The sequence below is a fragment of the Theobroma umbraticum genome, unplaced genomic scaffold (genome assembly GCF_002168275.2).
Source record: "Theobroma umbraticum cultivar Fairchild unplaced genomic scaffold, ASM216827v3 scaffold_34.0, whole genome shotgun sequence".
NCBI lineage: Eukaryota > Viridiplantae > Streptophyta > Magnoliopsida > Malvales > Malvaceae > Theobroma > Theobroma umbraticum.
Genome location: NW_018397275.1, coordinates 196,561 through 336,352, shown reverse-complemented (window position 1 = coordinate 336,352; position 139,792 = coordinate 196,561). Strand labels below are relative to the sequence as shown.

Sequence of the window (139,792 nt, the reverse complement as noted above, 5' to 3'; positions counted from 1 at the left end):
TTGAGCAGGGAAGGAGGGAGAAGATTCAGAGCCGTGCAAGAAAAAAAGACTACAGCTGTCCTGTTCATGCTGCTTGTGTATAAAAGAAGGAAACAGAGACAGAGTTGGGAGTTCCGGACATAAACAAGAAACCTTCATATTTCTGTTGTGTCTGGAGAATGAGATTTGGAGCATAATGGACTTCTGGCCAGAGTTTCTTGCAAGTAGCTGGGGAAGAGAATTTATGGCCGGAGGGCTTGGTGGCATGGCTGGTATCATCTCTGGTTATCCACTCGACACCCTCAGAATCCGGCAACAAAGCTCAAATTCAGGTTCCGCCCTTAGCATCCTGCGCCGGGTTGTCGCGACGGAAGGACCTGGTGCACTCTATAGAGGCATGGGTGCACCATTGGCATCAGTCACCTTTCAGGTTCCTTTCTCATCTGTTCATTTTCTATTTATGTCCCAGAGGTTCAATCAATATTTTCAATCTAAGGTTTTGTTTATGTGGATCACAAGTTAGCTGTGAATTTTTTGATGCTTTGAGTTGAAGATATCTTACTGTAGTAAAATTTGTTCAAAAGTGCATTTAAGTGGATCACATGGAGGGTTCTTAGAACCTTATCAGGAGCTTGCTGATGAAATGTTCTTAACCAAGTGAACTCATCAATCTTGTTTGGTTCCTGGTTTTTTATGTTTATTGAAGCTGGTGCTTTGGAAAAGTATTTTGGCTTATTAGAGATTTTGTTGCTTTCACTGGTGTCACAGTGCTTTTCGGTATTAATCACGTTCTATTAAAAATGGGGGTTGGTGACTTGGTTTTCTTTTTTTTTTTATGTATATATTTGGTAAAGTCATTGTCCAGGAATTTGGCCTGATATGGTGCCTCTAGTTTATCAATGTTACAATATCTGATAATATTCCTTTTCTTTTCCTGATGATGTTTTCCAGTCACGCTTATGTATTAGGATGTACATCCTGCTGAAAAATTATGATAAGAATTTGGCTGTATTCTTTTGTTTTAATAAGGATTTTGATTTTGCTGAGACCTGACCTCACCTTCTTTCCTCCATAGTCCATACCTTGCGCTTGATCCTATATTTTTATTATAATAAGGTAGATATCATCAATTAAGTGGTACATTCTTTTCTCTAAGAAAAAGGGTTACTTTGCCTACAAGAACTGATCTCTGCAAGAAATCACTCAGGGACAGAGTCCTATTTGATCAACCCAAAAGAAAAAAGAGAGAGAAAACAGAAAAGAATTCACAGATGAAAGTTTTCCTCTCTAAATCATCTTAAAATCACCTAGGTCAACTTCAACAGCAATGATAGCATTCCCGATGGGTGCTTGTGCCCTGCTGCTCCCATTAAAGAGTTTAGAAAGGTGAGGTTATAAGTTCATTTTAGGAAGCTATTTTATACCTTGTTTACCTGTAATGCTTAGCCATTCCACATAAGAGAACACTGGAAAGATATTACAGGCACATTCTTGCTTGGTTTGCAGTAATTTTATCTAAGCTATCTTGCATGCAACAATGTGCATTATGGACATTCAAAATATAGCTCCTTTGAGTGTATATTGGACTGCTCAAACGTACCATTAAGCTCAGGTTGCACAGCCCTAGAAGGGTGACCTCACAAGCGTGTAGGTCTTCAATAATTTTTGACAATTGGATCTCATTTTGATTTTGCATTTTTCTTTTGTTTCCGTGCTGACAGAAAGATTTGCACATTGCAGAATGCTATGGTTTTCCAGATATATGCTATTCTTTCACGAGCATTTGACTCATCTGTTTCATCCACTGACCCTCCTGCCTACAAAGGTGTTGCTCTGGCAGGAGTTGGAACTGGGGCCCTACAGAGCATAATGCTCTCTCCAGTAGAACTAGTAAAAATCCGCCTCCAATTGCAGAATACCAGCTATCCAACTCTCCAATTGCCCAGAGCCCATACAGGGCCAGTTGGTGTTGCTAAAAGCATACTGAAAACAGAAGGCTTAAGGGGACTATACCGGGGTTTTACCATCACTGTCCTTAGAGATGCACCTGCTCATGGCTTCTACTTTTGGACGTATGAGTATATGCGAGAACAGCTTCATCCAGGGTGCAGAAAGAGTGGCCAAGAGAGTCTGAGAACAATGCTGATAGCAGGAGGTTTAGCAGGGGTTGCTAGCTGGATTTGCTGCTATCCCTTAGATGTTGTAAAGACCAGAGTGCAGGCTCAGTCACCATCCTCCCCACAAAAGTACAATGGTATCATTGATTGCCTCCAGAAAAGTGTAAAACACGACGGATTTGGCGTCCTATGGCGAGGACTAGGAACTGCTGTTGCTAGAGCTTTTGTAGTGAATGGGGCTATATTTTCTGCTTACGAGATTGCATTGAGGTGTTTATTCAACAATGGAAACATTCAGACAGAGAACACAATCGAGAATAATCTGGACAATACTTAAAGAGGATCAAAGATATAGACCATGTAATGGTAATTCAATCACAACTTATTTATAGCTTATAAGAGCAGGCTAAGATTCAGGTATAATATCACATGATATTGAAGGACTGCTAGATTCTGGATATAAATGTTTCCAAAAAGAGAAACAATTGAAAAAATTGAAGTTATTCTGTCTTCGCTGTCAGCAGCTGGGAAGACTGTACATCGCAACTTCAAAGTCTAGACAAGCATTGATCTGATCAGGTTTAAGACATTGTGCCACGAGAAATAAAGTACCTCCATGGAAAAAGTCATGAGATTAATTAACCAATTGATTCTACATTATTCCATCAGCATTATACAATCAGATACAATGGAGAAACAGATTCTATGTCCAACAATAAACAATAAGGACCTTGTTCAATGCATTATACACATTCCACTAGCTTCTGTCCTTTCCTTCCGCACCATCTAGCTCGATCAGCCAGTGCATACCATGTCAGTTCATTTGCCTTGGCATTATCCAGGCCCCAGCTGATCTACCCTAGTGCATATAATGGCCCAACACATGTTAAAAATTACTGACCCCACATGCACCTCTCACACTCTCTCGCGTCATTTGCGCCACATCAATAGGAACCCGTCTGCTTCCAGAATCGATCCAACAGGGATCCATCCTCTATATTTTGTGCTACTAGCTCAGGAGGCACCGCCATCTTTGACTGCAAACCTCTTATCCTTATTCATATTTTTATATACCAACCTGGACATGCTCCATCTTATCAATTTATCACATTCATGACTCATCTGTTATCATCATCAAATTTGAGTTCACTCTCTTTAACTTAGTCTACACCAACTGCTTCTGGTAATTGCACATACTCTTGTCATTGTAACTCATCAGATTTGCTTAACTAGAGATGAATCAGCCATGCATGGTGCCCCAGAGTGAACAGCTTCGCACATGATCCTGCCTCTTCAGCAAAGCCCGGCAGTGATGACTAGAATTTTTGCACTGCAACTCCTTTACGCTGCAAGTTTATAGATTGGTGAATCAGAATGAAGCAACAGGGAAAAGAGAGTGAAGATGAGATTAAGTTTTCTTGGTTGTTACCTTTTTCCATTGGCCATCTACATAAACATTGATTAAAGGAACAAGGAAAGAAGGTATTGTTTTGTGAATTCTACAAGTTTCAGAGAAACTATAAACAGGATCAACCAACAAGTATAGAGAGACGAAGTAGAAAAGCCTGGAGTATAGTATTGGCTTGAGACACTTGGATCCAATGTTCATTTATATAAATAGAAACAAGAAAGCACATCTACATGATCTTATTTGTTAGACCGGCATCCTCAAAAACTCATATACTTCAAAATGAGATGTTCCCAGCATGCTTGTGCAATATTTACGCATGTTATTTAGATAAATGACATCCAAACATCTATTTAGAAATGCTGATAAATATGATGAATATTGAGTTACTTGTGCAACCATAAATGCGAAATAGCAACCGTGTGAAAGAAAAAAAGGCCACAAAAAAATAAACGACTTTCAAAATCTGATCCATAATTGTAGCAGCTATACTGGATGAATCTCTTTGAAGACATTAGCATGCATCATTTGCATTGAAGAAAAAAAATCTACCAGGCAATGGTAACTATGAATGAAGCACAGAGAAAGGCTATGGACTAATTAACAATGGTCTGTACTCTGTTGCTTCAGTTATAGGATCAAAACTGAATTTGGCAACTTGAAGCCCTGTGAAGCAATAGCCGTGTGATTTTTGTTCACAACAACAGGTTCCTACCAGTAATGCAATTCTACCAATAAACACACAACTAATATTACAGTTGTGATTCTCCTCTATATTAGCTCAGAGATGTTAATCTGCAAAAGTTTAAAAGAAAAAAAGAGCCATAATCGAAGGTACAAAACAGAGAGCAAACATCCTATCATGTTAGCCTAGGAGGAAAGGAAAGAATGCTTAATTACACAAAACACCAAAACTTCTTGATCAAGGAACTCAACAGTATGGCGACACTGGGAATCTGTAATCACTAGATAGCAAACAACCACTGAATCAATCTTATCCAAAAAAAAGTTATTAATTACATAAACAGTTAGACAGACTGATTGACCAACTTATTCTATTTCATTTCTGTATTATATTGTCAAAGAGTTGAACATACAAAATACAGCATATCCTAATCATCAACATTAGCAAAACTAAAACAACAACAGCCGTGAGAAAACGCCAGATTCATATTCTCAACAACGACCACCACAACAACGACCACCAAAACGACCACCAAAAAGAAGATACATAACTTGATCAAGCCCCTCCCTCTCCAAACTGTTCCATCCTCTCCTCACTAACATTAAGCCCTGCCATCTCCTCCTCTAATCCACAGCTATTCTCAACCAAAACATGAGGATCATTATAATGCCTAACAGCCTCTACAATCCCCCGAACACGCTTATACGGATCAGAACAGTTATCAAACACTTCTGATCCCACAAAAACACCATCACACCCTAACTGCATCATCAACGCAGCATCCGCAGGAGTCACAATCCCACCAGCGGCAAAATGCACCACTGGCAGCCTCCCCATTTGCTTAGTTTGAGCAACCAAATCATAAGGGGCAGCAATTTTCTTGGAAAACGCGAAAACTTCATCTTCATCCATGTTATTTAAAACCCTAATCTCACCTATCACAGACCTGACATTCTTAACCGTTTCAGCAATGTTACCAGTGCCTAACAAATCCCCTTGTGTTCTAATCATGGCAGCTCCTTCCCTCACTCTCCTCAACGCTTCGCCGAGGTTTTTGCAGCCGCAAACAAAAGGGCATCTAAAATTATGCTTGTTAATAAAATTATCTTCGTCAGCTATAGCTAAAACCTCGCTTTCGTCGATGTAATCAACTCCGACTCGTTCGAGTATTTGGGCTTCGACAAAATGGCCGATGCGGGAACGAGCAATGACAGGGACTGAAACAGCGCGTTTAATTTGTTTGATGAGAGAAGGTTCTGGCATGCGTGAAATGCCTTGGCAATTGGGTTCGGTTAGAACTAAACAACAGGCGCCTGCTTCTTCGGCGATTTTGGCTTGGCTGAGTGTTGAGACTTGGAGAATGGCGCCGCCGCGGAGCATTTGAGCCATGGCCACTTTGATTGAGAAGGAGTTTTTCTTAGCGTCAGTGATGGCCGTGTTGTTGTAGAGTGTAACGGCTCCGTCTTCGGCCATGGCTGTCAGATGGTTGTCGATTTGCTTCAATGGAGGAAGCCGTAGCGTTTTACGTTTCCCTGATTTTGAGTTTGCAAATTGATTAAGGGATGGGCGATGGGAGGGTATAAAAGAGGCGCTAGCTGGTGGTGTTGGGTTGTTTCCAGAAGCTTCAATGAAGGTTCAAAGGCGTGGGTTTACTTAGTCGGTGGGAAAGCAAATGTGTAGAAGCTTCCCTCCCAGCTCTGGTTCCACGTTGAAGCGTCCAGACAAGACTATTTTATTTATGTAATTTATGTATTCATGTAATAATAATTATTAATATTAAATATAAAAATTGTACATAAAGATAAATAGATAATAATTTAATCAAATATTTCATTGATAATTATTTTTTCAGTTGGAATAGAATTGTCTTAAATTATTTTAAAAATTGCACATTTAAATATTTGAGTAAATGTTGATGCAAAGAGTTGGGAAAATTTAAAGGGATAAAAAATAAAATATTTCAAAATAACCAACAAATATCATTTATGTTATACTAAAATTTTGCCAACGTGTTGCTATGGGATAAAATTTTTTTATTTGAATAATTTCAAACTTTTAAAATATTGATTTTTTTTAGATATCATAAAATAATTTATTATATAGCTTTATTTTTTGTTTTATTGATCATAATATAGTTGATATAATCAATTAAGCTTTCTAAGAGTTTATTTTTGGATATAACTAATTGAATAAAATGCAATGTAAATGATCAAAATTAGCATTTAACTATTTTGTTTAGTAATAGGTTTGTGTATTTTCTTGTTAAAGAGTTGGTTTCTAATCTTCAAAGTAAAAAAGTTAAGCATGTATGCATCATATCACTATTCATAAGGTAAGTATACTATATATAAATATAAATATTTCAATTTTTTTAAATTTATTATTTAATATTCTTTAATTTTATTTAATAAATTAGTTTACTAATTTTATGTTACTCATTCTAATATAAATATAACATTTACATTTTAATTAAATAGCTTCAATTATATATTTTTAGTTTTTATTATCATGAAATTATCAGTTAATTAACGTTCTTTTTGTTTAAAAGTTCATATATGATTTTATCAATTATGTAGTAATTAAATATTCTAAATATGTTATTTTATCATATATTTATTTTATTTTATTTAGTTTATATTTTATGCCACAATTTTTTCTTTGTTTAATAAGAATATTTTCAGATCATTTTTTTCTTCCTTTCCTTTTTTTTTTTATGGTTTCCTTTAATGGATTAAAAAAAAATAAGGCCATAGGGCCTTAATTGGCTAAAAATTGTCAGCCAATTATGGTGCCTTAAGAAACTTACTTTATATCATGTAACAGATTTTATATGTGTATTTCTTTCTCTCTTTGTCCCAGTATACCTATATATATATATATATGTTTTACGTATTAATACTAACTATTTATATATATATATATATATATATTAAATAGACAGTTTTTGAAAAAAAATCCCTTTGTCTCATTCTCCCAAATCAAATCTAAATAGTCAAGTACCCATATATAAAAATAAATTTAACTTCATATTTTTATACATAAGGGTAACTTTGAAAATTTATGTTACATTTCCATTAAAATACCTCCAAACTAAACATTATAATGTAATTTTTTCAACAATCACACTTCTTATGATCATCATTTTCTCATGTTATATCAAATATTATAAAGTTATCTTTTCGGTGATCACATACCTAATAATCACATTTTTAACAAAATACCAAACATCGCCTAAGAGTAATATCATGTTTCTTTTGTCCCAAGAGAATACCTAACGCTTAGAATTTAGCGACTCCAATTTTTTATAATCCTAAAAAAGGAAGTTCTAAAATTTATGAAATGGGAGAAAGTTACTTTTTTCTGTCTATATCATATGCTCATTGAAATTGCTTATGTTAACTAGTACATATAATGAAATTATCATTGAGGCATGCATATACTTAGATATATAATTAATGACAATATTATAAAGAAATATGTACATGTTACGGATCTTGAGTTTATGGTATATTTTTGGAATTGAAAACTTGAGTTCATAGTTAATAATATCATAATATATTCAAATTTTCATGGACTGTAACAAGAATTATTTATAAATAAGATTTTTTTTATATCTTTTGAATTAAAAATGCCAATGCGTAATATTTTCAGGGTATAAATTCAATGTTTGGATTTGGTACTCTATTTTGGATAAGGAGAGATATATATAATAAACTTGAGAATTCATCATATACCAGGCCTTGGGCCGCATTGGGTTGACATTAATATGTATTAATTAGACTTCGAGCCTCACAATATTAAAGGCTTCCGTAATGAAAGAAAGAGTAAAACTGCAAGGCAGATATTACTTACTAGATGGATAGACCAATAAATAAGTGAGTGGGCCGACAGGAGTTATACATCTAGAGTGGAACCCTACAAATGTCCAATGAATGTTGGTCGCAGAGATTTATGTGAATTTGGCTATTTGAGGTATTGTTCGCCGTACGATCTAACCCTAAGTTTCGAGAATGCTCTCTTTTTTTTTTTTTTTTTTTAAAATGTACAACCTACCTCTCAATAAATTCCCACATGTTTGAACTTTTGTTTTTCTGGTATCAATGCTTATTCATTTTTCGATCAACCCAACTAAAAATTAACTCATATGAATGATACGAGTAATATTTTATATGATATTTTGTAAATTTAAATTATTGTAATATATAAAAAAATTTCTGAATTATTTAAAAATATTCAAATACACTTTAACTTTTTTATTATATTTAATTAAATTTTTATATTTTTATTTTAACTTAAATATAATTTTATGATTAACAACATGATATGATGATATATTATAATAAATAATGACATAACACATGCCTATGTAATATAACAACATAATCATATGACATCTTTTATTTTTCATATTAATGACAGATTGTATAACAAATGACAAGTGATGTTTGATTAATGATAATTAATCAACCGTTAATTATAAAAAAAATATAAAAGTTTATCTGAATGTAATAAAAAATAATTTTTTTTTAAATTTTATTAAATAGTTTGGAGATATTTGAAAATATTATATCATTTTAATTTTAAAAAGATAATGTATAATTATGTTCAAGTAGTTATATTAAAATATTTGATTTATTGATTGGTACATGAATCTTTATTTAAAAGAATAAAATTTAAATCCCTTTCATTCAATTAAAAAAAACTTATATTCAAATGAAAATACAATAAAAAAAATTTCGTTCAAGTGAAAATATAACAAAAAAAAGGTTCATATGACATATGTATGAAATTTACGTGGCCTAGTTATATCCATGGAATACCACAAAGTTGATGCTAATATTGTCCATGAATTAACTTTTTATAATTCAAAAATTAAAAGTATTTTAATTCTATTTTTCAGCAAAAAATTTAAGGGGGAAAAAAAAAAAGAAAAGGAGCTCAACTAGATGAAACGTGTCGGGGGTTTTAGAGGGATCCCTCCAGAGTGGGAGTTTTGAATGAGAAGACTCAAAAGCGCGCAAATGATTAATTCGTTGGGCCCACCATGTGGGACGGTTGCTGTTGATAGGCCCATTCCCAAAAAAAATCCAATTTAACCCCAAATTAATTACAACCCCTCCCGCTGGACCCACCCACCAGGCCCTCGATCCGTCGTCGTTCGCGTCTCCCTCCGCAGCACGTGCCGCACATGACTCGAAACTGCCTTCAAAATTCAAAAATCAAAACCAGTTCTCTCTCTTCCTCTCATTGACAGGGTCCTCTTCTTTCTTACTCTTCCTCTGAATCTTTGTCTTAAGCCAAAGCTCGAGAAAGAGAGAAGCTTCTTTCTTTTTTTAAGCAGGAAAAACCCGATTAAGATCCGATTAACTGTAAATCGGGTGATCGGCTGCATTGATTTTGTTCATTTTATTTTAAGCAAGGGACAGAGAAAAGGGAAGCTTTGGATCGAAGCATCGAAGGTTTTTTCCTTTATTGTTAGTATAAATAATTGAGAAGAGGAGGGGAGAGAGTTGGGAGATGAACGGAATGGGGGGACAGGGGCAGAGATCTGGTTCGACAGGGGTTCAGGTGCACCATCAGAGACAATACTCAGATAACTTCTTGGAAACAACGTCGAATGGGAGATGGCTTCAGTCTGCTGGTCTTCAGCATCTTCACTCTTCTAACAACTCTATTCCTCCTCTTCAGGTTCTCACATTTTTATTAATTTTTTTTAGAGTAAACTTTTTATTTTTTAACTTTGGTTCCGGATGATATGCATAAAACAACTGAAAATATCAATCTATTTTTAAAAGTGATTGCTATTTTTAGTAACAATACAATGTGTAGATGCTTTTAGATCTAATTATGTAATTTTAATTCTCGACTGTTTATTTCGCAGCTTGGAAAACTGTTAAGAAAGCCGGCTACTCGAAGTCAAAGTTTTTTTTTTTTGGGTATATTTTGAAACAAAAATTAAAGTGAAGTTTTTTAGATACCATTTTATTGGAGTACAAATGGGGTTTCGTCTTTATAGACAAATTCTTAATTTTTTTGTAGATCTAAATTCTAAGTTTTTTTTGCCAGAAAAAAAAAACGAGAAAAAGAGAATTTTAATAATTAATCTGCTAAAGTTTAATGCTCTATTGATGTTCTATTACTAAAGAAGAAAAACAATGCCAAAAAAAGAAATCAGGAAGAGAAGGTTTACATTGAAGGGTTAGTTTCTGGATCTTTATGGATCAAATGTAGTTATTATTTCAAATGCTTGATTGTGCTACTTTGTGGCTTGAATTGAGAGCAGGATTATGCCTTTTATGGTGGTGGCGTTGGAGGAGGAGGACACGGGTCTAGAATGTATAGAAATGTGCAGAGGGGTTTTAATACGGGGAATGACTTTTTCACGGAGCCTACAACTCCTCCAGTTAGTTCACGGCCGTCAAGCCAGAGGAAGAATGGTGAAGACTCCCCCAGTGAGTTCAGTCCTGGTCTTCTAGATCTGCATTCTTTTGATACGGAGCTCCTGCCTGAGGTTGGTCACTCAACATTTCTTTTAAGAGTCGTGATCTTTTAGTGAGTGTAGATTTTACGTGCACTATGTGTGCTTAAGGGCATGTGTGTGTGATATGCACTCTGAGTTCATAGTCCAATTGGTGAAAGAGTAGCCGTTGTTGGCTTACATTTTATCTATGCAAGTTCTATTTCTGTCCATCAAACATGAAGCAGCAATAAACATAAATGATATTTGTACTTTTATTTTCCTAAGAGCATGCAGGTTAAAAGTTTTGAGATTCAATTGTATGAGCATTTGGACCAGTGGATATCGCACTAAATGACATAAAATGTGTTGCATCTGCTTTGGATAGACCTATTTTTGCTTTCACCAAGGCATGGGAAACTGATACATTCATATCAGGAGTAGTGTAATTTTTCATGCTTAGTTATGGGAATGCTTTTTGTCTATTGGTGACAGATGCCGGTTCCCAACCTGTATGATGGTCCTTCAGTCTATAATCCTGTTCGAGGTAGAAGCTTTGATGACTCTGAACCCTATATTTCAAACAACAAACAAGCAGGCAGAGCTCGTGGTGTGCCAGAGAATAGCCTCCTCAAAAGTTTTGCTTCAGACAAAGAGAAGGTCAATTCAGTTGCAAAGATCAAAGTTGTGGTATGTCTGCTTCTGATGATCTACCTTCAATTATCTCTTTTAATTTGTTCTATTTTCACCCTAAAGGAATGCAACACCAGCAAGATCAGTGGATGCTGGTTGAAGCTTGTGAATTCATGCTGAGCCACATTCATGCATGACATGCTTTGTGCAAGTAAAATAATGCTCAACATCATGTTATCTTACATGCCCTACTACTACCACTGGGCCCTAAGAGTTTCTATGGGTTTTTTTTTACTGCAGGTGCGCAAGAGACCTCTCAATAAAAAGGAGTTAGCAAAGAATGAGGAAGATATTATAGAAACACTATCCAATTCCCTAGTAGTGCATGAGACCAAACTTAAGGTAACAAAAAAAAATTTTTATCCTTTATAAGCTCCACATTATACCATACTACAAGGGTGAAATAAGAACATAGGGATCCAAAATGACCCAAAGAATCTCCAATGGGTGTATCCCAATTTGATGCCCCAAATAAATGTGAATGGGGAATAATGGCATGCAGTTTTCACATTTAATTATTTTAAGCAGTTACATACAGCAATCAGCAATCTCATAGGAGGTTCAATTATATTTTCAGAGGTTCTGTGTCTAATGATTATTAGTCTTTCTTGCAAAAAACATTATGTGTTAGTCATGCAAAAAGTAGCAGCATTTATGTTGTTTTCATTTATTGCTTGGCTTTTGACACACTTCAATTACTCATATAAACATTTTTGAGTATCAATTTATCCTCATAACACATTGTTTGATGCATTTAATTCCTGACATTTTGTAGGTTGACCTAACAGAATACGTGGAGAAGCATGAATTTGTTTTTGATGCAGTGCTGAATGAGGAGGTCTCAAATGATGAGGTGAGTAGATGATATAAATTTATTAGTGGATAAAGGAAGAATATATTACAAGACATGGATTCCTAGAATGATTTTTTCACAGCCTATATTGGTCTCATTTATATTCTGTAGGTCTATCGTGAGACTGTGGAGCCCATAGTTCCTATAATTTTTCAGCGCACGAAAGCAACTTGTTTTGCCTATGGTCAAACAGGTGAATAGCTGCCACCAAAATCTTGGATAGTACTATGATGAAGTTGATTTTGCACGAGCCAAAATTTGAATTTATTCATTTTAGTGAAATTTTTGTATGATATTAAATTGTTCTGAATATGATTTCTCTGTATTTTTTCTGCACAATCATGTTGGTCATTTGCAAGACAAACGAGTTATCATTATGGTTGGTAATTGGCTTTTTTTTTGCCCCCTTAATCTGCCTAAATTTGGCAAGGTTGAAGGATGCCTTTGTTGTGTTTTACTGCAAAATTTTCATGTTGGACACTAAAATTTATCTGCTTCATCAAGTTATTTCATATTTTTGAATTACAACTTCTAAGCCGTCTGGCACTTATAGGTCTTTCTCTTGTTCAGGAAGCGGAAAAACCTATACTATGAAGCCACTTCCCCTTAAAGCTTCTCGTGATATCTTGAGGTTGATGCACCACACATACAGGAACCAAGGATTTCAGTTGTTTGTGAGCTTCTTTGAGATATATGGAGGAAAATTATTTGATCTCCTCAGTGATAGGAAGTAAGTTGTTATAAGCTTTCTCCTTTCTAGTCAGTGCTATTAGTTTCTAAATTCATTGAAAACCGCTCCTTCTCTGCACAGAAAACTTTGCATGCGAGAGGATGGTAAGCAGCAAGTTTGCATTGTGGGTCTGCAAGAGTACAGAGTATCAGATGTAGAGACTATTAAGGAGCTTATTGAGAAAGGAAATGCCACAAGAAGTACTGGTACCACAGGTGCAAATGAGGAATCCTCCCGTTCTCATGCCATACTTCAGCTTGCTATTAAGAGATCTGTTGATGGCAATGAATCAAAGCCTCCCCGTGTTGTTGGCAAGCTTTCCTTTATAGATCTTGCTGGAAGTGAACGAGGTGCAGATACCACAGATAATGATAAGCAAACAAGGTACAATGCATTCTTTCAATCGCAAAATGGTATGACCATCGATGTAGAGCAGATTAGTTGCAGGGCTTGATATTTTGATGCATTACTGGAGGCAAGAGTTGAGAATAAAGAAGAAATGTTTTTAGCATCTGATATAAAAGTTAGATTGCAATGCATTGTAACTGGATAAATGCAGCTAAATTTGTCTAACTGACTAAAAATATCAGAGACAAAGAAGTTACGCCAAATAGTCCAGAATTTCTTGATCACTTCCAAGTCATGTACGTGTCTTAGCCGCCTAGGCCTCTTAATTAGTTTTACGTAATTATTTATTATAAAGTCAAACATTTCAAAGTACGATGGTGTTTAAGAAGTCTAAACACACCCAGAATTGATATTTTTGCAGATGAAATTTGGTTCCAATTCATGATGTTCAGTTCTAGCATTCCAAATATTTTTCTTCAAGTGGGACAACTTTAGATGTGTACTTAATTAATTGTCGTGGATGTGCTTGTTTAATTTAGGCATTTCTATTTGTTATGCAGAATGGAAGGTGCCGAGATCAACAAGAGCTTGTTAGCTTTGAAGGAGTGCATAAGAGCTCTTGACAATGATCAGGGTCACATTCCTTTCAGAGGCAGTAAACTTACAGAGGTTCTAAGGGACTCATTTATGGGCAATTCACGTACTGTTATGATATCTTGCATTTCACCAAGCTCTGGGTCATGTGAACACACTTTGAACACCTTAAGATATGCTGATAGGTGAATAAGATATATTTGATTTAAAAATTGCTTCAGCATCTGTTTTAAAGTTATTCTGCTGTTGCTTTTGGTTGCTTTTTCCTTTCATGTATTTGACTTCTATCCAATGTAAAACTACATCCAGGGTGAAGAGCCTTTCAAAAGGGGGAAATCCTAAGAAGGATGTATTATCTTCAACATTAAACCTGAAAGAATCAACTGCTCTGCCCTTATCTTCAGTTTTACCAACTGCATCGACTTTTGAGGATGATATTAATGATACATGGCCTGACCAAAATGAAAGAGATGATTTTGATGCATCAGAAGATTCCTATGAGCCGGAGAAAGTGATGTGGAAGAAAAATGTGAAGCCAGATCAATACAGTTTCTCTACTTCAGAGGACAAGTTATGGAAGCCTAACGGTCAGACCAAATGGAAGGAACCACTCAGAACTGATTTTAAGCATTCAAAATCAGATGATGATTTGAATGCCCTCCTGCAGGTAATTTTGCAAGATAATGACTATTGTTAGAGACATGAAAAGCAATTTGTTTATATTTTAAAAGCTCGTGCATTGCTTTTACCCAGGAAGAGGAGGATCTTGTAAATGCTCATAGAAAACAAGTGGAGGAGACTATGAATATTGTCAAAGAGGTAAACAATTAGATCAGTTCATTTTTAAGTTGTTTTTCACCCTGCTGGAATCTGAGTTCTGAACACATTGTTTTCCTCATTGGTTTGCTATTACGTAATTTATAAAGCAGTACTTATCTTTCTTATTATGTTGTTAGAGCTGCTGCTTGCATGATTTGGAGGAATATCTGTTCATAGGGTTGTACATCTGTTGAAGTTTTATTAAATGTGCATTTAAAATTTGCAGGAGATGAACCTGCTGGTTGAAGCAGACAAACCTGGAAACCAGCTGGACGATTATATATCGAGATTGAATGCTATTCTTTCTCAGAAGGCTGCTGGCATTATGCAGTTACAAACTCGTTTGGCTCATTTTCAGAAGCTCTTAAAGGAGCATAATGTTTTAGTATCTTCTTCTGGCTATTAATCACTTATCAGGGTACAGAAAGAAGTCAAAACTATTAATTTGGCTTCTCCCAGGAATACATTGCAAGATTGGCCTAAGCATGGGTTTGGTGAGGCCTTTCTTTTGGTGATTTTTAAGGAAATATATTTGAAACTTGGTTTCGCGGCAGTTTGCCGGATGATCCACCAGCAATCGTGTAGCCGCCATTGATGCAGGGTGATTAAAACCCTGCCCTGTTTCTTTTCCATAATGCTATTCTTTTTTTTTTTATTCTTATTTTCTTTTTCTTCAACAAGAAATAGCCAATAGGCAAACGGAAGTAATGGATTTACATGCTTTTTGGCATGCTATTGTAAAGTTCTGCAGTGATATTGTAATTTGATTCATTATTCGAATATGTGTCAGACGATTTAGTCCATGTTTTCGTTTCATTTATATTTCTTTATCATGCTGTTCCTCCTGAATGAATGATAATTATTATGAGATCAACGGCTATGATCGTAACACCAACAAAGTGACGTGGAATAGTCTTAACGGCCTTTCAGTTAAAAAGGGTATTTTCGTCATTTCAATCAGTACCCTTTCCCGCCATTTCGATGGTCTCCCCCGTGGTCGTGATAACCCATTTAAGGAGGAAAGCCAGAAGAGAAACAAAGAAAGAAGAGCAGAGAAAACAAAAGAAAGAAAACCAAAGAAGATGCCAAGGTCATTCTCTGAGCCAGCTACAATGAGAACACTGAGCTTTTTCATAGTCCTTTTGTGCGTTTGGATATCTTTCAGGATGACGAATCGCTCCAACCATTTTTCCTTCTCCTTTTCGTCTTCTTTTTCATTGAATTCCAATTCGAATTCCTTCTGGATATTTCAAGATATACTGTTGGATAGCGAGGCTCTGGAAGACGGTCAGGCTCCTGCTCGGTCACTCGAGTATGATTTCTATCGGGAAACTTGCCCTGAGGCTGATAAGGTCATCCGAGCCAAGGTTCATCAACTCTTCAAGATCAAGGCTTCTTTGGCTCCTGCTCTCCTTCGCCTTGCTTTCCATGATTGCTTCATTGAGGTTGCCATCTTTTTTCTTCATGTTTTATTTTCTGTTGGCGTTTTTAAGATTAGGTTTCTCATTTCTTAGTGATTTTCTTTTTCTGTCTGGCTTCTGTTGTTTCTTGATCTTTCCACTGCTTATTTCATTTGCATGTTTAAATGCTTCGCTTCGTTGCATCTCAACTCTCCAGCTTCCGTTAGCCTTTCTAGAAATCTTTTGAACCCAAAATCATGTTTTTGAGGAAGCTTTTCGTTAGATATGTTGTTATTTCTGTGATTTTAATTGTTGATACTTTTGGGAATTCTTTCTTCTTTAATTTTTGCCTGCAATTCTCTGTTTCTTGTTTCTATCGAGAAACTTGAGCTCCTATTACGTATTTTCATCACTTTTTCTTGGGATTTTGTTCTTCTTCCTGTCTAATTCGGTCTGGTTCAACTATGGAATCACCAAAAAAAAAAAAAAACCAAACCGGGCAGGGATGTGATGCTTCTATCTTGTTGGATGCTGTTGAAGGGATGGATTCGGAGAAAGATTCTCCTCCTAATGAAAGCTTGAAGGGTTTTGATGTAATCGACATAATCAAGTCAGATGTTGAACAAGTGTGCCCTGGTGTTGTTTCCTGTGCTGACATTCTTGTTTTGGCAGCTAGAGAAGCTGCTCTTCTGGTAAATTCCTATGAAGCTAGGATTTTTTAGTTTCTCCTGTTTCATTTGTGCTTATTTTTAATCTTTTGATGCCAGGCTGGTGGCCCATTCTATCCACTCAATACTGGTAGGAGAGACAGCACTGCCGCTTTCTCTGATAGTGCCACAAACGAGCTTCCTTCACCGCATGCTGATCTGTCTGAAACCCTTGCGTCCTTTTCGTCAAGGGGATTTGATGAAAGAGAGACTGTCGCTCTCTTAGGTATGAATCTTTTTCCTCTGATTTTTTCTTCTTTGGTTTCTGTGTGCTTGCTTTATCGTTGGTTTGGATTCTACTATTTGTTAGGTGTCAAACAACAGTACATGAAAGTAAAAAGGAACTAAAATTTGATTATGCAGTTTCTAGATTTAGGGTCCTGAGAGAATAACATCTCTATTCAACTGCGAGCTTACTTCTTTTGTGCATATTCTAGCCTGGTACTTCCCTGCTTTGTTTCGGTTCAGAACAAGTCTGTCTGCACTTGTATCTACATTTTCCTTGATTACATCACTTCCTATAGATACCTTAATTTATCCATTATCTCTGCTTTGTTTCAAAAATCATACATGTTTGTGTTTCGTAGATTAATGCTAACAAAATCACTGATGAATGATTTATGTGTCCATGGTAACATTTGTTGTGTTTTTTTATGAGGTTTTTGCTAATGCGCTAGTTGTTGTGTGATGGAAACTGCTGTTATACTTCTTCTGTTGTGGCAGTTGATTCTTCTTGCAGAAGAAATGTATTCTCTGAGATGTATACAATAATTTGATTCTCTCTATTTCACTTGCAGGTGCTCATAGCATTGGAGTGATCCACTGCAAATTTTTTCAAAACCGTCTGTATAACTTTGGTGGGACTGATGAGCCTGATCCAACTCTTGATTCTGAAATTCTCAAGAAAATGAGATCAAAATGTCCCAAGAACCACTCATCAACATCACCAGCAGCATCACCTTTTTCGGATGGTTCACCAATGCAAACACCTCTGTCACCTCCACTTTACGACTCACTGTCATCAGCGGTAGCCCCATCAACTTCCTTTGACAAATTGTTATCTTCTTCACCTAAGGATCAAGGAACGGTGATGACCTATGAGGGAACTGGAGCAGACTTTGGCACCGTGTACTATCGCAGTCTTCTACAGGGTAAAGGAATCCTCTATGCTGATCAGCAGCTAATGGCAGGGGAAGAAACTGGACTATGGGTTAGAGCATATGCTTCGGATGCCTCCTTGTACCAGCGAGACTTTGCCCTAGCAATGATGAAGCTCTCAAATCTCCACGTTTTGACAGCGCCCAGAGGTCAGATCCGGCTCAATTGTTCAAGGGTGGCATAATGGAGAGAGACAGTGAGGACCAGCATGGTTTGTTAGACAAATTTTTGAGTAGTTTGGTGCTTTTGTTCTTTTAACAACTTTATCTTAACCCCTTATAGTTACAATCAATGAACTAGTTTAAATGTTGGGTGCTTTAGTGGGGTTTTTCTAGTTATATCCTCATTGTAACATCAGATTACAGGAAATGACTGTTGATTGAGGTTCATAGAACATAAGTGGAATAGATTTTCTAAAGAACTTAGTCTAAATGACGACCTTAATTACTGGTTTTTTCATTCTGCCAAAACTTAAAAAAAACACTCTAACCATGCAGTGTGTAATGCAGGAGTCTCAACTGATGCAAAGGGCCTCATTGAAAGTAAAAGCCATGCGTGTGTGAAAAGGGAACATCCGCATTCTCATTATGCCAGAAGGCACAAATTATCACCAATGGTTCACATAGTCAATCTTTGTGCTTCATCGAAAGCACATTTATTCAAAGAAAGATCTGATAATATATGAATAACATGCAATGCAAATATACAATACTGAAATCTTGGTATGAAACTTCCATGCTTTATTGGTAACAATGCACTCTCAAGCAAACTATAACAATCAAAGAGAAATAGAACAGTAAGCTGAAGTAGCAGAAGAGCGCAGGCATACACACAAAACATAAGAATTTAGGATAAGAAAACAGATTCATATGCACAGGAAAAGGTGCAAGAGACATGAAACTACAACCTAATTGATCTGAATCTTCGCTTTGAACTGTTGACGCTGGCAGAGGCCTGTGGAACGCAGAACTCTGAGTGCATGTCCGTGAAGAACCTGTCGACAATAGAAAGGTACACTGGACTTTTAAGCCGAGAATAATAATGGAGTGCCTCTTCTACATCCAATACATGTTCCATATCGCCAACATCCATCATCTCTAAGTCCTTCATCTTTTGTGCTAATGCATAACCTCCTCCATTTCTCTTGTAATAATACTGTTCCTCTCCCTTAATCAATTGTGAACTTCCCACTTTCTTTATCTCCTCTTTTCCTCCATTTTGTTTTTCGTTCTTTACAAGATTCTTATCTGCAAAGTCCATGGAGCTTCCACTATATGCATCTTCTTCCCTCATTTGCCCTTTCAATGTCATGGCATCGTTCTGCTCTCTCACCTTTGCCTCCTCAAGACAGACTTCCCAATCGTTAGAAAAGTCAGTGTAGAATTGATCTTTTCGGTGCTTTTTTCTGCTGCCACCAGTGCAAGAGAAGGGGTCTAGGACTAGGAGGGGTGGTTTGGATAGCTTTTGGTATCCTACAAAGCAGAGAGATTTAAGGTTCTCAACTGTTTTGTGAAAGAAGTTCTTGGACTTTTGAATGGAGTCCATCAGCAGCATTTTTGCGAGTAGAACTGTATGGTGAGGCTTGTTAAATCTCTTGGGTGTCTCTATCTGCAACTACAGACGCAACTCTAATCTTCCGCTGCTTCTCCAACTGTTGCGTCCAATATACAGGTAAGAGAGATAGAGACAGGAGATGTTTCTTACGGTTAACTAGAGACAATGCTAATGGAGCCTAAAGTGCAATTTTCTTCTCTTTTGCTTGCACTTTTCCATACTTTTTTGTCCTCATCCCACCTATATTTGCTTGTCTATCTGTCTCTTTTTCCTGATCACCAGGCAGAAGGTCAGAAAATCATAAGGCATTGGGGTTAAAAGATTTCTTGAATACAAATTAAAGATCAAAGAGAGTGAGGTCTTGGGAATCTAATGATCACATATATTTTATGTTTGACTACTTTGTTGTCTAAAGTGCAGTGCTATTGATTAAGATGCAAAGCTAAAGGAAGAGGGTTGGTGAAATTTAACTGATATAATCCACATTTTCAACTGCTACTTAATTTTTGTTAGCTATGATGTCCAAACTAAAGGACCCACAAATGGAATAGTGCACCTTCTTTTAACTTATTTTTTTTTGGTTGAATTTCCCAACAATCAATCTGATATCAACATGGTAATTGACACCACTTTTGTAGGGTTTGGTGTGATCATAATTGATCGTTCATCCCTAGAAAAATCCCCTTGCATTTATAAGGGTGTGAATGGTCCCAATGTGTACGGGTGGATGGCATCTAAAGGACCCAAAACCCACTTAAATATTAATGTCAAGATAAGGTGCATTTCGATACTTGCATGGTTAAGTCATTTTCTCACAGTTGCCTTGCTGAAATAAAATCCTTCCACCAACCTAAAACCGGTAGCTTCAACCCATGTTTTGCCTATGGTTTGACAGAAGATAGCATAAAGGAGCCCAGAAAGAAAGTTGCAACCACAGCAACAACGGCTGCGAGGCAATGTTCTGGCTTAAGATGAGTCTTCAATCTTCCATGAAAAATTCAAATCCAGAATCGTTCCGAATGGTACTAAGATTCTGAGGGAGAAAACAGAAAAAAAAAAAAATAAAGAAGCAAAAGCAGTTAGATATGGTTAAAGGAACTTTTTGACCCCATATGTCTATGTTTGCTTTGGGCCATTTAACTGATGCTTAAAGCTGAAGCATTGGGTCATTGAGCTGATGTCTGAAGCTAAAAGCAGCCCAACATGGCTTCTCAACTTCTTTTTCTTGCACTAATCCTTCCTATGTCCCCCTTAAAACACATGAAAACTTATGTTCAGATAAGACATATGCAGTAGCAGAGGTTTTAATATCTAAAACAAAACACATCTCAATTGTACAGGAAAGTACAAAAATTATGTATGTCATAATATTAACTTATTTAAGTGCTTTTTTGACCTTCTACAAAAAGAAAATAAAAAAGAATAAATGCTAACTATAAGTGGGGAAGGGGGAAAAAGAATCAAAGAGGGGGATACATTTTTAGCGAAATTTGAGGCCTGATTATGTAAAGGAAGAAAGTCTACCAATATATCCACAGTTACCTTTTCCACTTTAAGTGTTCTTCTCTGCCAAAGACTGCAACAGCCCAGGCGACTTGAAAAACCATTGGCTTTATGTAAGGTCTCCTCACTTGTGTATAATATAAGGGCTTTCGCTATCCCATTACAACCTAAAGGACTTTTACTTACAACCTCTATTCTTGTTCAATTTGAAGAAGTGATGCAGCAGCTTGTGCACTTCACCATAATTATTAGTTGCAGAAGCAAGACGATCTTTTATCCACTGTGGTAGCTTGCTGCTTGGATGAGAAAAACTTCTTTTTGAAGAATCTGATGCGTAACGGATGTCGACCAATAAAATTGCAGCATAGTCATTTATGTGCCGAATTGCTCTTCCTAAGACAGATCATTTAAATATCAGAGGCAGTCCAATGTCAAAAATCAAGATTGATATAAGAAAAGACATAACAGAACATATATAATCACATTAATTCATGTATGCATTGAGCACTTGGAGGCAACCAGTGAACTTAAATCAGCCAGAAATCAACTTTGTTACAAGGTTTGAGATGTTAAATTATTTTCTGTATAAACACTACTCAAACAGAAATCCTGCATGTAGAAATCATGTTCAGTTTTAAAGATATTAGACCAAAATTTTCTGCCGATCTGAAAACTAAACAATGAGCCTAGGGGATTCAATTTTCACCTGCCTCCCTATAGTGACTATAATAAATAGCCTTGAAACAGTATCCTCACAATTGATTGCCCAATTTATCCAACTGCTAATCTGTTATGCTTGGCACTTACCAATTGATTGATTTACAGCTTTCATACAGAGATTTTCATAGTATTCTTTCCCCCTGCACGTGCAACTTCTTAGTATGTTGAAAGCAGCCTGAATGTCTCCTCTGTTATATTCTTCACTAGATGAAAGTTTTAGGCTTTTCATAGTACTTGAATCACCCAAACCTTCAATATGCTTTACCCTTTCCAACAATTCAATGTCAGATGGGCTAGGGTAGGGAAGTCCAACCATGACTATGCACCGACCCATCCCATCACTGAAGTTGATGCCTTCTGATATCTTGCCACCAACTACAGCTAGCAGTATTGCACCACTTCTAGGAGCAGGATTATCAATGGCTTCTTTGTACTCCTTGAGAATGACCTCCACCTCTGTGTTTTTTCTAGGTTCTCTGAAGATGTACTTTTTCTTCATAAGCCTTTCAAGGATTCCTGAGGTTTTCCATGCATCATAGACCTGTCCTTCATATTCAAATGAAGAAAGGAACACAACAATTCCTTCGGGAACAACTGTTGCCAAATTGCAGAGTAAGAGCCCTAGTTCCTCTATCTGTATGTTCAAGACCCAATAATGGGATTTAGTAATAGGCCATTATGCTTTCTGGGCATTCAACATTCAGAACAAAATACAATTGTCAAGAAATAATTAGCAGAGCAGTCAGTTTAAAGGGGAGTTCAACCATAGTCCAATTAGAAAAAAAATTCAATAACACTTAGTACAAACTCCATTACGGTGACAGATACAAAGTGCCATACACTCACCATAGTTGATGAACTTCTCAAATTATAGCTAAAGTCAAAAGATCTGCCAGATGGTCCACAAGATACTGCAAGTGGCAATATACTCTCTGGAGGGACAATATGGCTACATGAAAAGAAATGGAGCTGATTTGATGGTAACCATGGAAAAAGTCGCTCTCTTGTTTCTTCTATTGGTTGCAGAGTTCCCCCTGCCAGTACAACAGCATGCGCTTCATGCACAATCTGCAAATAGTTTTGAGATAGGATTTTCCTTAATAGAGCAAGAAGGCCTCGAGTATTTAAAAATACAGACTTTAAAACCAAGTTTTGATCTTAAAGAAGGGAAAAAAAATAATTGCCAGCAAGTAAGAAGCTGACTGCTATTTTCTTTGCAGTGTAAATTATGAAAATGTTAGAATAACCTCAGAAAAAATCTTTTCCCCAGTGAGCATAACATATTTCAAGTAAGCTCCTTGTCTCGAACATGTTGGTTTCTTCCTTGAGATTATTATCCGCCCATCACCATCATTATTTGTCAGTGACAATAACATATCTGCTAATGCCCGAAAGCCAGATAGTGTGCTACCATCATCACAACTTTCCCCATTTTCCTTGACCGCTGAACCTTTCTGCAAGGTAGTCATTTTGTCTCCATACCCACTAACCTGGAACCATTTGTATCATGACCATTAAATTGAGAAAAGTTCAACAAAGAAAGAACTCAAATCATGATTTTACAAAGTAGAAACAAATAGTATGGCCACAAATCTACCTTATGCATGATGTTGCTTTCCTTTATATACTGGAGCACTTTGATCAAATTAATGTTGTCAATATTGAGGGAGAATAAAAAATCATTTATGGCCATGGAAGAGTCAAAGCCATGCTTTTCTCCAACACCTCTTTGAGCATCTGGGCAAGTGTTTAAACAATTCACATCCTTATCATCAACTAGAACTCGGAGGAAAGCCCGAGTAAGGACCAAAAGAGTTTGAATGTATCTTCGATTTCCAGGTCCCAAGAGACTGCAGAATCTTCCAAAGTACTTCTCTATGTGGCTATGCACCTTCTCCAACTGATAAGGAATCATGCAATAACTCAATGATTCTTAATTTAGATGAATTTAAAATACACAATATCAATATCAAAAGCTTGTAACTGAAAGTAAAACAATATATAGGAGATTCAAATTCCTTCTGAAACAAAGAGGTTTTTAAATTAATTTGTGACTGGATTATCCAATTTTCATGACACAGGTTTCGAACGGCATTTGAAATGTTCAAGAAATACAGGAATCTAAGTGCCAAGCTTGGGCACTAGTTTTCAAGGGCCAATGACAATACTGGAGAAAACAGCAATAACTATTTATTTACCTGTGGCAGAGTAATTTTCGCATCATACATGCTAATGAGGGAGTCAGCCAGATTGTGAGCCTCATCAATTATAACAACATTATTCTTCAGATTCAGTCCCAGAGCTTCACGTGATGATTTTGAAAGGAGTGATTGATATGGAAGAACCACAAGATCAGCTGGGGTGATCATACTTCGGGAGCCATAATATGGACATGTTCCTATATTTCTTCCAAGTTGAACAACATCTTCAATGTCCAATGCCCCTTGTTGAGAAATTTCACTCCTAAACTGTCTTTGTAGTTTATGTTTTCTGAGCATTGGGCATCCAGAAGAAGCCTTGGTTTGCCGTATTCTTCCCTCTGCACCTAAACTCTGCAAATCAACACCATCATTAGTCTAGCAAACCCTCCTTAAATATACTTTTGTTGTTAGTCTGTCTTGGATTAGGGGTATAAACTGAGCTTGAGAGCAAGTTGATAGGACTTCAACTAAGATAGACCTAGGTATATGATGTCTTAGCTTCAGTAATGAGGTAATGAAACATGGAAAATGCACTAGTTCTGACGCTGCAAGGTTGCATTAAATGATCTGGTGGGCTGCTGGCTCTAAATTCTACAATTACTGCAACCACTAAAAAGCTTAGAAAACCAACCCTGATAAAATGCATTACAGCTGAATTATGGAATTAGAACTAGGATATTTAGTACCTTGATTTTAGAAATTTCCTTTTTCTTGCTCTTCTGAAGCTCCAAGCAACGTTCATTAATCCGAGTAGGGTTGCCTAGTCTCAAAACCTCTGAAATACAAAAGCTTCAAAAGGTCAGGAAAAAATCAAATTACGAATGAATAATACTAAAATACAAAGTTTTATATACCTTCATTGATGCAAAAGTTCTTCCTTGATCCCAAAGAGACGATATTCATTTCATTGGCAAAGACTGTCTTTCTTAGCTCCTTTATGAACTGTGAAAGCTGTGAATGTGTCCGGCTACAAAAAAACACCTTCAATTTCACTTCCTCCTCCTCCTCCTCCTCAGACTCACCTTCCTCATCACTGGATGAACTGACAGAAAACTTACTGGCTTTCCTTTTTGAATTTGAACTTCCAACTTCTCCTTCCTCTTCACTTTCATATTCTTCAAGCAGAAACTCTTCATCACCCAACTCCTCAGCATCAGTTTTCTTTACTGATTTTTTGCACTCTTTCTTTTTATTGAAACATTCCTCTCCTGGATCACATGAGAATAAATCCTTGCTACTATCTTTATTGTTTCTTTTTGCGAGTTTTGCTGATGCAAAACCGTATTTCTTTTTCTTCCTCTTCTTGTCATCCATTTGGTAGTCTTTGTTTACAACAAAGTTTTTGATCCAATCAGGCTCATCATCTGAGCCAATTTGACCAATATTTTCCTGCTTTTCATCAGATTCAACCCTTTCTTCAGACTTCTGCTTTTGTCTCTGATCAAGCACCCATTGCAAAGCACTGCAGATAATGCTCAGGGTTTTGCCCGTTCCTAACTTGACAAGAAAAATTCAAATTAATCCTTTTTTTCATTTTAACAACAATCCTCAATCCCTCAGAGTTTTTGGATGACGAAATAAAAAAAAATTATTTTAGGAAAATTCAAAAGAAAAAAAAAGGCAAAAGGAATAATTTCTTCCATATAATCAAGCTCATGCTTCATCAGAAATGTAGCAACCAAGGCATGTGGTAAACCAATTCAATAATATAAAATATACATAATAACGAGAGAAACAAAAAAAGGATAAAGACTCAGTTTAAGTTGGATACACAAATTTTAGATTTTTTTCCCCATTAATAATCAATTTTCTTCTCTACATTTTCTCAACAACTATACTTACAAAAAAGAAAGAAAAAAAAAAATGAAAGCCGAAGTACCAGTGGGACTCTCGAGCATGGAGACGCCGCCTGTATCTAAAGAGTGATAAAGTGCATTCATGAAATCGATCTGGATTGAATATGGCTTATAAGGAAATGCTGGAAATTTGGGCTCTCCTCCATTTTCCATTTCTCTCTTTCTCGATTGCTTCTCTCTCACTCTTTCAAGTTATTACTGTCTTGCTCCGCAGATGATTTCCCGCGAAAATCCAGAAGAGAAGGAGGGAATTATTTATCTATTTTTTGCCAACCAGCCCAAGCCCATTTGAACCAACTCAAGCTTAAGCTGGACTATACTTTTGGAATTGGCCCAAAGCTATCCACAAGAAACCAGAATAGGCCCATCCAATTAATCAAACCCTAAAAAGCCCTGCATATTATTTTCTTCCAACTCTCTCCTAATATAAACTATCTCCTCCGCGCCGCTCTCTTTCTTCTTCATAGCCAAAAGCACCATATCTTAGGGTTTCTCCTGCGACAGCTCCGATGGTAAAATGGAACAAACATTCGCTTCTTTTCTTTTTCTTTTTCCTTCACTTGATTCAGTTGGATTTTTGCAACTGAAATGATTATGGTAATGTGCAGGGAAAGGGTACAGGGAGTTTTGGTAAGAGAAGGAACAAGACCCACACTCTCTGCGTGAGATGTGGGCGCCGCAGCTTCCATCTCCAGAAGAGCCGCTGCGCTGCGTGTGGTTTCCCTGCTGCCCGTAAGAGGAAATGTAAGTGCCCCTCTTTGTTTTATGTCTGAACATAAATTTTTGTGTTTCTTTTGTTGTTTACTGTGTTGTGAGTCTCCTTCTGCATCTGGGTTTGTTTCTGTTTAGCTAATTGTCTGGGTTTGTTTCTTTATGTACTCGGTTTGTTCTAGTTGACTCCTTTGGTAAGAGTATGTATCTGGGTTGGTAGTTTTTTAGCTGTTATTTTCCTTGAATGTGGTGGTTATTTTAATGAAAAGTTCATTATCCGGAAAGCAATGAAAAAAGGGATGATGTGGATCTGATTCTTTGCAAAAGCATAAACTTGTATACTTGCTGGAGCTGGTGTGAATGTGTTTCTTTGTAAAAGCATAAACTTTCATACTAATGCTGGTATTTATGTGTTATGGTTTGAGTACATTAAATGTGAATGACCATGGCGTGTAATGTGCACCTACAAATATGTTTGAAGAGACTGTGATTAGATGTGAAATGTGTGTGAATGGGTCATAATTAGGCCTTAAATCTGAAAGGCAACTCTTGATTGTGCGATTCAGATAACTGGAGTGTGAAGGCAATCAGAAGAAAGACCACTGGAACTGGTAGGATGAGGTATCTCCGCCATGTCCCTCGCAGGTTCAAGAGTGGTTTCAGAGAAGGTAACAACAAAATGCAGTAATTTCTTTTATGCTTGTTCTTGTAGTACTGGTAGTTTTTTTACAGATGATGTTGTTTTTCAAGATTATGTTTATTTGGTTTTTCTCATAATTTGTTTGTTGGATTGTGATTAGGTACTCAAGCAGCCCCAAGGAAAAAGGTTGCAGCAGCTTCAGCTTAAGGTGTTGTGAGATTGTTTTGAATGAGCCGTTTTATGGGAACATTACATGAGGAGTTGTCATTACATTGGATGCTTTAGTTGTTTTTAGTTTCTACTTTGATGTAGTTGCGTTAAATTTTGAACAAAATTGGTTGAGGCTATTGTTGTTAGACCCTTAATTACTTGATGAAGTTAATGATGTTCTTGTTTTGGTTACATTGCCCTGAATCTATTTTAAGGATGGCAAGCCCCTAAATATTGTCTGTGAGTAGTCACTAATTGTACTAGTTTGGAATTATTGCTTGAATAGAAGTTCACGAGGTCATAACCTTGGATGAAAGGGGGAAAACTGGATTTGAATGTGGTGAGATGCTTGAAGAGTTTGCTTGAATGTCTTTAGAGTGTAGTTATCCCATAGCCCCGCCCTTCTTCAATTCATTGCAGAGCCTTGGGGAGGATCTTATCAGTGTACTATCAATGGCTCCAAAATATATTTCTAGAAGTTGATGTAACTGCTATGGTTTCATGCCCTTTCATACTTCACATTCTCCCAACCGTTGCTGATACATTTTCACCTTGGGGGCTTCAAACGGTAAGTATTATCTGTATTTACAACTAGAAGGAATGTGGTTGTGGAAGACATCTTTAAGAAACCTTCGCCTCCTTCCTCTGTATGTGGTTCTATGGTCCATTCGTACCTCAATCTGATCCGTCCTTGGTCTGTTACTCGTCATGTACCGGCCCGCTGTAAAGGATACTTTTTTAAAACTGTTACAAAACATTCAGGATAATCTGATCGAGACTAGAAAGATCGGCAAAGGAGGACACGACACAATGCTAAAAACAAGATTAGAGAAAAGAAGAGTAGAATTGTATTTGCGAGGAAGAGGAAACAGCTTTCTATCATATAATTTCGCTAATCGCAAGATATACTTACAATTCCTCAAAAAGTCAAATGGGAAAAAAAAGAGAGGAAAAACTAATTACACGATTTGGACCTGTATACGATTTGAAGATCTTGACATTGTAAAATATGAATGAGGTATACCTTCCAGATGGAATCAATGAAGGCCAATGGCAGACATCAATCTAAACATTATACCTGGGAAAATGCCAGGCCAGACTTATCACTTGATCCCTATTATTGGAACTCAATGTATTCTGGCTATTCGGCTTTAAATTCACCAAACTTGTGTTTTTCTTCATGCAACTGCTTGAATACATAATCCATCTCCGGAAATGCAGACAACAGCAAGAGCTCAACAAGGTCATATGCCAGCAACTTCAAACAAACACTGGACTGCATAAAGAGAGAACAAGGATTGCAAAACTGTTATGAATAAGTTTCAAGGTGTAACACTAGTGTTAAAATTTCAATTTGAGCCCAACAAGGAAAACTGACGCTGTGACACAGTAACAGCCTGCACCAATCATGTTCTGCCTGGATTGATGTTATTAATAACCTATGATGTCCTCTTCCCTCATGACCACTAAACCAGCTCTAAAGTACCTAGCTCATACAGATTGCCTATCAATAATTAAAGCGCAGTTTCTGAAAACAAGACCTTCCTACATTAAAAGAACAAAATCAAAATCTCTTAATCTCCTAAATTACCTGAATAAAGAAATAGAGATCCTTAGCGCATTGTTCATACTCCTTGCGACCAACAAGACTCACAATAGCAACAGGTGCATTGTCTGCATCAAAAAAATTGAGCTCATTTACTTTCCTACACTGAAAATTTTCTTTTTGATAACATAAAATCAGGTATAAGTGCAGATTATTAATAAGAAACATTCATGATAAACAAAACTACCAATCATTAGCTCATAAACGAATTTTGCACGACGTTCTGCTTCCAGTTGTTGCTGCTCATCACTGAATCTAGGTGAAGATATTTCAGGAGACTGTGGACTATGAGGTGAAGCCTGCGATGGGCTACTGGATGATGGTGGTCGTTGTCGCTTTGGATGTTTGGTTATGAATATTCCATCAGGCCAAAGTATCTGCATGAAAATAGGAGACCTATATCAGGACTGTGTATAAGCACATAATAGGTGCTCTTCTTTTAAAATCTAAAACATTACACTACAAGCCACTTACAGTCCCACAAAAATAGTCCTAAAGTAGTAATGTTAAACATGAGGAAACATGTACCGAAAACGGTTCAAGAAGGCAAAAACAGATAAGATAAGAGGCTGTAAAATATAAATTTAAGTCAGATAAGACACTGATCAGAATCCCAATTGATAGTACCTTGTTCTTAAAATTCCTAAAGAGGATTTGAAAAATATTTTAGCAGACATACACTAAGCTGTATCCAGTAGAAAAACATTTTGTTCCAGTTCAATGGCTGAGCTAATATCAAGAGGGGTTGGTGTGCCCCTTCCCTTAAATCCTCTAGCAAACTTAGTGAAGAGGAGATTTGCTCTTAGATTCTGGTACAGCTACTAAAAGATTTTACCAGTTACAATTCCGACACTTTTAAAAAGAAATAACATTTCTTGATCATTGCTGAAATCAAATGACTACCTGCTCAATCCGTTTGATTCCTGAAGCAACAACTGACCCCTTGCGCAGCAGCTGGATCTTTTCTATCAACCAATCATCAAAAGCATCACCCATTCCAAGTTGTAGAATTTGCTTGGCCACCCAAAAAGCCTTCCGCCTGAAATGCGCATGCAGAGAACAACTCTCAGGTAAAACTTGTCCATCCGGTAAGATCAGGACGTGATAATGCTAAACTGAAGATCAAAATATAATGCTGAGATAAGTTCATTGTTCTATAGCCATTCACATACCTGATCCATCCACCATCCTGGAGCTGGAAAATGACATCCACCAAATCTAATATGGGGACACTTAAATTTGGTGGCACCCACTGCACAGAAGATGTGTGCGTTAAAAACCTTTAAGAAGCCTAGAAGCCTCACAAATTTCAAATTGCTTTGCAAATACTAAATATGACACAAGAAACTTTTATATGCCATTAAGCAAAGTTATGATAGCCATATTTCTTCTATAAACACTAATAGAGGAAATAAACTATTTGACTTTGCGCTGATTACCTCTGTAGGAAGGGTTGGGTATGTAGCAGCATCAAGAAGCAACTCAGAAGTATCTTCCGTTCTTTTGTTCTCTCTTCCTTTAGCATTCTTCCCTGTGTCTCTTATAACCGAATTATTTCGCAGTGTAGTATCAGAATCACTGCCTGAATCTTCTAATGACTTTCCACGTTCTTTAGTGGGAATTTTTGCTGGAGAATAACAGATATCTTTTGCGTTTCTTAATCCATCAGTTGCAAGATTAAGCTTCATCTGCAATGGAGGTTCCTTGCTTCCAGTGTCTAACTGTTCCCCCCTGGAAGATAAGGAACCCATCAGAGGCCCCATAACATTTGAGGCCTTCTTGACCTTTTCAGATGGATTATCATCCAGGTCAACTGAAAGTTCCCAAGCAACACAAAATATGGAATCACTCAAAAACAGGTTAAGAAAGAAAAAGCAAACTATGCGCATTCAGACTACTGAATTAAATCCAAATCACCTGACAACGTTTCGACGATAGAAAAGGAATTTGAGAATACATATGTCTGCATTACAAAGTGCATATAATAAGAGATAGTGCATAAAAGGGAAAAAGCCTGAAACTGCCTCCCTCCCCCCTCTCTTCCCAGAAAATAGAAAAGAAACGAACAGCTATTTTTCCGTTAAAAAAAAAAGGGAAAATAGAAGTCCACCTGAGAATCAACACTTAGGAAGTCCCAAACTTCAATTGATCCTGAAACAGTAGGAAGCTGCAGAAGCTTCTGAAGATGCAAAAATATTCATAATTCATTTAAAAATAGAAAGATAATCAAAACTAGAATATAAAGCATATACTGCAGTTATTTCTCATATGTAAACTACAGATAGATCTCATTTTGGCACTTTGGATACAGATGTAAGATATTACAGGAAGATGGAAGCACTGGCAATCAAACAATCCGACAAACATATTTGAGGAAAAAACGTCAATATAGAAGTAAATTATCAATTTGAATGACTTGAATTCAACAAATATGCCCCATGGATGAAGAAAAACAATATGTGAGTCAAGGTATTTAACCTTTAAATATCCGTCAAGCCATTTACAGCGTTCTCGTATTACATAAACATCTAAACCTGTTGACAGAAAATGCTTTGGAGGCAAGTGAAGTTTATATTCGGGAAATTGTTTAAGGCGCTGATGCAGCTCCTCAAAATGTCGGAATCTAGAAGGAAAACGATCAAAAAGTTTAGCAACAGTGAGAGGTGACGATAAACATTATTGGCTTGCCATTGTAGAAATATTTAACAAAGATGCCAATGCAATGAAGAACAAATGCTACAGAATGCATCATGGGAGCACAAGACCAGAAAGTTAATAGCACAGTTCTATGCACCTTCTCTTGATTGACCAACTATTATTGTTATTTACATCTGTAACAGATATGGAATAAACAGCAAACATTCTAGAGCCACTCTTCACAATATTTGCACCCAACACCTGCAAAAGAAAATAATTTTGCAATAATTATGTAACAAAGTACCAAAATACGAAATCCTACCATATTAAAATGAAGAATTGATCCTGATCATAAGTATGTACCTCACATCTCAATTTAAAGAAAGAATCTACCACCAACGAGTTTTGCAAAGAATTAGCAGTCAAACTACGACCTTCTGAATTAGAGATAGAAGCAGCAGATGAAGAAGCAGTTGCTCCGCTGTGAACTCTACCAAAGAATTCAGTATCAGAATCATCACTGGAATCATCAGCTTTTCCATGTCCATTCAGCGAATTAAGTATGTCCTGTCCATCACCCGATAAAAAGCTTGTCCTCTCGACCTCTTGCCAGACAGGCAACTTATGACTGGTCAATCTAGATCTTTTCCTGCTTGATGGGGTTCTAGTTAATCTTTGATACCGAACACACCTTCCACCAGCCTTCTTCGCCATATGGCCCTCAGGATTTTCAAGTGGATGATGAATGTGCGAAACAGTCAGATTTCTGTTACTCTTACCATCCCAAACTTTAGTTCCAGGAGAATCAAGACCTGTTATATTTCCTGTTTCCTCTTCCTCAGAAGTAAAAGAATCACTGCTTTCTGATTCAACCTCCTCCAAATCAACAAGGCTGTGTTCATCATCTTCCTGATAAGATGCAACTGAAGAGCAGTATGATAAATTTTTAGGTTCTTGTGGGAATGATTTTTCCATTTTGCGCTGATCAGTTAATGCAGATTGAGAAGCAGAACTCTCAGACGAGTTATGCTTGATTGGATACTTCTCTCTGGTCTTAGATACTGCTTTTGAATGATCCATTGTAGCAGTGTTTCTAATGGAGGAATGCTGTGGCACTTGCTCAATTAATCGTTTTTCACCTTCCTTCTTTTTGTAGTTTCTCCCTTTTGTCCACATGTTCTCAAAATTTTCTGGAGCAAGGGCCTCAGTCTTTCTACGAGAAATGAGATCTAACATAGCACCCCACTCTCCTCCTGAACGATGTCGTTGGATATCTCCTTCAACACCAGTTTGGGAGTTCAAGGGCACAGAGCTCCATGAACGGGAAGATCGAGTATCCAAGGAAAGCAATGGATCTTTCGAAATATGTTTTCCATTTAGGTTATCTGTCGCAGCAGTACCTCCAGCAGCTCTGGGTTGATCAGTTTTTAACTGTACAAGTTCAACACCAGTAACAGATGGATCTAGAAACTTAGAAAAATGATCAGATGAGATCCTTGAAGAGCCATTTGGTTTGTGTTGAGATGCATCTTGTGCGGCATTAAACCCTCCCTTAGCCTTTGTCATAGATATAACAGCAGATTCGATCCTCTCATTTATAAATCTGTAACCAAAATTCAAGATGATCGAGAACCATAGCAACATAATAAATGAAGTCTAGCAAAATAGAAAGACAGATCACCTTGGACTCACTAAGTTTAAGACTGGTCGCATTACCGCACAAGCCAGAAGCTCCCTGACAATATAACGAAAGAAAGAGCACTGCAGATCTTCAGGCCTGAATGTGAAAGAAATGAGACCATCCATCAAATGTTGCAACACCTGCAATAAAAAGAGCCGAAAGTACTGTTAGCACAGGCTAGATATACTCAAGGAATAATGCACTCATTTTTACAGGAATGCTGGATTGATTGACTACTTTAACATAACTGGAAGGTCAAAGTAAAAATGTAAAAACCTTGTGCTCGGCTTCAGCAGAGAATAAAGCCGGGTGCAGTTTGTTCTCCGCAGCCAAGACACATCTTATTTCAGTATCTCGATCTTTGATAGTCAGTGGTCCAGATTTCTGCTTTTCAATTTTAGCTTGATTGAGACGAAAAAGCTCCAAGTGTGAACAAATGAGATTAATAAAGTCCCTGCATCATCCTAGAAGTAGATTAGTTCCCTCTTAATCTTTCTTAAATGAAAATCATGACAAAAACAGTGATGAAATGAACTTATACCTTGTGAGTAATTCAATGAGATTTATATTTCTCATGCGGTCTGAAAACTCCCCAAGAACACCGTTCATGATCTGCACCAGCTCTTCTGGACCTTCCCTATCAGGTGTTAAACGAGAATACCATAGACCCGTCACCCACTCAGAAATAAGATGCCTTGTAAAGTGATCTATTGCATCCTCAACGACGGGAGAATTTACTTTCCTTCTCCAATCAGGACGTTCAACAGCTTTCAGACATTCTGGTGGTTGCTTAGTATTCAATGCATTCGTAGATGCAGGTTTGCTGTTGTATACAGCAGCTTTCCTCCGCATTTCATAATCTAGCGAAAAATACCGGAGGAGAATGATTAAGGAGGCAGCAGCAGGCAAATTAACCAAAACTGAGGAGCTTGTCACTGATATAAGAAACAGGAAAAGTGTAAGTACCAACTCAAAAAAGTTCAACAAAATAATGGCAACCATGTAAACAAAAATTTCTTTGCAAAAATCTTAATTCCAAATTAAGCAGACTTACATAGATGTAAACCCACATAAATGAGGTCAGCTATACGAATTATTTTTAATTTGTAAGGCTATATTCTCCCTGCATTACGATGTTCAGTATTCGATTCCAGTGTTGTTAAGGCTCACAGTGCCAAACAACAAAACCACCTTGACACGTTTTTTTGTAAAGCAGTAGGTGCAAAAATAGCCTGCGCGATTGAAGTTCTCTTTCATTTCTTTTATTTTCAATTTTTTTCATTAGCTATACCTTTAATGGTAAAAAAAAAAAGGGACAGTATCAAACTCTCTACTTCTCAACATTGAGTATTCAACAACAAACCTGGGACCATAAGGAAATCATGCATATCGGCCAAAAAAAGAAAAGAAAAAGGAAATTTTGCATGTTTTATATGATAATCTGGGACCATAAGGAAATCATGCATATCGGCCAAAAAAAAAGAAGGAAATTTTGCATGTTTTGTATGATAAACACACACACACACACACACACACACACCACACATATATATAGTGTCTTAGTTCACTTAGTCGAGCACTTTTTGCACCTTGCACCTCAGGCAATATAAGGGTTCTAGCACCTTGCGCCCTTGAGAACACTATTCAATTCTGAGCATTTACAAAGAAGGAAAGTGACTCAACAAAGCCTTAAAAGGAAACATTAGTTTAGACTTGGTCTGAGAGAGAGTAAAAAGTAATATAAGCAAATAAATACTCCAAACGATTGAGACAAAACAGAGCTGCAAGCATTATACTTAAACATAAACATCACTTTCATATGAACAAACCGACTGCTTTACATTAAGCTGCCGTCAAAGAGTTTTCCTAACAGTTTTTTTTATCTCATTGTAACAGTATGTAAAACAATTAATATTATTTTCTATGAAGCAGCAGCATTAATTGATAGCATTACACTGCACTTGCAGGTAGTAAGTACAAAGGAAAAGGAGTCCATGCTCCATCTTTGCTCAGTAAAGTTCAACAGTAAAATAACATTATGGAACCAAAGTTAAGCACCAATAAATTCAAATCTATTAATCACGTTGGTGATGTTAATCTAAATCTTTTGTTTCAGAGAACTGTTTGACCTGGACAATACTTAAACATATAGTGGTTGGAACCGGAGAAGAAGCAAAAGAGGAAAAAGACTCTCCCCACAATTTTTTTTTTTTTAAAAGGAAGAACGTGTGTAAGTCTAGTGACTTAACTTGCAATGAAGCGATGAAACAGATGCCAACAAGAATGGGGTTGAAAGGACTTCTATTAAAACCTCAAGCATAAAAAGAATTGGCAGCAGATATCTTCTAAAACTCTCAGCGCTTGAGGAAAGATCTACTGTTGACACCTAGACAGTCAAATGCAAGACTAACTAAACTAAGGTAAGGTAGAGAATTGTGATTGCAGTCAATATGAGGAACTCTTGAACTCCAAATCCCAGTGCCAACTTAAATTTGAATCTTAAATACCTAATTTCCGTATTTCTTAAAACTTCAATGCTACAACCTTGCAGGCTACACAAACTATAACCGATCAAATTCCATCCGAAAAAGTAATTTAGGTCACTTAAAAGAATTAAACATAAATTTTCTTTAAAACACTAATTGAACACAGTCAAAACCCTATCTGAACTCAATAGCAAGTAATTAAATAAAAGCATTGATCAAATTTAACTCAAAGATCAAGAAAAATAATTAAACAATCCAAATTATAGAATAACTTCGGTAGAAATTAGAAAAAACAAGAAGTAAGAGGGTTTGAGAACTTAACATGACATGAGGTAGGACAATCCGACGACGCATATAGCTAAAATCACAATTCGCTTCTTGGCTTCCTCCACCAAGTCACGAGCCGTCACCTGCTTTGACATGTTCCTATTTTCAGCCAGATCAAAACTACCAAATCAAATCAAATCAAATGAATCTGTCAATCGAATGAATCATTCTATTTTTTGTGTTTCTCTTTCTTGATGCCAACAGTCGATCACTGCCAAAAGGAAAATCATCTTAATAAATTGGAAAGGAAATAGGCGATGAGAGATTAAAGAATCAAGGAATGCTAGGAGTGGAAAGTAAAGAATTGAAAGAATTGAACGGAAAGGTTGAGTTTGGAAAGGAAGAAAATGAGTGAGAAAGGGAAGGAAAAATAAAAGAATGGAATTTAGGAGAAAAGGGGAAGTTTCAACGCGAGGACCGTTAGGTTTTGTTTCGGTGCTGATTCGGCCTTCGCGTGTTTGATTACATTTTCTTTTCTCTGTTATAGTCTCTGGCTTTGGAGATTAGGAATTTCGGGTTTGGGATTTAATATACGTACGGCGATTTGAATTAGATTTTATTTTCCCCGTGTTTAATCTTAATCTTAGTTTATTGAAAATGTTGAGATAATATTTAAAAGTTTTTTATTTTTTTAATATTTTTAATTTATATATTTTTATTTTAAATTAAATAAAAAAATTATTATTCATTAAAATATTATTTATTATCAATATAAATAATATTTTAACTAATAACTTTTAATTAACTATTAACTATAATGGTTTACTTGATTGAAAATAAAAATATAAAACTTGATTGATTCAATAAAAAATTTAAAATTTATTTAAATTTTTTAAAATATGGTTCACACACTTTTTTAGAATTTATTATATTGAAAGTTTTTTGGCATTTTCTTAATTATTTATTTTACATGGTTGATTGGTTAGATTATTTAAAAAAATTTTCATATATTTTTTTTTGTTCTCATTTTTTCCAAATAAGAATCCTTGTAGCTAACCAGCCCTTTTAATTATTTAAAATAAATAAATAAATAAATAGCCCTTTTTAATTATACAAAAAACAAATAAATAGGCTTTTCAAGCCTAAAATATTTTGGACCAACCATTTAGTTGACAAGAAAATGAAACCTCAATTGTCCATTGGATTTCAATCCTCAAAGTGAAGTAAAGATCCATCCTCTAGCTAGCTTGTAAAAACTTTGAGACAAGCTCACAAATGCATTGAATTATTCAAATGGTTGAGCTTCTTTTTCTTTCACAAATTTTAAGTAGGTGGGAGGCATTTCCAACTTTAATTCTAGTCACTAACTGGCAGCTCAGACTAGATACTCTGTAACAGTAATACTAATGGCAACAGCACATGAGTTTGAAGTGGACATTTTATTGTTTCTCCGAATCATTCTCTTTATATAGTGAATTGGAAAATCCTTAGGTAGTTGACTATTGTTTGTTGTCTTACTCCTCCTAACTTTTAATATGAAGTTTTTGATGCATCCAATTGTCTTATCTGCTGTTTGATTGTCAGTTAGAGAAGGAAATGAAAATGGCCAGCATTTTTGAGTTGCAGCTGAGCTAATTAATCAGCTACTCACGCACGGGCACGCCACGCATGCTCTGACTAAAGATTGGATGTTTTTATCAGTAAAAGCTGTAAATCCCAAGTTGCAACAATCTTTTCCTTCCGTGAATAATTAATGCACATGTTGCCTGGAAGCCTCAAATTCTACTTTACTCAACATAGAAATAGGCTGTGCCCACAAACCGAAAGCGAATTTGTCAAGGGCATCAAAACGAAGTGGGTCTGCTCTGCTCGCCAGACAAGGAAAGGAAAATGAAACATGCTATATTACTTGCAATAAAGAGAACCACCCGGTTTCTCTCCTTTTTCTGCTTCTTGCTGGTAATGAGGTATCTTTCCTTGCATCTGGGTCCTCGCTGTCTAGAACTTTCCTGTTTTAATCCATTAGTATAAATTTTTTCGTTTGCCTCTATGATCTCAATTCATAGGGCTAGACTCGGCCCATAATCTAATTAACCTATTGTGATTTTATTTTGGTAGGGATTCGGTTCAAAGTGCACATGTCAGCATCGTAACGTTTCCTAACATAAAACTCTTTACTTGCCTTCAGTTTTTCCTTGGGTAAAAGTATTGTCTCTTTTAGAAGCTAAAATTAGCTAACATCACATCAAAAACAATATACAAGAATGCTAAATCAGTCCAAATTCCGGGACTAAAAACTAAATTGACAAATATGAACTCTAAAACATTATTTTTTAATATATAATTCTTTAAAAAAATTTCAAATTATTCTAAAAAATTTATATAACTTTTTTATTATATTCAATAAAATCTTTTATATTTTTTAAATCAAATAAATTCTTTAATTTTATAAAAAGAGATTAATTAATTGACGTTAATAAAAATATTACTTATCATTTTATATTTATTTAATATTATATATACATGATGAAAAATATTACTTGATTATATTATCAAGTTATATTAGCATGTCATACCATCGTTGATTTTGATATATAAATAAATTATAATAACACCACGTGACATAAAATGATAATTAATATTTTAATTGATAATAATTAATTTATTTATTTAAATTAAAATAAAAATAAAAATTTTATTTAATATAATAAAAAATAAAAATTTATTAAAATAATTTAAAAACTTTTTTTAAGGTATTATGTCCTTATATTATTTTGCCTGATTTACAGCTCATTCGGCATTACCCAAAGTTATAAGCACTGAAAAAAATCGAAATTGTGCGCCTTGTATATATATATTATCGAAAAGTGGTTGAAGCAACAAAAATGTTGCAGGGAGAATCTCAACATATACTTCCACGTCGAAAGGCAACAAGGCGAGTGAGTCATCGGAGCATGTAAACAATTTGTTTAGGGGGATTCATTTCGTGCTAAGTACGCAACATTGCTGGTCCCAACCAACCGGGAAGTGAGAAGAATGATTACCCTCACTGGACACTGGCCAAAGCCCATTCCCGCTTTTTCTTTATGCTAGCCTGGTTGGAGCCCATCTCCATGGCATCACCTCATCATATAACAAGACTTCGAACAGGCCAGGCCAGACCAGGCCAGACCAGACAAATGCCATGCCTCTTTTCTTTTCTTCTTCTTCTTCTTCTTATTATTATTTTCTTGTACTGCAAAGCAGAAAAGAAAGACCATCATTTCCTTTAATGTATTTTCATTTAAAGAAGGCACTGAAATGAAATGCGAATCTGAGATTTGTGGTTCAAATCAATTTAGCCCTTCCTGCGTTATTATTGCACTAAATATGTTGAACAAGACAGGCCTGTTGGGCCTAAATATTTTAAAGCCAAGCTCGGAGCTGATTTCGGCCGTTTCCATTAATTTTGTTATTAAAACAAAATAATATTTTCCATTTCATTATGTTTAATAACTCGTATAACATAAAACGATGATGATCTGTTTAGAACCAAGGTTAGGTTTCCCAGATTTGTGATTGGGCTAAACAGCAAGTTAATTTCTCCTGAAAATCGAATAAGAAGTAGCAGAGACCATGTTGTGATGTTGAAGCATCTAAAGTAGAGTAAGACAAAGAGCAGAAGATTTCATGGGAAATCTCCGTTTTGATGTTATATTCATGACATGCATCTGTCTACAAAGACGTGATAGTCAGTTGGAGGCAACTCTGGTCTTTATATATATATATATATATATATATATATATATATATATATATATATATTTAAAAAAAAATGAAAGTCCCATATTAAAGTTTCTTGATTTCAAGTTTTTCTCTTAATTATAAAAGACATAAAACGCTAATTATATCCATCATAATTCCCATAAACAGGAGCCCTTTTATTAGTTGAGTTATTGTTCTTTCCTCTTAACCACTCTTTTTCCTGGTACATGTGATTTGATTCTATAACAAATTATAAGTCGATACCCATGCCTCTTAGTCAGAAGTGGGGCCCACTCAGTCCACACATTCTTTCTCTCTGTTCTATCCAATCAAAGACAAAAAAAAAAGAAACAAAGAAAAGGAGGAGGAAGAAAACCCCTTCCACGTTCTGTCTTTTAGCTTCTACTATGGTTTTCAAAGCTCACGCGTAAAAAAGGAAAAAAAAAAATTCAAAACCTCGATATTAACGAAATCTCTCCGGAGATTCTTTCCGGCGATGTCTACACCACCAGCTCCGTCACCGACTTCGCCGCCTTCCTCTTCCAATACCACTCGTCCGCCTCCTGCGCTGGCGCCATCTACTAATACTTCCTCCGCAGTTTCGCCTCCGCCGACTACTAACACCTCCTCCTCAGTTTCGCCTCCGCCTCCAGCGGCTGCTACTCCAAATGGTACGTCACCAGTTGCGCAGCAGTCTCCACCGAGCGGGGGCTTGCCGCGTGGAACGTTAGCGGGGCTTGTAGTAGGGGTGGGGTTGGGGGCAATAATTGTGCTGATTGGAGTGGGCATTTTCGTAATTTTTTATAGGAGGAGGAAGAGGAAGGTTGCCCAGAACCATGCTGGGTGTCCTCCTCCTCAAGGGCCTAAAGGTCAGTTAAATAGAATTTTTAAAATTTTTTTTTGAAATAATTATAATTTAAGAAGCTGTGCTTCTTTATTTAATTGCTTAATGATGGCTGTTTATTAATTCCATTTTTTTAGGTATCATTTATCGCAGTTTGCTTAAAAAATGGGACTTCAGTTTTTTAATCTTATTTTTATGAATTCTAGGTTTATTTTTTAAAGGTATTAGTTTTGTTTGTATTGTGTGACGATGTGAAAACTAGAACTGGTCTACATTTCGTCAACTTTCTATTTATTTGTTTCTTTATTGGTGTTTTGGATATAAGATTTTGGTTTACTATAGTGAATCTTGAGTTTCTTGGTCAGTATTTTATATTATTTAATTATGAACCTTTGATTTTCTTTTGGTTTAATTTATATCTTGGAGCCTGCATTTTTATGTCATATTCTTCTTTTGGAGTTAACCTGAATAAATTGACAGAGTAGATCACAAGAATGCTGCTTGAATGTTTATAAAGTTCTGGTTGAAAGTTGTCATGAATTTGTAAGCTATTGTAGTCTTGCGTTAAGATGTGGGGGTGTCAGTTTTATAGTTCTTATCATTGTGGTGATAACCCAATGTTTCCATATTAATTTGCAATTTGCATATTTAAACCATTTATATAATAATAGAATGAGAATTATTCTATTCAACTTTCAAAACCATCAGTGAACATATTTGGTGTTGGGGTATCTCCCTCCTTCTCTCAAACGACATGCACACTCACAGACATTCGTGCCCACATGCATGAGCACATACATCCACATGCACACACATATACACATATACGCTTTTGAAGTGAAGGGGAGTGGTCAACCAGTATTAACACTTTGACAATGTTATCTGTGGTGCTGTGAAATAAATAATAATCTGGAAGTTCCTTTCTGATGATGTTTGAGTATCAGAAAATGACATATTGAAGGTTGTTTATGCGCCTGTATTTTGATTCAGTCAAGGCATTATTGTTTTTTATTCTTGTATGATATGTTTTCAGCAGGACAGTTAATCTGCTTTCTGATTATAGTCTAAGGTGGAATAAAACAAACAAATGATCCAAGATTCTAAAATTTATAGAATTTATGCTAATTCTTGTGTGCTTGTTATACATCCAGTTGACCCTCAGCATTGGCAGCATAATGCTCCTCAAGTTGCCGTTCTGCCAAAGCCTACTCCTCCACCAGGAATTGCACCATATCTTCACCCGCCACTGGTTAATGAATATGCTTCTGCTGAACCTCCTTCAACGAGTACTAGTTTGGGCTTTGAGAAACCGTCACATCCATTAGCTTCCCCAGGAATGGGCATAGGACATTCCCTGGGAACATTTACTTATGAAGATTTGGCTTTGGCAACAGATAATTTCTCTGATCCCAACCTCATTGGTCAAGGAGGTTTTGGTTATGTCCACAAGGGAGTACTAAAAAACGGGAAAGTAGTTGCAGTTAAGCAGTTAAAAGCTGGAAGTGGACAGGGTGAGCGTGAATTTCAAGCAGAGGTTGACATCATTAGCCGTGTGCATCACAGACATCTTGTTTCACTAGTTGGATACTGCATCATTGGAGACAAGAGATTGCTTGTTTATGAGTTTGTTCCAAATAACACGTTAGAGTTTCATTTACATGGTGAGTCATTTTGGTGGTTAAATTTTTCTCCACCCCACCTGGTGTGAGAAGATGAACATGTCCATAAAAGACTAAAAAAAGAAGATAAACATTGCGGTTCTAATCTTAATATATATGTTTTATCTTGTTTTAAGTATTTTCTTATTTTACTGATATTATTTCTCTTTTGAAAATTTGCAAAGTTTGCAAACTTATGTTCCTGGTATCTTTCTTTTCGTTCTATCTGGGTGCTTTGAGGGATTTTGAAGAATTTAATTCAAATGATTTTTGATACCCTGTGTTCTGGATCAAACTCTATGTCAGTCATGAAATATTATATTTTTTGAAATGCTGAAAATGCAATAAATTTATTGTATATGGAGTTGTATAATCATCCTGCTATTTTTGAGCTTGCTCAGGATGGTGCATAGCAACAAAAGAAATAAATGGTTAAACGTTGTATGTGTTTTGTTCTTAGAAATGAATAATACTTGATAAAGGTTTTGAAAAATTCATAACTCGAGCTAAAGAAAAGTTACGAAGTTGAAAAACGAAATATGTGACATTCGTGCAGAAGGGAAACATTTAGGAATAAGAAAGATTGTGCACGTCTTCTTGCATAAGGTGGATAATAAATAGATTAAGTCATGTACTAATATGTGAAACAAAATGTGGTTTTTTAATACTAACTGGTTCTTCAATGGGCGTAGAGGGCAGAAATATAAAATTGAGATCACAACTTAGACTAAGGGTGTATAGCTGTATATGGATCTCTTAACTATGATACTTTGGTTTTAACTTGATGGAAATGATGCATGCAGGAAAAGACAGACCAGTTATGAACTGGTCAACTAGATTGAAAATTGCACTGGGTGCAGCTAAAGGATTGGCGTATCTGCATGAGGACTGTAAGGATTCTTATCTACTTTAAGCACTTTCCAGTTTCTAGTCACACAGTTTCTACTTTTCCCCCACTAAACATAAATATTTAATCAGGTCAGCCCAAGATCATACATCGTGATATCAAGGCAGCTAACATTCTTCTTGATAATAGCTTTGAGGCAAAGGTATTCTTTCAGTTTTTGAAATTGAATGCTATTATTATGTAGCCACTAGGTTAATTTTTTCCTTTGCCTCCCGAGTATGAAGAAAAGTTCATTATGTATGTCATATAAGCTCTTTGGATGTCTCCTTGAAAAAATAAGCTGTTGATTGCATGATACTTTAGCAAGCAAATCATCCTTTAGATTGAAACACTGAATAGAAAATGAATTTGATCGTGAGAGGTTTTAAAGATACTTTAAGTTAACCTTGTTCTGAATGTGTTGCTGTAAAGAAAGCTTATTTTTAATTTGAGTGGCCTAAGTTTTGTACATCTTTTTGAATGCAATTAAGTCACTTGAACTTTTTTTTCAGGTTGCAGATTTTGGACTTGCAAAGTATTCTTTAGATACTGATACTCATGTCTCCACTCGAGTAATGGGAACTTTCGGGTAATATGCGTATTTTCTCTTGTTCCCTCATAACAGTTGATATTGTTGGAAAAATTACAGAACTTTGGCTTAGCCCTTGCATTTTGCATTAGATTTTCCTTTAATCTATAGTCTGTGAAAATTTTATACATCTCTTCTGAAAAGAATGCCCATTTGCAGTTACATGGCTCCAGAGTATGCCTCCAGTGGGAAGCTCACTGAGAAGTCAGATGTTTTCTCCTTTGGGATTGTGCTTCTGGAGTTGATTACTGGACGCCGCCCTGTTGATAAAGCTCAGCCATTCTTTGATGACAGCATAGTTGATTGGGTCTGTATTCTTTTTTTGGTATTAATCAATTCATTGTAATGTAAACAATAATCAAGTCAATCATGCATTTTGCTGGTTTTAAGTGATTTCTTAGTGTTAAAAGGGGTGCTTTTTATATGCTTTAAATGCTCAAAACCAAAGTTTAGGCCTGCACTAGGATATGCTAATGCCAGATCTTCTCTATCAAACTCCAATGGCTTCACAACCCCTTGTCTCAAATCCTTATGTAGTAGTGCTTGACTGGCATGGGATGAATAACAGATCCTTTTATTGAATTCTAGGCAAGGCCTTTGCTCTCACAGGCTTTGGAACAAGGAAATTTTGATGCATTTGTGGATCCAAGGTTGCAGAAGGACTATGACTCCAGTGAACTGACTCTAATGGTTGCTTGTGCTGCAGCCTGTGTGCGTCATTCTGCACGGCATCGCCCACGGATGAGCCAGGTTCTTTGAGTAACTGCTTAATAGTAGTTTTGGTCCTTAATTAACTCTTTTCATTTTATCAATTAGATAAAAATTCTAGAGTTGAATGATTAGTCCTTTTGAAGCATGGTAACATATTGCCACTTGAAAAACTTAATAGTAGGTATTATTATAACATATTGAACCTCTAGATTTATTTTAATCATTTGGAATGTTTTGTCCTTTTAATTTATAGCATCTGCATGTTCCAAATCAATGGAAATTTGTTGAGGCCGAGATATTTTAATTTGACAATGCATGACCTTGGACTGTATGCTGGCATGTAACTGTATGCTGTCACTTTACCAAGCAGATAGTTCGAACTCTGGAAGGAAATATGTCTCTGGATGATCTAAATGAGGGAATCACACCTGGGCACAGCACAGTATTCAGTTCTTATGGAAGTTCTGATTACAGTGCAACTCAATATAAGGAAGACATAAAGAAGTTCCGGAAGATGGCACTTGAAAGCCAAGAGCTTGGTAGTAGTGAATACAGTGGGAACACCAGTGAGTATGGTGTCAACCCATCTAGCTCCAGCACTGAAGGCCAACATACTACCCAAGAGATGGATACGTCGAAAGTGGAGAAGGAAAGCAAAGATGTTAGTGGAAGCTCGTGACAATCTATTGCAAATTGTTTGGAAAGAGTCTATTCTTTTACCATCAAGCTATTTAATTGTTGCCTTGTTTGCGAATTTGGGGGAAAGGAAATATGGGTCCATGGGCCGAATAGATGAGATTTGTTTGAGATTCATTCCTCCTCTCCCTAGGTCTTTTGGTTTTCATCTGCTATCCGAAAAAGTGAGCTAAAGTAGAATGGTAGCGGTAATGAAGTCAAGACTTGGGTTTTGAGGATCGGGTGGATTTTGTGAATTCCACCGGAGAATGCATCGATTTCAAGTAGTATGTGATTATTATTCAGAGTTGTCAAAACCTCCATTGCCTGTATATTTGTTGTACTAATACCAATACTAGTTCACGGCTAGAAGTTAACTGTTGTATCAATTTCTGTAGCTGAGCTTCAATGTATTGCAACATTGTTTCACTATACTGTGCTCTAGCCAGGCGAATCCTGACATTTTGTAGTACAGTGGCGGGTAGGATTCTGTAAATTTCATAAACAGTGGTCTCATCTTTGTTCTTTGGGGCTGCAATGGCCGGTGAGGCAAAGGCAGGGTGTTGCAATAGGGGGCTGTCGTATCGCATTGGATCTCTGATTTCCCACATCTCGGCCCCCCTTGATGGTAGTCAGATTCGGACATGGTCATCTCACAAACATGTTTAGGTATTAGACAATATAAGAGGAACCGTCCAAGTAAAGTAACACAAAATCCAAGGTCTAATGTAATGATTATCTAACGGCTACGGCCATAACGAATGTAAATTCAACGACTAAAACAGGGTATTTTTGGAATATTCTCAACCGTCGGTCTTTCTTTGTGCTGTGCATTTGACAACTTGGTTGGCTGAAAACTATATCAACTTCGTTTTCTGGGCAAAACAAATCAAATTAATCAACCATCCAAAATTTCTCTCAAATCGAAGATAAACAAAATAAATTAAACAAAATCCCACAGTTTTCTACAATTATTCAAACGATCTTTAAACTCTCAAATCCGATCCCATGGCTTCTCGTCGGCGTATGCTTCTAAAGGTCATAATTCTCGGTGACAGCGGGTAATCTTATAATCGGTTCTCCTTCTTCTTTCTCTTTTTTTTTTTGTTTGTTTTCTCTTATTTTAATTTTCTTCCTTTTTATTGGTATCCGAATTGAAAATTTGATTCATTTCTATTTTAATTAAAACTATTCGCTGTTTTTTTTTTTTTTTTGCTAACATGCATTTGATCTTTATTGCTATTGTTTCATTTTAGGGTTGGGAAGACATCTCTAATGAATCAGTAAGCTTTGAAACTTCAATTCTAATCTTTTCTTCCTTTTTTTTTGGTTAATTGTTGAATTTTGGATATTCCGTTGCTGGGTCTGGTGTTCTAATTATTGGTAATTTTATTGGAATTAGGTATGTTAATCGTAAGTTTAGTAATCAGTACAAAGCGACGATAGGAGCCGATTTTTTGACAAAAGAGGTTCAGTTTGAAGATAGATTGTTTACATTGCAGGTAAAAAATTGTTCATTTTCTAAGAAAAGATTTATTTTTATTTCCTTAAATTTACAGCTATATGTTACTGTTTGCAACAGGATTTGATTAATCTGTCAAGTTAGTGATTGCATATGTAACCATTAAGGTGATAAAATTTGCCTTGTTTAGCTATGAATCCTCTTGGGAAATTCAGCAGCAGTTTGTGGGTATGAAAATTTGCTGGAGAGTGAGAAGTTCACACCCTGCTCTTAGGGAATGTAATTTTCAATGAGTCTTTAGTTCTGAATGCAGGCTGAAGATGTGGTCACAAAGGGATGTCACGAGCCAAATTTAAAAATTTTCATAGCAATTTTTGCATGATATTGTTTACAACCAAAAATAACAATGATAGGGAGTCTTTTGATGAGAAAACTGGTAGTTTGAATATTCAATTTGGTGAGATAAGGTGCCAAATAAAATGATGAGCAAAATCTTGTATCATTACCTATTATCTTAACTTAATCCTTGTTTTGTGATTTCTGCTGTTCCACATGATGATAATGCAGTGTGATTTTTAGATTCTATAGGCAAATATAGTCTGATGTCGCCATCCTTGAGTGGCAATAGTCAATTGTAGAAACCAAGCCAACCTTTTCCTATTTTTTCTAAAGATATGTAATTCGGATGAGAAGTAGTGAGAGTAAGCTTTATTTACATTTCTTAGCGTTGATACTCTTTTTTCTCTTTGTACGCATAGATATGGGATACTGCAGGGCAGGAAAGGTTTCAAAGTTTAGGTGTGGCTTTCTACCGTGGTGCTGATTGTTGTGTACTAGTGTATGATGTGAATGTTATGAAGTCCTTTGATAATCTTAACAACTGGCGGGAAGAGTTTCTGATTCAGGTAATATTCTATTCAATGACATGTAGAATGTCTTAACTGGATGAATGACTAAAGTTATTTTTTGAATGTTCAGGCCAGTCCTTCTGACCCTGAAAACTTTCCATTTGTGGTGTTGGGAAACAAGGTTGATGTTGATGGTGGCAACAGTCGAGTGGTAAGATGTCTTCCACCCTCTTGACTTGCCTTTCTTGCCTCCATTTGCCTAAAGCTTTCCTAATGTTTTATAGTATCAAATCAGCATGTGAATGGACTTATGGTGGTGTATGAATGTGGTTATTCCTTTCTGGTTTAGGTTTCTGAAAAGAAAGCAAAGGCATGGTGTGCTTCGAAGGGAAACATACCATACTTTGAGACCTCTGCAAAAGAAGGATTCAATGTCGATGCAGCATTTGAGTGCATAGCTAAAAATGCTCTCAAGAATGAACCTGAAGAAGAAATGTGAGTATTGTATGTTTCTGAATAGTTTAGGCTCTGTTTGGTTGATGCTTTTGCTTTTCGCTATTTATCTTTTGTTTTCTATTAGTTTTCTATTTTTTTTCTCTTTGCTATCTATTCATTGTTTTACACAAAAGCTAAAATCAAGTAGCAAAAGCATCAACTAAACAGAGCCTTGTTTTAGTAATTATCTGCTTACTCTTACTAAGAGATTTTGGATGTTGGCAAGCAAAATCTGTATAAATTAATGATGTTCTGATGTTTATGCTGATGGATCAGTCTTCAAAGAAATATAATAAAATATTAAAGTAGAAGAACATGACAAAGAGAGTAAATTAACAGTCGGATATGTAATCTGGCCTTTCTATGATGGACCAGATTTTACTTCTTCAATTGCAATTGAGTGCTCTTCAGGTAAAGATATTGTCATGGGCTCATTTTGAATGGTGACCTATCCATGCCATTATGTGTGAGATCTTTAATGGAGTTCCTCGATTCCATTTTTAAACTGTTTTTTTTTTTGTTGAAATTCCTCCTTGGATACCTTTGATTGATTCGCATGAGATTCTTTCTGTATCTTCCAAATGGATCATTGATCTTGTCAGAGTTGAATTACAAATTAAGCACTTTATAGTTTAATAGCTAATCTGCTGAAATAGGAGTTTGCTTAATGGCCAGCATAATGCCTCATGAAATTTTCTTTGCGCCTTGTGTCTGTAGAATAGTTCTTAAATGTGTAAAATGTAGTGTCCATATATGTGTGTGTGTGTGTGTGATTCTATGGAATAGTTTGTAGAAAGCCTTGTGAATATAGAATTAGACTGTGGATAACCACATTCTTCACTAATTGCTAATTGTCTGTGTTCAATTCTTGATTATGAAAGATACCTTCCTGAAACGATTGATGTTGCTGGTGGAGGACGGTCACAGAGATCTACAGGGTGCGAATGTTAAATGAGTCTTTCAGATGGGGCTCTTTTGATCAGGGTGCAAAACAGGTGCCATGGATTTCTCATATCCATCCGTCAATGGTGCAGGTTCTGACAATGAATAAACTAGGGATGATTATACTCCTATAAGGTCGAATTTTTGTATCATAAGTTGGCTAGAAAAGAAAAGTTGAGGTGATCCTTTCCTTTTGTTGAATTCTTTTCATTTAGTACAAGAAATTGATTGTTCATTAGTCCTCCTGCTAAAAGGTAACTGTACTAAGGTTCCTATGTCATGATCACTGATATTCTGTTGTAATAAAATATGGAGCCTCTCTTTCTGTTGTATTACTTTTATCGTTTCCCTGGGTAACCTGATTGCACTTCTGATGCATAATCTCCGAACTGAGGCAAAGCCGAAGCAAATTTGAATTGGTTAGAACTTGTTATTCCTGGGCTTAGGGAAAGATAAGAGCAAAAGTATCAAAAATAGAAAATTAGGCTCTTTTTCACCTTTTGTCGATTGTCTTTTACTCAGTTTTCTAAATTTTTATATCTGCAAAATGCCAAAAAAAAAAGAGGAGAATATCAATCAAAAGGAATTTTAATAATTAACTTTCATACTATTCAGCAAACAATATTAACTTTAGATAGATATAAAATGTTCTTCTTTTTTGATGAAAAAGATTAATAAAATCAATTGATACAAGCGAAATCTGCAGCAATCGTCCAGCACGTTCAACTAGTTGCTTGCTCAATTACTTGTTACTGTCAGATGGTGATGAAGTCAATACTTTCAAACCTCGTCCTAAGTTATTGCCAGGTGTTCACCTGGAGGCGCTCCGCACGGCCATCCCATGACACATGCCACTAAACACTAAGCAGGAAGTTTGGACCCCCAATGCATAATATTTTGGGCGTTGCAAACGGAATTCTCCAGACCTAAAGGATAGGCTACAGCTCCTATATCTCCTTTCCCATGTCCGAACCTTTCTCTCTCTCTCTCTTCTTGAAACAAGGTTTCCGGTCTAGCTCGATCTTCCAATCACAAAAGCTTTTTTTCTCTTCGAATACACGAGATCAAGGTTCTGAAACATTTTCAAAAATTCCATGGAAGCCACGAGAGGAGGTGAAGCAACAGGGTTTCTAGAAAAGGTCCTTCCTCCACGCCTGGAAGACGCGGGACTCGAGGACTGCGCTCTTCCGCCAGATTCCATACACGAGGCCTTCCGCAAAGCCGCCTCCGCTGTCAAGTCACGTGCCGCCTTCTTCCACTCTGACGATGAAGATGAGGATGAACCCGGATGCCTAGACGACCTATTTCCCGACAACGCCAAGTGCTCCTCCGATTTCCTTGCTTCGCTACCTTGTCCGGACATGTCTGACGTGCTGGTGGTTGGAGAGCCTTCGGACCCCGCCTCGGACTCGGTGGGAGGCTGCGTGAAAGAAAAGGAAGGCGGTAGGGAAGTGGTGGAAGGTAGGGATGCGGTGGTCGTGGGTGGTGACGGTGTAGAGGCGGGGGATGGGAGGGGTTGTATAGATGATGAGCTCAAGGGTTTGGAGATTGGAGTGAAAGAGAAAAGGAAGAAGGAAAATCAGGAGGAGGAAGAGACGGGAAAGGAAAAACCAATTCTGGTTGAGGGTTTTGCGTAGGATCCTAGTATGGATGCTTAATGTAGCTCCTGTTTGTACAAGTTTCTTCTGTTCTTAACTTCAATAGTTTGGAGGTGATGGACGAATGTGATTCGATGATGAAGCTTGCTGGTTTTATGTAGCTGAAGTCATGGAAAGTTTGTGATAGTAAAGGAACTTTTTGATTTAGTATATCAATGTAGCAGCATCAGTTTTTTGATTCAAAGGATTTCATTATATTATATTATGTTATATATATATACACACACACACACATAGATAGATAGATAGTTTGATCTGTTAATTGTTATGTTTATTCAAACACATAGGACTGGATGAGAACAGCCAAGTTTCGTATCTTTTAATGATTCTCCTTTAACTTATAAAACTAGGAATTGCAGGGCATTACCCATTTGGTGGTCCTGGAAAATTTCCATTGCCAGGGATCAGGGTAGAGCTATAGCCTAACAGGGGACTTGGAGTTAGTGGTTTTCATGTATGAGTGTTTTGCTATCCCCAAAATGTGGAATAGTTAGTTTTCTAACTTAATCTTGAACCAAGAATTTAATTGAGCTGAGCTTCCTGTCTTTCAAGTTTGATAGTGTGTTAACAGCAGTGAAATTATCTTAAAAGAGTGAGACTCCCAGTAACTGTGACTTATAGAGCATAACGCTGAAGAAGTCATCAAGCAAGTTGCTCCATGAGATATTCCATGGACTGCTAATGGATTTAAAGTTTTCAAGAACATCTTGTCCAGTAACTGTGCTAAACTGGTTTGTGCATCATCAATTCTACTAATGCTCAGTAATTTACTCTCATGCTTCTGCGATATAGTCAATTTGTTTGGGGGGATATCAAGACAAACCCTTCCAATTTATGTGATTTGCATGCTTCATGGTCAGATGTGTGCAGTTGGAGTCTCTTTGTCCTTGAGGATTTGGCATTCTCATTCCAACTGGGAGAGCATTAAGCAACTTGAGGCCTTCAGCCTATCAGTTTTTTTGGTTTTGTGAATGGTTATTACTTAGAAGACGTACTATGACAGAATCCATGGTTGCTTTTTGCTGAGGGTAAGGGTGCTAAGAAGGTGACACCATCTTACTACAGACGTTGCACATTGACCTCCAACTAAATCGATATTTTCCACTCGTCAGTTCCTCTTGGAATGGCCTGTAAGGCAACATGTATATCTCCTGGCACCTTTTGAAAGAGATAATCTCTACTTGATGAATGATACAGGTTTTGGGTTAGTAAATGAAGGAATATATAGTTCGTCTCTAAGAGCAAAAGCTATAAACAAGAGAGAACAGCAAATTGCCTGTTGTCAAACACAACAGATCGTTTGCTGCCATCAAGGTATAAAGTTGTTGTACCTCTCTGGGATTCGGCAGCAACAAAGAGTCTAATTGTGCCTCTGGAACTGAAGATATATGGACATATCAATAATCGATAATCAAAGTGTATAAAGAAGATTGCATTCAATGAGTGGTCTGTATGTCTGGCAAATCACCAAAACTATAGTATGTGCATAAATCAACCTTAACTAACTAGTCGCTTAAATATAGATTCAACAATACATGGAAACAGGGGAAAGCTTACAAAAACAAAACACAAAACCCCAATTCCAAGCATTATTATTTGAAAATGGAAAATGTATAGATGGCTAAAGGAAATTAGAAACACCTTTCTTTGACAACAATATTCATCCAATTCCAGGAAAGCTTAAGACAGAAAAACTGCAGCCAAAAGAAAAAAAGTAATTTGTGAGTCTGTCAGCCAACCTTGTGACCATTCCAGCTGGAGTCCAGCTGGAAACGATCCTCTACTGCTTCAGCTGGTCATCGGGAACCATGAAAGCTGTTAATCACGCTCTGATCACAAGGTCATGGTTCATCAACCAGACTTGGGAACCTGTCTCCTTTGTGCTAAAGGATACAGAGGTACGATCCTATAGAACAGATCCTGTTCAAGTAAGGTCGTGACCAAAGCTGGTCGCTTGGACTTATAAATAGCGTTCACTAATAATCTAATTCCGCAATGTGGGAGTTTATGGCACCTTTGACTAAATGGCATAAGTTAATTGGTCCCGTTATGGCATAAGTTGTCCGCATACCACGGCTATGAATTCAAGTTCTTATGTAATTTATTAATAATTGAGTAATCAATTTGAGTTTGAGTAGATGGATTATTTTTGATTAAATATTTAAATAAAATTTTAAATTATACAAAAAATTAATTAAGGTTTTATCTTTTTTATTAATAAACCTAATAATAATTAATTGTGAAACTTAATAATAATTGGTATGCAACCTAGGTATAAGAAGTCAAAAAACTTTTAACGTCATTTGGTCGGCGGGTGCAAAGCCCATGGCTGCTATTTGCTGAGCCATCGTCGCAATCTGCAGACCATGAAAAGGCCTGGATGGGATCCTGCACTGCACTAAATGCACGTTTCTAATGCGTGCACCCTATATTTCTAGAGATCTAATCCATAAGTATTCATTCTAAAATCCCATTGCAGATTTGATGGAATTGTCTCCATGCTGTCTTTAACGTCTGGATTTCATAGTGTGTGATACAAACAAATTTTGTAATATTCAGACGAAGTTATGCTGGCACTTTATAACGTCATACGAAGAATATACCACCTTCATTCTATGGAGACATCGTTGCTGTCAGATTTATTTACTCAAGAGTCGAATGCCACTTAATCTATGCTGTGGAGATATCGTTGCTACATGGCTATCAGGAATATCATTTCACTTACACTGATGATCCTTCAACTGCCGAAGTGTTCACAGAACCAGCCCATCTTTTTCTATGTAAGCCAGAGAAAAGTAGCCTCTCAAGAAAGAAAGGTGGTTTGTTGTGCCTCTCAATGACTAAAATTCAGCATTGTAGGATGAGTCTTTTGGGACCAATTCTTCTACAATCTTGTCATGTCCTGTCTAATAATTTCTCTTTTTACACTCCTGAATAGTCTAACTTAATAATTTCTCCTTTTACAATATTAAATGGTCTAACTTAAAATTTTTTTATATATAATCTTGTCGAGAACTTGAATCATGTGTAAAAGTAGTCCCTCAAATTCTATGAATCATAATGCTATTTTGTTATTAGGTGGTATCTTCTAAATGAAGATTGGAACGATCTTATAAAAGCTATTCTCCAAATTTCTACTTAATAATTATTCATTGTATACGTTTGTCGACAACGTGAATTATATTTGTTTGATTGTGTAAAAGTAATCTCTCAAATTCTATGAATGATAATGCTCTTCTGTTAGTTGATGAATCTTCTAAACGAAGATTGGAACCTTTCCATAAAAGCTATTCCCCGGAGTTGTAACATTGATGCTTGTCCATCAATTTGGGTTCAACAATAATATGTTCACAGAGCATACAAAATCTTATCAGATTCTAAATGTTTTGGATTTTAGTTCAATCTTGATCTTGAAGATTCGTATAAGAAGATTAATGCGATGCATACTCTTTTTCTTCCCATTTGGAATTAACTAAAGGGGGAGAAAGATATGGTTTTAATGTGCTGTATATAAGAGACATATGCTCCTACTTCTCTCGTGTTAAACGTTATCTAAATGTTTTCCTTTACTATTAAGCCAAGGCGTTTTTGGCATTGAGGATCAATTTGCATTAAATCCTAAACATCCAAAACCCGAATCTCTAATTGGTTAAGTAGACAAAAATTCCGACTCCAACTGAATGATGGGAAAGCATCTAATAAGTGGTATGCATCTTTTGATAATAATGAGAAATTGCTCTATTTAATAATGTTTCCTTTGACAACTTGCATTTGTTGTACTGTGTGAGGGTATTTGTTTTTCCGAATATTCTATAATTAAACATGTCATCCCATCGTTCTAAAGTTTTGAGATTCTACCCATATCACCTTGTCTCCAAGCTTAATGATCTATCTCGTCCATGAATCTCCCATTTCCTTTTTTCTTCTTCTTGGGATTTGCATTGTCCTCCTCAAATTATCTTTTACTCTCCCTCAAAATTATAAGGGTACTAGTTCTTCATTTCAAATTGTCATAAATTAAGATAGCAGTTGGTTTCTTTAATAAAGAAATATCATTAATGATGCAGCTAGCCTCCCCATATTTAAATGACAAAATCCACCTATTGGATTATGCAGATATATATAACATTGTGCAATGCACAACATATATGCAAAAAGAGTATAATATTCCAATAAAATCCCACTAATTCTTACTCTTGCATGAAAATTTATGGAGATAACAAATTAGTTCCAATGACATGCAGGCATCATATTGGTACTTGGTCCTGTTCCCAGCAAAAGTTGATTGTAACTCAAATCAAAACCAATAAATGCATGCCATGGACCAGAAATGATTTGGAATCTCAAACATGTTCACATGTCTTCGGATACCATCTCCTAATTATAATCAAACTTTTGGAATTATTTTCTTGCAAGCTCTCCAATTTCCATCAAATTATTTTCTCATCAGGCAAAAGGATAAGAAGAATCCGAGTGTTCCCATTTTTTTGGCAGTTGATAAACCAGGAATTAAGCAAAAGAATTACTAATTAAACACTAAAGCGACGTGCATCATGAAAAGCAAATATTTCAGCTACTCGAATCGTCAACTTTTTAGAGAAAGCAGACAGAGAGTTGCACTTGCCTTTGAACCAACGTTTATTCCATGAGCAATGGTGAGCTTTCCTCATATCGTATGCTTAGCAATCCTGATGAGGATCGCAAAAGCTTCACAAATTCTGTTCAACGAGAAATCGTTTTCGCGTGCTTCTCTAGGGAACCAAAACCAACCAAAAAATGCCTCTTCTTTCGCATTACTCCACCCTTGAATCATTATGCATTGCACCCCACTACACCGTTTTACTTGTTTATGTTTTGGAAGTCCGTGAGGAACGTGATCTACATTGTCAAGATTTTGTAGACCATTTCAACAACATGCGACTCTCATTTTCACTTGTAAATGAATTCTATCACGCTAAATCCTGAGCAAGTGTGAAAAACCAGCTGGGAAGTCCATTTTTTTATGCTGAAATCAAACCATATACGCAAATCTATGGCCATATTCCAAATATAAACATATTTATAATTTACAAATTTACGTACATACATACATACACACACCACTGGGATTACCTTCAGTTGATATGTTCGGTTGGTTTTAATGAATATATAGAATTCTCACTCGAAAACCACGTGAACACCACGACCATCAGAACAAACTATACTAGTGTATAGACATAAAATCCGGAGAAACACTGCATCTTTTCGGGGATATCTTCTTGAGTTCAAGAACAGCTAAGTAAGAAGGACCATAACTCGCTTAATCTGCTGTTCTCCCTGCATTGCTAACTGTAGTTTAGTTTAGTTTTAACTTGAGGTTATTGGTAGATGAGTTGGCTTCTGTTACTGCTGCATGGACAATTAGTTGCACACATGTATGGCGACAAATGTGATTGTCAATCCAAGTTTAGAAAGGGCCACCACAGTTCCTGGAATGACAGCATTTCAAACTGACAGCAGAGTCCCCTTCTTTCCCCTATTTCCATCTCTGTTCCCAAGCATACGCTTTCTTCTTTTGCTTTTTGATCATATACCAGTTAAAAACAAAACCACTCAAGAACAAGCTGTGTGAACTTTTATTTGCCTATGTTCATACCTGTATCTGCCAAAAACGTCTACTCCGAATAGTTTTGAATGTGAACTATAGACTAGAGGTTTCAATTTTAAAGACTGACAAAAAAAACTACTAAAGTTTGTATTGCACTTGACATGGGGCATAATTAGGTGTCTGAAAACTGGGTTTCGGGCTAAGCTTGAGTTTCCAACGTATCATCTATCTGTTTTAAGCTTTGGATTCAAGCTGAGTACAGGAAAGTTGGATATTTGAGATAGAGAAGGAGATATGTGGGGATCCAGCAATATGATTGCTGGTAGGAGGTCAAATCAATGGTGGTTGATATCGACAGCATTAGTATTGATTGGTTTTCTTGCTGTGGATTTGGTGCTTGTTACAGCAGAACCAAGTTTGAGTCAAGCAGCTTCAGGTTACAATGAGAATCAAGAGAAAAACTATGTTCGGAAAGCACTGAAGTTCTTAGAGCTGAATAGTAAACCACGATATGAACATGAATGGCCAGTAAGCCCAAATTTATCTTCTTCCTGATTGATTATTTTTGGAGTTTTCTCTGTTGGCAAGCAGTGTAAATATGGTTTTTATGTTTTGATTTTCGAAATTTTGGACCCTGGGCTAAGCCTTCATTAAAACAAGCCAAATACAACTAGTTTTCCAAGTTAAATATTTTACTCGGTTGGAATTGGTTCAAAACTTTTTAATATCCATACCCATTCATTGGGAAAACGAAACTACTGTTGTTTTGAGATGTTTATAAGCGAGTCTCCAATGTCAAGTTTCTTTTTCTTCTTCTTTTGGCCTTTTCTTCCCTCTCTTTTCTTTCTTCGGGCACTAAAACATTTTGTCTGTTGATTCTGGGGATACTGTGAGTAATTATGATTTGTGTAATCTTCTTTACAGGACATGCGATTGGGCTGGAAAATTGTGGTGGGTTCAATATTTGGATTTGTTGGGGCAGCCTTTGGGAGTGTTGGAGGAGTAGGTGGAGGCGGAATTTTTGTTCCCATGCTTGCCTTGATTATTGGGTTTGATCCAAAATCATCAACAGCAATATCGAAATGTAAGAATACTCCATCCTTTCTACTCATTTATATCAACTTACAGTTTTTTTCAACTTCTGCTGTCACCAAGCTCTTACATGATGGGACATGGTAAACGTCAAACTGTTAAGGCCCTAGAGATTTCTTTTCTTGAGTCGAAGTTTTGGAATTTTCACCCCTTTGTTCTCCATGAGATAGTTTTCAATTTAATTGATGTTTTTCCTAGGAAGTGAGCACTTTAATTCCTTTTGGAAAATCCTCAAAGTATTATATTACATTTCCTTTTGTTCCTTCTGGTCAGGTATGATTACTGGTGCAGCAGCTGCAACAGTTTGTTACAACATAAGGCAAAGGCATCCTACACTTGAACTACCTCTTATTGACTATGACTTGGCGCTTCTATTTCAACCAATGTTGGTTCTGGGAATTAGTATTGGAGTTGGCTTCAATGTGATCTTTGCTGATTGGATGATCACAATTTTGCTAATTATTCTCTTCATAGGTATCAGGTGTTTGAATTGTGATTTTGTTCATGTCCCCTCCTGGAAACCTTTTCCTGATAGGCTATACTGGTATGCAGGCATATCAACTAAGTCATTCTTCAAAGGTGTTGAAACATGGAAAAAGGAAACCATAAAGAAAAAGGTGGTTATATCTGGCCTGCTAATTTGAACTATGATTCAGCTTAATTCTTGCTCTGCCCTGTCTCACTTGTATCTGGTTTTCTTAGGAAGCTGCAAGACAGCTAGACTTAAATGGTGAGTTCTAATTTTCCATTTTGTCCAGTTATCATTTATTCATTCGCACACTGAAATTTAACTCTGCGATTGTGAACTTTTATCAGGAAATGCAAGAGATGCGGTGGAAATCAAAACTCAAAACGAAGCTACTACAAATGACACCCAAACAGGAGACAGAGAATTAGGAAAATCAAAGGTAAGGCCATGATTAGTTCCATTTTCCTTAATCTCTGCCAAATAAGTATACTAACATGAGGAGAACTCTAAAACTTTTGTTAATTAAATTACATTATGCAATTGCTAAAGTTTCTCAATGATTATGACTTCCATCCTCTCAGGTGTCTCTTATTAAGAACATACGCTGGAAGGAACTTGGACTTCTCATCGTTGTCTGGATTTTAATTCTTGCTTTACAGATTGCTAAGGTCTTCTTCCTATCATGTGGCCAATTGACTTAATATGTCTGTAAACTGTGTGCTTTTAGCATTCATGATGAACTAACAGAAGTCCAATGTGGTTTGGCCACAGAATTACTCAACGACTTGTTCAGTAGAATACTGGGTATTAAATTTCTTGCAGGTGCTTAAAAACCAAACCTCCATAGTTTATACACTTGAGCTATTTTTGAAATCTGTTTTCTAATTGATTATTGTACATTAAGTAGATCCCAGTAGCTGTTGGAGTATCTTCATATGAGGCAGTCTGCCTGTACAAAGGGAGGAGAAGAATTGCGTCCAAGGGGGATGTTGTTGCAAAATGGAGAGTACACAAGCTTGTGATTTACTGTGCCTTTGGTGTGTTGGCTGGTACACTCGGTGGGATGCTTGGTCTCGGAGGAGGATTCATTTTGGGTCCTCTTTTCCTGGAGATGGGAATCCCCCCTCAGGTTCATACATCCCTTGTCAAAAATTTTATAATCCTTCTCAATGGTTTCTCTTTATGTTCCTTATGCAACAAGTTACAGACTAAAGTCTATGCAGTCATACAAGGACTGACCTTGTTACAAGTTTTTATGTAGGTGTCAAGTGCCACGTCCACCTTTGCCATGCTTTTTTCAGCATCCATGTCAGTTGTTGAATATTATCTTCTGAAAAGATTTCCAGTTCCTTATGGTACTGCTGCTTGAAAATTGTTACTACAATCTAAGATAAGATTTGTTCACATTTCAGAGATACCTAATTACTGTTATTGTTGAACAGCTCTCTACCTTGCTCTTGTGGCCACAATTGCTGCATTTGTCGGGCAACATGTAGTAGGAAAAGTGATCAAAATCCTAGGCAGAGCATCTATAATCATCTTCATTCTAGCCGGCATGATCTTTGGGAGTGCAATTTCACTAGGTATTTTCCATTGGAACTAAGAGTAAATACATTATTTCCTGGTTAGATTTTTATTAGCACAGACTGAAAAATTTATCTAAACTAGGAAAAAATGAGAAAAGGGTTTCTGTGTTTCTGTGTTTCTGTCAAATCAACAGGTGGGTTAGGCATTGCTAAGATGATCAAAAGGATTGAAAGAAAGGAGTATATGGGATTTGACGACATTTGCTCCTATCAGCCTTAGCAGCAACCCCAAGAGTAGAAGGAGAAGTACAAATCCCACTCCCTTAACGCAATTGTCAAAACAGGGGACATTCAAAGTACTAGCACTCATTGTGTCCTAAGAGGCAAAGACTCGGCATTAATTTCCTTTGTTTTTTTTCTCTATCTATGAACTAATTTTCTAGTCACCTGCGCTGCACTCAATATTTTTTCTATTTCTAATTAATTAGTGAAACGTAAAATATGATATTTGATTGATTTAAAAATAAGGGGGCAATTTCTTAATTGATGCATTTGGCCTTTGGTTTGCTGCTAGAGCAGAATTCAGTGCATGGAAGGATCTTGCCCTCCCTGCCTGCAATAGCAATTATGTAATTAAAGCATCCATTGAATAGAATTTCCAGAAACATTCAATATGGAAGAAAATTTTGAAGCATGCTTCTTCAAATTGAGATTCAATGTGCTGAATTAGATATAAAATACCATCAACTATTCTTCCAAGTATATCATATATAGAACAATGGCAAAGTCTGGGTTACCAGTGTTTATTTGACATTTCCTTCACTCTCACGCTTAGCATGAGCTTAGGGTTTGCAGTCGCTAATGAAGATACAAAGGCAGGTTTTATCATTGTAGCTCGATAATGAACTGTCAATCCACAATTTATATTGTAGTTAAATTACTTATCGAAAAAAGAAAAGAAACAATATCAGCTAAACCATACAACTGAGTAGATAAGAACTGCATACCCTTTCATTTAAGTTCGTTTGGGTGATTATCTGGTTTTTTTTTTTTTGGTTTCTGTTCTTCTGTTTACAGACCAGCCTATGTGTCAATTCTTTGATACTTGATCAAATTTCACTTGATTGAGAATAATAATAATAATAATAATAATAATAACAATAAAAACCATTGTCATCTCGATAATGAAGGCCTACATCGTGGGAACACTTCCTACAGTGGAATACTGACCATTATCTCACCATCTTAGTGCGCTACGACAAGTTGTTTAGAGTAGGTATTATTTTTGGCTTTGTTTTTCCTTTTAGAATTAGTATTCATCATTCGTTTTTTTAATCATTTTCTGTCTCTGCAGCTCTGTTTCCAAATTTCTTAATAGGAAGTTACAAAAGGAGTTTCAATGGAATTGCTGCCAAGCTCACCAATCAAGAGGCAAAAGAGTTGGCCAGTAAGTGGTGCAAAAGCCCTTTTCATGAATTAGTAGAACTCTCCACCTTCTTACATGGATGTTCTTGGGATTTTATGGATTTCAATAATTAGTGGACTAAACACATTGAAACGGATAGCCACTTCATCAGAGAGAAAGTTCTTGCTGCACTGATTAATCCCAAATATGTGTTCCCCACAAAGCTGCAGCTTACAGATTTATTTACTAAAGCCTTGTTGCGAAGAAAGTTTAATTTTCTGCCAAGCAAGATCAGCATATCGAACATACAGGAGTATTAAGAACGGTGCACGTGCTGGTTAAGTGGTTAGAAGAGCATGTAAAAGTCATGTCATAAGTAAAAGTTAGTTTGATAGTTTAGCTAATTGCAGCTCAAGTTTGTTTAAGTTTCGCTTAGGTGAGTTGTAACAGCTTTTGGGGTTTTCTGGGAACTGCCTTCTTGTTATTGATTGATCATTAATACAATTCAGCTCAATTTTATTCTCAATCTTCAATCATTAACATAATTCAAGTCAACGACCTAAAGCTGAAGGATATTATAGCCAGTTGGAGGCTCCAAATTTACTTGAATTCTCTTTCAGCGTTTGTCCAACCGCCATTGCTTCAGTAAATGCTCCGAGTCCCTGCAACATTAGTTTCATCGCTGCAGAAGAAGCGATTCACACCCTATTGTTTCTTGGAAATAATACTCATATCGAATATTTAGGCTTCATCAGTTTCCTACGTAAGGTAATAGTTTGGTTACTTATACCTAGTGAGTGGCCTACACATTGAAATGTCTTTGTTCCTACTGTTGTTTCTTTTATTTTTCATGTGATTTCTCAGAATTCATATAACTCGGAAGAGTTTAGACAAGGTTAGTCTCCTCGGCCATGTCAAGTGCAGAAAGTGTATTCAACTGTGCGAATGCCAAAGCCTGAATTTGCCGTACCATTCCTGGATGCCCTTTTCTCTGCATGTTATCCTAAAAGTTCAATTTAGAATAAAGCTTAGATGTAGACTTCTGTTTTTATGACTTGGTTTTCTTTTCTAAACTTTGCACATTCAACTTTTCAGACATAGTTTCTATGGTTCTGGACAGAAACTCGGTTTTGGTACATTGAAGGGTAAAACAAATCCTATCATAAAGACATTCTAAACAGATCTGTTTGTTGATCGGTGTTATTGTTAAATGGGCATCGCTTATTTCGGATGAGAAAAAGAAGCCCAGGCAATTTAACGACAAGGCCTCTAGAATCAACCATCAGAAATCAAACTACAGAATACAAAACTCAAGTTCTCTTTCTCAGTGGCTGTCATACCCTACACATCAATGTGTCAAATTAATATAATCAAATTACAAGATACACACTTTCCAACGCCAAAATTATAGGTGGAAGATCTTTGGAGCTAATTTTTATTGCACATGGCTACTAACTACTGTAATAAGTCAAAATGTATATTGAAGGGAGGCAAAACTTAGGCAAGGACCCCTTTCTTCACCCGCGCATTTTCTTTTTCTTTAGGGGGGAGAGGGATTGAGGGGGATTCTGTTAAAAGTGTTTTAAGTATTCTTAATTCTATATTGTCTATAGCTCATCTTTAGCCACTTGATCTTTGGTTCTCACGTGTTTGTTAATGAAAGCTGCTAGTTCTTTTGACCCAGATTTTGTTGAAAGTTTGATCTGCAGAGCAAAATGGATCACTGTGTCAGATGGTGCTAATAAAAATGATAGACAAATACAAGTACATGTTGAGCAAAATAATTACCGGGTTGTCTTTATCACCCGCTTTGTATATTAAGAGTGTTGGGTAGTCATCTACCTGGAATGATAAACAATCACAAGAGCACAAACCTTCTCAGTGTCTAATTAATGAAAACGGGTTATAGAATTCCATATGTAATTGAGTTTGCCTTTTTCTTTCCCAATGATGCTCAAACTTAAGAATCAAAATGTATACAAGAGCTTAATCTAATTTGATCAGAAAAGCAAAAAGGATGTTTAATTAATACACATCTCTATTTTTAGGAGTTTAATCTAATACTAGGCATGGAATAATATATGATCTATACATGGCAAGTTTGAGCAAAATCCATGAAGTTGATCAGTTATTGTAGTCATCCAAATTTGGCTTCAATTTCTTGACTCTTGAACTGAGCTAATAGAGGCTCAAATTTCTCCAAGGAATGGTTGGTAAAAATGGACACATAAACATGAATACGCAACAAGGTAATAAACTCTCATTTGAAAGTCAAGCTCACTTTTGGAGGAAAGTGAAAGGAGTATTCAGTATTAAGGTGCAGAACACTGACAAGATTCTTTACAAAGCATACCTGAAGTTTTGGATGTTCATTAGCAGAAGCATCAACCTTTGCAAAGACTAGATTGTGTACGCCTTTAAAATGCTTAGCCAATTTCTCAACCTGCTTGCTTGTGGTCTCACAATTGATGCACCATGGTGTATAGACCTGTATTGCAACAATGAAAATAAGGGTTTTAAGATTTTAAGTTGAATATTGCAGCAAACTTGTCAATCCTTAATGTAAAATAACATATACCAGGTGACATAGTTAACATGCTGTGAATTACTGCCATCAATCTATAGCAAGAGACACTGCACCATGGGTTTACAGTTTATAGGCATAATTGTATTTTCATTTTCCATGATGGAGCTCTAGTGGGATTCAGTTAACGTGCATGTCTCATTGGCATAGACTAATAAAGCATGATTGTCAAACAAAAATGCAAAGTGCATTGAGAAAGCAAGGAAGGTACAAAAGATTGATACCTCTAAAAGAACATTCTTGGGACTGTTCAAGACCAAGTCATCAAATGTTTTTCCAACAACAGCTAGGACACTTGCATTTCTCTGCAAATTTCAGAATAAAAAAGTTTGTTGGGAATTAATTAAATTGGAATAAATATCAGGTATTTAAATTTCATTAGCTTCGTTAGAAGAAGATAATATTTAATCTTTTTGGAGGTCTACAAAATGGACAACTTCTTGCATCTACATAACACATGTGATGAATTTATACACTTTCACGTTTCATCAACATTTACAAGAAGTAATGCAATTCTAGGATAACAACAGTTTAACTTGTCTACTTTCCTTTCTGTCATAGTGTGATTAAAGGAAGCAAAAGTCTAAGAGTTGTACTAATTTTACTTTGTGCAGCTTAGTTGCTACAACATAGTGAATTCAAGTAATTAAAAAAGAGACGCAAAAGCATATATGCAGAAATTAATATAATTTATAGTTTCAAACAGAAGAGTGATGGAAAAGCAGCTGTTATTCTAAATTATATCCAACTAGCATTATCTAAAAGAAAATGAGAGAAAATATCAATTTTTGACCCTCACGTTATCTGGAATTGGCTGTGATTTGAAATATGTTGAGATAGAACCGCGCAGAAGCCCTGAGCAAAACTCCTGCAAAAGCCAATTCAGAACAGCAAATTAGTATTCTGAATTGACATCTTTCAAAAGGCCTATAGAGCTGAATTTATACTTCTATGTTGCTCGGGGTTGGGTCAGACTGCAACAAGAATTTCGAGCTGCCTTTGTTATCAAATGCTGTCACCTATTAGGCATACAGAAATAAATTGCGTCAAATTTTAGCTTCAGTCCAATCCAAAGGAATAGATACATTTGCAGTTAAAAAATGGTTATTAACGAAAAACTGACCAAAGTGTTTTTTGCTTCCTCAAGCCCAAACAAGGTTAAGAAGGGCTTTGCAAGGTTTTCATCCATGATGTCTATATACATAAACATTATCTGCACCACGAGGAAAAACATACAAAGTTATTTGCACCAAAATGTTCAAACTGTGAAGCAGTCAAGCTAAATACCTTTTTTGTGAACATTCTTGCAACATCTTGAAGAGGCTCAAGAAGTGTCTTGAAATCATCAGCTTTTGCAAAAACATAAACCTGATGGATGATAAAAGGCAAATTCACAACACAATAATTTCCAAGAGAGATGGGGAAAATTCTGAACAACCGCTAGTTATGAAGGCCAAAATATATAACCATAAGATAACATAACTACAACAAATTTACATATCAGAAAACCAACCCAGATTGACTTCAATATCGTCATCTCATCTTTAATTTGTTTCTCAGTACATTAGTGTCAGTTGATAATTTAGTAGTTAGCCAAGCTTCAAGGATAAATATTTTTCCGGCCAGTGTGATGCATAATTTCTAAAACATTACACCCAAACCAAGTCAATTAGAGCAAATGATGTAGTAACACTATAACTGAAATGTAAACAAATTTTACTGGAGTCTTAGGAAATTTCAATCACAGAAAATTCTAAGCATTTTATATAGCAATTGCCTTCTGGGCAATTGCCTTCTGCAACCAATAACCCTCCTCCTATAAACCAGTGCTTTTATCAAGTTTGTATCCAACTTTACAATTTTATTTGGAAAACAAAACATGAAATAGTTACATTCAGAGAGGAAAATAACAAGGAAATTACTAAAGTAGCAAACAATTAAATGATACATAACGAGTTGAAAGCATGAAAACCTGAAGTTTGATGGGGCTGGAGTAAACTCTGACAGAATTCAGTTCAGTCAATTTAGTAACCAATGGAAACTTGTTGTAATCCAGAAACTGCAATATGCTTTCCGTCTCAAAGGTACCTTCTGTAAAACCAAATAGATACATTATTAATCTCGTCAATGATTCAGGTTGACAGGTGTAACTCTAAGGAAACAAAAATAAAATAAAATAAAGCCAAGCACAGAAAAAGTCATAGTCCCATAACTTTTACTATGTTTTACCCCTCACAATCAGTAAATATTATTTCAAACTCAAAAACTATTAGCATACTCACCAATCCTTTAAAGAAAAAAGAGGGAAAATCACAAAGTAAATTACTAGCAAACCATTCTGTGCTAACCAAGGTGCCAATTATAAGTTTTCCAGAATGCCAACTCACCGTAAACAATGTATCTTTCTGGTTCACTTTTAACAATCCCAAGGAAAAGATTAGTAGCTTGGATGTCTGGGTAGAGAACTTTTGCAACCTCAATGCTGCTTGTTTCAACAAACTGGATTTCATTGTCAGAGGTTGCTGCCTTTATAAATGATTCATAATCAGGTCCCTGCAAGAATTTCATGGTAAGTACATTACCAAGTGCATTACAAAAACCAAGACACTAGAAGACTTATAATTTATAAAATTTGTTATAAAATTAGCCATGCACCTCAGAAGATTGGGAAATACAAGAAGAAATATTAAAATAAAGGATAAACAATATGAATTTGAAAGATTTATAAGCCTAGAATTGCAGCCACACTCAGCATTGAAGTGCGTGAGCAAAAGAGGTTGTTTGTAAATGTAGTTACCATCTGAAAAGAACATATCATCTTTCAAAAAAAAAATGAAAAGAACATATCAAGACAAGGTTACACCTAATACATTCAAGCGAACAATTAAAACTTCCACATTAGATGTGGCTATCACATTCTTTAAAGTTTATACCAGGTCAACTCAACTTTAACTCTTATGGGAAAGGAAGCTGAAAGCAAAAGTCTACAACTAATTGCCTCTGTTTCACTTCATTCCCATATTAAAATCATAACTTGAAAGAACATATTCCAAATGATAAAATTAAAATGAAATAATTGCTAAAAGAAAAAGTACTTGCATCAGTATTAGGCATGATAATTGCTGGAGACAGACACCAGTTAGTCATGATATTTGTTTAATCAATCAATTCTAAAGAATGAAGTTTTCAAATATTTGAAATAAGGTTACATTCAAAGTTTTAAAACTTTTAACTACTTATCAATTACATTAGGCAATTTCAAATTAAAAAATTCTGTATATGTCGAGACATTTTCCCGTGATAACAATCAAGTTGTGTATTTGCACCACCTTAATTGTGTAACAGAATTGAAACTAGATTTTTCAGAAATCAAGTGTTTTGGAAGAACATCTAAATGACTACTTGGTAAGCTCTTATTGTATCAAAGTAGATTTTGATACAGGATGGAATGGGCTAAAAAAAGGTGATGGTAAAGAAGAACTTAGGTAATGCCTCAAGATTCAGATACATGCGCCTGAATGATGACTTATCTTGCCAAAAAAAATTGCACTTAAATTCTATCAACATATTCTGAACTGTCATACTAGAATAAGTTCATAATACTCCAATTAGAATATCAATAGGTAAGACAGTGAGTTGAACAATGCCAAGGGCTGCATCAAAGAATAGTCTAGAACATGAAGACTACATATGAAAACTTTCAACAGAGGAAAATTATTACCTTTAAAAAAATTTAGAATAAAGAACAAAATAAATCATTAAGGTATGGGAGTAGGGCAATAATTGAAATTCTAGAACCCAAAATCAAGCTTTTCTATCAATTGTAACCACATTTTTACATGATCCGTAAAATGACTGAAATACAAACCTTAAATTTCTCAAAAAGACCAATCACAAACATCTGATGCTTTTTAAGAAACTCTTCTGCCTCAGTCACCGTGCTTATTCTAATAACAGGTACACCGGTCTTCTTCCTTGCCCATATCACTATTTCTTCGCTGAAACAAAAATCAACCCAACAATATAGTAAGCACAATTATCTGTAATATGAATGTTCCAATGTGAATAAGCTACTCTAAACTTATTTAAAGTTCAACAAAGGAAAAGAGCAACTTACGCTGAAAATCCACCAGTATAAGCTTGAGAAGTGCCATTAACAAACAAAAGCAATGTAGGGAATCCTTTGATGTCGAGCAAAGAAGCCACCTTGGGGTACCGTTCAGCATCAAGCTTAGCCATCAAAAGGGAACTTCCCAATTCTTTCAAAGAAGTAGCAGCTTCAGCAAACTGAGGCATTAGCTCAGCACTCCTAACACACCAAGGAGCATACCCCAAAACCATAACAAGTTCATTCTCATCAATGACCCTCTTCGAATTATCACTGTTAAGTTCAAGAACTATCCTTTGCGCTTTACTTAACACCTCTGCTTCTGAAAATCTATTGCTAATCTCCTGTTCTTGGCCTTGTTGTTGTTGATCTTCTTGTTCATCCAGGGCTAAAAGCTGTTCAAGGTCATCGGAATCATCTTCAGCGCTGGTGTAATCAGAAGCATTGATGTTTCTGGAGAAAGAGGCTAGTAGAAGAAGGGTGAGAGTGAGGAGGAGGAATGTTGAAGTGGGTTTTTGGGGAAAAAGCATGGTGATTCTGTGATGGGATTATTGAGAATTTTGCAATGGGGATGAAGAAATGCGTCGATTTGGATGAGATGAGATCTGGGTTTTTGAGGGTTTTTTCTTCTACGAAACAGGCTTTTAAAGGTTAGCGCATGTTAAGGCGGAGCAGAAGCGACTTTGAGGATGGATTTGCTAGTGTAAACAGTTTGCCAGTCAAAAATATGCCGAAATGGTTGGGAGTTCGGACACTGGTGGGCCCTTCAATCTTTTTTTTAATTATTTCGAAATAATAGTATTGTTTTTCTATTTTCTGAATAAATACTGTACTAGCAACTAGTATTAGTAGAAAAATATACAGTAACAATAATTAAATGAATTGAATCGGTCCAAATCTGATAGTTTGATAAGCTTGAATCGTTCTGTGACTCCGTGAGAAAATCAACGCTATTTGTTTATGCTATATTTATTTGCTTCTGCTCGCACTTTCTTGCCATGACTTACCTTGATGTGTTGATTATTCTTTTGGCAGAGGAATGACTTATCAGGTTAGACATTTTTATGCAGCAGCATGTGCAATTTCGTGGTGGGACCCGGATTGTTGCCAGAGAGGCACTTCCAAATCCAGCCAGAAGTTTATCGGTTTAGTTGGTAAGCTACTGGAACCAAAATTCAATGTCCATGAATGCCTTGAAGATATTAGATGGAGTTGTCAGGTTCAATTTATCTGCTACAACTTTTTATGTCTCAATGTAATGCTCAATATCGGCCATAAGTGACAAATGTTGCCGATACAGGCTTGGCAGAAAGGATCTTTTCTCTCCTAAGAAGAGTGAAAGGAGAAACTGTTGCTACAAATTGATGCTGCTTATGACTTTATTCCAGCAGAAAAGCTTGGGAGGGAGGAATACAACAACATTCGAACTCTCTTGCTCTGCTATGAATTGAGACCTCACCATGTACATTCCTAAGCAAATCATGCAGACAGGGCCTCTTATGTCATCTATACATTTGTTTATTTCCATAAAAAACTCACAAGATAAGCAAAAAAATAAACATTTACAACCTTCCAAGTAGAGAGAGAGAGAGGTATGACAGGATCCCTCAACACAAATTTTGCAATTGAACGCAGGGGCTCAGCAACTCAGACTGCAGGAGATTTTATGCTGCATGATAAGAAAGATGCAAATCATCATAAAAAAAGGACTTTCAGTCATACGTGCATGTCCCCTTCTTGAATTTAATAGGCTTGGTTCTTGTAGAATCAATGACCAAAGGGCAGGAAATTTGCCTCCGGTGCTTTGTCCTCACAAGCTTTCCGACTACATTTCCTCTTGAGCGGACTTCAAACTTCAGTGTCAATGGAATTTCAGCACCATTTTGGGTAAATGTTAAGCTTGATCCAGCCCCATAAAGTGGAACTTTTTTCCCTTCCAATACCACAGATACAGTTCTACTGCTCTTTCTTGGCTGATAATATTTCTTCAGCTGCAATCACATACAGATCCCAAAACATTTACACTTCATTACATGACAACCAATCACGACCAGGGGATTTCAATGAATTATTAACAATTTCCTAAAAATGGAAACTGAGTGGACAAAAATCTTACCTGACCAGTTGCTACAGGAATTTCTGAGTAAATGAGATTAATGGGGTTGGAACTAACATGAATGCCAAATATTGTAGCAGGGTTATATACACTCAGCTTCAACGAGCCATTTACCGTCAGCATCTTTGTTGGGACCCCAGAGAAATCCGACCCTTCCCCAATGTAGAAGTTGTGCACTGCCAAGCTCTGCCAAGAGTCACATCCTTCTTGAGAAAATGAACTCAACAGATAAAACAAGTGATGAATGTGTATGCATATGAGTATTGAGTGAAGCAAGTGCTTGATTGATATTGCTTTGGAGGTGCTTTTACAAACTTGGAAGTTGGAGCTTGGAACACACTCGGACGGAGTCATGTGACACGAGATAGACAAGCCTTGTTGACAAAAGTTTGAGTTTAATGCCTGCAGAGGCTTTGACCAAATCACAGTGCTGACCCTAATAGCCAATCTTCAATTAATTTCAAGAGGTGATTAAGTTCAAACTTAGTATTTTCTGATACAATCATCATGAAATGCCGTTTAATTTCTGAGCATATGTTATGTGCTTGACAGTACTAAAATTCTATATTCAAGAAAGAACTCTCATTATATTTCCAAACCATGATGTTATGTGCAAAAATTTCACAGCTATGCAAGTGAGTTGGCTAAAACTAACCACTCCTAATAGTGAAACTACATATGCACAAGACTGCTACTACCATTAGCAAAATAAACATTTGGATTAAGCGCAATAACCAATTAAAATTGGCATACCTTGACGGAGATTTCAGCTTTGTAAGGCCTGCTGGCACCCCAAATAATCAAGCAAAACACTGTAAACAATACCGCAAAAGTCAATACAGCAACCAAGGCCTGGAAACGCCTTGTAAACGCCTTATCCTCATACTCATCATAGGACCCTTCTTCCATAATCACATTACACTCAGGCCAGCCTTTATCATTCCTCTTCCTGCTCCCCTTCCTCCCCGAAGATGACCTGAAAATCCCCGAAAACCGGCTAGCTGAAGAGTTCCTTGAATGGCGTCCAAAGGAGGATGGATGTGAAGGTGACTCCATGGGACTCGGTTGCATTGAAGATGACTTGTCTCCATCATGAGAGTCACGAGAAGGACTCTGAACATAGTATACAGGACGTTTAGGAGACCTTGAGGGTGATGATGGAGCAAGGCTCGTGATATCGGATTCAGACTTCGCCGACAACATCATATCTTTACGGATTATCTGAGAATTCTAGTGCAAGAACCAAAACATGCAGAGCACTCGGAACAGAGTAACAACTCTGTTTTCCCCTCTGGGGTAGAATTGAGTCAAGGGCTGAACTAGTGAATTGTGAACCACAAGAAAATTGGAAAACGAAAACTAGGGAGCTTCTAGATTAAATTCTTAATATACTTAAACAAATGAAACGACAATTCAATACAAAATGAGCTATTCAGCATCTAGAAAAGGTAGAAAAGGAAAAAAGAGTCAAATTCAGTACCAAAAGAGAGTAAACGGAAGAGGATTCTAGCTACCCAACACCAAGAAAAATCTTGTTAAGAATTTTGAGCTAACTGATGATAGAACTAGTAATTGAACAAGAACAATATCTAGAAATAATGATGAAGAAGGAGATAGGATCATGAAAAGCAATAATTGAGTTCACTAACTCTCAGTTTCTCCCCTTGTCTCTGTCTTTCTCTGTTTCCATACAAACAAAGTCACAGAAGAGAGAGAGAGACAGAGAGAGAGAGACCATTTTTTTTTTCTTCTGCCCTTTTTCGGTGTTTAAAAAGACAATAAAAATATAGCGCAACTCACACGTTACACTTACAACTTTATATGAAGATAAAGGAAGGGAAGGGATGATATCATGCAAGAGGTTTGGGACCATAGCTGGGTCCTTGCCTTGAGTGGTAGGTTCGGGAATAAGTGTCGGCAACATATAATTTTATTTTGGTAAATTAAAATAATTAATGGTTTTGTGCATATAATTTGGCATTATTTTTCTTTTATTAGTTTCTTTTGACAAACTACCTACTTTAGATTAGATTCCTCACTTCACTACTGTTTTATGTTGTCGTTTCTTCTTCTAGATTAAGCCTTTGCTTTAATTTATTTATTTGGATTTTTTTGTTTGGATTTTTTAAGTATTATCATGTGTTTAATTTAGCACCACAAATCCACAACATGCAGCCTTTTTGATAAAGAATCATGAACCACTAGAGCCTCTTGGGTGCCATCATGAAATTATTGGGCTTTTGCTTTCCTCTTTGTTTAATCGTTTTGGGCAAAATGGCATTTAATAAGTATTGTACTTTTCTGATTGAGCAGGAGAAGCCTGTTTAGGAATAATACCTACAAATAATTTTCAAATTATTTTAAAAAAATTAAATACATTTTTATTTTTTATTACATTTAATTTAATTTTTATATATTTATTTTAAATTAAATAAATTTTTATAATTAATAGTTAATTATCTATTAATAGTCAAAATATCAATTATTATTTTTTTATTGTCCAATGAGATTGATGTGATATTTTTTATTTTGTATATCAACATCGTATAAATATAAAATAATAAATAATATTTTAATTAAATAATAATTAAATAATAATTAATTATAAAAATTTATTTGATTTAAAATAAAAATATTAAAACTTAATTGATCATAAATATAAAAATAAAAACTTTTTAAAAATTTCTTAAAATAGTTCAAGAGTTCTTTTCAGGTATTATTTCTTAATGTTAAACAGCATTTTGATGTCCAAAGAAATCTATTCTTTTTCAAATTTTCATATTTTCCATACAAATTTAATGTTAAATAAAAGAAATTTTAAACCGTAAGACTATTATTTTTGAATCAACCCAAAAAATAAATTTTTGTACTTAGCAAATATATGTGTACATAAAAGCATGTGCAATACAATTTTTACAAAGAAAATGGTTAAAGCAAACCCTTTTAAAGTTTAGGAACACCATAAAGGAGCAAGAAGTTATAGCCATGATTATCATTTGAGTGCAATATATTATATTTGATGAAGACAGGCGTGAAAGTTGCCTTCACTAGAATTACACAAAGAGGAAATTGTCTTCTTAGCCCTTACTTCTCATTAAGGCAACAATTTTGCACTAGTACATTTTCAATTCATAAACTCAACAATAGGATTACTATGTTTATGCAATTGTTACAATTATATAAATATAAAAGAGATTGCGATGTTTCGTAAGGGGACATTAGATAGACCCTGCTGAAATGAGATGTGACACAACAAGCAATGGCTATTTCATTTTGGAGGAGAATGAATTAGAAAATCAATTAAAAAAAGAAATTTTGGTAACTTTACTCAACACCAGGCTACACAGTGTTGGGCCCTTCTTAAGGGTCCAAATTTTCAATAAAAAAAATAATTTTTAAAGTTAAATATTCAAACACAATTTTAATTATAATTATATAAAATCTATTAATTTTTAAAGTGAGTACTCCATTCCAAACCTCTAAACAAATTATTGTTAAATATAAAATGTTTAAAATATTTTTTTTTATTGTTTTCTTTCTCTCAATCCATCCGACAGTGCTTTTCTTATACTAACCGACCATCCATCTCTACCCTATGCTTCCTTGGAGAGCACAAGACGGGTGCTCCCTAAGAGCACTAGGGCTTCCCAGAAGAACACTAGATCTAGTGTTCCCTTGGGAGAGCCTTCATCGGTTGGAGTCCCTAGGAAGTTTGATCACGAGAGGTTGTTTTTTTTTCAAAAAAATAAAAATTATAATTTATTTAATAATAATTTTTAAAATTAATAAAAAATAAAATATTTTAAAAAATTACCAAATTATCAAATTAATAAAAATTTTGATGATTGACTAACAACAGAACTTATGTGTCTAGTGAAAATATTTTTTTAGAACGAAACGTTCATTTTAAAAACTAATGGACTTTTATATATTTTTAATCAAAATTTAAAAATATCTAAGTTTTCTATACTAACAAAATACTCTTACCATTCTAAGGTTTAATTGAAATTATATAAAGATTTATTAATTTTCAAAATACACACTTTGTCTAAAAAAATATTTTACGCTAGACATGTAGATCCAATCATTAGTAATTCAGTCAACTTGTTGACTTAGTAAAAATAAAAACATAACTTTATCACTAATTAACTTTTATAATTACTATTATATAATTTTATTATTTTTTATTAATTATAAAAAAAAGGCTCCCATCTAAGGAATATTGGAGCTCCCCAGGGGAGCCCAATGCTCCCTTACGGAGCCTTGATCGAGCCCAAGGAGAACACCGATGCGTCCCTCCCCTTCCAACTGCTGTACCTGTTTTTTGATGAGATTAGCGTTTTTATTTTTTTTAAAAAATATAATAATAATTTTTTAATTAATAAATAAAAAAGTACATTTTAATCTTTTTATATTTTTTATTTATAGTGTTTGCACTTTTGGAGTAAAATATTTATTTTTAAAGTTAATAAATTTTCGTATAATTTTAATCAAAATTTAAAAATATCTAGATATTTTATCTTAATTATTATTATCATTCTTTTTGTTTTAAGTTGAATATTTACTACCAATTGGAGATAAAACCAAAGAAAGTTGCGTCTGCTTGGATAACACTGTAAATTTCCCAACCATGTAATTTTAAAAGTGTCTGCTTTATTGGAGGACTTTGCTTTTATTTGCTATCATTTGCAAGTAACTCACAGATTCCGCTGTAGCACAACTGGTTAAATTTCAAGTATCTGAAATTCCAGGTTCGAATCCTGGCAGCGGAAAAATTTTTGTAATTTTTGGAACAAGAGCGATAGGGTACAGAACAGCCAACAGTAGGCGTTACTTGTCAATACTTGTTCATGACAAGTCCAAGATGTGTCCTTTATTATTAATGCCAGTCAAGTGCAGTGGGTGGAAGGGGATGAAACATGGGAAGTCTTTAACCATCTGAATTCAAAAGTTGGGTGAAAAGATCGGCGAGACTGCGAGCTTTACATGAAACTTGTAAGTTCGCCCAGGGAATTTAGGTGGCTATATTCAAGCTTATAATACTTTCTGAAATTAACACATTTGCTTATCATAAACAAGTCCACTGTAGCACAGTGGTTAAATGTTGTTCTGTTCGACTTTCCAGGTTCAAATTCTCCAAAGTATTAGATGTAAAAGAGAATTTGATAAAAACGTACATGGATGTTTAAAAACATTTGCAAATCTTAGGCAGGATATTCATTGGTCGCAGGAACAGTTAAATTCCATAAAGGCTTGTAGCATCTAGTTGAGAAGTTTCTTAAGGCCCATGACCATTTTCTGACCGCACTTGTGCAAATACAATTAAGCAGATAAACTGCACATTCTAAAGCCAATGATCCATATTTCTAAGTACAAGCAAATTGACAGATGATGTTCCTCCAGCACAACATTTCTGCCATCAACCTAAGGGCAGCTTTAGCAAACCATGGGCTGCTCCAAATGCACGGGTAAGGAAAATACAAGCTGAAACATGCATTGCCTCCTGTTTTCTCATAAAAAATACTCCCACGCTTGCATGTTCAATCTTGTAAGATCAAGAGTTATACAATTTCCAACAGACTATAGTGTGGCATCACTTGTAAAATGAAGTTTAATAAAATACATAGTTGCCAATGTGCAAAGGCTATGTTTTATACAAGAAATTCAAACATTTTCAATGTCATTCTTCATGAGTCAAGTTCCAGCATACCTTTGAATCTATTTAGCAAAATTTTGAACTAGAAATTGAATTATCTTGCATCCTGCTCAACAAGCTGGGAATGTTTATAAACACAAATTTCTCACCCTTATACCAGCATGACCCAACACAGGGTCATGACCCAAAGGTATTACCTTGCACAACATCTCCAACTAACAAGAAGCCTTTCACACTATTCCTACTCACCTTGAAAAGTGATATCCAACAAAACTTTCTTACTTGAGATCTTCAGACTGGACTTTGCTCAATTTCTTGCCCTACTTAGGAAATGATAGCTCATGCCATGAATGTTTGTTTATTTTTATGTTGGTTAATTTGGCCGCTAGGTTAACTTATTTCCAGCAACAGCTTGCTCATCAGTCCTTTCTTATAAATTCATTTTACTAAGACTTCACACTAGTTAAAAAAAGTCAAGGAACAAAACCAAGGCTACACTAATGGGCTACTGCAGTGCTCTACTGCACAAATGATACTTGGGTCAGGGCAATGCAAATTTCCACTTCATCAAATGGTCAGTTCCACAACACTACCTATTAACTTACACAATAACTACACAAAAATAAACTAAATAAAATTTCAACTATACTTGGAAATGCAGAATTTTACACAACATCATACTACAATGAGGCCTTTTTGGAGCATTACTATCCTATCACCATTACAAGTTACATAAATTACAGCAGTGCAGAACCACACCCCAGGTTAAATTCCTTCATATTAGCGCCAACAACATACACCTATCGTAAAAAATACTTACTCGTCACAAAGTGATGCCATTAGGTCACGTGGCGATGCCCAAATAGGAAGATCAAAATAAGATAGCTTCAATTGCTCCTCTTGTGCATTACACATTGCTTCTGCTATGTCACACAAATTCGAAACATCACGAATTATCATATCTTGAGCTTCTACCTGCATTTCAGACGTTAAAAGTAAACATAAAATTAGGAATAGAACCCAGCAGAGCAGTGATATACATTTCTTTACTTAATAACACTTTATTTAATTTTGTTCTATTAAATAAGTTTAGAAATATTTATTAACAAAAGAAAAGGGTAACCAAATTAATTTTAGTAAATCATTCACATATAAATTCCCAAGAGCAATCATTTTTAAACAAAAAATTTGAAATTAACAAGAATGGTTCCATAATTTACCTGCAAAAGAAGCTCATCAACCAAAGAGCCGGAAGCGTTCTCCTTCTTATCCTTATCTTTCTTCTCCGACCCTGAAGACGACTCCGTCCTCTGCTTCTCTTCTGTCTCCCTCAATTTCCTTCTTTCTTGCTGTTGAACTTGAAACTCTAAAGCCTTCTCTTGCATTGCCTTCAAAGTGTTCGACAAAATCTCCCACTCCTTGATCTCTCTCTTGTACTTCTCCCTCACTCTGAGAAGATTTTTCCTCTTCCACTCTCTCCTTCGTTTCTCTTCTTCCTCGGGATCCGCCGGCAACGGCGCTGGTTCGGTGAGAAAGCGGGGGCGTTTCTTGCGTTTGTAGATGAAACCGTCGTCGTTGTAGAGCTCCCACTCGTCCGAGGCGGTAGCGCTGGCCGTTTGAGACGAAGAGGGTGGGTCCATTTTGGGAGGGTTTGGGAAATTTGAACGAAGGTTATGTGGAGGTCAAAAATGGATCTTTCGATCGATCCAGAGAGAGAGAGACAGATAGAGCGCGTATTCTGCACGCTTCTGCGGAGTTGAGCATTTGTTATTTTGGGCGTTTGTGTTGGGCTGAATTGAAGGAGCTAGCATAAGCATTTGGGCCTTAAGCTTATAAAATTAGAAATGACGAGCCTTTTTTTTTTTTTTTTTGGTCTTTTTACTAGGATTTTTGCCTGCACCTTGTGTTGGGGTAAAATAAAAAAAATAAAAAATAAAAACAACACATTTATATTAAAATAATATGTGAGAATGATATTTGGTTAATTTTTAATTTTAAATAATATATATATATATTAACAAGTCAAATGCCTCGTCAAATTTGATATGATATCGTAGCGTGGGATATTTTTTATTTCTTTGAAAATTAAGTATTTATTATTGCCAATAACCATAAAATAAAACATAGTTTAGTGGCTTAGTAAGTCCATAGGGACATAGTCTAGTAGCTTGGGACATTAATCACATTACCATAAACATAGTACATTTATCTTATAAATAAACATGTAAACATACATTACCTTATTATAAAAATAAAATAATTACATTTCTTTAGAAGAAAATAAAAAAAAATTAAAATCAATTTTAACATTTAACACATACAATTATAATTAATTGCCATTAATTATAAATTTGGACTCTTTATCATCATGGAATTAATAGTTAAGTAATACAATTTAAATTATACAATTCATATACATTTTATGAATTAAATTAATAATAAATATTTGAAGTATATTATCTAATCAAATATCTATTTTATTTAATTAAGTGCATATTCTATATATTTAGTAATAATTAAACGTCATCCAATTAATTAGGCCCTTAAGCTATTAAAATGAGCTTAATTCTATTACTAAATCTTCAATTGAATATTTATTAGTAATTCTTTAATTTTTTGTTGATTTCAAAATTACCTTTTTTTTGGAGGAAAGAAAATAAATTTGAAGTTATTTAGATGAGCAAAGCATGAACTTTTAGGCAGCAGAAAACCCTTTTTGTGCAATACTAGCTCACCACGTTGGTTAGAAAATGGTCAAAAGACTTATCTAGTTTCTCTACTCTCTAATTTTATCCATTTAATCTTTGTATTCAAAATTGAAACAATTTAGTTTTTTTATTTTGAAAATTGTTTCAATTTAGTCTCTTCTCTTAGAGCATGTTTGGCCTAGCTTTTTTTTAACTTAAAAGCTATTATGAAGCTCTTATAAAAAATAATAACTTTTAGAGTTAAGCTGAAGTTGTTTGGTAAATTTTTTTTTATAAGTTTTAATTTTGTTTAAAATTATAATAAAGGATTTTTCTTTTTTTAAGAGGGTAATATTGTAATTATTTTTAACAGATGAAGATATTTTTAAAATAAAAATAAAATTTTTTTAATATTTTTGAAAAAAGAGAAGAAAAAGCTCCTCATAGGAACTTTTCCTGAAACTCTTTTTTTAAAAATTTTATTCTTTAAAAAAAATTATTTTTTTAAGAGTTTTTTAAAATTTATGTTTGGCCTGCCTTTTACTTTTAAGAAGTAGATAAACTAAAAAAAAAACCAAGCCAAACAAGCACTTAATGACATCCAGTTTTGTCGTTAAAGTGGATGACGTCAACGTTAACATGGTATATTTTGATGACGTGGTACTAACGTTATGACATGGTAATGCCACGTGGCACTAATATGATAATGTGGCACTGATATGTTAGCTTGTCAGTGCCATGTGACAGATAAAAAACTTTTCAAAGAAAAAATTTTGTCACGTTATAGGGATTAAATTGAATAAAAATATATAGTATAAGGACTAAATTGAACAAAATTGAGATATTGTGAGACTAAATTAGAAAAAATATTTTAAAAATATAAATTTTTAAGTAGATTATTGATGTACTTATTAATAAGCCAAATATTTAAGTGTAAAAAATTTATGGTTTTAAAAAATATATATAAATATTTTCTTACTTGATTATTTGATTTTAGAATATTTGTATTGATTTATCTTTTTTATAAAAATTAAGTTTAAATTCTCCTTTTATAAAAAAAATTTAAAAAATTTCATACCTAAAGTTAAATTTAGATGAATAACTTGCATTACGTTAAAATAAAATAATATAAAAAGAATAAATAAATTCTTTTTTATTCTATTTATAATAGCATAAAATTTTAAAATTTATTTAATTTAGTTTTTAACTTGAGCTGAACTCAAATTAGTAAAATAAGTTGATTTAGTTACAATGTTTACAATTTATAGATACTCATTCTTTTGAAATTATTTAACTCTAATCCAATTTATCTTTTATTTCAATGTATTCGAAATTTCTTATAAAACAATTTTATTTAAGGTCAAACATCACAATTAAATTTTGCTAAATTTAAATTTAAATTATTAATTTAGATCTATAAAAAATTTATTAATAAAATAAAATGGTACAAATATTTACAATTATATTTAACTTTATCAACTATAAATGTAATTTTTAATATAGGAAATTTCAACCTAAAAAATATAGCTTGAAATATTAAACAAAATAAAAACATAAAAAATAAATAAAAAATTGAAGGATGGAACTTAGATTCTATGGTTGTAATAAGTGGCTTTTTATGTCCAAATTAAGCAAGTCAGAATGAAGAATTATTTTTATAGTCATTGCTAACTTCATATCTCTGTTCTTTATTTTTTTAAAAGAAAAAACTAAATCAGTTTATTCTGATAATTTGAATTCAACTCAAGTTAAAAATTAAGTTAAATAAATTTAAATTTTTATACTATTATAAATAGAAGAAAAAAAATTTATTTAGTCCATTTACATTATTTTTATTTTAATGTAATAAAAGTTATATATCTAAATTTGACTTTAGGTATGAAATTTTTTTCAAAAATTATTTTATAGAAGGAGAATTTAAACTTCATTTTTGTAAAAAAAATAAATTAATGTATATATATTCTAGAATCAAATAATCAAGTAAGAAAATATTTATATTTATAGTTTAACACTGTAAATCTTTTTCACCTAAATATTTGACTTATTAATAAGTATATCAATAATTTACTTAAAGATTTATATTTTTTAAAATTTTTTTTCAATTTAGTCCCTCAATATCTCAAGTTAGTCCTTACACTATATATTTTTGTTCAATTTAGTCTTTATTATGTGGCAAAAAATTTTTTTGAAAATTTTTTTGACCTGCCACGTGGCATTGACATGTTAGCATGTTAGTGCCGTATCAGCATTATCACGTAATCACGTCGATGTCATGTGGTATTCTCATGTAATCATGTTGACACCACGTGGCATACCACATCATTATCTTAATGCCACATCATTAAAATATGCCACGTCAGTATTGATGTCATCCCTTTTAAAGGAAAACTTAGATGTTGTTAGGAGAAAGAGCTAAATTTAAGTAATTTTTAAAATCAAGAGATTAAATTACTTCGATTTTGAGTATATATATTAAATTGGACAAAATTAGAAAGTATAGGGATTGGATAGGTCTTTTAACTATTAGAAAATTCAAGGCTCAAGTCGATAGAAGGTAAAGTATATCCCAAGTTGGCTAGAAAAGTTGCACCTACATTAGTTTCCTACTTCAGCTTTAGTTTTCTCATAGATTTAACCAACCTTGCAATTGCAAACAAAAATAAAGTGATCTAATTCTCTCACACGTTTTCTAATCAGGATTATAAACAAGTTTCGTAGCTCCACTTACATATGAAGCCTCATTAAGTGAACATATATAATTTTGCTATCAAGGTATATAGATATATAATCATGTTACATTTATATTAAACTAGAAGGAAGACCCACTCATTGCCACTGGTTATTGAATTTATACAATTTTTTTAAATAATAATAGGAGAATTGTAAAATTGATTTGAAGGAATATTTTAGTATGTATAAATAGTAAAATACTATTGATAAAGGATAATAATTAGATAAAAAGAGCAATAGAAGTATTGTTTTAAAGAATTATAAAAGAAATAATTTATAAATGGAAATACAAAAAGTAGAATATAATTGCAGTTCCCTTAGACATTGCAACCATGCAAAAGCATATCATTGTGGCTATGCAATGTATATCACTTATCAAACAAGCAGCTCAGTCATAATAGTCTATACAACAGATAAGAAAGAATAGAGAAATCTGTAAATTCATCCACAATCCTAATAATGCAGAAAGAAAACTAATCACAAACCTGTATCATATTATCGATAATAGATCTGGAAAGTGATTAAATAAACAATAATTTTCAATAGATCTTCAATGCAAAGCAAGATGTAATTGTTTATACATATGAACATCATATATATGTTTAAATGTTTTACAGGGCCATTCATCAATAGCATGTGCTTAAGATAGGGGAGCAAAAACTTGCTCCATTTTGTTAGCCATATGTCAAGGCAAGAGTAGTTCTAACAAACTGTTAAAGTTGTTTATACAATTTGATATCAAAAAGTAACTGTTCAAAAGATCACAACAATATGGCAGTTAGTTGTTCTATACAAAATGTGGTTGATGTTCCATTGTGTTTTCATTGTTACCATAGACATGATCATGGAATGGAACAATAAAAGACATGCTCCAGTTATGGTAAAAATTACGTGCTCCTTTTTTGATAGACTTTTTTCTTGGTCACTGTGCTTGTTGCGGTTCCCTTGTATCTGTTGTTGACATAGAATGATGAGGTGTGTTTAGTTTGTTGCTTGTTGTTGTATTCTAATTTAATAAAAAGTAAATTGATTCATATAATTTACCTACTCGATTTTGATCTTTTTTTTTAGTGACTTTTCTATAAACAATGCTTTTGACATTTGTGCATTTGTTGGTGATGGTGGTGCTTCCATTAGGGACTATTTCATTATGAGTAATGGGGTTTTAGAAGATGTAGGTTTTTCTGTTATGGAAGTTGTTGCCTCTTCTAGTTTGAAACTTTCAGGGAAAGATTGTTTGACACTATTACAGTTAAAACTCTTGAAGATTGTCAATCCATGATCAATAGCTTTTCAAGTGCACATTTACAAAAGTAATAAATTAACTTAGTAATAACTAAACTTAAAAGCAAATTATCATAAATAAACTTAAATTAAATGAACCTAACATGATTTACTAAAATAAAGTAAATAACTAAAGTATCAAATACCTAACTTAAATAGCAAGAACTTAGCTAATTTAATACTCAAAATGTGACAAAATAACTTTATAAAATAGAGTTATCAAGTTCCAAATCCATAAACAGACAAACATAATTAGCAAAGTACAAAAAGTAAAAGGTTGACGTCTATCAGATGCCTTATCAATCACCTATAAAAAACAACAAACATAGTTTCCCCCAAAAGACAGTGAGCCAAGTAATCTATAGGTTTGAAAAAAAAATGAGAGAAATTAACAGATGAGTTACAAACACTCCATGAGTAGATATAGGAAGAAGGAATAAGTTAAATGGAAGAATGTTTTTAGGAATTACATTTTTATAAAAAATGTAAACAAGTAGATTTCAAATCTTTTTTAATTTCATTTTCAAGTGTAATCAGATCAATTCAAAGTGATTCGAAATGCAAATAAAATCCATAGAAATCATATTTGGAATTATCGAAGTCAAATGTATCTCAAAAACCTTTTGAAAGTGTGAAAAGTTCACAAATAAGCCTTAAGTATTGATACTTTTCAAACAAAATGGTTCTTAAGGCTTCTTAGAGTCAAGGTATCGATACTGATGCCATAAGTATCAATACTTTTAAAATAGAATGTCTTTTGACTTACAAGTATTGATACTTTCTGTAAGAGTATACCTAGAAGCCAATTGAATTGGATTAAAGATACACTTTTTTTCTTGTGTTTTGGATATTCTTTTATCCTTTTATATTGAGGTATTCACTTTATCAATAAGTTAATACATGTAAAAAGTTTAGTATTCACTTATTGACTAAACCTTGGATAAACTTACGTTTTGCAAAGAGATTGTAAAGAGTCATAATTATGAGATTTTTTTGCATTAAAGCATATATCTTAAATGTTCCTAGCCATTGAATTATAGAGATTGGGCATATATAATGCTCAAAGGCTAGCACATGTTATGTTCCTCACTTATATGCGCAATCAATCTCATAGATTGATGGTATAGAGATACTTAGAACAAACATGTGGGTGCTTATTCAAACTAGAATAAGTTCACTAAATATGACTTGATAAGATAATCCTACTTGATATCTCACTCAAATGTTTATCGGGATAATTCTTTAATGACAGTTGTGCAAATAATCTTTAAACTTATGATACCATTGTTATTTTGTATATGAAATGTTATACTTTGATTTCATCTTTTCGGGTCCTAATCAAAGATGCCTAAAAAGGATGTCATTCAATATAGCATGAATTATATGGAGGAATATGAATTGTCCAAAGAGGAATCATCACTCGAAGTGATAAGCAATGGGAAGTATTTTGTAGACTAGTTAACTTGTGTTTGCTTTTAAGCAAATCCTTAGCCAATGTATAATGAGGATTCGAAAAAAAGAGTTTTCATGGAATTGAATTAGGGTAAACATTGAACCGTGCTTTTTACTCATTCCAAGATAAACAATGATGGGTTTGAATTACACATATAAACTGTGCACTAACTAGGTTGGTCAAACTATATTGACCATTCTAATAATTAGTGGCCATGATGTGTTGTTAGATACCAATTTTGGTCCATAAATGTAGATTGAGCACTAACTAGGTTGGCCAAACCACATTGGCCTTTATAATAATTAGGGGCCATGATGTGCTGCTAGACACCAATTTCGGTTTATAAGTATAGATTGACCAGTTAGAGACTAAAGATTAATTAAATAGAGATTTGATTAATCTAATTCTAAATATAATTTAAGATTACAATTACACTCATTGCTAACATAATTAGAAACTTAATGGGTCACACACATAAGGTGATTGTCGAAATTAATTTGAATTCAATTAGATGTGATCTAATTGATTTTATAGAGGCTTAATTCGTTTAAGTATTGAGCTTAATTACACATAAGTTTGAATATTATTTAAATTTATTTAATTAAACAAAAATCTAGTTAGTTTTAATTAGCCCAAAATATTTTCTAGTTCTTATAGGATATGAAGTAGGTCAATTCATTTTATAAAAGGATTCTTGCCACCTCTTGAATGTAAAAATAATAGAGGGTGTCATCATACTCAAATGGTCTAATACTTATAATCATCAATTTCAGAGTATATAGATCATTGTAAACAATGGCTACCGTCTATTGTCGCTAGCTATAGGTCTTTAACTTAATAGGCTCCGTTAATATGTTTTCAGAGTAAGAGTTTATACAAAATTCATTTCGAAAACAAAAGGTGAAATCGATCATTAATAATATCAAAGGGTTGAACCAAGATTTCCTCCATCGTTATCAACCTAGTCTATTATCTCAAAAACAGAGCGACTTGATGCTAGCGTCATTTCAAAAATCATTTTTAGCACAAATTTTTCGATATAAATCATCATATCAATTCATAGACAAAATTTTAGAATTTTGAGATATCAAAACATTCAAAGTGCTTGTTCCTCTTGCACAAAACTAACTACATAATATGCATATTTATGTGGCATATATAGCTTTTATCAAACTTATTTAAATCTCATCACACAACATCGCAATCCTTGAAACAATCCATGCTCCATCGAGAATACATTTAAATGGGAATCATATATAAGATATGCTTAATTATATCAATATAATTAAAAGCCCTTAATTTATCCACCTATTTGAAGTGTGTCTTTTCTTTTAGCACCTTTCCATGAAAGCTCAATCTCTTAAAAAATACCAACTTGTCCAACAGCACCTATCCATGATTAATCTATTGTTAATACCTTGTTCTCTAGGCATAATTACCACAAATAACCAATAACCCTTTTACTAACTTCTTCACTTAATCTTTAATCTAATAATCACTGACTAAATCTAACCTAACTATGAATATATAAACTTCAACTAGTTAGGGTTTACAACAAATTTTACCTTGGTGTGCTTGAGAGTAGTAATATCAATCCAAAAACTTAAGTTTAAAGAGAGAAATGAATTTTTAATAAACCAAAATTTATGGAAATCATAACCCAAAGTTTGAAGATTATGAATAGTGAAATCTTACCTTCAAATGTTCTTAAATTGAAAATTCAATTTCAAATCTAAAATTTTAGAGGCTTCGCATAGCTTGGAAAGATGAAAGAAAGTGTAGAAAGAAGTGAGAAAAGAGGAACTGAGACTAGAAAACGAAACATTCTTTGCCAATTTAGAAAACATTTGAAGGTTTAGGGCTTTAAAACAATAGTGAAAAGTTTAATCTACTCTTATTTTTTTTTTCAAATTTGCAACGAAGGTATCAATACTTTTAGCAGAAATATTAATACTTTTCCTTTTTGGATAAAAGGTATCAATACTTCATGAATAAGTATTAATATTTGTTCATTAGGATACATTTCTGGGTTTTAAGTATGGATATTGCTTGAATAGGTATTGATAGTTTTGATCAAGAATGCAATTTTAAGTTTAAAACAAAACATTTCGAATTTCTTTGAGTCTCATCTTTCAAGTAAAATCATTTAATTATGAAAAACATACATTTTCTAAGTTATAATTGTTCAAAAATCTTGAGCAAAACATTAAATTAATTTCTAACCTAGTTAAGTTATGTCTTTAACCTTAAATAAGAAGGTTGAGGCTTCACATTAATATTTATAGCAATTCCCATGAATGAGATCTTTTATTAACTAATCATACATGCACACATTTTGGAACGTATTTTTATACAACTAATTATGATTAAGTCAATAGTTATATGAACAAGCTTATCACCTACTTAGCATATTATAAATTGAAAATATATTTATCCAATCACATCAAACATTTGGTATGTACCCCTATAACACATCCAAATCCCGTAGTTAAAGAAATCATGAGTAGTACAATGTACCAAACTATCTTCACCTTTTCCATTTTTCTTTTCTTCGTATCAAACCGCGGTGATGGCTAACAACTTGCTACAATAAACGTTTTAGTCCAAGTTAAGACAATTATTTAGCTAATATTATTTGAATTGAAAATTCAAATATGAAGAATTCTTTTTTTTTTGTTTAAATTATAGTTAGTGGGTTACCAACTTTATCCGGAGCAGTGGCCATCACCATCTTTATCCCGATGGGCAATGACGATGACACAAGCAAGAGAGAGAAATCAGAAAAAGAATCGTCTTTATTGTACCAATGAATGAATGAATGAATGGAATAAGGTTAAAAAAGCCCTTAGAGTGAGGAGAGATAATGACAAAAGAGTTGGCCTATGTGCCAGCCTAATATTGCATTCAAATATATGACTCAGGCCTTTGCTTTTGGGAAAAACACAAGGGAGAGAAGGAGAGAGAGAGAGAGAGGGGAAGCCTGCATCTCTTCCACTTTTGTTCGTATGTAACCTGGGAAGGAGTGAGATTTGATCCAATCTTTTCTGGGTCTTAAAGATAAGAACCAACTGTTAACGAATTATTCACTTATAAAGTTTCAAACGCAAGTATTTTGTTTTTTTCAGAGAGAGAGAGAGATTAGAAAAGAAAGAAGGAAAACATGTTGGAAGGAAAAGCTTTGGTGGAAGACACAGACATGCCTTTGAGGATGCAGATCCAAGCTATGTCTTCTGCGTCTCAAGCTTTGGATCTCTATGATGTCCTGGACTGCAAATCCATTGCTGGTTATATCAAAAAGGTATTTTTTTTCTTCCGTCTCTCTCACTAAAAACTAACATACAAAAGTACCCTTTTTCTACTTTTTCTTTGGCATAAAAAAACTTGACCTGATTTCCTCTGGTTTAAGTTCATATGGATTTATTTTTCTCGTTTGCTTTAAAGTATCTTAGCTCTTTCTTCTTCTTTTGTGTTTTTTAGCTGAAGCTTCTGTTGTGATTCTAAATTTTCCCATTGGCAGGAGTTTGACAGCAAATATGGGAATGGATGGCAATGTGTGGTGGGTTCAAATTTCGGGTGTTTCTTCACTCATTCTAAAGGGACCTTCATCTACTTTACATTGGAAAGACTCAAGTTCCTTATCTTCAAAGGGGCTTCCTCTTCTAACTCTCCCTGATGCCAAGGCGGTGTTTCATACTTGGTTGTAGTGTTGTACAGGCAAAAAGCCCAAGAGGAAAGTCGGAGGGGTAAAAGTGTAGTGAAGTTGCTTTATCTGTTTTTCTTTTCTTTTCTTTTTTTTTTTGTATAGAATTCTATACAGGGAAGGAAGGTAGGGCAGAGGAGTGATAAGAAAGAGAAAAAAGATGACAAGAGGCTCAGTAGTCATAAATAAAGCATGATCACATGGGTCTTTTAGATTTTTCCTGTGTGGTTTAAGAGAGCCTTTTTTGTTGTGATTCTCTGATGGGGCCAATTAAAACTGTCCTCATGTATGTATAAATGAAATGATGATATATACTGTTTGACACCCCTAGTTTTCAGAATTTTTTCTGAAATATCATCTTCTCTGTGCTGATGGATTGACATCCTGAACAAATGGCAAGATAATGTAAACTAAAATTGATTTTGATTTTTGAGGGAATAATTGATGTCATGTGTATGATGAGAATCTTCATTTTCCAAAGTCTAAGATTCATCTTGACTTTTTTGACCTGGGGCTGAGGGGGACTTACGTAGGCACTAGTATAGTGGTAACCTGATGCTGCTAGGTAGCTGGGGCTCCCTTTGCATCGACTGTTTGCCAAAGGCACTTATTAGAGCTTTACTACAAGAAAAATGAGAAATTTCCAAACCTAGACTACAGTGTAGAACACAAAGCGAAATCTGTCTCTGGCATCTGAGACAAGCACAAAAAACGTTAACAAGTAGAAGCGCTTCAAAAAAATACTTTATTTCTTTTGTAACATGATATTTTTATAATTGTTAACATGATTAGTCACAATTAATCTCAAGAATTATATCTAATTCTATATAAATTTTTTTAGACATAAATATCGTCTTAAAAGAATCTACTAATATTCTTTTTCAAAATTTAATAAAATTTAATATTTGATAGAGAAAGAAAAAATTTAAAATTTAATAAAACTTTAGAACTGGGTTTGTAAATATCACAGTTTGTTTTAGTTTGATATTTAATAAAATTTAATATATGACAGATAATGAAAAAAATTTAAAACTTTTGATTTATAATAATCAAGTTAAAATCTTTTTATATCACCTTAATTCTTAATTTCAAAGAACAAATTTTGAGTAAAAATTTTTCAACAAAATTAGTAATAACAAATAAGATGAACAAGCATTTTTTTTTAAAAAAATAAAATATGCTTAAATTGAAAAAATAATATAAAAAGTATTTATATCTTAAATGCTGATTAACGGTATTACCTTTCCCAAAAAGTTTTTAAAATTTTTCTCGAGTTGCTGGAGTTGTAATAATAGCTTTAGCTTGAACACAGCCAATTATTAATGCAACTACAAGATATATAGCATTGCGGTGCTACGACTCCAATTGCTTTGCATTGCAGGCCGAAAACAGATTGCGGGTGTTATTTTGTAAGATCTGCTTCCACACTCCAAACTTTAAGCGTTCGGATTATTGATTATGGCCTATGGGTCAAGCTGTAAGTAAGATCTGACTGGGAAACAGTAAATTCAATTAAGGCAGAATAAATTAGAAGCAACTAACCACTGCATAAAATTGTGAAATCTTAGTTTCAGGGGATGGAGCTGAACTGCATGCGTTTAGAGTTGTGGTTGATCAGCTATAGGCATTATTAGTTTCCCTTGTCAAAAGTGGAATAAACTATGGCTTTCAGATTAGTCTCATAAGGCTAGCATTGAAGGGAACAGGCTGACAACCAGCTATTATTAGCATAGATTTACATCCCAGCAAGGGGCAAAAAGATTATCTAAAAAATGTAACTGATAATGTTACGGGTCAAATATCCTTTCACTAAGAAATGGCATTCAACCAATAATCATGAGAAACCAATCTGGTTCTAGAATACATCATCCATCCTTGTCAAGTCTTGATATTGCTGTAGCTCATGTACCTGCATTACTTGAACAAAATCATATAACAGGAGTCAACAAGGGCTCACCCTTAAAGTGTGCCTCCAAGTTGCTTATCACAAGGTCAGCCATTGCCTTGCTTGTTTCCTCAGTGTCACTACCCACATGGGGCACTAGGACAACATTATCTAGTGCAAACAGTTTCTCAGGTGGCTCAGGTTCATTTTCAAATACATCAAGTCCAGCTCCACCCAACCGGCCTTCGAGTAATGCAGATACAAGCTCAGGTTCATCCACATGGGCACCTCGTGCAATGTTGATAAGAAAACCTTTTGGACCCAATGCATCAATTACTTTGCGATTAACAATGTGGTGAGTTTCCTCTGTCAAAGCACAGGCCACAACAAGGATTTCACAATTGGCAGCCAAGTCAACAATGTTTGAGTAGTATTTGTAATTTGTATTTGGTTTCTTAGATCTGGAGTGGTAACTGATAGGGCACTGAAAAGCTTCAGCCCTTTTTGCGATTTCTGATCCAATCCTGCCCAACCCAACAATTCCAACTGATTTACCACTGAACTGGAAGAGGGAGACAATAGTAAATAAAAGGGAAAGCAAAAGTGGAAAAAGATCAAGAAAAAGATGGGAAAGTTCAGATTTATATTCAGGGGAAGAAACACTAAGCATACTAGTGATGTAACATGCTCAATGTTGCATCTTTCTAGAAACGATATCAGCAATAAAATTTTTGCTGATACATGTATGACAAGAAATATGTTTCACTATGTCAGAAGAAATTAAAATACTGAAAAGACTCCATGCAGCATCCATTGCTGACGAGGTTGACAGGCAAACCAACGGGCTAGGCAGAAAACTGAGTGCTAGAGATGTTGGTGGCAAACAAAGAAATTCCAATCCTCCAATGCATTGAAGATTCCGTGGTCCATTGTTTGTCCTGCTCCCTATATGATTGTTGGTATTTTTCTTCCTTTTTAGCAAAGGGGAGTGAACTCTATATGACATTTTTGTCCAACAAATTTTGGTCACTAAGATACGATCAATGATCTACCAAGAACAGTGAAAAAGGAAAAACCAAGTTCCATACTCTACTCTACCAGTTATCATGAATTACTGAAAAGTGAGCATACGTATAGCAATTAGACTAGTTCATACCACACACTAAACATAAATAACTTAATAAATGGCGAGGAAAACACTTCATTGTTACTGAAACATGGTTCCTGGTTCGTTTAAGACTACTGGAAAATAAGAAAGAAAAAAGAAGAAAGAAATAAGTATCCATCATCCAAAATCACATCAAACAATTTCAACTGAACTTCCTAAAAGATGTTCATTATTGGATATAAACAATAATCTTATCCTCTACTGACATGATGCATCATATGTATCATTATGCTCCTATTTGTAAACAACTTAAAAGCCTTCAAACTAAAAGTAACTCAATGCAAACCAGATATCAGTTTCACAAACTTCAACCCTACTTCTTAATCGACTAAAACACGTTAGAAGCTGACAGAAGCAATGGGACCAGATTACCTACGACGTAGCTATCATATTACTATCATAAGTTTCATTATCCACACAACTGCAAATTAATAGAATCAAATCAATCCACAAAAAAGAAGCTTACTGGTCCCTATAAAACTACTTTAAACTGAATTATCATAAAGGAGAAAAGAAACTTCAGGCAATAGAAAACTGATTATCCATTTTTAACAGCCTAATCAAATAAACTAAAACCCTCAAATATCATAGAAGAACAAGAACTCATTTTTCACTATATTGGATTAAAAACATATAAAATCAATAAAGACAGTACAATTTAAAAAGAAAAAGAAAAACCCAGAAACAAACCTTCGTAGCCAATCCGAAATCACCACTGATCCAGTTCCCACTCCTGACAAACCGATCACAAACACAAACTTTCCTCAAAACAGCCAATGCCAACCCAATAGCCAAATCAGCTACATCATCAGTCAATACATCAGGGGTGTTAGTAACCTTAATTCCTCTCTGTTTGCACTTGTCCAAATCAATCTTGTCCAGGCCAACGCTGTAGCTTGCAACAATCTCTAAATTGGGCAGTGAATCAATCAGTTTCGCATCAGCTCCAACTTTGGTGTTTCCGACCACTGCTTTGATGGAACTCGAGTAGTTGTTGAAGAATTCAGTCTTCGAAGATGAATGGTCCCATAATTTGATGAGCTTGAAGCGGGTTTCAAGTTCTTGTTCGAGGTATGTGAACATTGGACATGTCATTAGAACACAAGCGTTGTTCATGCTTGCGCTTATGTTTAGAAGTTGAGACTAGGCTGGGTTTTGTCTTATTTAGTTCCGGTTTCCTCCGTTTTGAAGTGAAGCTTGTTGGAACTGAGCCAATGTCCTCGCCGCCATAGGGACCGAGTGAAACTAAAACGAAGAAACTGGCGAAGGAACCCTCCAAAAATTGGGGCTTGGCCCAGTGGTTCACCCTATGTTGGAACGCTCGCAAATAAGTTTAGGATATCCTTGGTTCACAAAATGAGGAGAGAAATAAAATAGTTATTTTATAAAAATAAAATAAAAAAAATATTACATAATTTGATTCATAAGAATAAAATATGATAAGAATTCTTATTATGATTATTCTAATGATTCGTTGGTAGAAATATTTTTAGGAATAATTAAAAAATATATGATAAATGACAAAAATACTTTTTAATAAAATTAAAGAGTTTATTTTGTTAAAAGATAAAAATACCCAAATAATAGGTAATAAAATCAAAATACCTTTTACTATAATTAAATAATATTTTCACCAAAATACAAACATATTTTTATTATAATTTAATAATATTTTGTATTAGAAGATAATTAAACCTTTTATTATAATTAAATAATATTTAATACTAAAAGGCAAAATATTTCTTTATTAAATTTAAATAATACTCTATAATATTCTTTATTACATTTATTATATGCAAATAATAATATTAAATAATATTTTTTATAATATTTATTATTATTGGCTCCATTAGTTTTTTATGATAATAAAACATTCTTATTTATTTGTGTCTAACTTTTCTACTTAAGTGTGTAGGATAAAAATGTATATCAAATAATAAATTAATCATTCAAAAGCAAATATCAAAACTCACAACAATAATAAGTTATAATTGAGCAATAAAATAGAAGTCACTTAGTCGGATAATCAAGGATTAGTTGGATAAAATTTAAAAGAAAAGTTGACAAGTTCAAATAGATTGTGAAACAAAAAATACTTAGTCGACCAAGAGGTATTGCTAATCAACTAAGAGCTTACTGCTAGAAACTAGGTTCAGAGATAGAAACGACTTAATCGACTAAGAAGCATTATTAGTCGACTAAGAGCTCACTGCCAGAAGCTGGGATTAAAAGACAGAAATGACTTAATCGATTGAGAAGCATGTTAGTCGACTAAGAGCATTCTGTTTGAAAATTTGAATTTGAACGCTAAAAGATCGATTAACAGCTAGAACTATTTCCAAACTATTTTCAATGGTTAGAATCTATCTAATACCTATCAGAGTTGATTTCTTAAGTATATAAGGCACTCCCAACGGCTATGAATAAGTTTTTGAAGGCTGTCAAGATCAAACGAGATCAAAAATAGCAAAAACTCTCTCCATACTTTCTGCACTTCACTTCAATCCTTGTAATAGAATTAAACACTTCACTTTGTACCATTCAGATCAGGTTAGTAACCATAGGTACTTTTTTATTTCTATTCTCTTTGATTACTTAGAGTGTGCGAGTTACTCTAAGGAGATTGATCAAGCTTGGCTTAGCTTGATTGAGTGTATGTGTTCTAACTCAGCCTAGGAAAAGTTAGTTTTTGGTTTTGGTTGATCCTGAGAAAAATCATTATTAAAGGTTGTGGCTGAGCTTGTAAAAAGGCATTGTAAAAGCTTGGTGGAAGCTTGAAAATTTCATCGTTTATAGTGATTTGGTTTGAAAAATCTTTGGCTGAACAATCAAGGTGGTGGATGTAGGTCTTCACTTTGTACCATTTAGATCAGGTTAGTGATCTTTATTTCTATGCTCCTTGATTACTTAGAGTGTGTGAGTCACTTTAAGGGGATTGATAAAGCTTGGCTTAGCTGGATTGAGTGTATGGGTTCTAACTCAGCCTAGAAAAAGTTAGTTTTGGGTTTTAGTTGATCCCATAAAAAATCATTGTTAAAGGTTGTGGCTGAGCCTGTAAAAGCCATTGTAAAAGCTTGGTGGAAGTTTGAAAATTTCATCGTTTATAGTGATTTGGTTTGAAAAATCCTTGGTTAAATAATCAAGGTAGTGGATGTAGGTCTTTGACTAAATCACTATAAATCTTTATGTATTGTCTACCTTGTTTTAGTTTTCATTTCATTCTTTGTTAAATCATTTCTTTATCTTGCATTTAACTTCTCATCATTGATCTTTAACTTGCCTCCAATTAGAAATCAATCTAAGTGAGAGTCAAAAAGCGCTATTTACCCTCCTCTAGCATATTTATTTGGAACCAACAATTATAGTTATATAATATAAATATATTAAATGATATTTAAATATTTTCATTTTTTATTTTTTTTGAAAATGAAGTAAAAAATTCTTTACAAAGGGTATTTTTGTAAAGTAGAGTGAGGCAGTAGGAAGCTCCAAAAATGGATTTGCTTTAGAGAGAGAAGGAGTGAGGAAGCGAGAGGAAAAAAACTAGGTTTAGTATTATTTTATAAAGTAATTTTTGAAATTGTAAAAGGATATTTTTGTCCAATCAATTTTTTTTCTTATTCTCAAAAACTTGGAATAACCACTACTAAAGGGGCTTTGGTAATGGCTATTTAGGCTTTTCTTGGAGTGGCCATTATGAGGAATAGCTATTCCATTGAGCCAAATGCAACTCTATCTCAAGAATAAAAATAAGAGAGGAATTGTTATTCCAATCCCTTCAACCAAGCATGCCACTAGGGTTTTGTCTAAAGTTTATATTTGATGTATTAGTAGTGTATAATTATTTTATATATTATCATATAATGAAATGAAATCATCTTATTATAAAAATAAATTTAAAAATAAATTTTAATAATTTTTTAAAAAATATATAAAAGATAAAAATAATAATTTCACCATCAAATTTCATCTCAATAGTTTTTTTGGCATAATATCTAAAAATTTTTTAAATTATTTTAAAAAATTCAAATAAGCTTTTATATTTTTATTACGTTTAATCAAGTTTTTTTATCTTTATTTTTAGTTAAATAAGCATTTTTTACTTTTATTTTGAATTAAAGAAACCCTTATAACTAATGATTGACCTAATTAAATTCTCAGTTGCTATTCCATATTGCGTCACATTGACACTATAGGTTAATAGATCCTAATTGATGATAATGCGACATGTTGACATATCATAATTGATGATGCCATGACATACTACTTTGACATAATAACATGATCATGTGACATTTTGACTAATGATAATTAATCAACGATTAGTTATAAGGACTTATTTGATCTAAAAGTGTAGGGGTTTGATTGAATGTGATAAAAGAATAAGAATTTATTTGATTCAAAATAAAAGTATAAGGGTTTAACTGAAAGTAATAAAAGAATAAAAGCTTATTTGAATATTTGGGAATAATTTAGAGATTTATTTGAGTATTTTTTCTTTTCTTTTTCTTTCTTTCCAACTCTTTCTCACTTGATCTCTTCCTTTTTTTATGTTCTATTTTATTTAGTCCACCACTTTTACAACCTTTTAATTCATTAGTTAAAGATTTAGGGCTTTATAGAATACAAGTTGATAATTTAAGACATATTGCAATTTGTAATTTGTGTTTAGTTACTTTACTAAACTAGATTGAGGATTTAGAGTTAATTTGTGAAAGCTCTAAAACTTCAAACACAACATAAAACAACTAGAATGTTAATACAGGTGTTAGCTTTAAAATGTTTATAGTTTTGATTATGACAGAATGATCATAATTTGCTTGAATATTATTTGAATGGTTCTTGACAAGTTCTTGAAATGATTTAACTCTCATACATTTATTTTTACATAATTGTAAGCTTGATTTTTGAAGTTATTGAACTATGTATATATAAGTTTGTATGACTTAGTTGTATAATTTTATGATCCTTTTAACATTTATCCTTGAAATGTCAAAGTTGCAAGATAGGTTCACAAACGGTGGAGTTTATTTTAAAACATTTAAAGATCATTAATCTACACATCACCAAAGTTGTCTAAAGTGAAGAAGTTTATTCTCAACTTAGCACTTGATCACAAGGAAGAAGCAAGGAAGAAATAGCTGAAGTTCAGTGTCAAAATGTCAAGGAATTTTGAAAAAACAAAGCAATTGATCCTAGAGTAAGACAAATCGACCCTATGGAAGAACGGGCAAGTACGGATGAGAAAACTTGAAGAACACAAAGACATAGTTGAGCTTGACACACTTATAGTCAACCTTAAGGTAGAAAGGTAGTGGAGATGAAGTTCTTCAAAGTCATAATCGACCCTAGCATCCATATGGTCGACCTTGAGAATTCTAATATGGAAAAAAAAAGATTTTTCAAAGCCATAGTCAACCTTGACAAAGCTATAATCGACCCTGTAAGCTTTGATGTCTAAAATACTAGCTTTTGGAAGTGAATCGACTAGAGAACTTCTATTCTTGACTATAAATAACTGTTGAACACAAAATTCAAAAGGAAAATAGCTAGTTGACTACCTTAATCACCTCCAATAGCTCCAAGACTTGTCCAACTATAAAAAAGACCATTTAGAAGCATTTCAAAGTGAGGAGGAAGAAAGAAAAAAGGCCAAACTTTTGAAGATCATGGTCTTGAAAAGAAAAGAGAGAAAAATAAGGAAAACCAAGCCTACTTGAGCTAAACCTTTTTAAGCTTACACTTCAATCTTTATAGCCAATCTTTTTATCCATTGTTAGGCCTTTTTCCTCAATTGTACTAAACTAGCAAAATCCACCTTTTAGAAGGACTCTTGTTATTCCTTGTAAAGGTTTTAGATCATCCTCGAAAAGTTAGTATGGGTTTGTGGTTAAGCTTGTTAAAAATCATGAGTTCTGCTTGCTCTTGGTAAATGGCATTTGTAAGATTTATAATTGGGCCCATTAAAAACCATGGGTTGTACTTACTTCTGTTAAAAGGTATTTGTAAGGGTTGTGGTTGCTCTCGGGAAAAGCCATTGTAAAGGTTTAATGCTTGATCCCGTTAAAAAGCATGTTTCCTAGAGTGGATTTGAAACTTCCTAGCTTGGTAAGGGAGAAGACGTAGGCATTTGAGAAAGTTGAAGCTTTATAGATTTCTTGTGTCTTTATTTTTACTTTTAGCTTGAATTACTGCACTTGATTTCAAGAAAACCTATTTCTTACGTTGCTTACATCTTGATTTTTACTTTTCTCATTTTGGTTTGCCTTTTTGTTAAAAACCTTTTTGCTATCATTTCTTTTTCACTTCTTGTTGAAAGGATTTCTTGAAAACTATATCTTAAGATTATTCTTGTTACATTTGAAAATATTTTAAGCTTTTCAAAAGAGATCATTTGCTTATGTTTGATTGAGTAGACTTGACTAAAATTTACATATTCATAATATTCTTCTTTAAAATTCCTTTTATGAGCTTTTAAAACGAGTTTCTCATCTAAGGTTGACTATCGAGCTTTCATAGTCGACTACACATTTATTTAAATAGTTTCTGAAAAGGTTTTACTGAAGAGAAACACAACCATAGTGGACTAGTGTTTCTTCATAGTTGACTATAACCGTTTACTTCGAGAACACTAAGACATGCCTTTGCCTAAAACCTTGCCTGACTCTTAACCTCCAACGATATTAAACAAGGACCTTTTGGTTATTAAGTGAGAAAGAGTTAGAAAGAGATAAAAACTGAAAGGATAAAATGCACTAACATTCTTAACTTTTCCCTACAATTCCATACGAGTCCAGTAGTTTCAAAAATGAATAGCCTGCCCTAAAGTTCTAAATAGTGTTCAAGGGAGATTTGAAATAACTAAATGCCCATGTAATAAAATGACCTAATCGCATATTATGAAATCCTTAATCACTATGTTCATCCGTTCTCTCCTTTTTTCAACTGCTTTTTCACTTTCTCACACCAATTGCTTAGTGTTTTACTAGATTTCCTTCTGATTAAAAGCTTCCATTTAGATTAAAAGCTTTATCTTACAATGAGAAAGCCATAACCTAGATTGTTATTTGGAACCCTTTAATATCACGACCCAAATTGAGAGTACCTAAATCATGAGTAAAAGTTGGGTTCATCAATGGTAGTTCATTAATTTTGTTGTCAGTGAGGTAAATATTATGGTTTTGTGATGTTGTGGTGAGGGTTAAGGTTAATTAAGATTTTGGGATTTAGGGAGATGGTTAAAATTTAGGTTTCCATTAGGATTTAGGAATTTAGGGTGAGACTTTTGATTAGGGTTTTATTAGCGCTTGAAGCTCATTCGAAGCTATTAGGGTGAGGATTAAGGTTTAGGTTCTAGTTTAGGTCTAGGTTCGTGTTAAGGGTCTGGTTTGAGTCTAGGTTTAGGTTTGAAATTAGGGATTTAAAGTTTGGTAAGAAATTGGAAAATCCTTAATTTCTTATGAAACCCTAAATCCCAAACTTTAAAGTTGATTGGGTTCAAGTCTAGGTTCGAATGTAAGTTAGGGCTTGAAATTGGGATTTTGGGTTTGGTACCCAATTTCTTACTAAACCTTAAATCTCTAATTTCAAACCCGAACTTGATTAGTTATGTAATTAGAGATTTAGGGTTTGATAAGGAATTGGGGATTTCTCAATTTCTTACCAAACCTTAAATCCCTAATTTTAAACTCGAACCCAAACCCATACTTGAACTTGATCAGCTTTGAAATTGAGGATTTAGGGTTTGGTAAGAAATTAGGGATTTGGCTTAAGTTTGGTTTAGGGTACCCTAAAAAAAATTGTAATATTAAATCCTTAATTTATTATCAAACCCTAAATCCCCAATTTCAAACCTTAAACCTTAAACCATGTCCCTAAGTTGATTTGTTTTCAATTTGGGCTGTTTGGCAAGTAATTGAGGCTTTAGGGTTTAGGTTTTGTGTACCTTAATTGATTTTAAATTAAAGGTTTGTGAAATTGGTTTTAATTTAGTTAAGGTTTAGGGGTTTGCATTCAGGAATGGGGTTATTTTTCAGCATTTCATGGTTTACTATGCTATTGTAATTTTGATTTTCAGGTTTCGGAATGGGAAACATCCTATATGACTTGGTGATGCACTGTAATAGAGAGGTGATGACCATTAGGATTGTGGATCTAGACAGATATTCATTTATAGAGTTGATAAATGATGTGTTCGAGTTAGTGGTTGATTCTAATGTTAGGGTAGGGTTTAGTATCTCTATTATATCATGGGTTTTTAAATTAGAGGAGGTTTTTCAACTAAAAAATGATGATGATGATGATGTTCTGAAGCCGTTTCAACTAAATGACGGTGCCAAGGAAATCCATATCCACTTGGACTTGACCCAACAATTTCCTTGTAAACAATAGATTTTGGTAAGTGTTTTACTTCTGTAAATGTGAGGCCTGATGTTGTTATTGGTAAACATGTTTCTGTTGTAAATGTAGGAATTGGTAAAGACATGATAGGTGCGATTGGTTCAGTAATCTTAATGTTTTTAATTTAGGCATAAGTAGAGGACCTTTTGGTCCTATTAATGTTGATGTTTGTGATGAATGCAGTGCTTCATCTAAAGAGACATGTAGGGTTGATTTATATAGTAAGGATGTAGACTGGATCTTTAAGATAAAGAGTGAGCAGTATTAAGGCAATTTTGAGAATGATGCTAAGGTTGAGGAAAATGAAGAAATTAGTTTGTTTGATATTGGCAGTGATGTGGAGGAAAGAAACCAATATAGCTTTAACTCAAAAAGGGAAGGTAAAGTTATAGATTGGTCCTTAAGAAGAATTCCTTATGCTTTTGATAAGAATAGGATGGTTGTCTTGGTAGAGAACATGGTTTTTAATAGTGTGCATCACTTTAGGGAAGTGATGGCAGATTACATGGTCCAAGAGAGGATCAAGCTTTACAAAGCCAAAAAGGAGAAAACAAAGTTCAAGGTGTTCTATAAAAGAAATGGTTGTGAATGGGTGATTCATGCAACTTGGTATTTATATAAAAAAATCTTTAAGATTAAGAAGGTAGAGAATGAACATACTTGTATTAGAGTGACTGGAAAAAATTCTGCTGTTACAAGTCCGTGGATAGCTAAGAAACCTATTGCTAAGTTAGAATCTGATCCCAATATATCTTATGATATAATGCAGCATGAATTGCAAGAGAAGTATGGAGTGAGTGTTCACGAAAAGAAATTGTGTAAGGTTAAGAAAAGAGCCCATGTAGAGAATAAAGGGACTGTTGATAGGTATGATTCATAAATAGATTTGTATGCCTAAATGGTGAAGGATACAAATCTTGGTATCACATCAATAATGTAATTAGAAAAGATTAAGGTCAGCATGTACCCCACATTCAAAAGGTTCTTCTTGTTATTTGTAAGCCTTTCATTGGGGTTGAAGGTTACTATATGAGGGGGCTATATGAAAGAGCTTTCTTATCTGCCATTGCAATGGATGGAAATTGTGGTTTATTTCCAGTTGCTTTTATTGTTGTAGAATTGGAGAATGGTGATTCTTGGTCATGATTTTTGAATCTATTGAATATTGCCATTAGGGATTTCAACAAACCATTGGCAGTGATGAGTGATGGTCCAAAAGTAAACCTTAAACCTTATTGTTTTTCATTTAATTATTTAATTCTAATTAATTATTATCTTTTTAATTAATGTGTCTTTATTCTTAAATGGTAAGGCCTAAAAAACATATATATAGAGGTAATGGCCCATGCAAGTCAAAAAAGATGTGCTAGGTACTTGTATGCCAATTTTAGACAAAGCTTCCTTAATTTAGGGCTGAAAGCTAGTTTTTGGAAGGTTGTGAAAGCTTACAACCAGTGGGACTAGAATGAAGCTATGCAGAAGATAAAGGCTGAAAATGATGATGCATATAACTGGTTGACGGAAAAACTTTTGACATAGTGGGCAAGGCACATTTTTGACCTAATTGTGAAACGTGACCATGTAACCAACAACATGGCAAAAAGCTTTAACAGTCGCATTGCGTGTGTAAAAGGCAAACCTATTTTGAATTTGTTTAAAGTACTTAGAGTGAAGATAATGAAGAGATTTTATGATAGGTATAAGAGGGCATGTACTTGGGAAAACCAAGAGACCCAAAAAATTTAGAGAAAATTAGATTTTTCCAAGAATAGTAAGAGGTTTTGTAAGGTTATGCTTGCTTCAGATAGTGACTTTAATGTGTTTCAAGGTTACAAGACTTATGCAGTCAGTTTGGAGGTGACTAAGGTAGCTTATCCTTATGGTGTTTAGAACATTTATGGAATTCCTTGCAAGCATGCAACAACTTGCATAAGTCATAAAAGGAGTGATATACAGCAATATTGTGAAAATTACTATTCTAAGAAGAATTTCATGCTATCATACACTAATTACATTCACCCCATTCTTGACATCACAAAAGCTGAGTTAAGAGGGTAGGTTCATCCAATGGATTCTCCAATGCTCAGCCGCATGCTTAGCAAACTAAGGAATAATAGAAAAAGGGAACTTAGGGAATGGCCATCTGGATCTGGAAATGTTAGGAGGAGAAACATAGACGAATGCAAGTGATAAGCTACCACACCCACCAATTTGTGGTTCTTGAAATGGAAGTTTTCCAGCAATATTGCAACAACTAAAGCTTAAAGGTAAAATTCATCTCTGGTTCTTGAAATGATTTTTTCGTCCATTACCTTCATCATTTCTTCTTTTATGGAATGCCAAATATCAACAAGAAATCTTTTAGATTTCAGCAAAAAATCTTGATTTTTAGCTTATCCATTTGTGGTTCTTGAAATAATCTAGAAATCTTCCAGTAATCAGGATTTTTGCTTCTAGGTTGAGGGAGTTTGTTTTGGTAAGAACATTGAAGAAAAGAAGGGCAAAATTGTTGTAAATTCATTTAGAAATGGAGACAAATTGCGGGACTTCTCTGTTTAGCAAAACATATTATTTTAGGACAAGTTGTATATTTCTAAAATTAATGGACCCACATGAAATTACGGGTAAAAGTTGAGAGTGTTAGTATATTTTATCCAAAAAGAAACCAATCCTTGAAGCAAATTGAAGACAGAAAAAAAAAGAAATTGTATGGATGTTAATGGGTAGGATACTCATTAGTTTTTAAGTACCTAAACTTGAACCCGATTAATAAATAAGATACCTAAACCTTACAACTATCAGTATATTTTTAAAATTTATTATTCGAACCCTATTACCATCCCATTACTCGATAATTACCTGAACTTGTTTAAAAAGTCGATTATGTAAAAATAATTATAATACTCTTCATGGATACCCAATTATTTAAACCCAAACCTGTATACAATAATAAATTATATTTTACATTCATACAATTTACTAATAATTAAATTTATAAAAGTAAGAAATCATAAAATTTAAATTTAAATAACAAAAACAAATATCTCAAACAACAACTTAAATAACCAAAAACAAATATCTCAAACAACAACTTGAATAACCAAAAACAAATATCTCGGACAACTTATAAGTTATAGTTATTATTTCTATCATGTTCTTATTTATACATATAAATGAAAGGGTAAAATACACTAACTCTTTCATGTTTTAGTCATTATTTCACACAGGTCTATTAATTTTCAAAATGAACACTCTATTCTAAAAAAAATCTTTCGCTAAATACATAAGTCTAACCATTAGTCAACTGTTAATATTCCCATTTGTTTGATGATGTTGTAATATTGAAAAGATAATTTTACCTTGAATTAATTTTCAAAATTACCAAATTATAATTTTTCAAAAAACAATCTATCCTACTTCTCACTGGCCTGCCACCCTAAGGTCGTATCTGGAGAAGAAATGCCAGATTCGACCCAAGAGCGCCTATCTTGGTGCTCCCCCGATCTGAGAAGCATTATTTGGTGCTCCTTTAAGGAATACTAGATCCGATTACGGGGTGGCGGGTCAGTGTAAAGGGGAGTCACTAGTTGGCTAGAGAGAAAAGAAAAGAGTGGAAAAAGAATAATGACATTTTAAACATTTCACATTTAGGCATTAACACTTTTTACATGTTTGGGATGAAGTGCTCATTTTAAAAACTAATGGGCCCATGTGAAATTATGGTTAAAACTTAAAGGCGTTAGTGTATTTTACCCTAAATGAAAGTTGTTAATGGTTATTATCACTTGATACAAATACTTTAATATGTTCTATTGATGTAAGCATATAAGCAACACTAATAATTTTATAAGTTATAATATTTGTAAATTACAAGTTTTGTTTACAATATCATGATAACTAACAAATTATTTTATCATAATATGTACGTGGTAATGTTTGTATATAAATTAAATATATTAACCTATTCTTACAACATATTAATACGTAGGATAAAGGCATAGTAATTATTGTTTAATATAACCTATTCAATATGTTAACAAGTATGTACCAGATAGTAATGTTTATATATAAATTAAATACATTAATATTTATAACCTATTAATATAACTTATTTATATGTAGGATATAAGCTTATATAGGCAAAACAATACTATATATGTACTACAGGTGTAATAATTACAATACTATTATGTAGGATATTTATTAATCATATATTAATATTAACATATAACTTATATCTATTAAAAAATCATTTAAAATATAACCTATAATTATATATTCCATGACTTGTAACACATAATCATATTATTTATATTCTAAATTTGAAAATGTGAATACCTATTGTACTTACTACAAGTATAATTGATTACTATATTTAATCATAACACTTTGTATTGCATATATAATAGTAATTATATTCCTCGTAACATGATATTATTTAAACATAACTAATACTTTAATAATTTTATTATTTAAATATATTAATGACATAGCATTAATAATTTGACTAACAATAATATATTATAAATGAAAAGTTTGATTCCTAACATCAACAACATTTTACATATTTAATTATCTATTATATACTATATAATACATAATTGGGTTTGAGTGTCAGATACCAAAGGATGCTATCTGAACCATACCTGAACTCCATTCAAATAGTAAAATTACTATCTGAACTGTCTCCAAACCTGAATATAGGATTCCCTACCCTTATACAATCAAATTGGATATACCCATAGGTATCTTGTTATAAGATACGCATTGTCATCTCTAATATGTATTGGTAGAAAGAAGAACTTTAGTATTTCTTATCTTATTACATTGAAGTAATTCTCGCCATTCTTGTCATATTGCATTGAAGTATTTCTCATCCTTTTCTTTTTATTGGCAAAAAGAATATCCATATGTGTAGTAATAGTACTCAATTGCTCTTGGATACATTGTCCAGTAGCCTTTAGTGAAGTTTCTGCTTGCCCTTAAACATCATCGTCATCATCATCACTGGCTACCTGTTCATTCTCATTAGCCAAGCTGTGTGCAGGGAGATCTCATTTGTATTTTTGCTTTTCTTTTTGGTTGCTGCGCCTATGGAAGTATTGGCTTTTATTTTATTTTAGTGATTCAAAATTTAATGTCTTTATGATGAGGTATGACCATATTGTAGAAAGGTATGTCTTTTTGATATTTAGAAGGATATATTTGTTCACTTCATGAATAGATGTGTTTGTATAATAAAGAGATACGTTAGTGATGTCTCACTATATATAAACACTTATCCTTTCATTTTTGCAAGGTACTTTTCATCTCCTAGATCCTGATTTTAGAAACTTTCTTAATTCCCTTTTTCTCAAAAAATAATTCTAAGCATTCCGTGTTTATAAAAACTCTATTCTACTACATTTTAAAATTGCCTCAATAGTAGTCAAGAGATTTTTGAGTTTGTTAGATTTTCTATTTGACATTACAAAAAAATAGGCTTTACAGATGAAATAAATTATGTTGGTACTAATCCGTTGCCAATTACAAACAGAACAAGATTGTGAGGAGTAACGACGAAAATACCAACTGCATGAATTTCGTTGGTAATATAATTGTGTGCATGAACAGTAAGATGGCACAAAATTTATTGACAAAATTTGTCCATCAATTAGAGGTTACAGACAAAATTTACCAACCAAATTACTGACAGATTACTTGGTTGATAATGTGGTAAAGCTCAAGTCAGCTTATTGACGAACTTGCCGATAGAATTTTCATGGGCATTTGTTTTTGAATTACCTACGAAATATTCCGTTGGTGATTTAGTTTGTAATAAGTCTTAAAATACAAATGTAGAATTTTTTCTCCTTATTTGTCCTAATTTCAATTGCCAACAAAATCTTCTATCAGTGATTCCATTTGTAATTAAAATAAAATATGCACACGGGATTTTCTCTTCATTTTTTTATTTTATTTATTGACAGAATCTTCCATCGACGATTCCATCAATAATTAAAATAAAAATGTATGCGGGGATTTTTTTCCTTATTTTTTCTTATTTTATTTATCGATGAAATTTTTCGTCGATGATTCTGTTAGTAATTAAAATAAAAGTATGCATGCAAGGTTTTCCCCCCATTTTCCTTATTTTATTTATCAACGAAATTTTTCATCGGTGATTTCATTGGTGCTTATAATAAAAATCCTCATGTGAGATTTCTTCCCTTATTTCCCCCATTTCTTTTCTCTTTTTTCTTTTCGTCTCCTTAACTCCCCCCCTTGTCTGACAGTTCATCTACTGTTCTCCCTATTTGAGCACGTCGTTCGTTGATGATAGACTCACCCATAGTGACTGGTGACTCACGTCGTCCATGACAAGAGCCATAATAATGGAATCAAGGTCTCGTTATGATCTAAATTAGTATTTCGATTATGACAATAGAGATTATTAAACATATAAATCAACATATTCCCAAATATTTCAACTTGAGTTGTCCTAGTACAGACAATCGCTAAGTGAAAGAGTTTGATATTGGATACATTAGCAATTGACTCAAGTGCAAGTGGGAGATTGTTGTTATATGTCCTTAAGCTAATTGGCTTGGTTAAGAAATATATATTGTCATTTAATGCATACTTAATCGTATAACTATATGTGATAGAGGTTTTTCTTCATATTAGTACAATAATAACTATATGTGATAGACGTTTTCATTCATGTTAGTACAATAATAACTATATATGATAGAGGTTTTCCTTCATGATTTATAAATATAAATCAATTATCAAATTGATATTTGATTATGATTTATATTGATTGTTAATATGTTAGAAACTTAATGGGTCACACACATTAAGTGACATGATTGAGATTAAATAAGGATAATTAATTAAGTTGGACTTAATTAAAACAGACCAAAATAAAGTGAAAAAATTAATTAAGTTCACAAAGACTTAATTGAATAAAAATACAAATATTGTATCTAGGGTTACAACTTAATTTACCTATATAAATATATTATGCTAGTTAGCTAAAACTTTAAGCCTTAAGTTACTTTTTAGCCGTTTCATAAAAATAAGAAAAAAAATAGTTTTCTTTTTCCGATAGAAATAAGATTCGGCTAAACTTGTTTTGATTTATTTTGTTTTCTAAAAATAAAGCTTACTAGCATAAGTAAAAATCTTACTTTTGAAAAGGTCTTATTCGGTCATTGTGTAAATTATTGTTAGATGTTAAATACTTGGTTGGCTGAAAATTTGATAAATCTTAAAGGTGACAAAGCAAAAATTTCGATTGTAGGATTTTAGACTGTCTTGTTCTCTTTTTGAGTTTCGTGCTTCATCACAAGCCTTTTAATTTAATTAGCTTTTGATTACAATATTTAGAGTAAAATATGTAATACTTAAACTTATAAATATTTATAATTAATTTAAAAATTATTTAAAAAAAACATAAATATTGATTATGTAGAATTCAATTGCGTTATTTTTTTTATTTCATGATTAATTGATCAGCAAGTAAAGAGAAAGAAAGAGAAAATATATTTTTTGAAAGTCATTTAAAAACATTTAATAGTTGAAAAAGGTGTAATAGGTATAATATTTTTTTTTGAAAGACACGTGATTTTATTTCATAATAACTTGTACATTTCTTTCAAAGCCAAGAAAGTCAAGTTGCCTGCACAAAAAGAGAGGGCCAGCATAACCTCCCTTCCATGAAACACGCAGAAATTTTAAAACGGAACCTGTACAATTAGTTCAACCCCAAAATAACAGGAAGCCAGCGGAGCTATACAACAAAAATAACTAACACCAAACAGCTAACTCCAAGTCGCAAACCCCTGTACAGAAGTAAGCTGTGCAATAATTCCAGCGGTAGAAGTTTTCCTAACAAAAAATAAGTATAATATTAATGTCACGTTATTAAATAAACCAAAATATTATGCATTTTCTTCCAATTCTTCAAAGAAAGTAACATAAACAGAAACCAATATTTCCAAGTAAACAATTATATAAATTTAGATTATTTTCATTAATAGACTCAAAGAAAAAGGTCTAAGCAAGGAACCTTTGTGCCAAAATGGTTTGTACTTTATATTATGCATTCGTTAAACAATGAGACAGAAAATTGAAACACTTTTTTTTTTTTTGAAAGAGAAAATTGAAAAACATGGGGGAATCTTTTCTCTACATTAATAATATTTTGAGCAAGAGGGACAAAAACCCATAAACATTCTGGTCTTTTACTTTGTAATGCTATCGTGATTTCCCAGTCAATACTTTTATTCATTTCGAAACAATTAAAATGATGGATCAACTAGAATGCTAGAATTTGCATTCTAATTGCACTCAACATTGAAACCGCAAAAGAAAAAGGTTTTACATTCGCTAGGCAAATTTCTGGGATACAATGTCCTTAAAATCATGAATATATAAATAAAAGCAGCAATGGGAAGCTCACAATCAATTAATAGCGCCTCCTAAACCACAGGAGTTAATAGTGGTTTGTTGAGAAAATGTGCCTCCAAGTTCCCAATCACAAGATCAGCCATGGCTTGCCGGGTTTCTACTGTGGCACTTCCTACATGAGGTAATAGCACCACATTGTCAAGCCCAAAAAGCTCTTCTGGTACTTCAGGCTCATGCTCGAAAACATCAAGCCCTGCACCTCCTAACCGGCGTTCAACCAATGCAGAAACCAGCTCAGGTTCATCAACGTGAGGGCCCCTCCCAACATTGATGACAACACCCTTTGGACCCAACGCATCAATGACTTCCCGGTTAACAATGTGAAGGGTTTCTTCAGTCAGAAGGCAAGCAACAACCAAGATATCACAATTGGCAGCCAGCTCAACAACACTGGGATAATATTTGTATTTGATTTCTGGTTTCTCTGTTCTAGAGTAGTAACTAATAGGGCAGCTAAATGCTTCAGCTCTCTTGGCAACCGCCATGCCAATTCTCCCCAGCCCAATAATGCCAACTCTTTTTCCAGTGAACTGAAATCATGGAAAACTAGCACTTGTCAAAGGGGAAGGAAAAGAAAGGGAACAAAGGAGGGGAGCAAAACCCTTATATGTGGTATCCTCAAATCTGAAGCAACATTTATATAACAAAAACCAAGTTAACAAGGAGTCAAATCTCCATAATCTGTTTCTCATGCCAAATTAAGGAAAGTATATAATAGTCGGTGACAAAAGGTTATGATAGCTGAAATAAGCTTCATCACTATTGTTCCAGGGACGGCTCAAAAAATAACATCTTTAAAAATTTTCCAAACAAATGGACTCCAAGTTCAATTGAAAACTCCTCAATTTAAAGAGCAAAAGAGCAAACTTGTTCTCACTCAATCTTACAAGGAAAAGAGAATAAGAGTTCAGCAAAGCAAACTTTTCTTTAAAAGTTGAGAATAAAATTCTCAAAGGTGAGAAAAAGCATAGCACTTCAAAAAAAAATCCCGCAAATTAATAAGCATGCACTGTTGCGCCTTTCTCAAGTAGGTGGTTGACCTTGCGAAAGCAAATTACAAACAATTTTTAGTACAAGTGAAGTATAGACAAAGCAGTAACAGACTTATCATCACATTTGCATAAGCGAGTGATAAACCTCATGCAAAGCAGAAAGGTATGTACTCAATGACTTGAGTTGTGTGTAAATATAGAATGTGAATGTTAGCTACTTAGTTTTACTGAAACAAGTAAAAAGGGAAATTATCATTAGAATAAGGGCCACAGTTGCAGGACTACTATTAACTGGATGCTGGACCAATTTCTAGTAAGTTGAAAACGGAAGAAAACTAATTTATTGAATATAAGCAGAAGCTACCAATGGAAAGATAGATAATGAGGCTTGTAATCACCACCCTATGTTCCTTCAGAATACCTATGCATATAATGGAGGAGTCACGCACTGTAGAATAGCTAATCAATCATCCATTTTCAGTTAATTCACACCACTGTGAACATCAATAGAAGAAAAAATTCCCTGAATTAGCTCGCACCCTATCTCCAAAGCAGTTTACACCCCCCTCTGTACTTGTACCTAAAATTGTTTCAGCTTGTGTTATCCTGGTATGTAAGTCCTTCTGAGTTGCTATAAGCATCACAGAGCACACATATAGAAAATATATATATATATATATATTAAGGAAAAAATATAGTTACAAAGACATTCACATAATTGTTGTATTGCACAAACATGGATGTATCTCTATGTCACAGAAATCTATGATAAAAATATGACGACAATAATTTTCAAACAGTGCCATAGATTTATGCCTTATGGTACTACATGTGGCCCTTTTGAGCTGTCAAATGAATAAAACAGTACAAGAGCAGCCTAAATATCTGCTCCACTTGAAAACTAGACGTAAACTAACTCATCCTTGGCTCAGTCAGACTCATTATTCATTAATAGAAGGGCAAACAAAAAAGTCATACAGGGTGGTATACTACACAATTCCACAGGTAAAATCTTCTACACCCAAATATCATCCTTATGGCTGCTCTCCAACTTGAAGAACTATAAGGGTTTAAATGATGAGCTTTATGCTCATAAAGTTTTACTCTGAGTAGTGGTTTATATCAACTGTCAAACTGGCTAACTTAGCAGAAAAAAATATATCCATCCAATTTTAAGAAGCCCAAATATCAAAAATTTCAAACATGAAGGCGGAAAGTCCCAACGATCGCATGCTTGCCAAAATGTTATATCAGCCAGAATTTCATTATTTTCAATAAAACTTCCCGAATAAAAGCATTTGGATCATTCTTCAACAGGCCTCTAAAGACTTTATTACGGTTTTTGTTATCGAGCATCTGAATATTAGTTCATCAAATGAAACACCATAGATCATTAAGATTTATAAATATACTCAACATGATGAAATCCAAAGAGAGAAAACTAATACCATGAGGTCAAATTCAGCAATAGCGCTAGCATAATCATCTGACATAAACATACCAAAGTTATGTCATACCAAAGTCTGTTTGATTGTTTCTAATCACCTCTATAACACTAAATCAGTAATGCATCCACCACAAAGCCATTACTTGAGAGGATAGGGGGAAAAGCAACCAACAGTGATTACAAGCATAAGCTTGTATCTTAAACTAAATGCATTATTTTGCTAGCTGAATGCTAATATAAGCTATTTTTTACTCCCCTGCTTCTTTCGGACCCACTGCCGGCCTTCAATCAGTTACACACCAATCATGATACATAAATATGCAAGGATTCACTTAAAAACCACAAAGCTGAGCATCCGCTTTAATTTTCCAGCATGCAGAATGAGATGCGGTTGATGCATTCAGAACTTCAAATAGGACTTGGAACAATATGTACCTCTTCAATGCAAAAAAAACCCAACAACAACAATAAATATATTACCAAGCATAACTGCAAGTCTGCAACAAACCTTCATTACTTCCACAAAGCATCATCCTACAATCAAATTCAATTGCAGACAAAAACCAACACTGAATGCAAAGCCGAGTAACCACCCACCCATTAATTAGAGAAAAGCAAAGCACATAATCCACTTGAAGCAACACAAGTCAAATAGAAAAATACAATAACAGTTAAAACCAAAATGACATTTTCTTACTATAAAAAAAAATATTGAGACCCCCAAACTAAAAGCACATGACAGAACAGTTAAGCGAGGATCAAATAAACAATTCAGCAGAATCCCAAAGCAGTCCAGAAAGGCTAATATCATCAAAATCATAAAACACAGAAGCCAAAAACCAAAGCAAATGCAACGAACTACACTCTATCAAACAAACCAAAAATGCAAAATTATGCCCAAAAAATAAGTCAACGAACCTTAGTAGTCAACTTATAGTCCCCTTTCTTCCACTTGCCACTCCTCACATACCGATCACTCTCACAGAGCTTCCTCAACACCGCCAACATCAACCCAATCGCCAAATCCGCCACGTCATCAGTCAAAACGTCAGGTGTATTGGTAACTCGGATACCCTTTTCTTTACACTTTGCCAAATCGATCTTGTCAAGCCCCACGCTGAAGCTGGCAACAATCTCCAGCTTGGGCAACGCCTCGATCAGCTCCGCATCGGCACCGGCCGAGGAGTTTCCTACAACTGCACGGATTGAATTTTTGTTAGTAGCCAGAAATGCAGATTTCTCCGGAACCGTCCAGAACCTGAAGAGGTTGAATCGCTTCTCGAGTTCATGTTCGAGGTAAGAGTTCATGGGGCAAGCCATGAGAACTCCAATTGATTCCATTTTTGGTTGAAGTTTGAGAGAGAGTAAGGTGGAATTTAAATCCAATAAGTTCGGAAAAGTGAGGAGAGAGGGCAGTGGTGGAGATTGAGTTGCGCTGTGGACCAGTAGAAGGAATGGAAGGAGAAGAACGATGGTCAAAAGGGTTGGGGATGACAGCAGGGGTGGAGAAATTTAAGAATGTGGCGAGGAAAGTGCCAACATTTTCCACATGGCACGAATCAATGCTTTCAAATTTTCTTTTTCATTTATTTGTTAGTTTTTGAAGGTTCAACTTATTTACTGGTTTTAATGTTTTAAGCTTTAATGCCAAATTATTTAACAACAACAAAGTTTTAATGCCAAATTATTTAACGACAAAAAAGTTTTACTGCCAAATTAAATTGTTAATCTGTACAAAATAAAAAAGCACAATTTTTTGAGATCTTTAATTTATTCAAAGTAAAGTAAGCTTAATGTGATGTAAAATTATAAAGAAAAATCAAAGTATAAAGTTTTCTTATAATTATTGCTCATTACTTTTGTTTTTGAATCCGCAAATTACTTTGTTTTTTTTTAAATAGAATATTTAAAAATGTTCTTAAGTTATTTAAAAAAATTTAAATAAACCTTTATTCTTTTATTATCAAATATATCCTGTGACGTTAATGTGATATATTGACATATTGTAATAGATACTGACGTGACATACTAATATGACTATATAATATTTTTAATGCTCCATGTAAGTATTGTCACAGGTTAGAACTTAAACCCAATCCCGTGATATCTTAAACTCTGAAAATAGAGTTTCAGTAAGCTTACAGGTCTACGTTTCAACTTAAAAGATATGCCTTTTTAGAGCTTAAGTAAGTCTATAAATTACGGATCTACATTCTCAACCTAAAAGACATATTCGATAAGTGGTGGAAGACCAATGTTTATATACCCAAAATCCATCCCTTCTCTTATTGATGTGAGATCCATGACATCTTACACTAGTATGGGTCTACCTCGACCCTTGTATCTCTCATGGTGACCTCACATCAATAAAGATCCGGATTTACTCAGATACCAAATGTTACGAGTCAAAACTTAAGCCCAACCTCGCGAAAAGTTTCGAGCATGCTCAGAGAAGAAATCACATTCATATAATGCAACGGAATATAAACATACAAAACCGAAGCTAGCCTTGAATCACCTATGTTGCCTAATTGTTCTATTAAAAGCAAATATAAACAAACATATGTTTAGCCGTATACCTCAAAAAGTGATTTCCAAAAATCATGTGTCAAAATCCCTCCACTTGATTATACACCAAAGTCTGGTTGTCACGAACCAAGGTTGTCCACATGTCAAGCCTCTAATGATAATCCACATAGATATTACTTGAAAAACCTACATTATGTTGGGACTATGTGGTATCATGACGTTATACTAGTAGCCAAGATTTTCTAAAAAATCTCACCTCTCAAAGATTATTTGTTTTTGGCTTTAAAAAAAGATAAGAAAAATTTTTCTTAAGAAAATGATGCCAAAGGCTTGGGTTTTTCTCTTTTATTTTTCTGTCGCCATTTCTTACTTTTTTCTCACAAAGTATGGCACACATGTAAAAGGCATTTATAGTTAGGTTAAAATGTTGATCCAACTTTTGGTTTATTGCATTTTAATCCTTCCACTTAATTACACATTTTGATTAAGTCCATTTGGAAATTCCTAATTTTCAATTAAATATCAATCCCATTTTAATTTCACATTGTTACCTTATTGTGTGTGACCCATTAAGTCCTCAACATGTTAGCAATAAATATAAATTAATTCAATTAAAAATTTATATTTATATTTATAGATTATGAGCGGTATTTAATAATACATCATGATCACCCAAATACTAAAAGAGTCAATATGATTTGACTAACCTTTCATACTTTTTAACTTATCCATATTAGTTTTACAGTTTCGATATTGACATATCAAGATTGTCTTAACCAAGGACTTTCAATCAACATAAGCCATGAGCAAATGAGATATGTCCCCTTCAAATCACTTGGGGTGATGAATCCTCTCTAAACTATTCATTATCTTCGCATGATTTATGTCACACCTAAAAACACCTTATTTAGGCATTAGGTCTCCTCTTGACCCATAAGGGTGAAATCCAAATATGACAATTCCCATGCAAAATGATTTGGTATCACAAGTTTGAGGATTACTTATAGTACTAACATATGAGAGAATTTCTATAGACGCTTAAGTGAAATACCAAATGGAACTCTGATAACGGATCATGTTCAGTGAACTTGTTCCTTAACAAGCACCCATATACTATCTCTAAGCATTTCACATACTTCAACCTATGAGATTGGTTACTTACCTCTAAAATAAGGAGGCTTAGCATGTAGCAGTTTTTAAGCATTACCAATGCTCTCATTCTTAACAATACAATGCCCAAAAACATATTTAAGAACAAGGCTTTGATGCATAAAAATCTCATAATTATAACCTTGATAATTTCTTTGTAAGAACTTTATCTTGTCCCTGCTTAATTTTCAAGAAAGGGTCCCCTTCCCAATTAGCCATCTAGACTAGCTACGCTGTCAAAAGCAAAGCCATAGCAGGATATGGCAATAATAAAAAATGTACCATGATGACATTGAATCAACTTATCGTATTTTTGCCCCTGCTCGGTAATGGAGTAGCTCTCATGACTCTTTATAAATAAACTCATGGATAAAGAAATACCTCACACATTATATGAAATATTCATAATGTATTTAACATGAAAGATGACTAATTAATGTAGTGTTTTACAAGCACAAAATAGTTTGGCTTGTAAGGTTTACGCTAACAATTTCCCACTAGCACTAAAGCCAATCGCTTATGTATCTAATACTAAAACCTTCTAAGTGGCGATCATGTTTTGCTGGGACAAAACTTTAGTCAGATGTTAGTTAAGTTTTCTTCCATGGATACTTTTTTTATATTAATATCACATCTCCCAATGATCTCCCTGAGTAGGTGATAACGCATCAATACGTGTTTAAACCACTGATGAGACCTCATTTCCTTTGCTTGTGCAATGGCTCCACTATTGTCACAAAACAAAGTTTACAGGATCAACAATACTAGGAACCACACCAAGTTCAATTATAACCTTTTTGATCCAAACTCCCTCTTTCATTGCCTTAGATGTGAAGATATATTCAGCTGTGGTTGTGGAATCTACAGTCGTTGTTTGCTTGAAACTTTTCCAGCTAACTACACCACCATTTAAGGCAAATATAAACCTACTTTTCGATTTGTTGTTATCCTTATCGGATTGGAATGTAGCATCTCTGTATCCTTTAACTTGGAGTCCAACCCCTTCGTAGAACAAGAAAACATCATTAGTTCTTCATAAAAACTTAAGGATTTTTTCACAGCAATCCAATGACTCTCACTTGGATTTAGTTGGTATTTTCTTATGACACTTAGAGCATATGCCACATCTAATCTAATACATAACATGGAATACATGATGGACCCAATGGCTGAAGCATATGGTATTCTATCCATTCTTATCCTTTTCTTTTGTTTCTTTGGATGCATATCTTTTGAGAGATAAATGCTAAGTGACATAGGCAAGTGTCCCTTCTTGGACTCAGTCATGCTAAACTTCTTTAGTACCTTGTCTATGTAAGTGGATTGGGACAATCTTAGTAGCCTCTTTGACCAATCTTTATAAATCCTTATTCCTAGAATATAGGTAGTTTCTCCTAAAACCTTCTTGGAGAATTGTTTGGATAGCCAAACCTTGACAGTCTATAGCATCGGTATATCATTTCCTGTTAGCAATATGTCATTACATAAAGTACTAAGAATACAACTGCTTGTTCATTTACCTTCTTGTAAATATATAGATTATTAGGATTCTTGACGAAATCATATTTTTAAATATTTTCATCAAATTTAATGTTTCAGCTCTTAGATGTTTGTTTTAGCCCATAAAGGACTTTTGAAGTTTGCATATTTTATGTTGATCCTCCTTGAATGTAACACCTTCAAGTTGTATCATATACGCTTTTTCTTCCAAATTCCCGTTAAGGAATGCTGTCTTTACATCCATCTGTCATATCTTATAATTATGATATGCAACAATAGCAAGTAGAATCCGAATGAATTTAATCATGGCAACAAGCGAGAAGGTTTCTTCATAATTGTAGTTGATTTTCACGCAAGTGCACATTTGTTAATAAGTAATATAATAGTAAGTAAAATTCGTTCCCAAGGAGAATTGAATTAATTTGTAATTGCTAATTACTAAAATTTTTACACCCTAATCTTATTCAAACAACCTAATTATTAAAAAGAAAAATTGAAACTAATAACTAAAACTAATCTAAAATCTATCAACAAAATTATTTTATTAAATTTGAGTAAATACCAGACCTAAGATTATGATATCCTTCAATACTTCAACTAAATATTGTCTCTCTTTTTTAACTCAATTTAATGGATTAAGTTGTTAATCTAGAGTTTTAAATTATTTACAAGCCTCTATCCATTTTTTTTTATAAAAATACAGCTTCCAATTAATTTACTATATATCTATGCAAATTAAATTGAAGCAAGCTAACTTTCAAAAAAAAAAAAATTGAAGCAAGATTCATTAAGTTCGTGCTCTAATTTTGACTACGTATAGCTTATAAGTATATGTTTACCCTATATGCAAATCAAACCACCTAAACAACTAAGTGCATTCGATCATATGCTATTCTATTTAAGGTCTACTTAAATCTCCTTCGTCAAAGTTTAATTTAGGTTTTCAATTCAATCTAATTGGTCATTAGGCAATTAGAAGCATTAAGAATAGAATAAAATAAACAACTTAAATCCACCAAACATAAGTAAAAGAGAGATAAATAAATCAGACTACATATTGAGTTCAATCATAATCTTAGATAAATGAATTAGTTCACCATCAAGTCACACATCATCATCAAATAAAATTTAAACATTAAAAAAAACCAATAAAATAAGAAAATAACAAAAAGATAGAAAAATCCAAGAATTGTATTATTGATCTCCAAATCTCCTTGAATCCTTCAAATTCTTCTTAGCTTCAATGATTTTGTGGTTGGACTCTCAGTTGTCAATTTGGTGTTTTGTTATCTCCTAAGAGTTCTCTAAAAGGTTATTTTTATAGAGCTTTGAAGTTAGGCCAAGTTAGGTAAAGAAAGAAGTCAATTCCTATTAGGATTTTCTCATCAAACTACGTGAGCCACACCTACTTCCTCCAAAGCTGTGGCCTTAACCATTTAAATAGCAGAAATAGTAATTGTTCTAGGATTACTACAGTGCTCCAAATTTGAAAAGATTTTTAATCATTTTCCAAGCCGAATTGGGTGAAGTTAAACATGAAAGTTATAGCTTTTTCTCTTAGCTTTCCAATGTTTTGAGAATCACTTCATTTGGAGCTTTGTACAGAGAGTTATGGTCTAAATACCAATACATATGTAATGGAGGTCTGCACCTTGAAATTACTTTTCTGCTTCTACTAAAATTCTTCTTTCATCAAACACCAACAAAAGTACAAGTAAATCAATAGCAACCTATCATAATCACATTAACACCAAATTAAGCATAAAATTAAATTAGATTAGATTGACTCACCTAAATTAACTCACTTAAAATAATCTAAATAAAACCTATAAATTTCTATGCATTGCTGTAAGAACAAATCTAAATTACTATCAAAATTAATCTTAAAAAACTCTATATTATAGAGTTGCCATACCCTCAAACTTAATATTTTACCAATCCTCAAGCAAAATATAAAAAAGAAACTAACTTACAAAAATCAAATTCAGTTGTTGAAAACTAAAATAAATATAGTTACTACTATTACTACTACTACTACTACTAGAGATAAAGTACACCAACTCAATGATTCATTATAATTTTCTCAAAAGTATGTCTATCAATCATTAACCTAAGGAAAAATATAGGCATCATTTAAATTCATGTCTCAATTCTAATGCAAGCACATTCTCGAATAGATTTTCGTGTGTGTGTGAAATCTTTTACCAAAAATATTAAGATATCCGGATAAGTTTATGCCAACGTAAATTTCAAATTAGTACCAAATTCCATATGTTTACCTTTTATCTTTCTCTCCACTAATGTAGACTAACACCAAGTTAGGGATTGATAAGACTTTATAAAGCTTGTAATGTATGGCTAGTGTCCAGGTAGGATAAAGAATAATAATGTGGCTCAAATCACCCTAAGCACATAATTATTCTAGGGCCTATCTATAGAGCTCTATTTTTCTTCTTTAAGTACACCTTTTTTTTTCCACATTTGAACTTTTTTTTCTCTCTTTTTTTTTTCAACACATTTTTTTTCACAATTTCACAATTTCACACTCCTAAACTTATTTTCTTTTTTCCACACCCCTAAAATTGGAATAAACAATACATTCATTTACTAGCTAATCCTAAATTATTTATAAATGTAGATAAACTTACAAATAAAATTAAATCTAAAACTTCCATAGAATATTCACCACCAAAAAAATAAATGTATGCCCCCAAACTTAAACTGAACATTGTCCTCAATGTTAAAAAATATAAAAGAAATGTAAAGAATACTCCTTTAATAGTTGGATGAATCTAGAGAAGCTCTAATCCGCTTCCTCGTATCCATTACCCTCTGCATCATTGGCACCTTAGAAATCTTGAGCAAAAGTGTTGAAAATAAGTGTGGAAGGGAAAAGATGGATATGGGTAAGTAGTATGAAAAAAGAAAGATTAAAGGGGAAGAGTAGGGGAGAAACGAAAGGAATGGGTGAGAAGAGAAGATAAAAAAAATCTAAAAATTTACATAAAAAAATGGGATAAGCTGAAATGAGAAGGGGGTTTATAGTGGAAGGTGAGAAGTTTCCTTGTTGTGGCAGCCCAAAATAAAGGAAAAGGGGGTTTTTGTTTAGGTACTAGGTTGCCCATTATTGGCAGTCCACACAAAAGAAAGGGGCGGTTTTGTTTGGGTAATGGGCTATCTATTATTAGTAGCCCATATTAGAAGGGGGCCATGGCCTGCTCTTAGTGAGAGCCATGGCCCACATTCCAAAAAGTTAGGAAGCCATGGCCTTGTTGTTGGAGTGTCGTGGCCTGTGCTTTAGTCATGCCATTGGGCCTCGGCCTCGGCCTCGACAGTGGAAAATGGTGGTGGTCTTGTTGTCTCAAGAGTTGACACTTTCTTCGTTAAAGGTGGTGGACTAAGCTTACCTTTACCCTTATTAACTAAATCTACTTTATAGCAATCATCTGTATGGGGATACTAAGTTGTGCTGAACAAATTAAATATCATTTCCTCCTCTTCAACTTTGAAAGTTATTTAGCCATTCTTCACATCAATAATCTAAACCCAACTGTAGTTAAAAATGGTCTTTCCAAAATAAGAGAAATTTCAACATCTTCTTCAATCTCTAGCACAGTGTAGTCCACCAAAATGTATAAATGACTAACTTTAAGTAAAACATCTTTTATAATCCCAAGTAGGTGCTTGATTGTTTTGTTTACTAATTGTAAGGTAACTGTAATAGGTTGTATCTCATTAAATCCAAGTTTTCTAGCAATAGACAAAGGCAGGGTAGGCAAAGGTTGAATTGTGCTCCAAGTACTTAGAGAGAAATGACGATATGGTCTAGTTAATTGATATTACCTTTGGAGGGGGAGTAGAAATACACCACCAAATTCGTAGAGATTTACTTAGAAAAGAAATGATAATTTGAGATTCCGAGTACTGATATATGAGTAAAGAATTTTGGTAATGAGTCATAACCTTAAGGCATGATACTAGAATATGAATTTTGGCTAAGTAAAATGAGCTTTTCAGACACGTGGTGTCCAAGGATGGTGCCAATTAGCAATAACTCTGGTATGAGAATAAAACACCAAAATTAGCTTTGTGTATTCCCCACATAAAGGCAAATATGATCTGATTAACCGTAAAAAGAGATGGTCATAAACTAGATTTGTTGGTTATTTCAATCTTATAGATGGCTTATTGAGCTTGTTATGGCTAAGGCTACTTGAGGTTGAAATTTTTGGAAATGTATATGCATACATGTGTTGCATATTGGCACAAAAGCTCATATGGAGTTGGTTATAATTCCGTTCGATATGATATTCCATCAGTGATTACGGCACTAGACAATGACTAAGATAATCCATCGATGATTTTGGCATCAAACAAGTTAATTATAATATTGTTAGCTTAAAAGTAAGCGTTCACAATTCTGCTATTTATTCATAAAGTTTTATCTTTTTACGATCAAGCTTGATGTCTTTGATATAATCTGAGAGGCTAGGCACATGAACTAGCTTATTTGTAAGCTAGAATTTATTAGATTATTATGAAGTATATAAATAGAGAGTTAGGCCATGGATTTAATTTCCTGAGGGCCAATAGACTAGATCATGTCAATTCAGGTATATCTCCAATGCACAATTTCGGTATATGGAGATTTGGGAAAATTTTAGAGCTTTATGCATGAAGGCTGTGCATTTGAATTTGTGTAGGTAAAAGTTTAAAATCTACCTTGTTTGGCAAGAACCCTGTGATTGGGAATGATTAATGATGGATTTAATTTTATAAGGTAAAAAGGCTAAAAAGGTCCTAGTAGATGACTCTTTGAATTTAAAGAGCACTTAAGAAAAGATAGATGTCTAGTTTCATTTTCGGATTGATGAACTAATGAGGCCATGGGATTTGGCATTTGAAATAACTTGGGAATCTCAAGTTAAATACCTTTGTATGTGGCACATGATTGGTAAATTAGCCATGACTCTAGAATTATAGAAATGGTTAGTAATCAAGACGAGACTTGGTAAGAAACTTCAAAGGAAATTTGTGAGCATTTTTAACTTTAATAGTTTGAGCTATTGGTTAAAGAGATTAGTTAAGTCCATAAGGATGTGTGCAAAATGTCATTATTTATTGAAATGCATTATGGTAGTAAGGTAAGACACGGGTTGTGAAGCTTGTTGGGACCTGGTATAAGTTGAAATTTATCTAGGAAGTACTCGATCATGAAGGTAATGGAGTTTTTGGGAATATGGTTGCTAGGGATTACTGGATTTGAATCATTTGTGATGTTGAATATATATGAAATAAATAAAGTGTATTCTGATCCTTACGTAATATGAAATATTTCTATGGGATTTGTGTAGAAGTATATAAAACCAAATAGGGATTGGTTGTCAATTTAGACCCATAATCAATAGTCAAATAAAATGCTTGAATGTTAGAAGGTTTCATAAAAGATCAAGGTAAAGGAATTGTAAGTGGTTATGTAAATATGCATGATGGATGATTTAAGGTTGATTTGCTTGAGGTGTAACTAAAATTAATGACATGTTTGAATTCTCTATATAAGATGATGAATAGTATTGTTTTGATTCAAGAAGTGTAGAACACATAATTGTTTGTACTATAACATTGTCAAGCTTCCTATAAGGATTGGAAGTCAATATAATGCATAAACCAAAATTCTACTTTAGAAATGCCTAACGAAAGTGATGTGGCAGGATTTTAGAATTATGATTATTCACCCTTCATTGATTTGAATTCGAGGATGAATTCGCTTTAAGTAAGGAAGACTGTAACACCTCGTACTTTGGTATAGTGGCTAATGGAGTTTATTGATACCAAATGAGGTTAATTAAAGTGTTTAAGAGTTTTGAAGGGTGAAAGGAATATTTTAGAATAAAATATTTCGTATACGATAAAATAATATTAAAATAATATAGATACTGAATTGGTTATTTACATGAAGAACGTGTGATTTGTATAATTTGTCTACGTGGGGAGAGAAAGTGAGAAAAATTTGATGAAAGGAAGCTTTACTGGGGCTTACATGCCTTCATTAAATTAAATGAGAAATAGTAAGTATATATTTAAATATTATGGTGATACTTTGGTGGAGTATGAATTGAACATTTTATTTGTACAAATGTAAAGGAGGAAAAATAGAAGAGAATTGAAATTAAAGAAATGATGGGAGGACCTAATTGAAGGGTGGAATTGAAAATAATGAAAAGTTAAAGGTGAAGCTGTAATTATCAAGAGTTAATGGATCACTTTGCAATTTATGAAAAGTTTGAAAGATCAAATTGTAAAAGATAAAAAGTTCAGAGGGTCAAATGATAAATAAGAAAAATTTAGAGGACCTATATGCAATTTCACCATTTTAAATTTAGAGAATATTTGATGTATACATTTTTATTTTGGAAAGCAAGATGAAATTCAAGTTGGATGGAAGTTAAATGAAAATGGAAAAGAAATGGAAAAAGAAACTATGGTTTAGCTAAGATAGCCCATGGTATTTAAAGAAAAGTTGTAATTATTACACTTGATTTGATTTAATAAGAATAAGAAAGAATAAATTTTGTTGTATGAAATTCTATTGGTTTGAAGGAGGCCAAATAGGATTCAAGAGTGGAAAAATGCATGAAGCCTTATTGGTTCATGGGATGACAAAGACTATTGGCAAAGGAAATGTGTATGAAATATTATTTGGTGATAAGCTGGCATTAAAAGGGAATGAAAATGAAAGGCATGGAAATGCATGTGAAATGAAATGCAAATGAAACAAACCAAAAAAGAATACCATGTGGACCAATGCATGGGCAAGGCAATTAACCAAAGGATAAAGGTATGGATAAGAAAACATTGCATGCACAAGCCACCAATGGAAAGTGGCATTAATAACAAAGGAAGACATTGCATGGCATGACACATGATAAAAAACAAATAAAGAAAAAGAAGTGACATTAGGCAATTTACCCATGTTGGAGAGAATGGGAAATGAAAGCCATTTCAAGGCTTTTTCCTTGAGAAATCCCCCTATAACAAAGAAAAAAGGGGATGAAAGTTCATTTTCACCTTGTTTTGTCCACTACCCTTGAGAAAAAAGTGCTTGGCTACTCCATTTCTCTTAGTAACCGTGAGCCTGTTTCTTGCCATTTTCCTATCATCAAGCTTTATTGCTCCTAGAAATCCATATTTTCTTGAAGAGATATGGGTTCGATCTCATGGTAGTTAAGGAATATCAAGGAAAAAGACTAGAAACCGCAAGGAAGAACGTGTAAATGATTCACAGGTTCAAGGAAAGTTTAAGTAAGTAAAATTTGAGTTTGATCTATGAATTTCTTAAAGAATTGAATTGTGCTTATGTGAAAATGTTTATGGCAGCAAAAAGAACATCATGTGGGTGGCAGGAAACCCATGCATGTTAGTGATTCATAAGGAATGTGAGATTAAGCTACCAAAGAGCTTGAGATGTCTTGGTTTTAGCTTAAGTTAAATTATTGAGAAAGGTAAGACAAATTAAGGCCTATTCCTTGATTGTTCATCCTATATGAATATAAATTCAAAGAATATATATGTTTGTGTGGATTAAACTTTTATTGATAATAGTGTAAATGGTTGATTGAGAAAATTGTTTTGACATGATTATTGTAGCAAGATAACTTGGATAAATGGTACATGCAACCATGGAATGGTTATACACATTGAGGATAGTTAATTGGTCAAGAAAAATCTCGCCAAGTTAAGGTAAGCAGGGAGTGTCTATTTCAAAAGATTTCATACTATATAATGTTATATGCATAGTAACTTGTCAATGATTTATTCAATGATGTTGGGGCTTGTGATTGATATGTCACATAGTAGATAGATATGCTACAAGTATAAGAATGCTTGGAAATGTTGGTTTGAGACAATGATTATCTTGCCATTATGTAAACTCGATGATGTTGCAATCATGATATGCTTGTAAAGGCAGGGCATAAAATTGGAAAAAGTGCTTCTCCTACATGTTTCATTTCGCTTTGAGTAATTATTGAGGTAGAGTGCCTGATAAGGGTAGGCAAAGGTTGAATTGTGCTCCAGATGCTTAGAGAGCAATGATGATATGGTCTAGTTAATTGATATTACCCTTGAGGGGGAGTAAAAATACACCACAGAATTTGTAGAGATTTACAAACTTTTTCATAGCCATTTAGATCTCCTTAAGGATATTAATTCTTAATTTTGATGGTTGGGTTTTGATACCACTTGTTAGTCCCAATGGAGTGCTAGAAAAAGGTGCATAATACTAAAAATTTTAAAGGCAACTTTTTGTGTTTGAAGAGCTCTTTATAAGATAAGATAGAGGGTTTAAAACTTGTTAAGGTTAAATGACACCAAGTAAGGAAAAGTTAAGAGAAATGGGTAAAACACAAGTATTTATAATGGTTTATCCCCTTAACCTACATCTACAACTTTGATCTCCCGATCAAAGATTTTCAACTCAACTTTACTAAACTAATGGAATTAATAACTTCCACCAAGCTTTTACAAGGTGAGATTTTAAGCCAAGCTTTAATCCTATACAATAAATCTTAAAGTGTTTTCCACACTCTAATCAACTAAGAAATAAGAAGAAAAAGGAAAACGCATGATCATGTTTGCTGATTTAAGATGAATGCAATCAAGGTTAAACACTTTTACAAGAATAGGAATGAAAAACAAGAGTGTCAGAGAAGGTTCTTTGGCTATTTTGCTCAAAAATGATCTTGGTGGCTTCTTTCTTACTTATTTGATCATTAGGGCTTCCTTTTATATTTAGAGACTCAGATTTTCTATTAAAGATAATTTCTTGTTGTTGTGAGCAAATCCGAGGCCTTTCTAGACGTTATTTGTCTTTTTAACATTTAAATTCAAATGGATAGATAGTGTTCCGTTAATTGATTAAAGGCAGGCTTTAACCTGTTAATCTTTTTTGACTTGCACTATCTGGTAGCTCTATTTACTATGTTAACTGGTTAAAGGAAACTTTAATCGATTAAAAACATTTTACTTTCAAACTTCTCCAACTATCAGTCTTCCTTTAATTAGTTAGTTCTTCCTTTAACTAATTGAGGCTTCTTTCCTTTTAATTTTAACTAGTTGAAATAGACGTTAACTAATTAAAATATCTTTAAATTTGAAATCTCTCATTTAGCACTTTTTCAAAGGTCAACTACATTTTAAATTTGCATTTTGGCGCTTTTAAGTACTTCAAGTCTTGTGCTTCAACCAATTAATTTTATTTCTTAACCAACTAACACCCCTCTATCTTTAGCTTTCTAGCACCTTCTTAATCAATTAAGCCTAATGCTAACTGATTAAGGCTTTTCTGCCTTATTTTTATATAGCGCCTAGCTTTGCCTTAACTGGTTAAGGCTCCATGTTAATCAATTAATGATGTTCTATTTTCACTCAACCTTTTCTTCTTTCCCTCTTTAACTGATTAACTCTTCCTCTAAGTTAACAAACTTTTTGACTTACCTTTAACCATCAAATTTATTGAGAGAATTAAACTTTATCCAGCACTCTTAACTAGTGAAGTTAGGCATCGATGAATAAGAAATGTTATATTATCATAAAAAAACATATGGAATCAACAGAACAAGTCGGCTATGTCTAATATTAGTTGAACTTGTTGTACCAACGAGAATAGTGGCAAATTGTGAAAAAGATGGCATGCACTTAGAAAAATGGTAGATGTCATCCTTATTCAAACCTTTCAAAAGTATTGCCCCTGTGCTTAAGTCCTTTATTAAAAAATGTCAAGGAAAGAATTCTATGGAAATATTATTAGTTTTGCATACTATGGAGATAGACATCAAGTTATTGTTTTTATATGGAACATGTAGGACATTGGTTAAATAAAGTGATTTGTTGTTGGAATGAATAAACAAAGGAACATATATGCTTGATGGGGAAACTTGTTCCATCCCCCACAATAATTTCATTAGGTCCTCCATATTCGGTATACAAGGAAAGATTGTTCAAATTAAGGGAGACATGGGGGGAAGCTCCTAAATCTATAATCTAACCTTGATCAGTAGCTAACTTGGATGAGGTTATGATGTTTGCAATTGGTTTTTTGAAGGCTTTCCTCATTTTTCTACATGGTGTTTATGTATGCCCTTTTCTCACAAATTTGGCATATTGGTTTGGTAGTGTTATTCTCATGTGAAATAAATTTTTGTCATTGCAAATTAAAGTTACCTCTAATTAAGTAATTGCCTTTAGAGTTACCTTATCTTGATTGAACTGAAAATTTAGTTCGCCTGACATGATTAACGGTTGTAGCATGGATGGAAAGAGCTTCATCTTACTTGATTACATTTTCAAAATAAATGAGCTTGTCATGAGACTCTTCAAATGAAATGGTCGATTCCTATGCTCTAATGGCAATTGAGATCTCCTTGTAGGCTGCTCCCAAGCTACTTAAAATGGATATAACATGGTCATCATATACCACTAGTGCTTGTGACGGTGGTAGTTCATTTAGAATTCCTTTCATATATTATAGGTACTCAACAATTGTTTTGCCATATTGAGAAAAAACAATAAGTTTCTTTTTGATAGACATAATTGTCAACCTTGTTTGCTACATGTTTGAGAGTTTTTGTCGTGCCTCTTGAGAGATTTTGACAATGACTATGAGTGGCAAAATTGATTCTGAACATGAGGCTACAATGACATTAAGGATGAATTGATCTTGTCGATATCAATGGTGATAGGCTGTATTTAGAGTGGATGTACCATTTGTTGTTATCATGGGGTTAAGGCAAGGTGTTGCTCCATTTAGATATCTTGTGAGATCGTAACTAACAATGAGTTAATTAAATTGCAATTGCTAAAAAAAGACAATTGATATTATTGAGTTTCAAAGGTAGTTAGGTTGCACCCTTGGTGGATATTAACATTGTTAGAGGAAGGGGTGGTGGTTGTTGATTTAGTGGAGGTGGCCATTGAAGTAAAGTTAGGATTGGAAGGCTATTATGCTTAACAAAACTCTCATACCATGATACCATGTAAAAGCAGGGAATGACAAAAGTAAAGAATAACGGAAAATAAACTTGCAAAAAACTTACTTGTCTATTGATGTGGTATGTACATGTATTTATACTAGATAAAACATAAACTGAATAAACTAATTTATATTTTGAATAAGAAATAGTGATGATCATTAGTTGATAAACTATTATTTAAATCTTAAACAAATTCAATAGATAATCTAATATGATAAGCTTGGTTTTGAATCTTGAGCTTGAAGTGGATTGTTTGCTTTATCTTTTTTATTATCCTTTATATATGCATAATAATAATAGTTAAAACTATTTTTGTCTAAATATGAAATTTATGTATAAATAATATTTTTGATGAAAATTCTAATACATCGCATTTAACATTATAATATATTGAAATAAATGTAATGAATTATGACATTATATTTAAATGTTAATATAATACATAATATACATAATTTTATTTATATATTAATGTTAACATTAAATAAATATTTAATGTTAACATTAATATATAAGGTCAATATAGATAATATATACCATTGATATGCTTGTTATATTGACATTAAAATATCATGTTAATGTTATGTAAATTAACATCAATGTTAATCTTATATATATTAACTTTAAATTTCAATGTTATTTACAATTTTTTTGAAAAAACTATAATTTCATTAACATGAGAAACACTCTCCCAAAAGAAAACATGGGAGGGTTTAAGCCCATATGCTCGAACACTTGCAGTATACTGACTTAAAAACCTCTACTTTGTATATACAAAAGATGCTAACAATATATCCACCAAACGCAAACCAATCCAAGCTGATAATCAGCCAACCCGCGTGGATTCGCTTTACAAAAAGGTATTTTTGCAGTGAATTTGAGAAAAAGACTTTGCACTCAGCAATATAATGGAAGTATTAACATTTTTATTATGAAACATTGGTGGATATTTTTGCAACTTACACTTGACAATCTTATTCTAAGACCCATCACACTTGAAAGTAATTTTTACTATTTTCAATGTGTTTGTTGTTTATTTTCTAGTATAAAAATACCAAAAACGTTTTTATTGTTTAGTCTTTCAAGGTTTGTACATGTCAATCCGTTATGAGCCCTTTTTATTGCCTTACTTATCATTGGGTCGTAGATAAGGCGGATCCAAAAACTTTTTTAGTAGTATCATAGTTAATGTGAAGTTTTCCTAAATAAGTTGTTTTGAGAGAGTCAAAAAATATAATCAAGGATCGAGAAGAAGAAGTGTCACTATGGATGGAGAATAATTTAAGTTTTGATTTTTTTTAATAAAATTTTAAATTATAAAAAAAATTATTTTATCTTTCCATGTAGTATTTAGATATTAATAAATAGATTTTTTTTTTTAATAAATTTACTTTGATTTGGAGGCTTTGACCTCACTCTTTATAAAATTACATAAAAAATAATAAGTTCATTAATGTCATTAACTAAATAAAACTCTATTATAAGTAATATAACAAAAAATTTATTTTTTACATTTCAATAAATGAAGAATATCACATGACACTACTCTCCATGTAGATCTGCCCATGGTTGCAAACACCTCCAACTTTACGAGAATATTTCATTTCAGCATTTTTTACAATACTTTATTTTATCATAATAAAAATTGTATAATATGAACTTCGTATAATATCTTAATAAATCTTACCTAATTTTTAAAAGTATGCGCCCAGCTTTTTTGCCATGTGAGTAATGTTTTCATCAACGACAAAGATTTAATGTTGTAGGATCTGACGGCTTCAAAAGCATCATGCATCGGTCACGTAACGATTAAGACAGTGAATGTCCAACGTTATAAATTTTTCGCTTGCGTCCTCTGCTACTGCCAGTCCAAACCATAAAGTTGCATAGTCTAAAGATTTTCAGGGAGAAAGCATGGCAGACAAATGGAAGCAGACGGCTCTCATAGTAATTGGCATGCAGGTCCTTTCTTTCTTCATCATCTTTTCTTGGATTTATTTAGATTTTTTCTTTGTTTGGAAAATTGGGTATTGTGTCTTTTTGCAGAAAGATTATATTTTAGAGGATAAAATAATGAGAGTGAAAGGAGGCAAAGCCATAGTCCCTAATGTCATAAAGGCTGTTGAAATCGCCAAGCAGCGTGGCATTCTCGTCGTGTGGGTAGATTTTCTAGCCTTTTTCTTCTTACTAGTGCTTCACTTTCTCTTTTAGTTGTATCTATTCTCTTCTCTTTGGAAGCGTCTACTAGGATGTTCAATTTATCAAGAAAATGAAAAACGAATTAAGTTTTTGATGTAAATTGTTTTTCTTATTCAACTTCGTTTTTCATTCTCCAGACAGCTTCTTTGGATAAGATTTTTTTTTTGGATAATGGGATTTGTTTGTTTTGGCTAAAGCTATTTCCAGGGAATCTCTTAGAGCAAGTTAATAGAACATTTGATCAATCTTCTAAAGTTTGATGATGGAAGCTCTTTTCCATCCTGAAACTACTTTTGAGAAATGGAGAATAGAAAATTTTGAAACTATTTTCCTTTTTTTTTTTTGGAAATAACTCTAAAAGGTGTTGATATTTTAGAAAATTGATCCTGCCTCCTGGAAATAGAAAAATTGCTTTAATTAACTGGTCACTACTCGTTATAAATAACATATCAAAGTACCTTATGTAGGCTTATCCAGAATAAAGTTGGCATTTTGAAATTTGGTGGTGATTTAGTTATGGATGATATTGACAAAGGGTTTGTTCAGTTGTTTGTAAATTGGACATGATTGTGAAAAACTTTTGGGTATTAGATTGTTCGTGAACATGACTATTTTGGAAGAGATGTTGAACTCTTTCGTCGGTACTTTTACTCTCCTGAGAAGGGTGGTCCAGCCACAAAGGGAAGTGTAGGTGCAGAAATGGTGGATGGCCTTATGATAAAAGAAGAAGATTACAAGTTGGTGAAGACTCGTTTCAGTGCATTCTTTAATACCAATCTCCATGGATTCCTTCAGAGTAATGGGGTCAATAATCTAGTGGTTGTTGGTATGGACAACTCAAGACTTGTAAACTTGTGAATATAAGTGGTTTTGTGAGAGCCATTTGTTTCTTTAATTTTGTGGCATTTAGCTTTCAAAGAGTTGTTGTGCATTAAGATTTTAATAGTCGTTAATCTCTATGTCTAGGTGTTCAAACTCCAAATTGCATTAGACACACTGTCTTTGATGCAGTAGCATATGATGACCAATCTGTTGCTGTTATTGTTGATGCCACAGCTGCTGCTACGCCTGAGGTACATGATGGTATGTAGTTCTTAACCACTTGAATCTTAATTACAATGTCTTTTGGGAACTGCTATGTTATGCTTTGAAATTTGACTTCTACCTATATAAATGATTAATCCATACAGCATTTTCATGTTTACTTTTCATGCATATAATCCAAAACACCTGCTTTGTGCTGGTAGCAATATGTGAATGCCTGCATGCCATTTTCGTTGGTATTATCTTCATCCAAGTTTTAGAGATAAAGATAAAGACAACAAATTTCATACTTCCTCCAAAATATTTTTATGTGGAGATTATGGTATGTCAAACAAGGAAATTCTAGGTGAATGAAACTAAAAGGTTAAGTTGATTGTATTGTTTGCTTCATCTTTTTGTGGGCTATAAGCCAATGAAAATTTTCATCTTATCTTAAACTTATAAACTCAGGGGGCGCTCAATAAGCCCAAAGGTCTAAAGTTAAATATTTACATAAAGTCTTTTTTATTTAAATTAAGAAAAAGAAATTTATTAAAATTTTTAACTAAATTTCTAATTCAATAAATTAACTATCATATAAAATAAAGATAATATAATAAAATAATATAAACTCTAAATTAAAGTAAAAATGTTTACAAAGATTAGAATAATTGTACTTAATTGTTGAATGGTTATTGCAAATAGCAAATAAGACTTACGGTTTTATGAAAATAATAGCATAATAGGCTTCTTGCATTTTCTTTAGAGGAAAATTGAAGTTAAAAGAAGAAAGAGTAACTGAGGAAAGAACAATTCAAAAGTGGATATTATAGATTGAAAAATAATAATTACTTTTATATATAAAAAATAGCTATTAGAAATAATTAAACATGGTAATTGATTGGAAATAGAAGAAATAGTTAAAAAAAAAAAGAATAGTTGGAGATCATTAAATACATATTAATGTTAGTTGATTGGAATAGCAAAAATAATTGATAATTAATGGTATTGTAGGAATTAAGAAATGATAAAAAATTTAGATTTATTAAGCATATAATTAGAAAAATGGAAGAATATGTTATATTATTAATTATCTTGACTTTTTTATGGAAAAATGAGTCAAATAGTTGAGAATTAATAAGAACATGAAAGACGAATAAAATAGATATTTATTAAGCTTAAAAGAATAGATAGATATGTTATTAATTATCTTGATTTTTGCATATTTTTAATACAATTAATTATATTATTATTATTATAAAATTATAGACTTATAAAAATTTGAGGCCTAAAGCCACGGTTTTGGTGGGTTTACCCTGGAACCGACACTGTATCAACTTCTATAGAGGTAGTATCAGAAAATGGTAGAGATGAGCAGGTGATAGACTATCTAGGAGATTATTCAAGTACATGTACGAAATGAGCAGGCATATAATTAAATGAGAATGTGAATGTAGTTATATGTGCAATATGCGGGTCAACAAGTTAAGAGTTGGCGATTGTTTTGGATGTCTTGCTTAAGGTTGTGTAGAAGTGGTTCTTCTAATAAAGGGTGAAGTAGTGTTGCAAACAAGTAAAACAAACATGTACTAAGAGAGGCAAAGAGAGAATGGGGTGGACCTAAAGTACTGAATACTGTGGTAGGCGGTGGAACTATATAGAGGGAATAGGAAGTAGGGAATTAGGAAGAAATAAGGGAAGAGAGGGATGTAGAAGTGAACATTGAGGGAAGAAGGAGTGTAAAAAGGGAACTTAGAGAGGGAATGTGTGAACTTCCAAAAGCCCCCAAATAAGTTGCCAAAACTCCATATATACATAGGCAAGGGGGTGTCGTTAATGCGACCAATAAAAAGATGCCAAGTGGCTGAGCGTTAAAGCCTTATCGAGTTGGTGTAAGGTCAGTAGTGGTTATTCTAAGTTCTGTGACAGCAGAATTGAAGTGTGTCATTAGGGGAAGGGAAACACTCCTGCAATTCAAGAAAACATTAAGAGGAAGATCTCTTTAACTATTTTCATGTCAGAGGTATTAAACCAAAGTTTCTAGAACATATCAAGAGTGGAATTAATTAAAGAACCTTGTCACTGGTTTCGAGGTTTCTTCCATTGCCTCCTAACATAAAGTAATTTTGTCACTCATTCCAAGTTAGTTTTGCTACTTAATGTAGTAATGTAACTTGGTTATTTGTTTTTTGATTACTTTCACTGTTGTTTGTGGTAATGTTATCCCCTGTAAGACAACATTACTGATATTGCAGAGATAACATGTTTGTAGCCAAAATCAATTATCTATAGGGTGCAAGAGATTAGAGGTTGTTAGGTAAGGTATTTCCTTAAGTTGTTGGAAGAGGAATGCAATTCAAAGCATAATAAGAGCCTTAGAACCTTTGGAATTTGCTACTTAAGACTGGTGTAAGAGTCAGCTAACTTTGCCGAACATAATTCATGAAGGACGACTTAAAAATTTGGGTAGAAGGGGCAAAAGTCAATTCTTTGTCATTTCAAATTTAAAGAGTTATAAGCATCTTGGTGAGATTGGGATAATGATATTGAATGTAAAACTAATACAAAAGATTGCTAAGTGGGGAAACATTTGCACTCACCTTATGAGAAAAAGAGGGTAGAGAGAAGGCAGGGAAATGAAGCAGACAGTGTTCAGGGGGAGCAGGGAGGGCTGAATGGAGGAAAAATGTTTCAAAATTCTATTTTTTTCATTCTCTTATTTGTCTCGCTTAAGAAACTTTAAAAGACAATTCTTTTGTTCTTTGTCTTGTATCTATTGACATATTAAAGAATTTACTTCAGATTTTCGCTTTTATCCTTGAGAGAGAAAAATAAGAATATTTTTTCTGCAAATGGCATTTATACTGATAAAGAGCTTTAAATTATGTGAACCAGCCAATATCTTTGGCATGAAAAATATTGGAGTTGTGACACCAACACTGCAGGAGTGGTGCGAAACCCATGCTTGATCCATCAAATGATTGAACTGGGATGCATTCTACCAGGTGGCTTTTCCTTTCTCTAGTAGACTACATGCATTCTGTCTCTATAAATCTGTGTTGGTCTTAATGTGTATGTTTTGTGTGAGTGAGAGTCATCACTGTACTTATTTTTATGTTATTAGATTGAAGAAGAGAGGGTCACTAATAAGGCTTGCTAGTTTTCTTAACTGGATCCATTCAGGGAAATGCTCATGACTGAATCTTTCCAATTTACGTTTTAAAAGCTTTTTACTTTGGGTACATGTGGATTCTCTCTTCAATAGAATAGATAAGCAATTCTGATGTATTGTGAAGATACCCCGGAAATGGGATTGAGTTTAGGTTTGCTTAAATGATTTGGGTTCGATATTGTGAGGCTCCAACTCTGCCTATTTAAATTGGACCGCAAGTGTATTGAATGATCAGCTCGATCTAGTGACCCGTAGTTGAAGCCCAAACATAATAAAAAAAAAAACTTGGATCACAGAAAATTTTGATCATAAACTTGGTGTTGCACCCAATAAAAGCGAAGCAAAAAAAAAAAAAACCCCAATTGGTTTTGAGCCTGTCTAAATTGGTTTGCAACACAAGAATGTATGAAGATATTCTTTGTTTTCTCAAGATATTTTCAGTTTCGATTTCTGCTTTTTTTTTTCTTTATGCTTTACTCAAATAAGAAAACTGAAATCTCGTAACCCGAATTGTAGGATCACGCATTCAACTATTCAAGCTAAATGCCACTCAATCATTGGATTTAAAAACGTTTCAGATTGGTTTGGTTAATTTGAGCATGGTGAGCTTTGAATTTATAATCACTATAGTCTATAGATAAGCTTTTAGTTTCTCTATCCCTTCTTTTATTCTATATTTGCGCATAAACGTTTATTCCAACCAAAGTGAATGCAGACAGTACCTTAGGGGACCTTTCTAAATGTTCAGACTCGAGACTTTGGATTAAAAGATGAGAAATAGTACTCCCAATAGCTAGAGCCTGAGATTTTCAATTTGAAAATAAGTTCAACATAAATGAGAATATGGATCACGATGATCCAAGAGGATGACCTTAACTTCGGTTGAATGATGAATTCTGATGAATGAGGTCTAGGGTGTCTTAAAAACCCGCTAAAACTCAATCACCAACATGCCTACTTGTCTTAAGCCTGGTCATGGAAAAAGAACCAGCTTTAATGCATCCCGGAGCACGTGCGATACAGCTCCATATTTTTGTCCATTCTAACACCATCAAGTGTAGCAAATGGAAGCATGATTTAACGTTGGTTTCAAATTTTGTTTTTGACTAAAGAAAAACCATACCTAAAACCCAACGAAACCAAGGGTCCTACCTTGAGTCAGAAATTGATCGGCACTGATCAATTATCCGGTGAGAAATCTGGGTTTGTAGACCATTTAAGCATTTTTTTTTCTAGGGCAAGCATTTTTCCATTTATATAATGTTTGAGATCAAATCTCAAGCTTTCGTACAGGAAAAAAATATAAAAAATTTTGTAACTGTGTCTTATCCTTTCCTCTTTTCTTTGGGCTTCACCTTTCACTTGAGCGTTTGGTTAAAAGACAGTCAAGTAATGGAGCTTCAAGTGTTTGATTTAAAGTGGTGATGGATCTATTAATTAAGTAATGCTGATGCTAATGCTCATCCTGTAGGATCTAGGATTTTGTATAAGGAGTAGCTAAAGAGAAGAAGGTTCTGTTGCAATCGTGTGTGTAACATTGGAGGCCAAGTGATTGGTTGGCTAGGATTCTTTCAAGTTTGAAAGGGTTCACAGTTTTTCGACACCAAAAAAGAGCGATTTGATTACAAGTTCTCTTGACAAGCTAAATTTCTGAATTTTAATTAATTTTATGCTTTTATGTATTAAATATCACTAAGGTGATCCATGGAAAGAGGCATGTTTTGATTGTGTAACAAAATTTTAATTCTTTTTCAACTATGCATATTTTGATCATGTCATCCATACATAAATCCAACAGTGGTATTGAAGCCTTCCTTTGGTTCAATTTTAACATACTTTATGTCCAATTGTTGTTAATGCCTTGTTGAAAAGGAATTTGAGTTGTTCGGTTTTTGTTTAACAGAAAGTAGTAAGTTTTAAAGTTTTACAATTTTTTTAGTTATTTTGATTTCTAGACATATTTTAATTGTAAATTTTAAATCTTATTTATCATAATATTAATCTGATTTTAATGTCAAAATATTGTAGATTAACAAGTGCATTGGATGCATAAATTAATTTAGCAAAAAAATCAAATTTCATTATATTATGGTGCAATTTCAATGGCAGAATCGGATTTTGTCTAATCATGGTATGGGCCCATTTTAAGCCATAAAAATTGAAGTTTAAAGGCCTTATAAAATGCTGGAAATTTAAGGAATCAATATACATTAGAAATGTTCCAAGAAAAGTTGATGATCAACAATTGATGGTGATGGAAAAGCCACCAAAATGTAGCTGAAATTGCTACTGTTTATAACAATCTCAATCACGATTTTGGTTAGCATGGCAACCAAGAATATGTCACAATTTTTCTAATATACACTTCTTACCCGAAATGATAAATATAATGCGGAGTGAAGATATTCAATATCTCTTTCATTCTATGATTCAATATGATATCCATTCAAACAAATATCTTTAAAACTTAACAAATTTTTTTGAAACTTAATAGAAAATAATGCTTCCTTGATTATAACTCTTGTTCCTTTGGGTAGTAAAATATTGACTCTTCTAGAGCCTTTTGATTAATCTTCTACTATCATATATTATATTAATATTGACTTCTTCCAATTTTAAATGAAAAAAATATTTCTTGTCTTTAAAAATAGTATGTATTGTAGCACTGTCTATTAGACATATATCTTCATCATTGATCTTACATTTAATGAGAGGAATATCCATATTTTCTTCAATAAAGTAAGATATATAATAAGAAATTTGCAAGTTAACATAAAAGAACATTATATATAAAATTTAATACATAAATATATCATTTACATGTAATGAGAACATAAAGAAATACATTTTCCTAATAGAGTAATATTAAAACATATTAACAAACTAATTAATAAATTTCATTATAGGACATTTCCATCACCAATCAAATGATCAATTCATCTTCCAAGGAAGATAAAAAAATCAACAACATCTAGATGTGTCACATCAACTTGGCCATGGTTAACATCATTTTTCAACAAAGTTTATTTTGATATTTTTTCCTTTATCTTTCAATAATGCTTGATAAAGTTTAACAAGATCTTTCAATATACGACAAGTACGGAACCAATGACCTTTCATGCCACATCAATGACAAACGGTATCTATATTTTTTTATTTCATCTATTTTTGTCCTTTTCTTGTATCTCCCCACTATTCATCTACTACTGATGGTTAAAGGCATTCATGCTGTTAAAATAGTGATTATTAGGATTACTATGTTTATAATAATTATGGCGACCTTTTTCACATCCACATCCATGATTACAATTATGACCACGACCACAACTATAATTATAAAAGGATGTTGTATTCCATTCAAGGAATGGAGCAAAACCAGTTAACTGAGATTCATGACTTTTCATAAGGAGCTCGTTATTTTACTTAGCCACAAGAAGACATGAAATTAGTTCAAAATATTTCTTAAAGCTTGTTTCATGGTATTGCTGTTGCAAAAGCACATCAGAGGTGTGAAAGTAGAAAATGTTTTTTCTAACATATCTTCATCAGTAATATTTTCTCCACACAATTTTAACTAAGAACTAACACTAAATATTACTGAGTTACACTCGCTTTCGAATTTAAAATCTTGCAATCATAACACGCTTTTAGAAAAATTAGATCATATCTATCTTTTAGACTTTTCCAAAGATCAATATGATTTTTTATTGTGAGATACTCAGTTTTTAATCCTTCATTAAGATGGTGATGAAGGAAAATCATTACTTTTGCCTTATCCTAATTGGACGTTTCATTTTCATTTTTGATTGCATTTCCAAAGCCCTTAGTATCTAAATGAACTTCAACATCAAGAATCTAAGATAGATAATTCTCACTAGTAATATCAATGGCCACAAATTCAAGCTTTATAAAATTTGACATGGTGAAAACTATTAAAATAGATAAAAATAAAATAAGGTTATCAACAAGCAAAAATAAAAATCGACTAATAATAAAATTAAAAATAAGAAATTGACTAATTATAAATTGAAAGTATGAGTAAAGAAATAAAGCAACAATTGAATTTAAAAGGAAAATTACTTGAAAGAATGTAGCTTTTTAACTTTGAGATCATGATGAAAACTGAACATTATCAAAACTAAAAGCTTAGAGGGTCATACTGGTAACGTATTTTTAAATATAATTTTGAAAGAACAATATTAGAGAGAAATGGTAAGAAGGTAAGAAAATCTTCTATTTTCTTTTTTTTTTTCAAGCGTATCTACCATCAACTATAACGCCTCTATATTTATTGGCTTACACAGATGGGCGGGGAATGAATTTGTATAAATAGAGAGAATGAACTTAATAGATAGGAATGTATATATACTAAATGTATCTACTAGATAGGGATGTACTTACATAAAAATGTATGTTGGATATGATGAGGTACATTAAATATGAGGAGATACATTAGATATGATCAAATACAATGGATATTCACATTTATTTGAAACAAAAATTTCATTTTGCACCAATATTTTCTTATATTTTATGATATTAATCATACTAGTATGTAGGGGCAAGTAAATTGATTAAGTAGGTTAAATCGATCAAAAAATTCAATTAATTGGCTTAACTAACTTTTTATAGAATTTTAACTGATTGATTGATTTTTTTTAATTGACTTTCTCATTAATTGAATTTTCTCATGGATCCCCCTCTTTGTTTTCGTTTATATATTTATTTATTTTATTTTTATTATATATATTGTTGTCGAATTTGTATAATTTAGTCAAATTTTATAAAATATTGTAAACCAAGTAAAAGTGTCAACTAGAATGTTTTTAATAACATATCTTAGAAGTGTTGTAGTGTGCATAAAGATAATAATGATAATAACATTGAATACTAGTACTTATCTCATTATTGGTTTTCATGTTTGTAGGAATCTCTAGTCTTGTTTTACAGTAAAAGTTCATTATGGAGAGTTTAATAGAGTTGTTGTAAAAAAGAAAAGGCAAGGTACGACTACTACATAGAGAGAAAGTATTGATTACAATAAAACCTTTTTCATGTGTCCTTTAAGGATGTTTTGAGAATAATTATAGCATCAGTAACTCATTATAATTTAGAACTACACCAGATGGATGTTTTTAAGGGGATGATGTGTATACGCAAAACATCTATTTAAGAACTCAAACAAGCTTCTCATTAATGGCATCTTCAATTTACGGAAGTAATCACTTCTTGTGATTTTGTTGAGAACAAGGTAGACAAATGACATATCTCAAAGACCAATTGGAACAAGTTTATTTCTCTTATTTTGTATGTTTATAGAATTTGCTTGCAAGTAGTAATTTGGGGATGCTACAAAAGACTAAGAAGTTATTGTCTAGGTAATTGGACATGAAAGATTTTGGGGAAGAATCTATATAATTTTGAAATTGAAATCCACAGGGATAGACCTCGTCACTTATTGGGACTCTCTCAACATGCATATATTGGTCAGTGTTAAATAGATTTTCTATGCTTAAAGGAGCTTTTCAAATTTTTAAAGAATTAATATTTGATGCACTAACATTGTATGGATTTCTTTACACTATCAACTTACCAAATGTTGCCACCTTATTAATGAGGTAAAACTAAAAATCTTAAGTACTTAAACTTAAATATTAAAAAGTTTTTAATAATTAATTAAATAAAAAACAAAAAAAATTTCTCTCTCTAACTCGCTCACAACGTTCTTCGATTGTTCTTTTCTTTTTTATCTTTACTTGATTATCTTCTTCTCCCCTTCTTCTTCTTCTAACATTAAAATTAAGTTTGCAAAATTGTTCAACTTCAAGAGATTTCAAGATAAATTTTATATTTTTATGTGATTTTTACAATTGATTTAGGGTTATGAAGTGATAATCAATTGCTCTCTTCTTTTTTATCCCAACTTGATTATCTTCTTCCCCATTCTTCTTCTAGCATTAAAACTAAGTTTCCAAAATTGTTCAAAGAAACTTCAAGATAAGTTTTACATTTTTAAGTGATTTTGACAATTATTTAGGTTATAATGTGATAATCAATTTTTTTTTCAAATAATTAAATTAAGGTTTTACTTTTAATTTGATTTAAGGTTATAATGTGATAACTAATAAAAATGGTACAAGTAATTACCTAGGATCAATTTAATACCAAATTAAAATTCAAACAGAAGTTATGACAAAATTTTTTTCAAAATTTTTGTAACACTAATACCATCCCACAGTTACAATTTAAGAAAAAATTTTTTATTACAATTGGTGGTCAAATCAGCCAATTGCCCACCTCATCTGACAACAGTTTTTTTCTCTCTCTCTCTTTTTCTCAACAAAAAGAAAATCTCAACATCAAATTTTTACTCTCTCTTTCTTACGGTTTCAACAACACACTTTTTTTAAGAATTCAATAAGATTTTAGTTTGGATACATATGAAAGAACCAAAAAAAAATGTAAAAGAGGTTTCAGATAAAGTGAAATATTTTAATTTGTAATTTAATAGCAGAAGAACGGATGAAAAAGATAGAGTTAGAGAGAGACAAAAAAAAGCAAAACAATAAAATAACATTATGGGGGAGTTGGAGAGAGAAAAAGAGATTTTTTTGTTTTTTATTTAATTAATTATTAACAACTTTTTAATATTAAAGTTTAAGTTCTTAAAATTTTTTAATTTTATTAGATTAATAAGGTGACAACATTTGGTAAGCTGACAATGTGTAAGTTTCTATACACGGTCAATTAACCAAATGTTGTTACTTCATTAATGAGGTAAAATTAAAAATTTTACATACTTAAACTTAAATATTAAAAAGTTTTTAATAATTACTTAAATAAAAAATAAAAAAATTCTCTCTCTAACTCCCTCACAATGTTCTTTGATTGTTCTCTTCTTTTTTATCGTTACATGATTATCTTCTTCACCCCTTCTTCTTCTAGCATTAAAATTAAGCTTGCAAAATTGATCAACTTCAAGAGATTTCAAGATAATTTTTACATTTTTGTGTGATTTTTACAATTAATTTAGGGTTATAATGTGACAATCAATTGTTCTCTTTTTTTTTTATCCTAACTTCATTATCTTCTTCCCCATTCTTCTTTTAGCATTAAAACTAAGTTTCCAAAATTGTACAAAGAGACTTCAAGATAATTTTTACATTTTTAAGTGACTTTTACAATTGATTTAGGGTTATAATGCGATAATCAATTTTTTTTAAATAAATAAATTAAGGTTTTACTTTTAATTTGATTTAGGGTTATAATGTAATAACTAATAAAAATGGTAAAAGTAATTAACTAGGATCAATTTAATATCAAATTAAAATTCTAACAGAAGTTATGACCAAATTTTTTTAAAACTTTTTTGAACACTAATATTATCCCATAGTCACAATTTAAAGAAAGATTTTTTATGGTCAAATCAGCCAATTGCCCATCCCATCTTACACCCCATCTTACAGCAATCTTTTTTTTTTCTCTCTTTTTCTCTATAAAAAAAAATCTACACATCAAATTTTGTACTCTCTCTCTTAGGGTTTCAGCAGCACCCTTTCTTAAGAATTCAATAAGATTTTAGTTTGGATGTGTATGGAAAAACTAGAAAAAAAGTGAAAGAGGTTAGGGAAAAAGTGAAATATTTTATTTGTAATTTTAATAGAAGAGCAAGGGGAGAAGAAGATGGAGTTAGAGAGAGATAAAAATATAAAACAATAAAATAACATTATGGGGGAGTAGGAGAGAGAAAAAAAGAAAATTTTTTATTTAATTAATTATTAACAATTTTTTAATATTTAAGTTTAAATCTTTAAAATTTTTTAATTTTACCTCATTAATGAGGTGGCAATATTTGATGAGCTTAGTGCATTAAATATAAATCCTTTTTAAATTTCATGTTCAAGTTCATCCTATC

The 139,792-nt window shown here is 33.6% G+C and overlaps 19 protein-coding genes and 2 non-coding genes across 24 annotated transcripts in view; 10 read left to right on the top strand and 11 right to left on the bottom strand.

The window, feature by feature from the left end:
- The window catches only part of BAC2 (Mitochondrial substrate carrier family protein), a 5,672-nt gene extending 964 nt beyond the window's left edge, over positions 1-4,708 (top strand). The window contains exons 1-2 of the mRNA XM_021442889.2: positions 1-409; positions 1,720-4,708. The exon at positions 1-409 is cut by the window's left edge and continues 964 nt beyond it. Of these exons, the coding sequence (XP_021298564.1) occupies positions 176-409; positions 1,720-2,433 (948 nt within the window). The 5' untranslated portion in view covers positions 1-175 and the 3' untranslated portion in view covers positions 2,434-4,708. The remainder of the gene's footprint in view (positions 410-1,719) is intronic.
- PDX1.2 (pyridoxine biosynthesis 1.2) lies at positions 4,546-5,837 on the bottom strand. The gene has a single exon (XM_021442891.2). The coding sequence runs from the start codon at positions 5,660-5,662 to the stop codon at positions 4,745-4,747; it is 918 nt and encodes a 305-aa protein (XP_021298566.2). The 5' UTR covers positions 5,663-5,837; the 3' UTR covers positions 4,546-4,744.
- A 3,601-nt stretch (positions 5,838-9,438) lies between these two features.
- LOC110427416 (ATP binding microtubule motor family protein) lies at positions 9,439-15,486 on the top strand. The gene is made up of 12 exons (XM_021442930.1): positions 9,439-9,877; positions 10,473-10,700; positions 11,142-11,336; positions 11,580-11,681; positions 12,115-12,192; positions 12,304-12,385; positions 12,763-12,922; positions 13,004-13,306; positions 13,831-14,049; positions 14,174-14,531; positions 14,618-14,683; positions 14,910-15,486. The coding sequence occupies exons 1-12, from the start codon at positions 9,707-9,709 to the stop codon at positions 15,087-15,089; spliced, it is 2,142 nt and encodes a 713-aa protein (XP_021298605.1). The 5' UTR covers positions 9,439-9,706; the 3' UTR covers positions 15,090-15,486.
- Positions 15,487-15,509: 23 nt separating this feature from the next.
- LOC110427417 (putative Peroxidase 48) lies at positions 15,510-18,464 on the top strand. Its single transcript, XM_021442931.1, has 4 exons — positions 15,510-16,128; positions 16,587-16,775; positions 16,851-17,016; positions 17,588-18,464. The coding sequence occupies exons 1-4, from the start codon at positions 15,532-15,534 to the stop codon at positions 18,130-18,132; spliced, it is 1,497 nt and encodes a 498-aa protein (XP_021298606.1). The 5' UTR covers positions 15,510-15,531; the 3' UTR covers positions 18,133-18,464.
- A 153-nt stretch (positions 18,465-18,617) lies between these two features.
- Positions 18,618-19,502, bottom strand: LOC110427516 (LOW protein: ATP-dependent RNA helicase-like protein). The gene has a single exon (XM_021443069.2). The coding sequence runs from the start codon at positions 19,500-19,502 to the stop codon at positions 18,849-18,851; it is 654 nt and encodes a 217-aa protein (XP_021298744.1). The 3' UTR covers positions 18,618-18,848.
- A 1,681-nt stretch (positions 19,503-21,183) lies between these two features.
- LOC110427514 (RAD3-like DNA-binding helicase protein) lies at positions 21,184-26,107 on the bottom strand. 3 transcript variants are annotated; one of them, XM_021443067.2, is made up of 9 exons: positions 25,806-26,099; positions 24,781-25,419; positions 24,613-24,701; positions 23,924-24,277; positions 23,323-23,625; positions 22,973-23,215; positions 22,572-22,793; positions 21,813-22,359; positions 21,184-21,398 (listed from the first exon to the last, which is right to left on the bottom strand). In XM_021443067.2, the coding sequence occupies exons 1-9, from the start codon at positions 25,933-25,935 to the stop codon at positions 21,184-21,186; spliced, it is 2,742 nt and encodes a 913-aa protein (XP_021298742.1). In that variant the 5' UTR covers positions 25,936-26,099. The 3 variants fall into 3 exon arrangements, 2 of the variants coding, with proteins under 2 accessions (XP_021298742.1, XP_021298743.1); XM_021443068.2 differs by having other exon boundaries at positions 24,781-25,423; positions 25,806-25,904; XR_002446280.2 differs by having other exon boundaries at positions 21,277-21,398; positions 21,712-22,359; positions 25,806-26,107.
- A 69-nt stretch (positions 26,108-26,176) lies between these two features.
- LOC110427517 (Zinc-binding ribosomal protein family protein) lies at positions 26,177-27,535 on the top strand. The gene is made up of 4 exons (XM_021443070.2): positions 26,177-26,294; positions 26,391-26,526; positions 27,060-27,161; positions 27,294-27,535. The coding sequence occupies exons 1-4, from the start codon at positions 26,292-26,294 to the stop codon at positions 27,338-27,340; spliced, it is 288 nt and encodes a 95-aa protein (XP_021298745.1). The 5' UTR covers positions 26,177-26,291; the 3' UTR covers positions 27,341-27,535.
- Positions 27,536-28,189: 654 nt separating this feature from the next.
- On the bottom strand, positions 28,190-36,576 carry LOC110427513 (phox (PX) domain-containing protein). 2 transcript variants are annotated; one of them, XM_021443064.2, is made up of 15 exons: positions 36,076-36,575; positions 33,809-34,202; positions 33,544-33,721; positions 33,268-33,407; positions 31,950-33,189; positions 31,744-31,847; positions 31,428-31,572; positions 31,060-31,128; positions 30,867-30,912; positions 30,389-30,762; positions 30,122-30,201; positions 29,853-29,988; positions 29,137-29,326; positions 28,935-29,017; positions 28,190-28,619 (listed from the first exon to the last, which is right to left on the bottom strand). In XM_021443064.2, the coding sequence occupies exons 1-15, from the start codon at positions 36,173-36,175 to the stop codon at positions 28,485-28,487; spliced, it is 3,414 nt and encodes a 1,137-aa protein (XP_021298739.1). In that variant the 5' UTR covers positions 36,176-36,575; the 3' UTR covers positions 28,190-28,484. The 2 variants fall into 2 exon arrangements, with proteins under 2 accessions (XP_021298739.1, XP_021298740.1); XM_021443065.1 differs by lacking the exon at positions 28,190-28,619 and adding an exon at positions 28,638-28,829 and having other exon boundaries at positions 36,076-36,576.
- A 3,494-nt stretch (positions 36,577-40,070) lies between these two features.
- PERK15 (Protein kinase superfamily protein) lies at positions 40,071-45,559 on the top strand. The gene is made up of 8 exons (XM_021443082.2): positions 40,071-40,633; positions 41,760-42,269; positions 43,070-43,156; positions 43,245-43,315; positions 43,665-43,741; positions 43,901-44,048; positions 44,330-44,491; positions 44,823-45,559. The coding sequence occupies exons 1-8, from the start codon at positions 40,261-40,263 to the stop codon at positions 45,129-45,131; spliced, it is 1,737 nt and encodes a 578-aa protein (XP_021298757.1). The 5' UTR covers positions 40,071-40,260; the 3' UTR covers positions 45,132-45,559.
- A 364-nt stretch (positions 45,560-45,923) lies between these two features.
- LOC110427530 (ras-related protein Rab7) lies at positions 45,924-49,209 on the top strand. Its single transcript, XM_021443083.2, has 7 exons — positions 45,924-46,188; positions 46,384-46,410; positions 46,530-46,629; positions 47,348-47,494; positions 47,568-47,648; positions 47,787-47,932; positions 48,814-49,209. The coding sequence occupies exons 1-7, from the start codon at positions 46,136-46,138 to the stop codon at positions 48,881-48,883; spliced, it is 624 nt and encodes a 207-aa protein (XP_021298758.1). The 5' UTR covers positions 45,924-46,135; the 3' UTR covers positions 48,884-49,209.
- Positions 49,210-49,609: 400 nt separating this feature from the next.
- On the top strand, positions 49,610-50,710 carry LOC110427531 (uncharacterized). The gene has a single exon (XM_021443084.2). The coding sequence runs from the start codon at positions 49,969-49,971 to the stop codon at positions 50,509-50,511; it is 543 nt and encodes a 180-aa protein (XP_021298759.1). The 5' UTR covers positions 49,610-49,968; the 3' UTR covers positions 50,512-50,710.
- Positions 50,711-52,256: 1,546 nt separating this feature from the next.
- Positions 52,257-52,470, bottom strand: LOC149526374 (small nucleolar RNA U3). Its single transcript, XR_016352068.1, has one exon. It is a non-coding gene; the product is annotated as a small nucleolar RNA U3 (small nucleolar RNA).
- A 3,541-nt stretch (positions 52,471-56,011) lies between these two features.
- LOC110427471 (sulfite exporter TauE/SafE family protein 3-like) lies at positions 56,012-59,860 on the top strand. Its single transcript, XM_021443012.2, has 12 exons — positions 56,012-56,647; positions 57,044-57,203; positions 57,485-57,685; positions 57,764-57,828; positions 57,914-57,941; positions 58,028-58,119; positions 58,262-58,348; positions 58,452-58,502; positions 58,588-58,809; positions 58,942-59,035; positions 59,123-59,263; positions 59,401-59,860. Exons 1-12 carry the CDS (start codon positions 56,414-56,416, stop codon positions 59,484-59,486), a joined length of 1,461 nt encoding a protein of 486 aa, XP_021298687.1. The 5' UTR covers positions 56,012-56,413; the 3' UTR covers positions 59,487-59,860.
- Positions 59,861-61,910: 2,050 nt separating this feature from the next.
- Positions 61,911-67,990, bottom strand: PDIL1-6 (PDI-like 1-6). Its single transcript, XM_021442932.2, has 12 exons — positions 67,313-67,990; positions 67,064-67,193; positions 65,583-65,748; positions 65,168-65,286; positions 64,483-64,563; positions 64,319-64,408; positions 64,143-64,214; positions 63,995-64,063; positions 63,420-63,500; positions 62,965-63,099; positions 62,400-62,453; positions 61,911-62,314 (listed from the first exon to the last, which is right to left on the bottom strand). Exons 1-12 carry the CDS (start codon positions 67,831-67,833, stop codon positions 62,219-62,221), a joined length of 1,614 nt encoding a protein of 537 aa, XP_021298607.1. The 5' UTR covers positions 67,834-67,990; the 3' UTR covers positions 61,911-62,218.
- A 664-nt stretch (positions 67,991-68,654) lies between these two features.
- LOC110427405 (uncharacterized) lies at positions 68,655-71,207 on the bottom strand. The gene is made up of 3 exons (XM_021442913.2): positions 70,173-71,207; positions 69,420-69,605; positions 68,655-69,294 (listed from the first exon to the last, which is right to left on the bottom strand). The coding sequence occupies exons 1-3, from the start codon at positions 70,623-70,625 to the stop codon at positions 69,016-69,018; spliced, it is 918 nt and encodes a 305-aa protein (XP_021298588.1). The 5' UTR covers positions 70,626-71,207; the 3' UTR covers positions 68,655-69,015.
- A 4,409-nt stretch (positions 71,208-75,616) lies between these two features.
- On the bottom strand, positions 75,617-76,865 carry LOC110427485 (cryptic loci regulator). Its single transcript, XM_021443028.1, has 2 exons — positions 76,296-76,865; positions 75,617-76,050 (listed from the first exon to the last, which is right to left on the bottom strand). The coding sequence occupies exons 1-2, from the start codon at positions 76,713-76,715 to the stop codon at positions 75,892-75,894; spliced, it is 579 nt and encodes a 192-aa protein (XP_021298703.1). The 5' UTR covers positions 76,716-76,865; the 3' UTR covers positions 75,617-75,891.
- Positions 76,866-79,343: 2,478 nt separating this feature from the next.
- LOC149526373 (small nucleolar RNA snoR8a) lies at positions 79,344-79,436 on the bottom strand. The gene has a single exon (XR_016352078.1). It is a non-coding gene; the product is annotated as a small nucleolar RNA snoR8a (small nucleolar RNA).
- Positions 79,437-86,134: 6,698 nt separating this feature from the next.
- LOC110427464 (dynein light chain LC6, flagellar outer arm-like protein) lies at positions 86,135-87,286 on the top strand. The gene is made up of 2 exons (XM_021443001.2): positions 86,135-86,527; positions 86,747-87,286. Exons 1-2 carry the CDS (start codon positions 86,390-86,392, stop codon positions 86,900-86,902), a joined length of 294 nt encoding a protein of 97 aa, XP_021298676.1. The 5' UTR covers positions 86,135-86,389; the 3' UTR covers positions 86,903-87,286.
- A 1,336-nt stretch (positions 87,287-88,622) lies between these two features.
- On the bottom strand, positions 88,623-91,292 carry LOC110427435 (glyoxylate/hydroxypyruvate/pyruvate reductase 2KGR-like). Its single transcript, XM_021442961.2, has 2 exons — positions 90,673-91,292; positions 88,623-89,376 (listed from the first exon to the last, which is right to left on the bottom strand). The coding sequence occupies exons 1-2, from the start codon at positions 91,096-91,098 to the stop codon at positions 88,858-88,860; spliced, it is 945 nt and encodes a 314-aa protein (XP_021298636.1). The 5' UTR covers positions 91,099-91,292; the 3' UTR covers positions 88,623-88,857.
- Positions 91,293-106,588: 15,296 nt separating this feature from the next.
- On the bottom strand, positions 106,589-110,814 carry LOC110427497 (D-isomer specific 2-hydroxyacid dehydrogenase family protein). Its single transcript, XM_021443043.2, has 2 exons — positions 110,194-110,814; positions 106,589-107,366 (listed from the first exon to the last, which is right to left on the bottom strand). The coding sequence occupies exons 1-2, from the start codon at positions 110,614-110,616 to the stop codon at positions 106,848-106,850; spliced, it is 942 nt and encodes a 313-aa protein (XP_021298718.1). The 5' UTR covers positions 110,617-110,814; the 3' UTR covers positions 106,589-106,847.
- A 16,546-nt stretch (positions 110,815-127,360) lies between these two features.
- Positions 127,361-131,694, top strand: LOC110427504 (putative inactive nicotinamidase At3g16190). The gene is made up of 5 exons (XM_021443052.1): positions 127,361-127,445; positions 127,530-127,643; positions 128,274-128,508; positions 128,649-128,765; positions 131,601-131,694. The coding sequence occupies exons 1-5, from the start codon at positions 127,398-127,400 to the stop codon at positions 131,672-131,674; spliced, it is 588 nt and encodes a 195-aa protein (XP_021298727.1). The 5' UTR covers positions 127,361-127,397; the 3' UTR covers positions 131,675-131,694.
- The last annotated feature ends 8,098 nt before the right edge of the window (positions 131,695-139,792 follow it).

Coding starts and splice junctions, on each gene's coding strand:
- LOC110427435 (XM_021442961.2), bottom strand. CDS start 91,098: ATGAACAACGCTTGTGTTCTAATGACATGTCCAATGTTCACATACCTC. Junction 89,377..90,672: donor ATTTCGGATTGGCTACGAAG/GTTTGTTTCTGG, acceptor TCCCTCTTCCAG/TTCAGTGGTAAATCAGTTGG.
- LOC110427504 (XM_021443052.1), top strand. CDS start 127,398: ATGGCAGACAAATGGAAGCAGACGGCTCTCATAGTAATTGGCATGCAG. Junction 127,644..128,273: donor GTGGCATTCTCGTCGTGTGG/GTAGATTTTCTA, acceptor TTTGGGTATTAG/ATTGTTCGTGAACATGACTA. Junction 128,766..131,600: donor TACGCCTGAGGTACATGATG/GTATGTAGTTCT, acceptor TATGTGAACCAG/CCAATATCTTTGGCATGAAA.
- LOC110427531 (XM_021443084.2), top strand. CDS start 49,969: ATGGAAGCCACGAGAGGAGGTGAAGCAACAGGGTTTCTAGAAAAGGTC.
- PERK15 (XM_021443082.2), top strand. CDS start 40,261: ATGTCTACACCACCAGCTCCGTCACCGACTTCGCCGCCTTCCTCTTCC. Junction 42,270..43,069: donor GTTAGAGTTTCATTTACATG/GTGAGTCATTTT, acceptor TGATGCATGCAG/GAAAAGACAGACCAGTTATG. Junction 44,492..44,822: donor ATCGCCCACGGATGAGCCAG/GTTCTTTGAGTA, acceptor TTTACCAAGCAG/ATAGTTCGAACTCTGGAAGG.
- PDX1.2 (XM_021442891.2), bottom strand. CDS start 5,662: ATGGCCGAAGACGGAGCCGTTACACTCTACAACAACACGGCCATCACT.
- LOC110427417 (XM_021442931.1), top strand. CDS start 15,532: ATGAATGATAATTATTATGAGATCAACGGCTATGATCGTAACACCAAC. Junction 16,129..16,586: donor TCCATGATTGCTTCATTGAG/GTTGCCATCTTT, acceptor CAAACCGGGCAG/GGATGTGATGCTTCTATCTT. Junction 17,017..17,587: donor AGAGACTGTCGCTCTCTTAG/GTATGAATCTTT, acceptor TTTCACTTGCAG/GTGCTCATAGCATTGGAGTG.
- LOC110427471 (XM_021443012.2), top strand. CDS start 56,414: ATGTGGGGATCCAGCAATATGATTGCTGGTAGGAGGTCAAATCAATGG. Junction 58,120..58,261: donor GAGAATTAGGAAAATCAAAG/GTAAGGCCATGA, acceptor CCATCCTCTCAG/GTGTCTCTTATTAAGAACAT. Junction 59,264..59,400: donor TGGGAGTGCAATTTCACTAG/GTATTTTCCATT, acceptor TCAAATCAACAG/GTGGGTTAGGCATTGCTAAG.
- PDIL1-6 (XM_021442932.2), bottom strand. CDS start 67,833: ATGCTTTTTCCCCAAAAACCCACTTCAACATTCCTCCTCCTCACTCTC. Junction 65,749..67,063: donor GTCTTTTTGAGAAATTTAAG/GTTTGTATTTCA, acceptor AAATTCTTGCAG/GGACCTGATTATGAATCATT. Junction 62,315..62,399: donor CGGGTGATAAAGACAACCCG/GTAATTATTTTG, acceptor TTTGCTCTGCAG/ATCAAACTTTCAACAAAATC.
- LOC110427497 (XM_021443043.2), bottom strand. CDS start 110,616: ATGGAATCAATTGGAGTTCTCATGGCTTGCCCCATGAACTCTTACCTC. Junction 107,367..110,193: donor ACTATAAGTTGACTACTAAG/GTTCGTTGACTT, acceptor CCATGATTTCAG/TTCACTGGAAAAAGAGTTGG.
- LOC110427516 (XM_021443069.2), bottom strand. CDS start 19,502: ATGCTGCTGATGGACTCCATTCAAAAGTCCAAGAACTTCTTTCACAAA.
- LOC110427517 (XM_021443070.2), top strand. Junction 26,527..27,059: donor TGCTGCCCGTAAGAGGAAAT/GTAAGTGCCCCT, acceptor TGTGCGATTCAG/ATAACTGGAGTGTGAAGGCA. Junction 27,162..27,293: donor CAAGAGTGGTTTCAGAGAAG/GTAACAACAAAA, acceptor GATTGTGATTAG/GTACTCAAGCAGCCCCAAGG.
- LOC110427530 (XM_021443083.2), top strand. CDS start 46,136: ATGGCTTCTCGTCGGCGTATGCTTCTAAAGGTCATAATTCTCGGTGAC. Junction 46,411..46,529: donor AAGACATCTCTAATGAATCA/GTAAGCTTTGAA, acceptor TATTGGAATTAG/GTATGTTAATCGTAAGTTTA. Junction 46,630..47,347: donor ATAGATTGTTTACATTGCAG/GTAAAAAATTGT, acceptor TTGTACGCATAG/ATATGGGATACTGCAGGGCA.
- LOC110427485 (XM_021443028.1), bottom strand. CDS start 76,715: ATGGACCCACCCTCTTCGTCTCAAACGGCCAGCGCTACCGCCTCGGAC. Junction 76,051..76,295: donor TTGATGAGCTTCTTTTGCAG/GTAAATTATGGA, acceptor TCTGAAATGCAG/GTAGAAGCTCAAGATATGAT.
- LOC110427405 (XM_021442913.2), bottom strand. CDS start 70,625: ATGATGTTGTCGGCGAAGTCTGAATCCGATATCACGAGCCTTGCTCCA. Junction 69,606..70,172: donor AAGCTGAAATCTCCGTCAAG/GTATGCCAATTT, acceptor GACTCTTGGCAG/AGCTTGGCAGTGCACAACTT. Junction 69,295..69,419: donor TTCCTGTAGCAACTGGTCAG/GTAAGATTTTTG, acceptor ATGTGATTGCAG/CTGAAGAAATATTATCAGCC.
- LOC110427514 (XM_021443067.2), bottom strand. CDS start 25,935: ATGGAAAATGGAGGAGAGCCCAAATTTCCAGCATTTCCTTATAAGCCA. Junction 24,278..24,612: donor AGGAAATTTCTAAAATCAAG/GTACTAAATATC, acceptor GTTGATTTGCAG/AGTTTAGGTGCAGAGGGAAG. Junction 22,360..22,571: donor TGAGAAGTTCATCAACTATG/GTGAGTGTATGG, acceptor TTGAACATACAG/ATAGAGGAACTAGGGCTCTT.
- LOC110427513 (XM_021443064.2), bottom strand. CDS start 36,175: ATGTCAAAGCAGGTGACGGCTCGTGACTTGGTGGAGGAAGCCAAGAAG. Junction 31,129..31,427: donor GGCTTGACGGATATTTAAAG/GTTAAATACCTT, acceptor TTGCATCTTCAG/AAGCTTCTGCAGCTTCCTAC. Junction 29,327..29,852: donor GAATCAAACGGATTGAGCAG/GTAGTCATTTGA, acceptor ATTTTCATGCAG/ATACTTTGGCCTGATGGAAT.
- LOC110427464 (XM_021443001.2), top strand. CDS start 86,390: ATGTTGGAAGGAAAAGCTTTGGTGGAAGACACAGACATGCCTTTGAGG. Junction 86,528..86,746: donor TTGCTGGTTATATCAAAAAG/GTATTTTTTTTC, acceptor TCCCATTGGCAG/GAGTTTGACAGCAAATATGG.
- LOC110427416 (XM_021442930.1), top strand. CDS start 9,707: ATGAACGGAATGGGGGGACAGGGGCAGAGATCTGGTTCGACAGGGGTT. Junction 11,682..12,114: donor TGCATGAGACCAAACTTAAG/GTAACAAAAAAA, acceptor GACATTTTGTAG/GTTGACCTAACAGAATACGT. Junction 14,684..14,909: donor CTATGAATATTGTCAAAGAG/GTAAACAATTAG, acceptor TAAAATTTGCAG/GAGATGAACCTGCTGGTTGA.